We start from the raw sequence: 139,723 nt of genomic DNA, 5'->3' as shown, positions 1-139,723 counted from the left end.
GGCTTCACCTTTCACCTCCGCTTCGTTCTTTGGCCGTTCTAACCTAACACAGATTTCACTACTCTCTTCTTCTAGTCAACGAAACTCACTATGATCAATTTCGAATTTCAGTTAGCCTCAACTCGAAGTTCAAACAGACTTATCAAAAAAAGCCTAAAAACTAGTCAGAAACAGAAATACAAATAATCGCTCAGAGCCTCAGACACAATCCTTATATCTTTAAAGGCGCATTACATATTATAATTATTTCTGGTCAAATCTGTTTCACTTTCACACATTTTTTTTTCCCAGCATTTTGATAAATAAAAAAATAATAAAAAAAGTTGAATGGCGTCTTTGTAAAGAATCCATAATTGACTGTATTGAATGAGATTTCAGTTGGAAATTGCTAGTATTGTTGAAAAGTTTCTTTTTCCTTTTCATACTCAAAAATATATATTTACCAAACAAATCAGTGTATATACTTAAAGCCAAAAAAGAATAATCAATCATATAAGTTGACCCAAAACTCCATCAGCAATATAGAAAGACGACTAAAGAAAGAAAGGAAAAAAAAAAAAACCGAATCTACATCAACGAAACGAAATTAAAGATCGATATAAAAGTGATCACCTTTGGACTCCTCGCCAGAACTTCTGTACTATATATCAATTAAGGATGACCCAGAAATGGATTCTTGTTTATATTATCAGAAACACAAGATTCGTGAAAACGCACCAAGGGTCAGAGCTGAGACGAGCTAATATAATTTGGGAATTGCAATGAAAAGAAAAGTAACGTAACAAAGAAAAAGAAAGAAGCTTTTTTTTTTTTCTTCTCAGATTTTGATCAACAAAAATGAGAGGGAAGATTTGGGCTTTTCAAAGTTAGAAGAAGAAGAAGAAGAAGAGAAACTGGGTCGTCTTTATTTAATACTAATAGTACTACAGTTTATTGAGTTCGTTATATTTCACAATCACAGGTGGTGGTCTCTATTTCTTTGTTTTATTTATTTATTTACTATTATTTTCTCCAGATAAACATTTTTTAAAAATAAAAGCTGAACAAATATTAGAAAAGCCACACGTTCATTTAACTGATGTAACTAATTATGAAGTTTTTTCATTTTTATTTTGTATAGTATGGGAATAAAAATATTAACAGGTAGATGACTTTACCTTTCAAAAAAAAAAAACAAACAGGTACATGACTTAAGATGTCTCTCGGACAAAAATAGATTCTTAACATTCTATTTGCAACAAATAAATTATATTTAATGGGAAGATCTATTTCACATAATAATCAAATAGAATAGCTTTTTTTTTTTTTTTGGGCACAAAAAGCCCGTCTTCAATGACTGCTCGCTCTCTCTCTCTCTCTCTCAATTGACAAGGGATAGTGATTTACATGTTAACCTTTAGTGCTCTTATTAAAAAAAAAAATATACCAATTGATCATTTAAAACAATTTTAGTACAAAATAATCCATAAAGTTTAAGCCAAATCAATAGTAGCCTCGTCATCACAGTGAGTAGTGATTACTAAATCAAACATTTTAGTAAAGCGCTTACATAATCCGTACTTTCCTAGCACCAAAGCCAATTATTCCACTATAAGCAATAATTAATTTTTGAAACTCAATAGAGACTATAGAGTCAGTCAGATATGCATATTCCTATTGGAATTGAACTACTCTTTTGAATTTGAACCCAAATACACATCATCATCCACTTGCATTAGTGGCTATGCTCCAACATTTCAAAATTGTGGTTCTCTCCCAAATAACTTTTGTCATCTTCAAAGAGTCAAATGAATATCCAATTCTTAACAAAGAAAATGGAAAACAAGTTGTATTGCACTATCTAATCATATATATCATGGAAAAAAGAAGCTTCAACTTCTCTCTTTCTTTACTTTTTATGTTGTTCTTTTGCTACCATGACCAAAGATTTGAATATGGTAATTCCAGAAATACTTTTTTTTTAATAAATTTTCCACAAATACCTTTCTTTGTCTTTTATTTTTCTCGACTTCTTTTGGTACCATGACCAAAGATTTTGGAGAATTACGTAAATATGTCATTAATCGCAATTTAAAAAAATACGTTATGGATTCAGATTTTTCATAAATACCTTTCGTTTTCTTTCTTTTTCTCCCGTGCTTTTGGTGCCATGATAAAACATTTTGGAGAATTACTTATATATCTCATTTGAACATAGTAATTTCACAAATACTCGTATCGTTAATATTCACACAATTTTGTACTTGTGTTCAAAATGAAATTACAAACAGACACTTCAACAAAAATGAAATAAAAGAGATATTAAGAACAAAGGAATGGCATGAGCGAGCTATGCATGATGATATATTCAAGCATTAAAAAGAAAATCATGCCATTCATCTTCTTCTTCTTTTTTTTCTTTTCCTTTTTCCAGTCATTCGCTGATCTTCGAGAAGATCTATTATGTTAAGAATTGATTTGCTTAAGATAAGCGGATTGGCTGGTTCTAATGAAGTCCATGACGGTCGATGTGTCTCCGTGGACGACCACTCTGCCATCTTCCATGTACACGGCTCCGTCTGCAAACTCGAGCTCTTCCAACCGATGAGTCACCCAAAGAGCCGTTACGTCTCCTCCGACTGAACTGTCTAATGAATTCCTAACCGCTCGGATTACCCCAAGCTGTCCATTGATTGAAAAAATATACCCATTATAAATGTAAATCTTTTATGAAAAAGGCAATGCCATTCTTTGTTTCAAGAATTTGGAACGTTAAAAAAAAAAATTATGTAGAAAAAAAAATGGCATGCCTTCGATGGACTGCTATTATTTCAAAATTTTCGAATCTCAAATTTGAAACCAAAAATAACGTTTGAAAGAATTTACCTCATTTTTTTTTTTTTTTGTAAAAACAAAAGATTGGAGATGGAAGTTCATTGACTTGTCTTTTGACAGAGTGAGCTAAAACCCACATAAATTACCAGTTTAACGTAACTTCATATACCTGATCGCTTTCGTCTAAAAAAGTTGTAAGCTCGTCCAACAAGAGGACTTTACACGCTTCAGCTAGAGCTCCAGCTATGGCGACCCTCTGCTTCTGACCCCCGCTGAGAGTTTGAACCGACCGCTGATAAAACAGTAACGAAAATTAAATGCCAACGCATGTCCTTGAGCGAGCAAGAAAAAAAGGAAAAAATAAAATAAAAACAAAAAATTAGTTGACCCGTTTTGCGTGTCTCTGTAATTCTACATACCTGCTGGTAGCTAAGCATGCCAACGGATTCCAGAGACCTCGAAACACGAGACTTGACTTCTTCGCGAGTGAGATTGAACTTTCCGAGCCCGAACGCCACATCTGATTCTACTGTTGGCATCACTACCTGCCATTAAATAAAAAAATAATAAAAAAAGGGTTTTGAGTTACTCCGAGTGAACTGCATAGTTTGGACTCAATTGAACAAACCCAAAAAGATTCATATCGAAATCACTCCTTGATGGCAACATAGAAATCATGGTCTAACTAAATTCTTGAGGAGAATAACATAAGTTTCTTTTTCTTTTTTAGTATCTGATCAGCTATATTGGACATGTAGAATCCGGGTAATACAGCACCGAATTGACCCAAAACTTGCTCATTTCATTTGAAGCAATAACAGTGATAAAAATTTCATTAATTTTTGTGTTCCTCGGAGTGAATCTTATCAGATTTCCTAACCTTTTTTTTTTTCTTTTACTAACTGACAATGTCAAAGAACAAATAGCATATAACAAACCTGATGATCTGGGTTTTGGAAGACATAGCTCTTAGGTTTCTTTACAAAGACTGCTCCTTTTGTTGGTCTCAAAAGACCCGCCAAAATCTGCTCAGTACAACAAACAAATTAAGTACATTAAGAACATTTGGGAAAAGCTGAGATTTTGTTTATCAGCGTGTACCTTGAGAAACGTAGATTTACCACATCCGTTGGGGCCGAGAAGCATCCAAAGCTGTCCAGAGGGAATTCGAAGAGAGCAGTCTTTGAGAATCGGTACTGTTTTGTTATTATAACCTTGCTTGACCGGCACAGAGAAGCTCAAGTTCCGACCTTCTATGGCCGTACTATCCTCGGTGCTGAAATCAGTCCTGTAAACGAATACCCATGAGAAAGAAGAGACGAATTTTAGATGAAATTGTGTAAAGAAACAGCTATGGCGAGAATGCCCGCCAAATGTTCGACCAAATGCCAAAATGGAAAAAAAAAAATTGAAAACAAATTAAGAACCTGGGAGGAGACGTGGAGTGGATAGGTGGTAGAAGAGGAACAGAGGGTGTAGAGATTGTGGAGAGTCTCATTGGGAATTAATTATTTGAATTTTACTGGTTTTTTACTTTGCTTAATATATAATAAGCAAAGAGTCAACGAGAGAAGAGCCTAAAGAAGGGACTCAGGGACCAGATAGATTGCCACGTCATCTTTTCCTTTCTTTCTTTATTATTCCTTCCGAAAAAAATTAATATCATTATGTATTTAATTTTTACAGGATTTGTATTGCAGATTCCACATTTAATATTTACTAAGTGAAAATTAATCTCATTTGTTATGATGAATCAAATTTTAAATATATACTAGAAATTATTTTAGTGGTTGAACTTGATTTAGTTTACAATTTATTTAGATAATGTATGACTATTATTATTATTACTATTTATGAAGCATAAATACTAAATTTGATATATTAACTAATTCAACTAGTACATGATAGATTTTCCCTCTCTCTGACACCTCTCTTTACTATTTGGCTAAAAGTAAGACAAATCTGTGACCGTTAGTAGGGAAGAAATTTAATCATCTCTTATCTGCACAAAAACAGACCTCTCTTTCTCTCTCTCTCTCTCTCCATGGCTTTCTCTGCAACTCTCTCTCCACAGAGCTCCTTCACAGCCATCTCTCGGCTCCCACGAGGCTCAGCTTCAAGAAGACCAAACCCTCTACGCTTGTTGTCAATCAGTGCCGTGAAATCCGCAGAGTCGGACAAGGAAAAAGCTCCCTTGGAAGCCAAACCAAAACAAGAAGTCTCTTCTCCATCAACAACCACTCCTGAGCCAAAGAAAGCTCCTTTGAAGATTCCAAAAAAGCCCGTCTATTCGAGTCAGAACAAAACCCGAAACAAAATTCAAATTCAACTGGGTTCTCTTTTCACTTATTCCTTCTCTTTTTCTTTGTTTTGCAGTGAAGAAAGGTCAAATAGTAAGAGTGGACAAAGAAAAGTATCTCAATAGTATTAATGTGAGTACTCACTCTAATTGTCACTAAAGAGGAGAGCACACATGAATTAACTGATATAGTTTATAATTACAAATAATATTGATAAATTGCAGTATCTATCTGTTGGTCACCCTCCTTACTACAAAGGCTTGGACTATATTTATGAAGACCGTGGCGAGGTAAAATAATTCTCCAGCTCCACAAAATATCGGCTTCGAACACAAGTTGATGATTTTTCTACGCCCTTTTCAGATTTTGGATCTGCGCATTTTCGAAACCGGAGAGTATGCACTTGTAAGAAATGCTTACTCAATCCTCTTTATCTTCTGTTTTTTCTTTAGATGTTTTTGGAGCTATGAGAAGAACATGTTTGTTTGAAAGAGATTCACAAGTGGTTTAGTAGTGTTACAGGCAAAAGGTCATCTTGGGTTTGATCAATCATATGACTTGTTTTGTAGATTTCGTGGGTCGGGGTTCCAACAGCACCAGCTTGGCTTCCGACTGATATGCTTATCAAGGTACCTTTTTTTTAAGTTTACTTTTACTATATGAGCTTCTTTCACTAGTTTTTTTTAGCTTCTGTTGATCCGAATCGGGTCATCAAGCTCGAGCTCAATGAAACACTAGCCAGCAGAATGGTTTCTGATAAGAAACATTTCACATTTATTATTGCAGTCTGATAAACTCGATTATGAGAGAATGTGAACTGACCTGAACGAGCTCCAAACACGGAGAACTCTTACCAGAAGTACATCTAGATATGTCTGTAAAGATTGGTGTCACTAATATATAAACGATTCATCTACGATTCATATATGTAATCATTTTGAATATTGACAGTGAAAAATAATGTTACAAGTAATGACGCTAAGCTTAATATCTTCACAAATCAGCTTCGTTCCAACGAAAATCAATCTATATTTACAGTACAAGAACGGAGAATTGTTTTTACCTTCCACAAAACTTCTCGGGACGAAATCATGTTTTAAGAAAAGGATTGTTTGTACAACAATTCTGAACCAAATCTCGAGTCACAGAAACGTTCGCGAATGGTTGTGCATAAATCAAGTTAAAGGCGATAAATCGGACTCTTATTTCAATGTGTAGCTTTTTCAATTACTGCCGGTTCCTTTTTCAAGTCACGCCGCGCTTTTTTTCCTCTTGCACGACAATTCATCGCCGTCTTTCTTTGCCGTGCTTTCATTATGTTCTCGCCAGGGAGATTCTAGGAGGCCAAGCCTGGCTCTGCCAAACAAGGTGACCGGAATTCTTTTGCTCGGAAGAGACACGTCGAGGAGCTTTTTCCGAGAAGTGAAAATCACCTCCTGCTGAATTCGAGAGCCACGAGAACTCTGGTTTATCTCTTCCACTAGCTCCCGAGAACAAACCGTTCTTTCTATCGACGCGACCTCCGCTCCGACGCTGATGTCCAAGAGCTTCCAAAGAGGATCGTTCGGAGATAGCTGGGAGACAATACAGTGCTTCTTGACGTAGTTCAGCTCCATTGCCGTGCAATTTGGCGTGGTCGAAATAACCCATTTGGGCGAGAGAAGCTGAAGCGCCCATTCGAGCTCTTCCCTGGAAGAGTGGATCGAGTAACAGACGTGCCAAACACCGAACTGGTCTCTTGTCGCCTCGTCCATTCTCGCTCTCTCTCGTCTTCCGTTCTGCGAAATCCCGATCTGACACGCGTACCACATAGCAGAGGGTCGGATCACGAGCGGTTCGGGTTTTCCGTCCGCTTTGGCCTCCGAAACCATCGCTCTCACTCTTTCGTTCAGGTTCGGAAACCCGTCCAAGAGTCGGAAACGAGAGGACGGGTCTCGTGAGAGAATCTCGGGAACTACGAGCGCCAGAGATTGGAAACACTCGGGATTAGCGGATTCGTCGACGTATATCTTGGAGCCGAAAGTCTTTGACACTTCGGATAATATCTCTTCCTGCCCTAACATGTCGCAAGCTAGGTAAACCACTTCCGCTTCCGGATGCTTCCATATGCAATCGATAACCTGTTATGATTTTGGAGTTCAAGTGAAATGAAGAAACCATTTAGTGGGTTCCAAATCCGAAAAAAAAAAAAAATTAAAAAAAATATCTGGGGAAGGAAATTATTATATCTAAATACAAAGATCCATTTGGAAGCTTCTGATATTCAATGCTGTAGAGAGACTTGTATAATATAATTAGTGACACGAGTTTGAAATCGAAATAGAGGTGGATTGAAAATGGATTAAAATGACCAAAAGCCAAAACTTTGCTTATTCAATTCAGCAAGATAAAGCTGCAATACTCAACAGAGACGTGAGTTCAAAAACACTAGTTATATTCATAGAAGATTCGACATGTGTGTTTAGCCCTAGCGACAGAGAAACACGGTACATAATGCTCCTTTATATTACCTGTCGGATAGCTATGTTCTTGCTTGGCATGACTCGATAAAAATTGCCGAAAGTACAGTCCAGAAAAACGTAATCGAGCGAACGGGTGGGTTTTTGGCCTCTCGAGCCAACGTACTTTTCCGGTAAACTCCGGAGACACTCCGGCGTGAGCCTGCAGTCACCTGTGTGGAGGATGTTACCGAAATGCCCTTCGAATAAGAACATTAGGGCTCCTAATTTAAAAAAAAAAAAATTAAGACAGTGCATATTAGTTCTTTCGAGACTCGAAACAAGCGAAACAGAAAGCAAAACAGGAGTGTCACCGCAGTCATAAGCGAAACAACAAAAGTTTGTCAATCCAACATTGAGATCAAGTACTTGTGTCAAGAATTGGGGCAAGCAAAATATTTCTAAATAAATAAAATAACCTAAATGGGCTAACTTTGAGCTGGAATCCGAAGAATCAACGAAAAATCATCGATTAAAGTAACGATTTTTCAAACCAGTGGAAGAATTATCAGACGGACTAACTTAATCGTACTAAAAAATATAAAATAAAAATAATAAAGAGAAATTCGTAGACATGAGAAAAAAATAAAAGGTACCAGGGCAATGATAGGCATCGAAAGCGGAAACGGTGAACGATCCGTCGGGGTCGTTGAGGATAATCGATTTCCCGGCCTCAATTCCGACGAACGCCGGAGATTCGATGTGGGGAAATTGTTGGAGGAGAAGCGATTTGGTAAGTGAAGAGCACAAGATTGGAGAGGATGAAGAGAAGAGGGATGATGATGAAGAAGGTGTGTGGTCTTTGTGAGCGTGGCTCAACAAACGATGTCGTTTTTGAGACGATTCATTCCACGTATCCACCGAGAATGGAAGCCCCTTTGGCATTGATATCGGCATTCTGTTTCCCCTCCCTCTCTCTCTCTCTCTCTATATATATACACACAAAAGCTTCCAGAGGAAGGTAAGGAAAGGGAGGGAAAATGTCATACGGTTATATATACCTTAAATTATAGAGAAATTGTCCTATTTGTCACCAATTTCGTAACATTTTCTCACTTTCTACCAAAAGATTAATTTTTCCTAAAATACCACCATCTATGTTAACAATGTTGACATATATATTTGCCATTCACTATGAGATGTCAACATTGTTGACATAGATGTCAACAATGTTGACATCTCTTTGGGAAAAATTAATCTTTTGGTGGAAAATGGGAAAATGTTATGAAATTGGTGACAAATGGGACAATTTTTCTAAATTATATGAGTTTTGTGAGATTTGTTGGATTAATATTCTGCTTTTTTTATAGATAAATATCAGTTGGTCTGTTTTAATTCAATATATTGTATAGTTGTTACATATTGGTCATTGGTAAAGGCTAAAGCACTTATTTTATACAAATAATTAGCAAATATTCTTCTTATTTTATTTACTTCAATAAATAATATTTAAAAAGTGAATTTCAATGTTTTAACTAAAAATCTAAAAGGTATATTTTGAAGTAATCATCTCATTAAGCTTGCTTTTAGCGTTTGGTAAAAGTTGTTTTTTAAAAATTTTAAGTAATCATTTTTACAAGTTAAATCATATTTTAAGTGTTTGGCAAAAAAAATAATAAGTTGAAAAGTGATTTTTAATGTTTTAACTAAAAATTTAAAAGCTATATTTTGATGGTTTTTAGACGTAGCATTTGTTTTTGGCTTGTATTTTCTCTTTTCTAACTCGTTTATTTTCTTACTTTAACTTTTACTTCTAATTATATTTATATTTATCAATTAATTTTTTTATATGAACAAAAATTATAATTTATTTTTTACAATCTATAGACACCACTTTAATATATTTTTATATACGAAAAATATCTTATTATTATTAATTAAATTTCATATAAATAATTATTATTTACAAATATTAATATATATTTTATCAAATACTAAATCGTTTTTTGCTAACAGCTACGTTTATTTTACAATAGTTTATCAAATACTTATTTACTTTTGAAAACAACAATTTTTTCTTACACTATATCTAAAATCACTTTTTTAAAAGCACCGGCAAACGGTGTCCATATGTCTAGCTTTCATTATAAAATTTACAATATTATATATAATAATTAATATACTATGTATGCATATATATAATTATATAGAGCGATATGTATAGAATTTTAAATTAACTCTTGTTAGCCTGCAACTCTAGTTACCATTTAGCTTTCTTATGTCTTAAGTCTTAACCGTATAAAAAACGATGTTATAAAACGTCGTAATTTTTTTTAGAGAAGTATTCCTAGCTATTATTGTTATTATTTTACTTTACATATATGTTTATTTATTCATGTGCATTGTGCGTAGTTACATACCATGGATGGCGATCGCTGTCGAATGATATATTTTAATAAGGGCAATTTAGCAAAATAGTCAAATCAAACCTTTAACATTGCTAAATAAGAAAGGTTTTGTAAATACTAAGTAAATAGCCAGATATCATTTAAGACACTACTACATTTACTAAAAAGCTCAGACATTTCCCGCCCATAAGCACACGGTTTACTTAAAAAAAAAAAAAAAAGGTAACGTGTAAACGAGAATCAAGGAAGTAATAACTTCAAATTAATTACCGATTATCTCTCCACCAATATTCAATCTACCATTAAGAAAAAATCTCTGTTAATGTATCTTGATGCGTTGTAAAATGTAATCATGTTTCAGTGTTAATGTATGGGAAAAATCATTGTGAATGCGTTTAGAATTTTGGGTGTTTGGATATTAGAATGAAAAAATAGGTGTTGACATATTTTGCAATAAATCTAAGTAAATATTTGGCAGTTTAAATTTTTGTCGTGTGTAAATCTTTATTTACACATTTACACCGAGTATGTCAATCCTTGGATTTTACAACAATGTATGGTTGTTAATATCTGTAGTAAATGTGTGTAAATTAATGTATCTTGATGCGTTGTAAAATGTAATCATGTTTCAGTGTTAATGTATGGGAAAAATCATTGTGAATGCGTTTAGAATTTTGGGTGTTTGGATATTAGAATGAAAAAATAGGTGTTGACATATTTTGCAGTAAATCTAAGTAAATATTTGGCAGTTTAAATTTTTGTCGTGTGTAAATCTTTATTTACACATTTACGTCAATCCTTGGATTTTACAACAATGTATGGTTGTTAATATCTGTAGTAAATGTGTGTAAATATTAAGTATTATTATATTTGGTTATCTGGAAGTGTTTATTTACGTATATTTACTGCATAAGTTGTCATAACCTTAACTTATTTACATATATTTAAAAAAATAAACGATACAATATATTTCTGGCCGAAAAATATCAGAAATAATCTATAAAAAGAAACAAATAAATTACAACTTCCACGTCCATTTAGTTCCTAAAATAAAGGGAATCATAAATTGATTAAATCATGTTCACACTTATATCAGGAAAACAATTCAAAAAAATTCGGGAAAAAATTTAAACCGAAAATTCAAATATGTAATTCAAAATTCAAACGTACATGGGCAATTTTCGGAAATAAAAAAACCTATTATTGGGCCACGTCATCGGCATGGTTATTTACTTAGTATTTACAAAACATTGGCTAAATAACAAATCATAAGGTTTGATTTGGCTATTTTGCTAATTTTTTGTTTTAATAATGTGCATAGCTATATACCATGCCTCAAATTTTCAAATTATATATATAGCCTAGTTAGTTACAAATCTCTATATATATTAATCCATTGTCAGGTAGGTAAACGAACATTATATAGTTTTCTTTATAATTAAAAAAAATTAATAAAAAAAATGTGGGCATTTATTTTATTTATGATGACATCAAAAGCTTTATGCGAATGAGTTTGATCAAATCGTTATCATATCATAACATTAAATGTTTTAACATATTTTGACTTAAATCATCGAACCTTCGAATGAGATAAGGGCCATAAGGCTCAATTCGGTGGAAGTTGTCACCTTATTTAATTTTCGAGCTCTATAGTGATATAGATGTAACATAAATTACATGATTCCAAACTGAAATCATTTTCAAATTATTATAACTTGGAGTAATTGTTTCCGAATTTGTATAAGATATTTATTGTATTGATATGTTATATATATATATTAGATTCTATTTATTGTATTGTTGTTAAAATGTCAAAAGAGACATTAATGTTGGCAACTAGATTGATTAAATGGAGTGGACATAACCCCTCATAGATAAGTTGGTCATTTTGGTTTATCCTGAGTGAATATTTAAGCTATATTTGGTTCGCGGCATATCAATTAAGCGGATTAATAAAATTATTCCTCAAAATTATTGAATTTTACTCTCTTCTTTTTTAGAACTGAGTTAAACCTGAAGGTATAGTATAGACTCGAGATTTTATTTGAATAATGTATAGTTACAATTTATATTTATAGTCATATTTTCAATTGAAGTGATCATTTTTTTTTCAAAAAAAAAAAAAAAAGATGATCAAACAACATTTCAATCTCCTAGTTCAATTCTTTAGAGATCACAAAATAAACTAGAGCATTAGAGACGGAGAGATACAATGGAAATCCGAAACACTTGTTCCAAACAGAAAAGGATATAAGAAATGGTGTTTTGCCATTTAATTGATGTATTTATTGTATACAACATATATAGTTGTTACAAAACACTAACCACCCACCTTCTCATTTACAACAATCAAGAAAGATTTCACAAGATCATATTATAGAACCTCACATCATATATTCTCTTCTTTTCTTTTCTTTCTTTTCTTTTCCTACAAAAGAGGTTGATCAAGATATAGACTTCCAAAAAATCCCCATCAAACCAACAACAAAAAAAACACTAAGAAGAAAGGACTCTCTCTCTCCCACTCTCTCAGTTGAGTCTCGTTCTCGGGGACCCCCCGGGAGGCGCTGTGTGAGCCTTGAGCAGCGGCGATTCACGGAAGAAGGGATCGATCGCGTATGGCGATGATGAGGCCGTGTGGCACGATCTCGACGGTCCGATGTTGGTACTGTAGGCGCCGTTTTGTTGGCCCACCGGAGCGAAATTCGGGTGGGGCGGGGAGAGGAGGTAGCTCCTCTGCTGGGCCGACCCTCTGAACTGTCGGAGCGGGCTCGAGCACGGAGATACCGGCATTGACGCTGCTATCGTCCTCGTGTTCTCTCTGAATTTACAAACACGCCACACGTGAAATGAATGAGTAAACGAATCAATCAATGAATGAATGAGTTCAGAGTAAGCGGTTCTTACCGGGAATTTCGTATAGATCTCGAAGGCGGCGTGACCACATACTCCAGAATCGGCTGTTTCAGAAAGAAAAGTTGCAACGACTTTCAGTACAAAACTATCCACAAAGACTAGGTGTGTGTGACACGCGAGGGAAAAAAATGCTTTTTCTTTTGTAATATTCTTAATTCTGTTAAGTAATAACAAAAATTCACTCTGTGCACTTTGATTATAATAAACTATGTTCAGTTATAATTTAAACATAGTGTAATAGGGTATTCCACACGATTCAAAAACTATAAGTCAGCTAAGTGGGGGTTGAAATTAAAACCGAAACTAAACGCTCGAGTTTCTTAAAAGTGAAGGAACCAACAGTAAACACAAGTGAGGATTTTAATGGACTGACAAATAGAGAGTATAAACATAAGATATCAGTAGAACACAAGATTTCACTCAAACAGAGTACAGTGCGTATATTTTTCCAATTTTCAATGATATATCTATATATATGAATAACGGCATATGTATAAATGGTATCGAAGGTTTTTACCGGTGTTCTGCTACCATCAAATTGGAAGGGTTCCTTGTTTGGCGTCCTCGGAGTCGTTTGGTCTCGGATGAAGCGGTGGTCGAGCAGTTGGGCTGCCGTGGGCCGCGCCGACGGGTCTCGTTTCAAGCACAAACTCACAAAGCTCTTCGCATCGTTTGAAAGGTAGTCAGGGATCTCAGGCATGTCTTTGCTGTTTCCGATTTTGAATATCGCAGCCACCTACGCCAATAAATAAACGAATTAATTGAGCCAAAAATTTAAAATTTAAAATAATGAGTATTTGAATGTGTATAGTGGGAACGTTTTTTCCGTACCCCTTCGTACTGGCTCCAAGGAGGTTTTGAGGTTGCCATTTCGAGAACTGTACACCCCAAACTCCATATATCAACTGCGAGGCTGTACCCATTTGTGTTCATCACAACCTGTGGAAAAAAAAATTAGAAAGATAGTTTTAGTCATGGCATTCTTACCAAGGGTTTAAAAAGATACAGAAAATAAATTGGAAAGTTAGGTATTCGGACACTACCTCGGGAGCCATCCAGTAAGGACTTCCCTTGAAAGAGAGCATCGAAGAGCAATTCGTTATCTGCGAAATTGATAACAAAGTCTCATTACGATCCAGTAACCAGGAAAAAAATTATGCATACGAGCATCGAGTTAATCACAGAAACGTTTTGAGCCACAATATAACTGATGTATTTTTGGCATGATATACACAATCTTCGAAACAGTCACTATTATGTAAAAATAAGCAAAAGACTAAATAAAAACTCTTCGTTTTCTCGTTGTTGCAATTTATGATATGAAGCACAATTAACTTGGTGAACAAACTCATTAAACAGAAGCGAAGTGTTACATGTTTTGCCATGCCAAAATCTGCCAGCTTGATTTCACCATTAGGATCAACTAAAATATTTGCGCCTTTGATGTCCCTGCCATGGTTAAAATATGTTAGCCATATAGAAAAATAAAAAAAAAATAAAAAAATAAATGGAAACCCCTGCTCTGACAACCCACCTGTGCACTGTTTTTCTTCCATGCAAGTATGCAAGCCCGGAAAGAATCTGCCTTGTGTAGTTTTGTATAACAGGTTCCTTAAAAGCACCGTACTCTTGAAGTAATTTGTGGATTGAGCCACCAGACACAAATTCCAGATAAACCGACAGTGAATCATCAGCCTGAGATCATGACAGCCCGTGATTGATACCTTACCGCTCGATATAGATATACTCTCGAAGTTCAAAGTACTATAGAAATTTAGAATCTTTACCAGTTCACTTCCAAAGTACCGAACAATATTCGGATGCGAGAGTTGGCTGAGCAAATTTATTTCCTGCGGACACGCAAAGTTCAGATCGATTGCAAAGGTAAATAAACACGATTAAGAATCCAAGGCTGCCTCTGGAACCCGTCCGTTCCAATGGAAATCAAAATTTGAAAAAAAAATTGTGAGGGAAACTTTAATTTTTTTTTTTTTATAGTGTTTGAAATTCGATGAAATTATAAGAGAAAGAGAATGACAAGAGAGTCACACGTGGCCAAATCCCCAAATTTTCTTCGATTTTTATTTTTCACGCATTTTTCCAAGGAAAATTAAATCACGATTTTAGTCACGCACATTCGATAAATATTTATTAATTTCAAGCAACATAAGAAAAATATAATGGATTTTATTCATCCCCTCAGATAGTTCTGGGTTCAAACTCCAAACACGCCGTACTTGTTTTAGGACAGAATCAACAAATACCTGGTGCAATTGCTTCAAACTTTCTCGTGATGTATGATCGTCTGAGACGAGCCGTACTTCTTTTATAGCGCACATTTGACCTCCTTCACTGTTCGAAATTCCGATAAAAAAAATCAAAAACACAAACCAAGAAGAGCACAAAGAGTTATTATTGTTATAATTACCTGTTGAAACCGAGGTAGACGTGACCGAAACTTCCTCTCCCCAAAAGCTTACCCTTCTTCCACTTGGAGTTCTCGCCGGGCGGGCATGCTCTTGGTCCCGGCAGGGTCGGTGGGCTCGTCGGCGAGCCTGGTGGAAGAGGAAGGCGATGGCATTGGCTCCGACATTCTTCGAGCTGATTGAGCGGGGAAGTCGGGCTCGTGGGCCCACGGGAACCGGGCCCGGGGCTTTTCGACCTCATCGGGAATTTGGCATCAGTAGTTTGTGGCCTGTGGTCAAAACAAAAAATTTGATTGGAATTTTAGACTTCAAAACAAGAAATCTGAAGCTGTTTGTTCTACTACCTATTAGCATGTCCTACATTCTATATCTTTTCTTTGTCCTATAAAACCCATCCAAATTATCTCTCATAATGAAATTGTCAGAAGTTCAAAAATCATTACAAAAGATACCCAATTTTATCAGACGTTCAGAGTTCATAGCAAAATTGAACACAGAACACAGTTCACTCAAACAGTTCTCTGAAGCTGTTTGCTTTTTACCTAGTATCATCTCGTTTTTTCTTTTCTCTTTTTGATTCGTGTCCTATAAAACAAACGAAATTACCTCATATCATGAAATTGATCAGAATAAGGGAATTCATAACTAAAGACAACCAAATTGATCAGAATTTCAGAATCCAAAACAAAATTGGACTCAGAACACAGTCCTCTGAAGTTGTTTATTTACCTATTATCATCTTCCATATTTGAAGTCTTTATTTGTTGGCCTATAAAACCAAAGTAAATTAGCTAGGCTCAATTATGTATAGAAGTTATCAAACCCGGCAATCGTCAGTATGAGTACTAATTTGAAATTTTGTAAAAGAAAAAAGTTAGTTATAAATTCTGATATAAAAGAACAAAGAGATAATGAATATCTGAAGAAAAAAGAAAACAGGAGAAATGGCAGAGCCACGTGTGGAATTTCGCACTGAAAAAAATTCCTCAGAGACAATAATACCACCCAGACTCTGACAACAAATCCTACAGAGAGGAAAAAAAAAACGCGCTTGTTCCTATTTATAATTTATCCATAAAAAAGGTAATTTAAAATAATTAATAATTAAAAAAATAAACAGCAACTCAAATCAATCGAATCGAAAAAGGCAAAAAGATCAACCGGTTCAATTCGATTGCGATTTCCTCGAAACCCTAGTAAAAGGAAGTAGATAAAAACAGCCGACCTTAAAACACCACCACCGTGGTCTTGGCCGGCCGTTTGCTCCTCCGACGAGCCCGTGGAGCTCACGCTCGAGACCGACCCTGAGGCATTACCGGATCCGAAGCTCACGCCATGGTCACCGCTTCCAACGCCACCGGTCGTCGTCGTCGGTCTCGGAAGCGGATGACACTTTCCCTCAGATTCGAAGCCGGAGAACCCCGTCGAGGAAGAACTTCCTCCGGCTCCGCCGCCGGAGCCACCGCCGGTGAAGTCTCGGCTAAGCCTGGGCGAGACGCGTCCGAGAACTTCCTCGAAGCTCTTCGGCTTCTTCGGAGAATTGAACAATCGATCGGCGTGGTGGTTTTGGTGATGATTGTCTTCTTTGAGCTTGCTTGATTTTTTTCCCCACCAAACAGGCATAATTATTTTTTTATACAAATAATAATAAATAAAAAGAATAAATCTAGTCTATGTAGAAGAAGAAGAAGAAGTGAAAGGATTTATATGAAGAAGAGAAAGAGAAGACTTTGTCTTAGAGAGAGAGAGAGACGACTTGGGTTTGATTGATTAGCAATAGCATTCGAGAAAAAGGAAAGAAGAAGCGAAATACAAGAAGACAAGTTACTCATTGTAATAAATATTAAAATAAATATCTATAAAGTATTATTAACGATATTACCATTATTATTCTATCACTATCATTCGTCAAAATTCATGGTGAATGTTCGACCTCTAGTTATCTATCTCTAAGTATAATACATAGTTATTCTAAGCTAATTGATTAGAAAAAAAAAATAGCTTTTTTTTTTTTGAGAGAAAAAAAAAAAAATAGCTAATGCTTACAATATTATAAGCTTTCTAGTAAAGTTTCAAAGGTTTTCAACTCTTAATGAAGTGGACTAAATTTTTATCATGGTTTAAATCATGTATATTTTAAATAAAATATTTACTCGGATGAATAAGTTATATAAAGTTATATAGAAAGGACAATAAATTATTACACTTTGATCTCGATACTTTTTTATTTTATAAAATTATGACTGTAGATAAATTTAGACTATTTTATAAATTCCGCCTGCATGGTTTATAATAATTTATTTATATAAAAAAAATTGAATTAAGAGTTCATATAATAACGTATTAAAAAATCGTAATAGTTTAAAATGTATAAAATATAAGGATAAGCATATAAACTAAGATAAGTATAATGATAAATTCTACGCTATATTTGCATATATCTATATATTATTTACAATAAATCAATATATCATAATATTTACGTTCAATGTACAACATAAATTAATAATAATTCTTCAAATAAATCAATGTATATCTTACTATACATATTTTTATATATGGATCAATACTATATTACGACCATGGGGTGATGAGATATTAAATTGATAAAAAATTTAGGAAAACCCAAAAACATAATTCATAATTTTATATAGTAAATTTAATATAAAAATAAATAAAAAAACAATTCTCTTTTTAGTGATAGAGGGATGTTTCCGTACAAAATAAAATAATAATAATAAGTGAGAGAGGGAGTGTGGGACCCGAACACTACAGTGAGGTACAGCTCAGCTATGAGAGAGAAAGACGGCAAAGTAGTAGTTGATAAACCAGCTAGCTGATGTGGCAATTTAAAAGAGAAAGTTCTTTAATAAAACACTCAATCGTGTTAGAGTAAATTAATTCTTTTAGATTAAATTGTTTTTTTTTTTGTGTATTTTATTTACAATAAATTTTAAAAAAAAATGTACCCTCTAAGTAGGGCGGTACAAAACCGAACCGAAAATCGGATAAAACCGATAGCCAAACCGAACCGAAACCGAAATTTGGAGCAACGTCAGCTAACCGAAATTCGGATTCGGATAACCGATCCGGTTTATAAAACTGGACCGGATAACGGATTTGATTTTGAGAAACTCTGGATATCGGTTATTTAACCGATTTTTTTTAATTAAAAATAAATATATATTAAAAAAAAGACTTCGCCTAATTTTGAGAGAGACCTAGCGTTTTTATTTTTGAGAATACATGGATGAAGTGGAAGCACTAAATGATTCTAAGCAAGTTGTTTCGGGTAAGATAATTAAAATTTTGACATTTTATTTGACATATTCATGTGTTGTTTGTTTATTAAAAGAAATTTATTTTAAATTTATGTCATTATTATTAATAGATGATGCTCACGTTGTCATAGAAGAACAAACTTCTTATATATCAACTCCTACTGCTACTACAACTTGATTATGTGATCTATAAAGGTAACGTACAAATTCAATTGTTGTATGGTTTATTATGATCATTAGGGTTGTAATTTTAATTTTATATTATGATATTTACATGTGCAGGTAGTTGGAGACGAGTGTCCTTTTGAATTTTATTTTTTTACTCAGTTTTAGATTATGTATTGTCATTTTGGAGCTTTATAAGAGTCGTTTGTACTCGTTTTTTGAATTTTTACAAACCGGATTTGGATTTTTGAAACTGGATATCCATTTTATAAAACTGGATATTAAAATGGATCTGAAATTTTACAAATTGGATAACCGAATTTTAAAAATTGGATACTGAACTGGATACTAGATTTAAGAAACCAGATAACCGAATATTCGGATAACCGAATTTTGGTTTTACACTAAATTGGACCGGATACTTGACCGAGATTTTAAAAATCGAAAATTCGGATTCGGATACTAAAAATGTCAAAAACCAAACCGAACCGAACTGATCCAGTTTCACCCCTACCTCTAAGGAATTTAAAATACAATTAATTCATTAACTAAATCACCAAAATTTATAAATTTGCTAAATAGTTAATATTCTGTAAATTTTAAGTAAATATTCATCATGGTGATGTTACATTATTTGTACGTTTTTAGTATTTCATTTATGTTCTTAGAGTATGATGATTATTTATAACTGTTAATGAACATGTACAGCTATTAATGTCTTCTTAGTTTTGTTATTAAAATATCGTGGTTATTTACTTAAAATTTATCTAAAATCAGTTATATAATAAAATTTGAATTTTTATATGGTTATATATTTAGAGAGCATTTATACGAAATATAAATCAAATGTTAATACTTTTTAAGAGTATCATTGAAATAAACCTTACTCTATAAATTATTTGATTTTTGTTTAATTCTTTAGTGTCTAGATATAAGTTAATTGGTTTCTTGTACAAAATAAAAAAATTATTTTAATTCTTTAGTGTCTAGATATAAGTTAATTGGTTTCTTGTACATAATAAAAAAATTATTTGAAGTATGTAAATGTTGATTATGTCTTGAATTCCATTAAAAAAAAAATGTTATCTGTAATAACTAAATTGCTACAAAACTAATAACTAATAGCTTGAGAATTATTTTGCTGCAACTAAAATATCACTTGCATAAAAAGTTAATGGTCTATTTCAAAGGGCCATATACCTATTTAACCATTATAAATCTTAAAATTTGCTATATAACTAACATTTAATTTATATTTTATAATAGTCATTAACTAAAATAGACAGACATTAACAAAAATAACAAATAAATAGATGACAAAAATAATAGAACACAAAAAAAATAACTCTTCTATTACAAAAATGCCTACAAATTAAATATATATATATATATATATATATATATATATATATTGTGATCTTCAATACCGATCTGACCAATCAAGAGTGTTTCATTGTGGTGCTCTACGCCATAGTATCGTAGATTTATTCATACTGCATTTTTGCAACAAATTTACCAACATTAATACAAATAAACACGAATATACTGATATTAACATGAATTTACATATACATTAACATAAAATAAAAAAATAAAAAAAAAATAAAAAACACACAAATACTCCGAATGCATATGGATCCATATAGTACCTTTGCACTACTGGAGAAGGAAATCGACTCTCGGCTCAATCTCCACTAGAGAAGCACGAATCGACTACGATGGAATATTTTCCTACTATGAAGTCATAAGAAAATCTAAATAAAACAACCATGTATTTGTTTTATTGTTATTCAGAGAGAGATATGAAATCACATGAAATGTGTATTCCTAAAACGATTGAGGGAATCACATGATTTATGAGAATTAGCTTTATAATGGAATCGCAAAAAAAAAAATAATAATAATTAATTAAATAAATAAGATACCTGAAAATAAAATAAAAAAAACTCTGCACCTTGGAAAAAATACCAAAGTTTCCCTTGGAAAAAAAAAATCCATTCAATATACTCACAATATTTACTATTATAAGACACCAATGGATACAGAGTTCCTTCCAACAAACATATATAGTCAACTTTATAATTTGTCTTAAATGAGTTGATAGATAATAAAACTTCCATGTTGGAGCGAATTACGTTCATTAATTTGACTTTTAACCATTGCATATACATATACATATATAGACACATATACTGTCGTCATTCATTAATAGTTGTTTTAGGTAATTCAACTTTAAACTCATGGCATCGTAGAAGAAAAAGAAAACAAAGGCAGTATTAAATCTGTGGCTTAATAAAATTATTAATCACATTAACAATGCATAAGAGGAAATATGAGGAGACCCTTCTACAAAACTCAATATAATAATTCTCATGGGGGAGATCTCAGTCCTCTACAACAAGCAATTCTTAAGTGTAACCGATCTCCTCCGGATAGATTAAGACAAATGTGGATGCAAGTGAAACAAAATAAAAAAAAATTTACGTTTCGACAATTAAAACAACTACGTGTCGTCGATCAATTAAGAAGATTCGTTATAGGTTTTTGGTACTTATTAAGAAGATGCGCAGTATCATTTTTATTCTTATTTAGTATTCGACTAATATTTATCGACACAGTCGCGATGTATTTATATTGGTGCAAAAAATGAAACATTAATGAGAATTTGTATATTAATGTAAATTTTTAATGCATAACTGTATTATGGTAATGAGAATACAATGAAATTGAAGCGTGGTACGAATAATGATTGACATACATGAATTTGCATATTAGTTGGCACCAAAACTAATTTAACCGATTGGGATACACATTTCCACTTGGGGAATAATATAAGAGAGTGAGTTGAAAATACACATCCCTTTTAGTTGTTTTGATAGCATCATGGGAAGAGCCGCGTAAAGATAGTGGACCATGGTTTTTAAAAACTATCATTTCCTCCCATAAATAAAAATAAAAAAGAGAATAAAGAAGAAGAAAGTATACTAAATGGAGTTTTGTAATAGTATTTTTTTTTTTTGTTATTAATAATCTAGTCTAAGAAAAGTGTATTTTTTTTATATCCGTTAATAAACCAGATGGAAATTTTTGTCATCAATTTACTTCTAGATTTTTGTAAACTTCAACATCATTGTTGATTCATCATTCATGACGGTAATAGCCAATGTTTTACGTTTCTAGCAAAAATGATCATGATTTTCTGGTTTTTAGCAAAATAATTAAAAGTTGACACTGCTTAAATTAGATTCTATAAAATTAATCTACGTCTCTATATATAAATGTATTGACATGATAAAAAAAAATTATTGACACGTAATAAGTGTATATTTTTGTAAAATTGTATTCATTTTAAACAAACTTACTTATAATTCTTCAAAATTATATGGTTATTTGTTGTAATATATAAAATATATTGTGCTATTGTGTGGCCAAAAGTTGTCGCACCATGGACCATGGTGAAGTAAGCATGATATACCAACTTGTCTATAAATCCTTTGACATAGTAAACGCGGCAACCTTTTCCCTATGATAACGAAAAAAATTGAAAAAAATACAAAATAAAATAATTGTTTCTTATTTTGAATATGATACTAATCTACATTAAAATGTTTTCAATTAGCATTAATGGCCCACAACGAGGTTTAGGTTGCAGGGTAAAAAAGTTGTAACTACTTTATTGTCTCAATAATAATTAATTAATAAACAATAATTAATATTGTTAGATCAAGTCAATATTAGGCATCACAACCCAAACGGAATGTCCCGTTTCGATGCCTCATTTTTTTAAATAGACTGTTATGCCAAAAACGTTGTTATGTAGTGTGTAAAAATAAGCCTACGAAAACATCAAGGTTAAAAAAGAAGAAGAGGCTTTTGATTAAATAGCTGGTAAAAAAAAACCCGTAAATACAGATACATAATACCAAAATCCACAAGGAAATAGGGACCTACAATTTAATAAGGCTTTTTAGTTTATCTAAAGATATTATAAAAAAGAATAGAAAATCAGTTAGCTGAAATTAACATTTATAAGTACTTTAGTCCTAAATATCGAACTTAATTTTCTATCTAAATTCATCTGGGTTTTTTTAATACTTGAGTTCATTAGCTTTAAAGTATCTGTTTTAAATAATTATTTAAGGAAATCTGTTTTAAATATCTGTCTACATATATATTTAATAGACTAAAATATTCGATCAAATACGCACTATTTTCTTATCCGTTATCCACATAAGATTTTAATATAAATAGCCAAAAATATATACTATTTGTCCATAACGAATATACCCATCTAAAATAAAACATAACTTGTTATTATAATTTGTTCTTGCTAAGATATACTGTATCATCAATAATACACATCACTATCGTAAATAATTTCATAATTAATAAACATAAATTCCAATCACAGTTTGATAAATTCTAGTAAAATAAAAATAAAATAGAAAGTACAAAAAACCGCCATAACTTGAACCTAGAAAGGGCACAAAACAAAAAGAAAGGGCACAAAACAAAACTAGCATAAGTGAGGTGTCTCAAGTTAGGAGTAACTTGGCAGCCCACGTGTGAACTCCTTTTTGGGTTTTAGCTTCTTCGACATTAAAAGAAAATATATGAATAAATTTATTACCAATCGTTGCCTAACCAAAAATAACTCTTTTTACCATCGAAATCCCCTTTCTATTTTCTTCTGGTGCGTGAACGCACGTGATCTGCCGTTCTTTTCGTAACGATATAATTGAATGTTGCCTAACTTTTGTCATCTTAAAATGGAACTTGTTCGACTTCGGCCACAAAACATATATACATATTGAATAATTTAATATTATATTATAATAATAAAAAAAGATGTTTTAAAAACATCCCAAGAAGATAGGATAACTTCCCTTTTGAAAAAAAAAAAAAAAATTCGTTACGGATAGAAAATTCATCGGCATATTTATAAAAGATGCCCAAAAAAGAATAATGACACAATTTAACCATCATCAATGTAAATTTACGCATATGAAGTCCTCAAAATCAACCAATTTATCCATATGAGAAAGAAAAGAAGTCCCGCCAAAACCTACAAATAATACAAAACTTGGTATCAAAACTACAGTTCGTGTATTCGGTGATTTTTTTTTTTTTTGGGTACAAATATTGACAATATGTGACAGCCTAATTGATTAATTAGTAAATTAATTAGAAAGGAGCTGTGACAACATCCCTTAATTCAGGATCATCTTCTTCCAGTAACTCAAAAGAACTATTTTGATGATCCAACTTCATCCCCACAACACTTACTACTGGCTTCAAACCCTGTAACACACCATCCACAAAAAAATGTTATTAATACATATATAAATAAAAATAATAGGCTTTAAGACCATTAATTTTACCAGGAAGACAATTACTAAAAGTCATTATGTTTGTAGCATTTTTAATTATGTAACATATTTTTAATAATAAATCTATGGCCTAAAAAAAAAAATTTGGATAGTAATTTTTTTTTTTTTGTATATATATATTAAAAAAAAAGTTATAACATGAATATCTTAAAAAAAAAAAGGTAAGACTTAAGAATTGGGCTTGGATTATAAACTAAATAAGCCGGCCCATTTTTATAGAAAGGGAAGAATGGGCCCAAACTCACCCTGAACCATTTTGAAACTTGCCCACAAGCTTATGCGGCGTTTAAGGAATTTTGGTAATACGCAAATTATGATTATGATTGCTTCCAAAAAAGAAAATTCAACAAAATTTGAGCATGAAATCCCATAGTAAATAAGGTTTACTTTCTTCAAAATAAAACACACTTGCACGAACATACCAAAAAAAATATCAGACGAGGATTATGATACACATACATCATAGGAACGAGAGAGAGAGAGAGAGAGAGAGAGAGAGAGAGAGAGATTACAACTAAATAAAAAAAATACCTCTGTAAAAATGTCCATCGCTTCTTCCATAGACCTTGTTTGCAATACATATAACGCGGCCTCCTGCAACATAAAGTTAAACCATTATTATATAGCTAAAACTACATACTATATATATATACACATAAATTTTTATCCAAAAACTTACTCTTGCAAAATGAATTTGATTCATTGTTAACGTCATTGGCTCGCTCTCTATCGATGATTTTCTATCAATATTTCTTCCTTCTAACATCTTTGAGATATATTTATATATATATATATATATTTATATATGAATATATGGATTTTGTATAGGAAGAGCGATATCTCAACTAATGATGAAATGAAATGAAATGAAGAACGGATTCGTGTTTATATATATGTACAGTGTGTGTGTATATATATATATTTGTGTGGTGTGCGTGTATGTTATTATAAATAAATACAAGTAGTGGGGAAGTTCACGAGGATTTTCCATATTTGTTGAGACAGGGAATCACGAAAGAAACGTGGCAACGGATTAAGTGCACACGTGTCATAGAACCAACGGCGATGGCTGATTTAGGAAATTAGGACCAGAGCGACGGTCGAACGAGGGACGAGAACGTAATTGCGGGCGCCGCTGCCCAAGTAGATTTTGACACGTTGTCGTCGAGTGACGTCACGCGTTAGGATCGATGGATGGGGATAAGGTGCACGGATTGTCGTGCACGTGACTCGTAGGCTGTTTCGTCTTGTATTCCGTCTTTGCTTTCCATCATATGGTCACTATGAGCTCATTTATTTAATATTATTCCGTCTTTTCATTTTTTTTAACAAAAATATACCAATGTTTTTCTCACTTTTGATATGTGCGTGAGATAAGCTCCTAAAAGACAATAAATAAAAGAAATAAAAAAATGCAAAGGATTTGCCGCGTGGCAGGCAAAGACTTGGCCTCTATATTTTTATTTTTTTGTAGGGGGGAGCTAAATAATTAACCCAGCCTCTATTTTAAAATTATAGCTTAATTGTTCATTTATTTAGGAAACTAAGCCATTTATTATAATATCATTTCAATATTCCAATAATAATCTTAAGTGTTAATATTATTAATATGTCAGAGTAAACAATATTAAAAGTAACAGTAAATAGAGTAAATCTCATTAACGAAACAACAGTAAATCTTATTAACGGTAACACGAACAATAATAAATCTTATTAACCGTAATTAGAACAACATTAAATCTTATTAACCGCAACAAGAAATCAATAAATCTTATTTACTGTAACAATAACAACAATAAATCTTATTCATCGCAACAATAACAATAGCTTATCTTCTTAACTGTCATCTCCGCCGTCTTCGGCGTCAGAGTCCAAGTTTTCATCGAAGTTTCAATCAGATAAATTCCAGTCCTAGCTTCCGATCTGGACGTCGTTGTTAGCTGGATCGCCTTGATCAATATCGTTAATCAATCAGTAAATACAATTAACACCAAAATTCGTACACATTAACAATTAATCAATCAGTAAATAAGATTAACACGAAAAGTTAATTCACATTAATAGTTAATCAATCAATCAGTAAATAGGATTAACACCAAAAATAAATTCACTTTAACAGTTAATCATTCAGTAAATAAGATTCAACAGTTAAAGATGACGTCGTGTTGGAGGCTGGAGACGACTTCTACGGTTTGATAATTGGATTGAAGGGTTAATATAACAGTAAAAATGATTAACTTAGCATTAACAGTTAATCCTAAATTCAGATTAACAATTAATCCATCATAAAATAGGACTAACACCAAAAATCATTCAGATTAACATTTAATCAATCAGTAAATGCAATTAACACCAAAAACCATTCACATTTACAAAGAATCAATCAGTAAATAGAATTAACACAAAAAATTCATCAACATTAACAGCTAATCAATCAGTGAATGAGATTGACACAAAATTCATTCCCATAAAAAAATAGTCAAATAACAAATAGGACTAAATTAACATTTTAGTCGTGCTGGATGCCGAATGCGAGTTATATGATTTTATAATTGGATTCTAAAGTTAATCTAACAACAAATAAGATTAACTTAATATTAACAGTTAAAAAATAGACTTTCTTCACTGTTCACCCAACCATAACAACAACATAAATCTTATTAAAAAAAAAGGTAAAGCGTTGCAACACCGTAAAGCGAATCGAACAAACAACAAAGCACAACCTTAAATACTTATCCTGGAATTCGAGTTTTTTGGGTTGTGGTGAAGAAGTGAAATTCAGCAAGTCTGGGTGCGTCTTACCCCTCCGCCGCCGCGATCTCCGTCAAAACTTGAAGTTGAAGCCCCTTAATTGCCGCCGGAGAGTTCACGACTACCACATCAGGTGTTTTCACTGAGAATTTTAAAATATAGATTCTTCACTCCTTGAAGGTGAACGAGGCCATGGACTGCACATTGTCGGCGTCGAACCACGCCTTGCCATGTTGGATCGCGTGTAGTTCGCTATTGTGCCCTATGGCGATCAAATAATGTGTAACGCGGGAGACATGAATAATATTGTAGGTGAATTTGGGGAAAATGGTATATTTGGTAACTCATATTAATACTGGCTATTACTTCAATTAAATTGATAGTTTGGCTATAATTTTAAACTCTTATTTATGTGTAAGCTAGTTACTAACAAATCCTTTTTTGTTTATATAATTTTAGAAACTGGTTTTAATGTAATAGATGTTAGATAGTATTCGAATAAATGTGTCTAAGATTAATCAAATAGTTTAAGCTTTTTATTTTTCAAATATTAAGTGTATACATTATTATATAAATATATACATATATAAAGGAAAGTAGGGTTTACTATTCATCTATAAACAATGCATTATTTACTTTATGATAAAATTACAAATTTTTCTTTATATTTTTAAATATTTATTTTTATACCATCATAAAAATTAAACGTGTATGTTAAAAATTATAGTGTTATCACTGAGTTTTTTCAAATCTTTCAAAAAATATCATTTTGCTAAATCACATATATTATAATCTAGATATTTCTTGAATTTTTTTAAAATTTTTATTGTGTTTTTTTTTTTAATCTCTACTTATATCTAAACTTCTTCGGGCAATACCGAAGCATAATGCTTGTTTGGATATGATAAAATATGAGAAAAAAAAAAGAGTTTATAATTGATTAATTTTATTTCTATTCAATTTCTTAAAAAAAAAAAGTTGCTTTATTTTCCTTCTTATTTTGTTTTTCCCTATATTTTCGCTTAGAGCAATTCGAGATGAATAGAAATTACATTGATCATCGACATTAAAATAAAAGATATTGGGCTTGTTCAGTTACCTCTTTCGTCTCTTTTGTCATATTTCGATGCCACCGATCATTAGATTAGTAACTTCGACAAAGGCAACTCCTAAATGATAAAGTTTAAAATATAGATTTCCGCGAAAAAGGTTTGAAATATATATATTTGACTTGAAGTCTGATTTGTAATATACATATATGTGGTTTTTTTTTTCTTTGTAAGAACAACTCGAGGCGTTTTTATTAAAAATAATAAATAGTACAACACTCAAATATACAAATATCGACAATTTTTTTTAACTGACCTCAAGAGTCAAGACCATATAAAACATAGGTTAATGGATGATCTAAAACGTTCGAGTACCACCTACCATAAAGGAAGACGTTCAAGTACTTGTATCGCCAAAGCTCTTAACAAATATACCAAAACTTGAAAGATTACTACTTTATCTTTACGATAAAAAAAAAACAGAATGATAACGTAGACACTAATAAAATCAATTGTAAACGCAAACTAAATTTGATTTTTCTTAATGAAACAATAAGAAAACAAAACACAACCCATTCCTTTTGTGTCAAACACCCAAACGGTCTCCGTCAATGAACCGTTACGCAGCCACACGACTTTATCTACGTCCAACCTATACGTGAAGAAAATTATATCGGTATGAAGCATGTTCTTGGCATTGACGAGGCCGCTAGAGTAGATGAAACTTTCATAATAAGATTTCGTTCATGCTGAGACTCAATCGAAGCCAATGACTATGAGAAGCCTGATCCACTTCAATATATTTTTTTTTTAATTTAACTTGGCCCATTATTAGGTCAATTTTGTCGAAAAGTGGGAGCACGGTGCACAATTTTAAATATTTGCTAACCTCGGGTGTATTTGACGCATGATTCTCTGAAGCCGTTGCCTTTGTGTGTCGTTGTGCCTTGTCGGAGATAGAAGATTCAAATATGAAGATGAAGAACGTTCGATTTTTAGCGTGACAAATGAAAAATAGTGAGTGAAACTCTTTCTCACTCTCCTTATTTTATTATGTTGTTTTAGTTTACTTATATAGTTTAGATTTTTATTTGAAGGGCAAAAAATAATTCAATTAGGTTAAGCTTATTAAGAAGGTCTACTTTATTAAATGTATCTTCTATATATGTGAATATGATGTTAATATTTCTATATCTTGTGGTAAATTTTGGTGGTTGTGTTAAAAAAAATTAAACCTTTAGTAGTTTCAAAGAAAACTTAAACCTTAATCATTTCTCTAATATGTTAGTTTTAAATATTGAATGATTGTTTAAAATTAATAGGTATATATATATATATATATATATATATATATATATATATATTATGTATATTGAAACATATTCGTTATTATGGTAATAGTAAATTGATATTATTATATACTTGAACCGAAATGATTCAGTTTTGGTATAACTAAAATTTTGAATGTACTATGTATCGGGTAAGGCGGTCAAGCTACCTGCACCTGTCAAGTCCGATCGTTTAGCGGCTCTTTCTAAGAGACGGGAATATAAATAGAAAACATACCATCAATGAAATAAGACCCGTTATAGGTTGGAGCCGGGTAATATCAATGCAGTTTCTTAGAGTAGTTAGGTGGTTTTTTGTATACACAATCAAATATAATATGTTATTATATTAATGGAGCTTTTTTTACTTTTCTTCTCCTTTAATCTGTCTTTCCAAGAGCATGTTTGGAGTCTGGACTCTGGACAAGGTAGTTGGATTAGGATCTCAGACTTTGTACTCTTCTAATTAGTTAATAACAAGTGTTTAGACAATCACTGATTGAGAATTAAATTAAGAATTAAAATAATGTTCTTGATTCACTAACTTGTAATCATGCCAACTTTTGTTGAGTGTGTTTGGAATAGCTTATTTAGGGTGCTTTTAGCGCTTTTTTTATTTTTTTTATATATATATTTTTTTATAATCTCAACTGTTTTTTTGGCGTTGGTAAAATAGCTTTTTTTTTTTTAAGTGGATAAGCAATTTTGATGAATATAGAAGAGAATCCAAATATTAGGTTTCGTAGCTTTTGAAAACTGATTTTTCTTTTATTTTGTTCAATTACTATTATATTCTTATTGATTATTTTGTCTCCTCACACAATTTTACCATCCCCATTCTCAAAACTTATAGTCGTAGTATTGTATCTTTTTTTTTTTTTTTTTTATCATAATTAAAAAAACAATTTTTTTGAATGATCATTAGAAGGGAATTACCAAATATTTGTTTTTAATGAATTTTAACATAACAAACATATATATATATATAAAAATCAATATTTTATATATTGATTTATAAAATCTACCTACAAATTTGTGTAAGCTTTAATATATATATATATATATATATATATATATAACAAATTACGATTAATATATATATATATATATATACACATACATATACACACAAATCACTAAATTTATATTTTAAAAAAATGTTTATTTTGATCTTTTTATAATAAAAAAATTGGCTGCTTAAGCCACGGAATGTGTAGCAATTTAAAATTGGCCAACCTTTCGTTAATATGCTGTAAATAGCCATATTGCTTACGTGGCAGCTTATTAATTAAATTAGGTTTACACTTTTGCCTTTATTTAACTCGCAGAAACCGAATAGGGAAGTTTTCAAATTTGAAATTTGAAATTTCCTGCAGATTTTGAAAATTAATAGCCCATTTATTGTTATGTTTTTGGAAGTTTCTAGCGTTGACTTTAGGTAATTAGTATCTATTCTCGTGGTTAAACTCTGTAAATATATTCTTCATTTATTGATATTATTTTGTCTTCCATATATTCATAATTTCCAGAATTTTCGTGCTCAAAATATTTCCAGAAATTTTTTTTTCAGTTCAAATATACTGTAAATAAGCTTCTTATTTACAATGAATATACTGTAATTATGCTTTGTATTTACAATGAATATACTGTAAATATGCTTTTTATTTACACGAATATACTGTAAATATGTTTTCTATGAACAGCAACCAAAAAAAAAAACTGTTCTTCTTATTTAATCATATGTCTGTCTCTTCCTACGCGGACCTCGGAGGTCACCGGCAGCGATGGTGACTTGACCGCCATCAAAATGGACCGGCGATGGTGACTCGCTCGCGGCTTGGATCTTGGATCGGCTCGTGGTCGCTCAACAACGCTCGTGGACGCTCGGATCTGCGCTTCCCAGCCATCTCCGGTCGCGATCTCCTTCGCGCGTCGCTCGCGGCTTGGATCTTGGATCGGCTCGTGGTTGCTCAACAACGCTCGTGGACGCTCGGATCTGCGCTTCCCAGCCATCGCCGGTCGCGATCTCCTTCGCGCGCGCTCTCTGACGGTCCGACGCGACTCGATCTCCGCCATCGTCGATCGCGGCTTCCCGCGCGTGCGTCGCCAGCCACTTCAGCTTGACCCGGTCGAGGATCTCCTTCTCAGGCGCGGCTCGAGCACCAGCCTCCATCTGCGATGGACTCGTCTTCGAGGTCTGCAGAAATCGCTGCAACAGATTCGTGAGAGGATATTATCGTTTGGGGTTCTTTTTTAATTTTTTTTATGAAAATTAATGTGGGCGGTTGTGTGTGAACGCATCTACACGGTTTTAATTACTTCCTAGATTTTCGCGAGCATTAATAACGAAATATTTGAGCTGATTAATAACGAAACTGGGCGGGAAAAAGAAAAGGGTAGTCTAGTCAAATTTTGGCTGTTAATAAATCATCCGGGCTATTTACCACTTATTTACAGAACGTTGGCTAAAAATAAATTGGCTATTTTCAGGAGACTACTTAGCTTAATTACCCTTTTATAATCATGTTTATTTTATCAAACGCTAAATTTGCTTTTTCTATCAGTAAAATCTAATTTAAAAACAGTTTATCAAACACTGCTTACTTTTGAAAAAAAATAGTTTTTTTTTTTATAAAGCAGAATCTAAAATAATTTATTCTTAAATCAAAGCTATGTCAAACGAGCCATTAGCAATCAACCAAAACCATAGAAATACACTTATATAAAAGTTACCTAATTAATTGGAAACGTATATATCAGGTAAATTAAACTCGTCTGCTAAATTTCCCACACGAGTGATTTATAATATTTAATGTCAATACTCATGTCCAAACAAAGGATCAAGATTCAATAAAATAAAATAAAAAATCACGATTAAATAAAATAAATGGTAAATGGTATAAATTTGAAATATATTTGTATTTTTTTAAAAGGTAAATGGTAGAAATTTGAAATTTTATTTCTATGTTTTTTTATTCACCTTTCAGAAATCTATATTTTTTTTTGTTCTGTTTCAACACATAGAAAACGAATTTACCCTTTAATTTCGCGATAAAAACTTTTAAAAAGCACTTCCAGTTTAAAAAAAAAACATGATTTTATTTTTATTTATATTTCTTTTCTTGTTTTTAAAAGTAGACCAACAAAGGGCCTTAAAAACACAAGCGTGGCCCATGACACTGATAGGCCTGGTCCATCTTGTTTAAACGGTGGGCCTAGCCTGAACCTTTAATAACAAATTACAACGATTGAATTGTTAATTTTTTTATCTTTTAAGGACTAAATTGAAATTTACCACAAAGTTAAGGTGTCTTTACGAACAAAGCTCCAAAATGTGATTCCCAAGAAAGGCATAAAACAAAATCCAAATGTTTCAATCAAATCATCAAAATAAAAAGGGGTAATATAATAATTAAAATAAATTAAGAAAACACCATTTCTCTTTCTTCAATGAAACAATCAATCCAAGGCTCCAAGCTCAGCTCAGCTCAGTCTCTCTCTCTCTGGTTTGCACTTCTCTCTCTAGAGCATGGACGACGATTCGTCTCGCCGGAAACCTAACTCTCGCAGAGAATCCCTAGCTCGCCAGAGATCCTGGTGCTGCTCGTTCGCGGTGCCTCCGGCGAGCCCCGACGGAATCTCCGCCGGTAACCACCGTCCGAAGGGAAGTCGAAGCCGGAGAACTGAAACCCTAGCGAAGCCGACGGCGAGTAGCTCCGTTCCGAGCTCGCCGCAGAGCACGAAGTCGTCGGGGCTGGGAATGGCCTTGGTCGGCCGGATCGATCCTCGCCGGATCTTGTCTCCCGGTAGGGTTTCACCGATCGATTCTGATCTGATACGTGAGAGAGGAGGGATCGAGGTCGTAGTGACCGAGTCTTCTTCCTCAGCGGCTCCGGCGATGGTGGAGGACCCTCCGGCGCGGAGATCCCGGAGCTTCAGAGCTGCTCCGGCTATCTCTTCGACTTTCGGAGGCAATGCGAAAGGAAACGAGAGTTCGAAGTTCGACGTGAGGTTGAATTTGAAGGGTAAAAAAGGAGGACTGTTGGTTCTGGAGATGAACTCGGAGGTTCTCTGCGCGAACTCGGAGGTTTTCGCGGGCTTAGTCGACGACTACAAGAGGAAAGCGATTCCATCGAACGAGCCTTCCTCGTCTTCGTCTTCTTCGGGATCTTTGAAAATGTGTCGAATCGAGGTTCCCGAGGTAGAGAACTTGGCGATGTTTAGAGAGACTATCGAGCTTATGTTTGATGACGATGTCGCAATAGCAAAGAAGCTTGTTAGGATCGGAGTTTTCCGGGCCATTGATGTCCTTGAGGTAATCCGTTTAATGTCTTTGAGTCTCTTTTATTTTTGGTTATTTCTATTCATAAACAAACTGTTGATATTCGCATTGAAGAGACTAGCGGATTTTTCCAAGTCCAGGAATTTTCTGTGTGTTATGCGAGGAAAAATGAATAAAAGGAAAGATCATTTGGCTTTGAGCCACACAATTTCAAAGAACACCCAATACAATAAACCTGGTCTTGAATTCTTTGACATTTTGATAAAAATATGAACCCAAGTAGCTTCGCGTCGGAGATGATCACAAATCTTGTAATTCTTAATGGTAAAATTACGTTAGGTGGCATAATGATTAATATTTTCCGAGCTCTTATGAGCTATAGCGTTTCCATTTAAAAAATTTGAGTAAAATTGAGAGTTGGTTTGTTGCAGGTCTCAATTTGGATTCGGTGTTTAACTTTCTGAAAGGGAATTCCGTGTGTTAAGCTATAATGTATATTATTTTCTTACTATTTTTATAGGTCTCAGCGGGCATGGTGTTCTCGAAAGGCGTTTCGTCGTGCTTAAAGTACCTCGAAGCTGTTCCCTGGACCGAGGAAGAAGAAGAGAAGCTACGAGACCTCTTCACCAGGTTCAAATTTGACGACAACACAACCCGAGACATATTGGCCAGGCTGTATCTGAATCCCGATTCATTGGACTCACAGCAAAATCTAGCCCGGCAACTGGTATGGTCTCTAACCTCGAGCACCGACACAAACGCGAGGAACGAGCTCAAGTCTCTGGTCAAGGGTCTCCTCTGCAAAAGCTCGGTCTACGAGAAAGACCACCCCGACCTCAACAAAGAGGACCTGTACGCGATATGCCAATCCTGCCTCGACTCGCTGGTCGTGCTTTTCGCGGGAAGACCCGTCTCTTCAACGCCGGAGGAGAACCGATCGGAGAAGCCGCTGATCGAGCGGGTCTCGAGGCAGGTCGACAACATAAACTGGCTTCTCGAGATCCTTCTCGATCTCCAGATGGGCGAGGAGTTCGTGGACATGTGGGCGAGCCAGGAAGAGCTGATCAAGTCCCACGAGGCGGCTTCTCCGATGGTGAGGTACGAGCTGAGCCGGGTCTCGGCGGTGCTGTTCATCGCGATGGGGACTCGGAAACTCCACTGCCACGCGGAGTCGAGATCGGCGCTTCTTCAGTCGTGGTTCGGTCCGATGCTGATCGACTTTGGGTGGCTTCAGCGGTGCAAGAAAGGGCTGAGCATGAGGGCTCTGGAGGACGCCACAGGACAGACCCTTTTGACGCTTCCGCTGGATCAGCAATATGTTCTGTTCATGGAGTGGTTTCGGGTCTTTTCGAAGCACGGAGCCGAGTGCCCTAATCTCAGCAAGGCCTTCCAGATTTGGTGGCGGAGATCGTTCCTCAGAGGCTCGGAGGCCGCTGAGACCAGGTAGCTTTTGATCGGATCGGGATGTGTGTTTTTTTTTTTTTTTTTTTTTTTTTTTACTGTGTGATATTTCGCCGGCCGTTCCCGGGAGTGGAATTAGGTGTAACATCTCTGGGAAGAGATATAACGTGTGTGGTATCAATCTATCATTTAGGATTAGTTTGTAACGCTTTTTAGAGCATGGAAGCCTAAAAGGCCAAGGTGATTACTGTGAATTTTTTTATTTATTTATTTTTACCCTTTGACAGAGTCCTTCGAGATCTATTCAACACGTGAGATAGAGAGGGCATAAGTTAATTTTCAATGTAATTGGGACAACTTACATTTTTCCTCATAAGTTAATTTTCAATGTAATTGGGACAAATTACATTTTTCCTCCTTGACTGCGTTCGTTGTTTCAGTTACAAATAATGGAGCTTAGATGAAAGAGAAGTTGAAGCTCAATGAAGAATTAACTGATTACGAATGAAAAATTGTAAAATTTAAAAGCTCCGCATTGAAAATTAATGTTTGTTACAACTTACAACTGAATATTCATATCTTTATTTTCTTTGTAATAAGTTGAGACTGGCAAACCGACACGATTAGCAATGCAGCCTGTAAATCGATTATCCGAGATGTCGATAATTAATGATCGGAGATAGCTAAATCTATTCTGTAAATCCGTGTACTTAAAAGTACTATCTGTATAGATTAGAATGACAGGAATGGTAATCACAAGACTATTAGAAGTCTTACTTTTGTTTTTGTTTTGGGTGATTTGGTTGAGAGCTTTAAGCCCATCTCAAATTACAAAAAAAGTACACATTCGCAAGCATAACATACAATAACAATATTAAAAATTGAAACTAGAAATTTTAATAATCAGCAAATTTAAGTTCCCTTTGTGCCTCAACAATAGCGTCTATGCGCGGGCAGCAAATAATCAGCAAATGATGTGAATCCAATATGCTTTGAAATAAATTAACAGAAAATACAATCCAATGCAGTAAATGGAGAGCAAGGAAATTGAAGGAGAAAAGGGTCATCTATCCTTCTGAAAGTTTGGAGCTTGATACCCATAATTTATATCAGAAACTGAACTTTGAGCGCGATGCTGCGCTGCACCAGCGCTTGGATCGATCCGATCACGATCTTCCAAACCACAAGCCCGATCCGACCAAGCGTCGACATTGTTGGCCCGATCATAACTAGATTCACCCGGATTAGGAAAAACATTGAAGGCTGTCGGAAATTGATCAAACGGGACTTGGGCTTCTTCGTCTCCACTCCGAAGATCCCGGAGTTCGAGAAACAAGCCATCCTCGTAGCCGCCGGAGAAATCTGCCCCGCCGGAGAAACCATCAGGGACGCCGAATCCTTCGTCGCACAGGCCAGCTAAGTTGCCCAAATCATCTAGGCCTTCAAAGACATCGGCTCCGTCGGAACGACCATCACGGACAAAGCCCTCGTTCAGTTGATTCGGGTAATTCATGGCCTGATTATTGAAAGCGCATTAGACATAGGTTCAAGAAATATTAGAATATTGCAAATAATGACACTCGGACTTGATGCCACATATATGAATGTGTACCTTATTGCTTTCATCCATCATCGATGAGTCTTCATCGATAATATACAGCAAAGACAGTATGTCGTTTTTGTCCAGAGCTGGAAGCATTTCCGCTTCAACATTGTTATCTCTCGGGAGCTTGGAACTAGGACCCGCAGCTTCAGATACACTCGATCCGTACAAAGATGAATCGGCGAGATCTTTGCTCGGAGAAATCTGGGAGGTACCGGCGACCTGACCCGTTTCTCGCACGGAAGAGACTCCTGCGACAGTGATTTCTTCTTCTTCTTCTCCGTCTGTCCAATCTTCTTCATTATAAGGCGCTCCATATTGAGCTCCGTTTCTTGGTCCCGGGCCGTTTTTCTCAAAAATCATACAGAGGACAAACGAATCCTATGACACATGAAAAGAACAAAGATATTAGTGACGATCAATTATACCATACCAACATATGTAACAAAAGAGAGAAATCAGTTTATGATACGATGCCCAGGACTTATTTACATAAAGCTTCACTTGAAAGGCACTGATAAGAACCTTCGAATTTCATTAAGAAACGATACTAGAAAATACATATTAACCACGTTCAAGAGAATCATAACTCACCCTAAAGACTAAGCCTTGACCAAACTAATTCATTTCCCTCTAAATGATTACTTTCAACATCCATGAATAGACTAATTCTGACCCTAAACGATTAACAAATAATTTTCTTGCATAAAATCCTATCAGACACTAGAGCCAAAACACAATCAAAGGCCAGAGTTCGCTAAGTAAAGAAGAAAACCAATTAATAATACAAGTGAAAGAAATTAATACCTTGATATCACTGAGATCCTTGTCTTCAAGCCGATACTCGTGCATAACCCAATTAGTCCGCTCCCCGTTCGGCGCTTTACCTCGGTGAAAAACAAGGGTCTTTATCATCCCCACAACTTCGCCGTTGTACGTGACAGACCTATCCTTCCCCGTAGTTTTCCAGTACCCGAATTCAGTGGCCCTCTTCATTCTCGTCCCAGACGAGTATTTCCTCTCTCTCGGGCAAAAGAAGTACCATTTCAGGTCTCTACTCTTCAAACAAGATTTTCCTGAAAAAAGGGCAAAAAGTGAAAATGAACTCGAGTTAACTCACAAACTAGATCAAGAAGACATACAAAATTCAAAAACAAAAGAGGAACAAATGGATTAATTACCAGGAAGATCACATGGGTCGTACTTGTAAATATCAAGCTCTGTCACGGCTTCAACAGAAAAGGTTTTACCCAAAACCTTTCTCTTCAGATAGAACTTAACGAGCTCAACATCAGTCGGATGAAATCGAAAACCCGGCGTCAACAATAAAGTCTTCCCCATCAAAATTACGAGATCTAGAAACGAAACCCCCCCTCTTTACACAAACCCAAAAACTCAATCGAGAATCTGAATTTCTTCGCAATCGGCGTAAGAATCAAAACCCCTTCTTTACACGCCCCAACACAAACTATATACGTATATATATATAAAAAGTAAAAAAAAAAAAAAAAAAAAACCCTTCCAAAACAATATGATCCTCTCAAAAGTCACAACAATACAATCACAGACGAATAACTAAAAAAAGGAAAAACAAAACCTAGTTCGTCAAGTCCAGTGCCGAAACATAATCCTCCAAGAACACCAGAGCCTCCCTCGGTTCATCGAAAAGAAATATTGAGCACAGAAGCGAATTTTCTCGTTGATGTCAAAAGACATTTGGTGTGCAATAAAATCCCTGTTTCGCTCATCGTTAGACACTCAATCGACAAACAAAGCACATATCTTCACAACATACATAACATCAAAGCGAGAACACTTGAACAAACAAAACCAAAAGTCAACCGAAACACAAACCCTAGAAAATCGTAGATCATATACATCTCAACAGCGATTAAGAAGATCCAGAAAACACCAAAATGAAAAACCCTACGCCCAATCAAACGAAACACACCAGAGGACTCGAGAAACACAATATGTATAGAGAGAGAGGTATAACAAAAAAAAAAACCTAAAAGAGTATCGTACCCGAGAAGATTAGAACCGAAATAGGCGTGAGCGCAGAGAACAACGAACGATGGTGAGAGGGAGAGAGTGAAAATTTCTTCGAAAGTGTTTGTGTGAGGAATGAAGACGGGTTTATGGGGCTTTATATAGCGAAACATAACAGGAATGAAGGTGTCCGTCGACCTGTTTGGGTGCAAGGATAAGAGACCAAATGACGAAATTACCCTTTGTATTTGGATTGGATGGGGGTTCAAGTAAACTTCTTTCAAGTAAGGGAACTTCTTTCAAGTAGTAAATGATCTCCGATAATAATTAAAAAAAAAAAAAAGTAGTCAATGATCAATAACTAATTTCAATTTATCTTTGAAGACGAACGAAAAATGACAATACTTTTGTTACGGTTAAAAAAAAGCAAATTACACTCTTTTTTGCAGGAATATATGTTTATTTCAATCAGTCTACTTACATGTAAAATTATATGATGGTAATCAAACGATCGACAAAATTAAAGTTGACATATTTTTTTATTTTTGAGCAAAATTTAATCCTTTTTAGGCATTAATTGTGTTTTAACTAAAGCGTCTCAAATTATAAAATCAGAATTTATTTCAACTAATTTGGTTAAAGTTTTTTTAAATGTTCAATAAGAGTTAACAAGCTAAATTTAAAACCACCAGTCAGCTCCAACTTAAATATATTCCATGTAATATGGTAATCAATTTTAATCATTTGAAATTGAAGAAACAAACATGTTCTTGATTTAGTTTACTACAAGATTTTAGATACAAAGTATAAGACAAAAAAATTCATTCGCAGTCTTGTAAATCAATCACCCGTTTTGACTAAATATCCTCTCCTTTTTATTTTGGTGATTTGACTAAAATGAACTTGAGTAGTTGATATATATATGTGTGTATGCATATGATTGTGTATATGATATATCGTACATACATACATATATATATATATATAGAGAGAGAGAGAGAGAGAGAGAGAGAGTTTGTATTTATTTACTGAAATATTTTACTTTCTTGCTGAGAAAGAGACTTGACTTATTTGGTTTGGCATTAATTAAGCCCTCTTTTTGGCTTTCCAAGAAAAAAAAAAAAAAAAAAAAAAAACAGAAGCCATACAAGGCTTATAGCTTGGGACTTGAGAGCAACGAGATAACACTTGACTAGCAAGCCAACTACTTTAACTCGTTCAAAGTTCAAACTCCACAGCAGCGAGGTTTAGAATGTATACGAAATTTTATTGCCATTTCTCTTTTTTTTTTTCATCAGTATCAATTGTGGAAACTAATTTTTTTGTTTCTATTAAATTTTTATTTTTTCAGCAGTCATAATTTACAACAATCAATATTTCATGTGATTTTTTTTTTTAAAATAATTTGTAATATCCTTATTAATTTTTTTTTTATCACGTTTGGTCATGCGACCACTATTTTAAAAAAATTTCCTAAATATTTTTATTTAAAGTAAAATAAAAAAATTAATAACAAGAAAAAAACCAATCATTAAAAGCTATCGACGGCGCGAACTAGAGGTTGACACTTGGCAGAGCTATGTCGTAAATTTGAGCTGTAGAAGAGTTGGCCAAAAAAATTAGAAGTGTAGAGGAGCTCTCATCGTTTGACATTCTTTTGTTCATTATCACTCCCTCAAATCCCCAAACACAGTTTCTGGGAAAATCAAAAGACCACCATGCAACAATTTCGACGCCATGAGAGCTCAGAAGAGGTCGATCCAGGCCGTCGTGACATGGGTCCGAAGACAGCTTCTGAAAGTCAAGGCCTTTCTCGCCGTGATCTATGGCATGACCGCTCTTATTTTGCTCCGATTCATCATCCACGACCACAATAACCTTGTGGTCGCCGCTGAGGCCGTACAATCCATCGGAATCTACGTTCTCATCTACAAACTCATGAAGGAGATGACTTGTGCCGGTGATTATACCATCTCTCTCTCTCTCTCTCTCTCTCTCTCTATGCTTTCTGTCGCCAGGGATTGCTGTTTGTGAAATTGAGAAAAAAATTATGGAATATAACGGCATGACAAAGTAGTTTGATCTTTAAAATACGTATATACATATATTAGGTATTCGTTGTTAGGCTTGATTTGGAATTTCTTGGCGTTCGTTCGAAGGAGAAGAAGTTTCATGGCTTTTTTTTCTGAATTGAGTGCATCGAATAGAGAGAGATATTATTATTAATATTTACTGGTAATAATAAATATTAAAATAGATTAAAAATATTTGATTTTTTTTTAGAAAAATAAAAAAAACAATAAAATAAAGAAGAAAATGAAATATATATTTTTATCCTTATTTGTTTAACAATGTCAGGCAAATTTTGACAGAAATCCTAATGTTGATACAATGTAGGTTTTCAAAGTTTGTTGCGTACGATTTTCGAGTAAAAAAGAAATGGAGTTATTTGAGATTATTCGTGTAGGAGTTCAGGGGATTCTAGTAAATATTCATTATTATTATTATTATTTATATTTTGTTAACGGTTTTTACACTCACGGATCTTTTGCTTAGCTGCCAATCCATTCTTCCATTTTCTCGTCATTTGTCAGTACTATGCTGATATTTTTAAACCAATACTACGCTAGTTTAAGTTTAACAAATGCTTTATAAATACAAATCTTTATCAGGCTGTCCTTAATATAAGAGTGTTATCACTCTACTTGGTATAGATGTATGTATTTCAATTTCAAACTTTGTCGAGCGGATATTTATGTACTTTTAGTATAATGATTTGATTTGAAGTTGTGAACATATATATTTTTAAATATTATACCATGCAACATATTTTCGGTCTGCATTTTCAATAATCAATGGTTACTCCGCCGAAATATTTTTCCAGCATATATATATATATATATATATATATATATATATATATATATATATATTATTTTCCATCATATTTTGCAGTATTTTCAATAATGTCGATATTTTTTCAACAAAAGAAAATAATGTCTATTTTTGTAAATTGAAACTATTGACAAATTATCAACCTGCTAGGTTTTGAACTTAAACCTTTGGCTTAAACATTTCAATATCCTTTTATTTTGTTTATTTTGAGCAAGTATCTAGCTAAATAACCAATAGATCTGTTACCCGTGATCATGGATCACTAAGGGCCCGTTTGGTTAAGTTTTTCATTCCTGTTTTCTGTTTTCTGATTCTAAATTCTAGAAAACAGTTTTAGAAAAACTGTTTGGTTATAAATTCAGAAAACAGATTTAGAATCATGTTTCTGTTTTCTTTTAAATTTGTTTAGAAAACAGAAAACAATGAAAAGTTGTTTTCTATTTTATCTCTATACAATTGAATGGAAAACATAACCAAACAACATTTAAAATATTCTGAAACGTAATTCTAAATCTGTTTTTTAAATTTAAAAATTAGAATCAGAAAACAGAATTTAAAAACAGAAAACGAGTTTAGAAAACTAAACCAAACGGCCCCTAATATTCTTATATCCTTACCCTTAGGTTACCTATCCAAAAATATTTTTTCTTGGTACACGATTCAATCACATTTAGGCACTTGAAATTTTGCTATGACAGCATAACATTATGTAAGAAGTAGAATCAAGAAGAACATAAACCACTCAAACAGACACAAATTTCCCTGAGCCGGGAACAGTTTTACCTTTGAAACACTTCTATTTACCTCAAAAAGGGACCGAAAGGTTAAAAGAAACCAGTCACACATGCCTCCTCATCAATCCCCTTAATAATTTTTTTTTTCTTCTTTTTTTCGATTCTTTTCATGGGTCCTCTCGTCCGGGATCATCTGTACATGGTCGGAAAAAAAATGAACACGAAAATTCCCGCTGAAGTAATTTAAAGCCACCACGAATTCCTCACGGGAGAGAAACTATTTTGACCTCAGTTAGCCGTCCATAACGAAACCGAGTCCAGTGACAGCACAACCTCGATCGATCTCTATACTCACCGTCTCACTTCTTTTTGGAGTAAAATTGAATCATGTGATCCATATATATGTAGATATTGCCTAACATCATAATATTCCATTCAAGACCTTCTGGTAATAATCGTACTGCCGTGTCCGCCAAGCATCTAAGCTGCTGCTAATTCGGGAAAGCACCAAGGAGACACATTGCTGATAATAACGATAACCGTGCTATTATTAATTCAAGTGTAACAACCACAACAGAGAAGAATGACGATAGTTCACTAACCTCTTCCAACAAACCAAGGTGGAACCGTTTTCGCAGATTTTGTATTGTACGTGGACCGCCTTTAAAGCATGGGAAACCAGAGTCCTGACACAATAACAAAGTCGTTTCGAGACCAAGCATACTAAAAGGGTATATGTGGAAATGATAGTGAAAATACATATCAAATTGTTTTCTTGTTATTATCTAAATGATAGAAATCTCAATATCCTCTCGGCATAAACCCTTGTCCCAGAATTGGTTACGGTAAAATTATTTGTTCAGTCATTTAACTTGGAAGAAACGGCCACTATGTATAACTAGACTATGCATAAAGTAGAGGAATAACGGAAAATACGACGAAGGCACTCCAACACGTTCATGTCTAAGTCTCATCATATAGTTTTCTTGGTTATTTGCTATTTGCACTCCAACGCATTCAACGTAGTAGAAAAAAAAATACTAGAGCTTGAAATTAAAAGAAAATAAGAAAAAAAATGTGGTCTTTGCTGTTGAAGAGCTATGCTTGAACAACTGGCCATTAATCTCTTGCCCTCCTTATAATTCAAATGATATAAATCGTAGGCAACGATATCAAATGTTGAAACTATTGATCCTTCCTCTTGCTGTCTCACGATCCACTGATAAAGTTTCTCCTGCGGATTGAAAACGGGATCTTAGAGCTCTAATGACGTAGATGAATATCATATTGGAGACCAGTCTTAACAATAGCATGAATAAGGCTCGATTTGTTGTGACCGAGCGTCTTTAAATGGACTACTGATAAAAAGGCGTATATCTTGTAGTAATATTAAGCTTATAATATCTTAACAAATTAATTTATGCCTATCTTTTGAGGCTTACGCCTCGCCTCAAAAACAGAAATCGCCTCGATTACCGTTCACGCCTTTTAAAACCTTGATCTCGACAGAAACCAACAAACAATTGCTGAAACAGTTTCAATCAGGTCATCGCATCAATCAAATTCATACAATCAGGACAAAGATATGGAAAGAATCAGAGAAACTTACAATGGATATATCCCCTTGACAATGACGAGATTAGCGTAGAAATCGTGAGCCAATTGATACAATCTGGTATTGAGGAGCATAATGTCGCCTTCACAGGGCCTCTCACCAAACCGAATCAATAAAAGCCTAAGAAGACGGTCGTATTTGCCGTAAAAGTCAGATCCCTGCCCTCCTACTTCGACAACGCAAGTCCTCAATCCATGTTCGTCGAGCAGAGGAACCACGGCCTCGTGAGCTGGAATAAACCGGTCGGAAAGGGAAACCATAATCTCCTCGTTTCTTTGGGGATTCCAAAACGAGTAGTGCTCTCCGTCTGGCTTGGCAATATCAACAACGTCTAGGTAAGGTGAGATCAAGAGATTACCTCTTTTCACAAAACCACCACAGCCTTCATTAACAGCCACTTCAGGCAATTCACACGGGTTCCACTGCCTCGGGCTGTGAGTATCGTTGGACTGCTCGTCGATGGTAATGGAGTAAGAGCCCAACCCCGTGCGTATCAAAAGATCGTCCTTTTCAACAGCATAGTACTCCACTTTCTCCCCGAGTAATTCACAGGGCAATTCAGGTAAGAGCGACCATTTTCCGTCCTTTGGGTCGTAGAGCTCGAAATTGTTGAGATTTTCCCTAAGAGTGAGGGAAAACACACAGATTCGGCCACCCACGACCACCGCACAAGGCTGCTCTTTGGCTGTCATACCCGGTATCTCCGTCCCACTGCCCAACGAAGAATCACTCGATGAAACCTTGTCGAAATATGGCTTCAAATCGAAAGTCCACGACCCGGATGTCCATTCTCCTCTTTTATAGCCCCCGAACTTGTACAGAGCGGAGTTCAACATAGCATACGCAGAATCCCTCGGAAGCTCCATGGAGCATCGATAGAAGGGTTCTAAAAGCTTTATAGACGAACCCTGCTTTTCGTTCAAATCCACAATATAGAGACAGAAAGAGTATATGGAAGCCCCTTCCAGAACGATACACACTTCCTCGCTTCCCAATTTCATGCGCTTAGCATTCGGCTCCGATATCGCCATAGATTTCTAGTATGAGCTGTCAATTGATAGTATCGGAATCGTAAATCTACCAGAATGAAAACCAAAAAATGAAAAAGCGAAGAGATGTCGAGGTTTCTTACCTTCAATCGATCTCTGGCGCGGAAAAATTCAGAATAGGACTTGATTCTTCACCCCGTGAATCTACGACGATGAAAAAAAAAACACTCAGATATCGAGGTTTCTGCGCAGGTCTGTTTAACTAACGAAATTATACTGAAATGAATAACAACCTCACAAATCTCCCTTTCATTGATATTAACTCTTATACAAAAAAAACCGAATCAAATCTAAATCAGTACCCTAACTTCCAAATTCTCAATTTTGAAATAAAAATAGCCTTAAATTGAAATTAAATAATAAAACTCATACTTCCTAAAAATGACTTCATTCTGTGTTCGAATTATAACTCTAAATCCTGGATTCTCTGTTCGAATATGCGATTTTGATGACTATCAACTATCGATGTTTACCCCTTTGCCTCTTTTTGTGTTCTTCACGATTAAGAGACTGTTGTTTATTTTTTAGTTTTTAACTAAATTACATATATGGCGCGAATGAATAAAGATAATTGGTGTTTATGTATAAATATTATAGTCAACGTCAATGAAAAGTCAATAAAAAGAATATTCGTGACACTATTGTCTATTTCAGGGTATAATTTCATCATTTTAGTTAAACAGAGGGTATAATTTCGTCATTTTAGTTAAACAGAGGGTATGAACTCGACATTTTTGAAAACCGAAGGTTAAACTCGACATTTCACTAAAACACATGGTATAATTGTGTTATTTTCCCTATTTTATACAATATTACTAATACCCATTGTTTCTAAATATTATGGAAATAAATGCCTTTTATGGACTTCAAAATAAAACTAGTTTTTTTTAACTAGAAGTTTAATTTGCACCTTAATCTGTAACTAATATAAAGAAAACAAACAAATATCGAATAATTAAATTTTACTTTTATAAAGTAGAGAATATTTTTAATTAAGCGGGATTAAAAACTTATTATATTATAACCTATATGAATATCTCAAGTTTTCACTATATAATTTAGAGTTTCATAATCTTAATTAGTTTTATTAGAAAGGTATAAAAAATTATTAATATTTTTTTTTTTTTTTTTTTTTTTTCTATTTTGTATTCTTCGACATCATTTTTCAACTATGTTTTAGGTTCTCACAATGAGTAATTGTGCTCGTTGTGGTACATAAACGAAAAACGCTGGAGTGGATGAATCATCAGAGAAAGTACATGGGTAAAAGAAGTTTGACCACGGTGAGCAAGGGCTTTGCTGACGGCGATCGAGCGATGCAAAAAAAAAAAAGTTGGGCTTTGATAAAGCCCATGTTATTATACAAAACAAAGCAAAAAAGAGAAAATTATTCGAGATGTCTAGGTTAGTGTTTATTTATTTTATTGAGAGTTTAAGCTTAGTAATTAAGAAATTATGATATGCACAATGCAGTGCTGCTACAACATACAAATCTTTTCCATCTCCAACAAAAAATATAATTTAGTCAAATATATTAGTCCACTTATGAGCTTGCCGCCTTTCCATATAACCCATGTATGTCACATTTACACTAGGTTGAAGCTTCAAATCTGTGTCCCTCCAAAAAGTAAAGAAAATTTTACCATCGCAGTCGATGAGCTCGTCGGCGTTGAACAAGGGCTGAGCCTAAGCATGAGTCGTGAAATCTTCCATTCTTCATGATTGACTAGAGTTCTTCTCTGCGCTCCATGAAGAGCGATAGGAGCTTAGCGGATTGGGATTCGACAAAGTGAATGAGAGTCGAGTTTTGGTGTCAAAGAGTTTGAATGAGTTTGTTGTCGCATTTAATGCTAGGACTGAAATACTGGATGTGACTGATCTGTTTAGCATATTATTATGTGACTCTATCTCTCGTGTGTGTTTGTTTTCATGGTAGCTATTGGAAGGAAGTAGAAGTGTCACTTCCAATAGGCCACCTTCCAAATGCTTATTGACGTGATAGGCTCTTCAATCGACGTCAATAAATAGGGAGATGGAATTTTATTCATTTCATCCTCTCATTTTCATACGGCTTTAGGGACTTTTCCAGGTCAGTTCTCCTTTTTTTCTCGATTTAGTAACTTTTTCTCTCTAGACCTCTATGATTTTTCTCAGTTCGTCTTTGGGTTCCTCGAGTTCGACCCAATCTCTCTCCCAGATTTTTCTGAGCTTAATTCAAACTTTTGGTGAAATCTCGAGGTTTAGCTATAATTGAAATGTCGACTCCCGAGAAATTAGATGAGGTTTCTAGGGATCTGAGATCCCCAACGACTGTACTGGAAAGGATTTAGAGGGATATTTTGAGGAGTTCGATATCCCAGAAGAAGTCAGCCTCGCTCTACCGGGTGATAATTTCAACATGGCGACTATCCAAGAAGGATATTGCTGCGTTTATGAAATTTTCTTTAGGGAGTGCGGACTTAGACTCCAAATTTATCCTCTTTTGCTAGAATACCTAGATTCTCTTAGGATTTCTATCCTTGAGTCCCAATTTTCTTATGACAGTTTCCGGACTGATCACCTAGATGTATGTATTTCAATTTCAAACTTTGTCGAGCTAATATTTATGTACTTTTAGTATAATGATTTGATTTGAAGTTGTGAACATATATATTTTTAAATATCATACCATGCAACATATTTTTGGTCTGCATTTTCATTAATCAATAGCTACTCCGTCGAAATATTTTTCCAACATATAGAAATATTCTTTTATTTTGTTTATTTTGAGCAAGTATCTAAATAACCAAATAGATCTGTTACCCGTGATCACGGATAACTAATATTCTTATATCCTTCTCTTTTAGTTTATTCATCGGGTTACCTATCCAATAATATTTTTTCTTGGTACACGATTCAATCACATTTAGGCACTTGAAATTTTGCTATGACAGCATAACATTATGTAAGAAGTAGAATCAAGAACAAATAAACCACTCAAATAGACACAAATTTCCCTGAGCCGGGAACGGTTTTACCTTTGAACACTTCTATCGACCTCGAAAAGGGACCGAAAGGTTACAAGAAACCGGTCACACTTGCCTCCTCATCAATCCCCTTCATATATTTTTTTTTCTTTCTTTCGATTCTTTTCACGGGTCCTCTAGTCCGGGATCATCTGTACATGGTCGGAAAAAAAATGAACACGAAAATTCCCGCTGAAGTAATTTAAAGCCACCACGGATTCCTCACGGGAGAGAAACTAGGCAATAATCGTCGTTTTGACCTCAGTTAGCCGTTATGAAAACCGAGTCCAGTGACAGCACAACCTCGATCGATCTCTATACTCACCGTGCCCATTTCTTTTTGGAGTAAAATTGGATCATGTGATCCATATATATATGTAGATCTTGCCTAACATCATAATATTCCATTCAAGACCTTCTGGTAATAATCGTACTGCCGTGTCCGCCAAGCATCTAAGCTGCTGCTAATTAGGGAAAGGACCAAGGAGACGCATTGCTGATAATACCCCCCAAAATAAAATAAAAAAACGATACACGTGTTATTACTAATACAAGTATAACAACCACAACAGAGAAGAATGACGATAGTTCACTAACCTCTTCTGTCAAACCAAGGTGGAACCGTTTTCGCAGATTTTGTATTGTACGTGGACCGCCTTTAAAGCATGGGAAACCAGAGTCCTGACACAATAACAAAGTTGTTTCGAGACCAAGCATACTAAAAGGGTATATGTGGAAATGATAGTGAAAATACATATCAAACTGTTTTCTTGTTATTATCTAAATGATAGAAATCTCAATATCCTCTCGGCATACACCCTTTTCCTCGAATTGGTTACGGTAAAATTATTTGTTCAATCATTTAACTTGGAAGAAACGGCCACTATGTATAACTAGACTATGCATAAAGTAGAGGAATAACGGGGAGTTCAGGTTGGTATTATTACCTGCAACATTTCAACAAGAAGAATAACTCGCTCGGCATGCTTTCGACATGTAAGGAATCCTTGAATGCATAAAACCTAACCACCAAAAAGAAGTTCTGAGGATTCTCTGTGCATTTATCATAATTTTTTGTCCGGGTGAAAAGGCTGCTGCATATTACCTTAAAATAATCAAAGAACTCGCTTGGAACTCCCTCGGCATCAGAATCCATCACCTGGAAGAATAGTACTAATAAACAACTTGACAAAAACCAGCCGAATGAAAGAAGGCAATCGAAACAATAGAAAAAGAGCCCAATGAACTGAAAATTTCGAAGATAGTATTCGAAGTGGACTGAAATAGTAATTAAGAGCGACGGAAACTGCTGGTGGTCAATTTAGCCAGCCACTTCGGCAACACAAATGATGATTATAGAGGTAGATGAAAACAGTCATCCATTACCTCTAGAAGTTCACGTGTTAATTTGAACGGTGCACTCTCAAAATTTACTCCTCCGGGTGAATTAGAAAGCATAAACCCAAAATCAATATGTATAATATGTCCTTCTTCATCCAATAGAAGGTTTCCATTGTGCCGGTCTTTAATCTGGGTCAGAAAAACACCAACAATCAATGCCCACTTGGATGTTAAAGTGAGAAACTGTTCAAGGGACACGTGGTTAAGTTTACTATTTTAATTGTAAATAGAAAGCATATCAAACTCTGACATAGAGATTTCTACTTGCAAGCTTGACATAACTCCTTCGCAGCGTAGCACTGTGAATACTTTCTTGGATACCAATAACGAATAAAAGTGGTAATATAGAATACCTGAAGAAGAAAACACACTAGGGAATATCCAGCCATACTTTCAACAAAATTTCTCTGCACCAAAACAGAAGATGAAAACAAATAATATCATCAACCGGTGTTCTAAAAACTACAGCTAAAAATAAATATTTAGACAATGCAATGTAACAACGGAGTCGCAACTAAGGATTCATGATTTTTCCCAGCTATTTTTTTTAAATAGGAAAGTTTTTATCAATACCAGGCTAGTCTAGATCTGTAATTGACATTAATGGATTGCATGTCATCTAGAGGATACCATATTAAAAAATTACCTGAGCATGCTTAAAACTTGGAGAATTTTCTTGGTACTTGTCAACAAAAAAATCACGAAGATTTGCTACGTTGGGATATCGACTTTTGATAGAATGAATTGAGGCCTGCAACCACTAACTGTATAAAATGCTGATTCAAACTCAATACTGCCAATTACTTGGGGAAAAAAGAACTAGTAGTATTACCGTATCTGGAATAGTTTCAATTAGTGCCGTGTAGGAGGATGTAACTAGGACTTCGTACGGACGCAACCACAAGGGAAGACCAGCTTCTTGGAATATATCTAGCACCAAAAATTACTTTGAAAATTATAACAAGAGAAGTAAATGACAGGTTGAAATCTGACCCATAAATTATTGATAAACGCTATATTGAGTTAGTTCGGCTTTAGTCTGGCTCAGTCAACCAACCATAAAAATGAGAAATAAGTTGCACCGCCAGGTGCTCTTGTCTACAGTCATCGCCACTCTTCACAATCATCTACAAAGCAAGCAAAAAAAAAAAGTTCCAGGGTCAACTTTTTTACAAGCATGACTGTATAACACACCTAGATCATGGCAGATTAAACATTGTAATTGAAGTTCTATCAGTGTTCCTGGAATTTCCTTAAGTAAAAGACTACAATGAGATTGAGCTATAAGTAGGCGTGTAGGTCTTGCGTTGAGTCCGATTTCCGTTCAAGGGTCTCCGAACATCTCATTTCGTATTCTTCAATTTCATTACCAATAAAATCTTAGTTTCCTCTAAAAAAAATATTGAGCTACAGGTAAACCCAACACGAAACTTTAAGCTTACATTAAACCACAATTCTTTTATTAATGCACTTTTTTTTTTTTTTTTTTTAAGAAACAAGGGACTATTGCTTGTAGATGATTGGTGCACTTATGCTCGCTTACACCTTGCTTTTCAAGTTCATTAGAAGTAAAATTTGAAATTTAGCTAGGACTTTGAAGTCAAAGAGAAGAGTTTAAGCAGGTGGACTTACAGAACGCAAGTCCCAACCAGGCAATTTTCCATGGACTGAAGCTTTGCGTATTCTCTCTTTCTTTTCCTCCCAAAGCTCACCAGACAAGGCATCGCTAGCGTTAGGAGTGGCCCCATTAACCTGTTGGGTCATAATGAGACACAAAACGTAAGCCAACTTTTCATAGGAAGTTCAAAACTTTCGTAAAATCATGTTACCCTAGAATGTGCATCTGAGGAATCCTGACCCGCGCCTTTCAACGGGAGTCCAGGAGGTGCTTCTCCTTTTGCTGCCGCAGCCTGGATAAAATTCATTGCAGAAGCTTTACACATAAGAAAGATTGAGCTTTTCTAGAACTAGAAGCATCATGAACGCTATTCTATCAGCCAGACAATTATAATGCATAACAAAATAATGAAACATAATGGAATAAAAAAAATAAAATGAAAAAGAGTATTAGTTCTAGAACCAATAGTGAAAATATAACGCAATCAAGTTCTTCAAACAAATTCCAAATCCCTAAATGTAATAATAAAATCTTAAAAATAATTTAAGGAATTTGTAATAGATTCTCCATTTGATAACGCCTAAACTCAGATAAAATAGCGCTTATTTTCACAGTATGACATAAGACTAACCTTTACTTCCTCTATAGCTACTGTACTTGGAACACGGCGGTGTTCCTTCCGACGAGGTGGAGTTGGATCTTCAATGTCATCCATTCTAAGACCAGGATCTGCAGTCAGCACTACTCTTACCCACTCCAAGTCACATCCTTGAGTTCCACCAGTGTCACTTTGACAGCTCGTTGATACTATTTTAAATGGCTGAGTATTGGCGCAATGGATGCTTGAGTGGGACTCAGTGATTTCACTATCCCTGGAACGACTAGGAGAATGCTTTTTCTCCATGGAAATTTTTACAGTTACAAATTTAACTTTTGCCTCTGATGTATGAGTCATAGCCTGGTCAATTGCATGAGCAGTAGAGCTCGACATCCTATCATTACTATTACGGTACACCTCTTGAACAGTCCATAATGGATATGCCCAGGGTGGTGGCTTCTGCAAAAGGGCATCTCCATTTGCCAAGGGAATTCCTCCTCTAGAAAGCTTTTGAGAACTGGATGTGTCCTTTGGGTTACTGAAATATTGATCATTTTATGTGGGTTAGAGAATAAAAATTGACTTCTAATTTCGTTGAGTAACAAATAACACTTTGCCAGTTGATAAATTATCTATTTGCAACAAAAGAACTCACAACTATTTCACAAAGAAAAGTTGTTTCTGTAAAATCTCATCTTTGGAAAGAAAAAAAAAACCTAATTATTATGGTAAAATTAGTACCTGGGTGTTTCACTTTTCAAAACCTCCACGGAGATCATGTAAGGTGCTTTCTCTCGAGAATTTAAAAGCACAGCTTCTTCCTCAGGTATGTGAAGCACACGGTACACTCCCTTTCCCATTGGAAAGCAAACACCTGGTAAGGGTCGACAAAGCAAAATAAAGATATGAAAAACCCTAGTAACAGACACGCTGTATCATACACCACTTGATACATGTTAAAGCAACGTAGAACATGACTAAAGCCAAACAGAACAATCTTTGAGAAGTGCTGACAATTTGTGGTTACCCAACTTCGATACGTATATAATATTATTAGTTTTAGCAGTTTCGTACACATATTTTGAATATTTACTTAGGCGGGCACATAACTCACAGTGATTATAATGAAAGCAGTTTGTACGAAAACATTATCAGTTTTACAAATATGAGACAAAAGGAAAAAAAATCAATTGACAACCCTCTAAAATTTGAGTTTGTTTGCTTGTATCGTACCTCCATTCTTTTGAGCATCGGAAAGATGCTGATTGATTTCCACAAGAGACTGAACAACAGGAAGAATAAAACATGTCAAACAGAATACAGGAATAAGCAACACATTAAAAATAATTTATAAACCTTAGATCACCTCACAAAGAGCGCTCTTGCGATCTTCAACTGGAAATATATCAACCAAGCCATATGATGTTTCGCATAATGAATGCACAAAGTCCAATGACTCGTGATAGGCTCCCTTGCGGAGCTGCGATGCATTATTCGGAAGGGGAGGTTTTGCAGTTGATTTCTCATCCTTTTGTCTGGGCAAACCAGGATTCCTCTGCCAGATAAGTTAAGAATTAAATATCGGGTTAAAAAAAAAATAGCTTTTTTTAATTCCTTGACCAGTAAAGAAGGGCCGGGCCAAATATGGCTGTAAAAATTCCTTAAAAATGGAGTCTACGGATTTTGAGTGTTACACTACACTGGCATTGTCACCACTAGATATTATTATAAAAAGGTTTGAATTCAATATTTCTGTTCGTTTTATGCCACTAAAACACCTAAATAACTGAAACAGCGTTTATGCTAATAATACTGCTTGACAGCAGTAACTACATAATAAATAAATACCTCTTTTTGCTTTGAACCAAATAGCTCAGAATCTTCAACTGAACGATCACGATCCCTAAACAATTTGCGAAAAAAGCTCTCAGTTCCTGGGCTGCTTTCAAACATGCCCTCATTCGCCACACTGGTTTTAGCTTCTTCTGGGTGCACTCTAAACAATCTTCGAAACAATGGAAATTCGAAAAGATCGTCTTCGTCCCCATTGACACTTCCATCATCTTTATCATTCCCATCCCTCTTGTCCTCAAACTTGTCCTTAAAGAACTTCCGGAAAAAGCCGTCTTTTTCATCATCTTCAGTAGATTTTGAACGTCTTTCTTCGGAGTTAATAACCACTTCATCGTCTTCATTGTATCTATCATTTCCATCCTTCTTGTCATCACTTTTCTCCTTGAACAGCTTCTTGAAGAACCCTTCCTTATCATCATCTTCCATCGACTTCGATACCACCTTACCATCCTCCGAATCACTCTTGCTATCCCTAAACAATTTCTTAAAGAACCCCTCTGAACCTGACGCGGACGTAGAAAGCTCTTCATCCTCGGCGCTTCCCTTACTGTCCCTCAAGAGCCTCTTAAAGAACCCTTCTTTCTCAGCCCCATCATCCTCGTCCCTCTCCTTCTCCGACGACTTCCTGAAGAGCTCCCGAATCTTCGAGCCAGAACCTGAGACCGAGACCGAGACCAAACTCCCATCATCCTCGCCCTTGCTATCCCTCAACAGCCTCTTGAAGAATCCTTTCCCGTCTTTCTCAGTCTCGTCATCCTCGTCCCTCTCCCTCTCTGCAGACTTGCGAAAAAGCAAAGCGTCCCTCACCTTCGGTCCCGGGATGAGCTTTTTGAAGACGTTCTTCTCATCCGGAGATGGCGGAACTTGCCTGGCCGAGCCATCCTCTGCCTCGTTTCCGCTCACGGAAGAAGGCGGCGGCGATGACTTCAGCGACAAGAGCCTTTGCTTCGAAGACAAAATCCGGTTCAAAACCTGGTTCTTGCTCCCGGACTGAGGCTCAACTTGAGGACGGATCAACGGTGGCCATTCTCCGGTCAGAGTCGCCGCAAGCTGACACTTCTCCTGAATCCTTCCAATCCCTTCGTTGTCGTCCGAGTCCTCGAGCTCGGCCAACAAGAACCAATGCACTTTCAAGGCGATCTTAATCGACTTGGAACATATATCAATCACGAATTTATCAAGCGAAGGACTCGGCTTGTGGACCATCATGTAACATACCTGGAACAGATAGCTCTCGATCCCCGGCAATGGAAGTGTGTACATACGGTTGCAGAGGTAATCTCTGACCCCGGAGTGCTCGTGCTTGTAGAGATAGCTGACCGCGATCCACTCGCAGAAGAACGCCGAGTCGAAGAACCTGATGAGCCAGCCATTGTCCCCGGACTCGCTCGGCAAGTTCGCGACTCGCGATTTCGTAATCTCGCGAGGCGACTCGCTGTGTGACTCGCCGCGACTCAGCCCCGGAATCCGCACCATTCTCGACATATCATCGTAAACCCTAGCCCGGCGCTTCGCGATTCCGAAAAGCTCAAGAGCCAAAACCCTAACCCTATTTCTCTCCCTCCCTCACTTTCGCTGTCTTTCTCTGAGATTGATTTCCTCGGAATCAATAGAACCTCTGTGAGAAAAAGGAAGAGACGGCGAACAGACGAAACGATCGAAGTTAGAGGGCAGAGAAACGACGGAAATATTACTGCGTTTTGATATCAGAGGGATTTGGATCTTCTGTTGCCGAGCTGATCGTCGTTTCTCTTGTTGTTGGAGGAAGAAGAAGAAGAAAAAAAGGGGGTTGGATGTGAAAAAACGTAATTAGCAAAATGTTATTAATCAAGTAATCTTGTTGTCGTTGTTTTGCGTTAATTATTTCCGTTTGAAAGAAACCCCAATAAATTGTGAGAGATTACCCAGTAAATACATGGTCATTTTCTTATCATTTTCGGGTAGTGAAAAACTTTCCTAGAAAAAATATTTGTTGAGAAAATTTTATGAAAAATAGTGAGTGACCATTAAAGGAAAAAAAAAAATCAAGAGCCATCCAATAGATAAAAAAAATCAAGAGAACATTTAAGAAAGAATGATTGATGTTTATTGTAATAAAATTATTATATTATCTTTATATATGCATGATAAATTATATTTATAAATGTTATATAATAATGTTAATTATATTCATAAATTATGTTATTTGTTGGGATCCATGAAATACAATCCCTCTCAACTTTTTTTTTTCTTTTCCTCTTCTTTATCGAACAACACGAGTGATTTATTTTTATAGTTCGATCTCTCTTACTTAATTGATCTATCTTATTTCTTTCAAAAACCCATTAGTAGAATCAAATGAAATTGTTCCTGCGTTTTGAATATTGAATACAATATCAGCCTTTTGAATGAAAACCTATAATTGATTGGTGAACATGATCAAGACCAAAAGCCTTGAACTTTAAACGAAAAGAACCTCACAAAATGATTCCATAATCAGAAATGAAAACAAACCACACAACCAAATAAAACAAAACACATATACAATAACATCCAAATAATAAGCCACCAAAAAGTTGACGAAAAAAAAAAAATCACCCCAAAACTACCCAAACAATCATAATAGCAATTCACGAGATCTTTCTCTCGTATTAGTCTCACACAAAAGAACTTAGCTCACTCAAACTCTTACTATGGTCATCCCAACCTCTCAAAGAAAAACTTTGGAGCCGACACGTCCGTCAACCCTCAATTGTCACTATAGAAGTGATTATCTTCATTGTCTCTCATTTAAAAGCTCGACAATTTGATTGTTTTAAACATGTGAAAGTTAACCAATTTAAGAGACAATATTTAAAAAATATGATCGATCGTACATTTAAAAATATATGATTTATTGGACATTTTTCGATGATAAAAAAAATAATATTTGATGACGACGGAGAATAATAATTTGATCTTTAAAAGGTTATAATTTTTTTTTCTGAAAACTAAACAATTTTTTTATATTATTTTTATAATTCGCTTTGACAAGTTATTGATCGTATTTCTCAAAAATATTTTATCATCTAAAATCATCACACTTGTGTGTTACACAAAAATTAACTATATGAGATAGTTAACATCACTGGTTGAGCTAGCTAAGGACTAAAGAAGATAACATACCCCTTAATTTTTTTTTTTTTAAAAGAATGATAATTGTTGTCTTACTAAATAGTTGTAAATTCCGATAAATAAAAAAAAGTTGCAAATTTATTAGATAAGCATTTTTTTTTTTACACACACAAAAATAAAATAAAAGCCGGAAAGACTTCAAATAATAAAAAAATAAAAATAAAAAACTTTTGTTCCCATTTTAATTCCCTCGCTTTGACTCCAACACAGCCACGGTCAATAATACCCTCTCTTCTCACTCGCACCCTAAACCCTCTCGACGCACTCGCCGCCGCGCCGCCGCGCCGCCGTATCGTCGTCGGAGAGTTTGTCCATCGCTTTCTTGGTAAGGAATCCCTACTATATCCGTATCTTCTTAAACTTTTATTTTCTCAATTCTGTGCCCTAGATATTATGCTCGCTTTAATTAATTTTAGTGGAAAACCCTAGAAATTCGACAGTAAAGAGGTTTAATTTAGCGTTCTTGGTATTTTCTGTTTACTCATACTCTATAAAGAAATCGAGAGATTGTGGGACTTGTTTGGTTTGCATTTGAACATCGTGGGTGGAATAAAGAAATAAAGGTGGTTTATTGTTTTTGATAGTGTTTAGTTTTTATGGTTTTTGATGGCATTTTCCTCTGCACTGTTCTTTAAGCTTTACGTATAGTTGAAAAATTGAGGTTGTAGTGTGGGGGTGATAAAAGTAATGCATGAGATTTTGGCGTCTCTCTCCGTATGTGCCTGTGTCTGTAATAATATGATATATAAATACATAGAAGTCTTTTTTGTTGCAATTAGTACCACCTAGAAGCAAAGTTGGATTTCAAAAATCTAAATGATTTGGGTAGGCACATGTATTAGTTCGTCTAGAGCCATAAACAGACTGGCTTTTTTCTTTCGTGAATGTTTCTAGGCTTATACTTCCATGTGGTTTTGTTTTCTATTACTCGGAGTTTGTGTTATGTATATATTTTTTGTTGGCTTTAAAGTTTGTCTTTCACACCTTTCAATTTGGTCTGGCTCAGTAGTCAGTATTACCCTTTCTTAGTTATTTCCAGTGCCTGTGGGTGTGTGATTGCAGTGGCTTGTAGGTTGTAGCAATTTTATTGAATTAAGCTATACACATTCTACTCATCGGTAGCTATAAGCTTCAGTAAAATTGTTTTAAAGTGATTACGTGAATAACTTTGTGCATATGGAACTAAGGATCTAATAATACTCATTCAAAGGAATTGCATGAATGATTTTGCTTCAGTAATTTATCTAGTCACAATTACAGTGGATACATAGAGGCAAACCAGTCAAGTTTTTTAATACCATTTTCGATGAATGAACGACCTGGTGTCGTCTCTCGTCATTGAACTTTTCAATGACATAGTTACCTTTTGTTTTGTTTTTTCTCCTTGATTAAATGAGCTTTATGTGAAATTAAGTACGGGAAGTTAGTGTTGTGGCTTTCTCTGCCATTAACGTGTACAAGCCAGAGTAATAATAACTAATTTTAACTTAAGCGTATTATTTAGCAATTTTCTAACCCAGGATTGTTATTTTCTACAGTTCAATGGTAGAGGAAAAACTTATGAGGAGCTCAACGTGATTCTGAGGGAGGGAGCTGAGTCTGTTGGCAGCTTCATTACCTTAGTCGTGCGGGTAAACTACTTTACAATTCTGTAAATAAATTTCTCTGCTCTCTTTAGTTTATATAGTATTAGCATTCGGAATGGTACACAAGACTTGCTCAAAAAAAAAAAAAAAAGACGGTAGACAAGACTTCTAGCGTGAACTTACAATGTGCTCTTATTTATATAAGTTTGGAGAAATGGTGTTTAGGATAAATCAGTGCTGTCTAGTTTTTAGCAAGAAATCCAATGGTCGGAAGACAAGGATCAATTGTAATGGGTTATGGAATGCTCTTGGTCAAACTAAGGGGGAAATCCATTACTTCGTCAAAGGGTTGTGATTGGGTCGATGTCTATCGGTACCCATCTCTCCCGAGAAGGCCAAGTGCGGAGGAGGTCAAGACAGGGTTTTCGGAAGCGCGCAACAAATCTCATTGTCTCGAAGGATACATTGCCACATTCTTCCTAGATTTTTGGGACACAAGTAAATAGGATCTGCATAAAGTTTTGCAAGAATTATGGAACTGTAAGATTATTTATAACGACACCAAGGAAACCCATCTGTCCTTTTTCTAAGAAAATCCACTCGAGCAAAGTTGGCTTCTTTTTTTTCGCCCCATCAGTTTGGTCTCATCCTTCTACAAATCTATAGTAAAGGTGCTATCCGAGAGAATAAAAGGAATCATGGTGTAAACAATGCTTAGCGAACAAGGAGCTTGGGTGGAAGAGTTTTAAATAAGATATTTGATTTTGACAGCAAATGAAGTGATCTAGGGACACAAGCGAGCCCAATATAAAGGTGCATCGTTGAAGATAAACTTTGACAAAAACCTTTGATAGAGTTGAATGGAGTTTTTTGGATTTTGTTATGAAAAAAAGGCTTTAGGTAGGCCATGGATTAGGGGCTGCCTGTCTTCAGAATCTTTTTCGGTTTTGATCAATGGTTGTCCTTGTGAAACAAACGTGGTTATATGCAAGGTGATCCCCTCTCTCCTTTCATATTCATCTTGGCAGTGAGCGCTCTCTCTAGTTGGCTCAACATGGCAATAGTAGGTGACAACTGTCTTGAAAGTCGACTTCCTGGTGTTGGAGCTTGCCCAACTCGAGTTCGATTATGACATTGATCATCATAGATCCATCTTTAGCGAGCTGGGAGAACATGCAAGTTATCTCTGAAGTGCCAAAGCTAAATATAAACTTATGCAAAAGGCTTGCCTAAACCTGTCCGTGAAAGAATCAAATGATGTTGCAGCTTATTTGGGCCGCAGCGAAGAAACCTGCTTGACAATGTATCTGAGTATGTCTCTTGGGGGAAGCTTGAAGAAAAAAGGAGTTTTAGGACCTGGTTCTAAGTAAACCCACCAAGTTACTTGAGTGTTTAGATATAAAGTAAGGAGTTTTATGAATCAGGTTTTGTGCGTCAAGTAGCTTGAAAAGAAGTTTAGCCATTCTGAGTATGTCTGTTGTTGTACTAGTGAGATTTGGATAAACAAAGATACGTAATACTAGTTGTCTCATGGGAAAACCATTTTCTTGGAAAGAAGTTTAGCCATTCTGAGTATGTCTGTTGTTGTACTAGTGAGATTTGGATAAACAAAGATACGTAATACTAGTTGTCTCATGGGAAAACCATTTTCTTGGTTTGACCTATCGCATATGCAGGAAGAGTTTTTTTTTTTTTTTTTTTTTTTTTTTTTCCCAAACAAACGTGCAATATATTTTTTCTCAAGAGTGTAGTATTTGTTGCTGCTGGCAACCGAACTAATGTCGTTCTTTGTAATTTAAGCTAAGTCAGTCGTCTAATTTTTTTTATGTAATTATATATTTTTAGCCAAGGTGGTCGGAATACTACTAATGTTGGAATTAATTTCTATATGGAAAAGTATAAAATGAATGTATGGGCAAAAGATATGGCTTTACCTTGTCGTTTTAAAGCTGTTTAAATTAATAATGTAAAGGGGAAAGAGTGATTTTCCTCTCAGTTTATGCTTGCGTTGGGTATGCTCTCTGTCTGAAATTCACAAGTTTGTTCTTTTTCTCGTACCTTCAGGTTATATAGATATAGCATATGATCAAGTGACAGAGGAGCTCTTTCAGGTATGAGAGACATGAGTGGAAGTGGAAATGGAAGGAAGCGATCTTCTAAATGGGATTCAAGGGACCAGAGTCAATTTGACGATGAACGTATACAAGATGATGTTTGGTCTGAAAAATCAGGCAGACCATACTATCACCGCGAAGGTGGGCGCGGATGGCAGTCTCCGGAGCTTGGTGGTAGTAATGGTTCAAAGTGGTCTACTTTAGAGTCGAATGATCCAAGATCTAAGCATGATAATGCAGTTCCAGCTAAAGAGCCTTTTTCCGGGACCCGTGGCTCTCATAAGAACGAGAAATTCGATAAGGATCGCAACAAATATGCAGAGGACTCCATGGCATGGGAAGAGGATATAGATTACGACACTAGAATGTCTCCGGGTCTTAATGAATGGAGGCACCAAAGTCATAGCCAATCACCTAAAAGTGGATGGAATAACCGGAGGTTGGAATTGTTTTGTAATTTTTTTTTTCCTAAACCATTCCCTAATATATTATTCTTATTTCTAGTTTTTTCTAAATTTCTATTTGGATAGCGCACTTTCTGGTTATATTTACTATAATCCTCCTCTAGGTGATGTAAATTTTCCCTTCAGAAATAATTGTTTGCTATTTCTCACATGATTGAACAATATCTTAGCTACTTCGCGAATTAGTGAATGGTATAGCTTGGCCTGTACAAATGGGCTTTTATTTGCAAAACTCGGTGTTGAATAGATTTCTTTTTGTCATTTTTATGTGTGCAGGGATAGGAGTAGAAGTCGGAGTCGGAGTAGGGGCCGAAGCAGGAGCCCTGGACATTCTCTTAGACGTGATCCGGTGTATGTTGATAGAAATAGAAGCCGATCAGGGCCGTCCAATCAACTGTGTAAGGACTTTACTTCTGGGAGATGCAGAAGAGGCAACAGCTGTCCATTTGTTCATGAAGCCGACAAAAGTTACGACGAGTACTGGGACAGCAGACAGAGGAAAGGAGGAGGGAGCTCAAAATATCCCGGTATGGATTCTCGAGACTACGGACCAAAGAGACCGTCCGTGCCGTGTACCGAGTTTCTCAAAGGAAGGTGTCGAAGGGGAGCCTCGTGCCGGTTCGACCACCACATTGCTTCGGACGAGTTTGCCAACAAGGCAAGCGAAGGTGGTGGTAGGGAAAGGGAAAGGGAAAGGGAAAGGGAAAGGGAAAGGGAAAGCGACAGAAGGAAGATAGACAATTCCACGGAACGAGGTGTCGAGAATGAATATCGGAGGAGTAGCGACGTTCCTTGCAGGTTCTTTGCTGCAGGAAACTGCAGGAACGGGAACCAGTGTCGGTTTTCTCATCACGCTCCTCGGGGTTATTCAAGTCCCGACGGGAAATCGCATGACAAGTTGGCCTTGGGTCGCAAATCCGATGATGTTGTTGCCAACCCGTTGTGGAACGATAGGGTGAGTGGGGAAATCGACGGGAAAAATGGGTCTGTAGATCGCGACTGTGCTGTTTGGTCTATGAACGATAGAATGAGAAATAGAGTGAGTAACGAGATTGCTACTACTACCCCGGACCCGGATGTAAGTTATGAAAGGACTAAAAGCATCGAAAAGGAAGCCCTTCCGAGGAAGACAGACAGTCTTGGAGCGAGCAATGTTAGCTTGTCTGGGCCGAGACACAGTGAGAAATGGATTGAGGATATGAACATGTCTCCTGACTGGAATTATACAGCCCCGGCTTCAAATGCCGTGAAAGAAGATCTTCGGCGCTCAGAATCATTCAAGGACACGACTGTAAAGAATGGAAAACACAGTGTTATCGATAGGGATTCAAGCCGGTTCAATGGCACCGCCACGGCTGTACAACCAATGGTAAATGCCGTGCCCTTTTTCCGAGCGAGGCCTGATTTGAGGGACGATAGTTCGACCGCATTGCCGTATGAGGATACGAAAGCGGTAAGAAAAGATATCAGCTCGGGTATCATCGACCTAAATGTCTCCAGTAATATCACACCGACCACGCAGATTGTGAACCAGAATGGTCAGAAAGCAAGCGTTTTTAAAGCAGCGATCCCGAGCGAACGCCCTGGATTAAGCCTAGCAAATCTACAGAACAACTTGCTTCCTTCAGAGGGAATATCTGTAAACAAGCCAGACTATCAGGATGTGAACCTGCCACAGCCCAACCCTGGAATGTCTCTGGCGCAGATATCGGTCTCTGAACCCCTTAACATCGCGAGCCTCTCGTCCTCGTTGGTGCAGTTTCTTGGAACCGTGCAGCCACTTCCACAAATTTATTCAGCTCTTAATTCCAACAACCCTTCCTTCATTGCCAACACAGAAGGGTCAACTTTTCCGGTTCCTTCGTCTATTCCTCAGCTAGATCAAGCCACTGGGCAGCAGCGCAACACTTATGATCCAGTACAAGATAGCAAAGAGTCTCGGGCTGAAATCAGCAACAACCCTTCAGATGGTAAACCCGAAACGCGGTTGCAAAACTCAGCCCCGGATGGTGGTGAGTCTAATAAACAAAAGCGGCAGAATCTGACTTCACCGAAGGCAAAGGCAGGCGGTGAGGCCGCAGAGAAGAAAGGAAAGACCGGAAACCAGAAAGCGCGAGAAGAGAGCAAGAAGGTTCAAGAAACCGCCGAACCCTTGGACGGAGAAGAGAAAGAAGACGGGAAGAAGAACAAGGACGTAAAGGGCCTTAGAGCATTTAAGTTTGCGCTCGTGGAATATGTCAAAGAGCTCCTGAAACCGAGCTGGAAAGAGGGTCAGATAAATAAGGATGCTTACAAGACGATAGTGAAGAAAGTGGTCGATAAAGTGACTGCAACGGTTCAGCCGGGAAATATTCCCCAAACCCAAGAGAAGATCGATCATTACCTATCGAGTTCAAAGGAGAAGCTTACGAAACTCGTTCAGGTGAGAGCGCTTCTCTCATGCATTTTGCTAATTGTTATAATGTTGATTTTATTCTCTCTCTAGTCTCTACTAATACACGGTTTTTAGCTCGAATACCCATATAATACATTTTTTCGTCTCTATGCACTACCTTGGTGTTAAATGATCTTAAGCTTTAATTTGGCAATCACTTTGATCAAACAAAACCACAACTTGTTTTTGTTATTAGGTGCATAGAGTAGAAGTATATTTAAGGATTTTTACTAAAATGCCGGTTGCCAATGAAAATGACGAGCGGAATAAAAATTTCCTATTTGAAAGTTTTCGCCGGTTTTCAACAAAATTATTGTTATTTTTACATTTAAAAAAGTGCTGGAATTTCAGACTTTGCAATTCAATGCCTGGTACACACTGGAAAACGAAAAAAAAAAAAAAAAAAAATCCCGGGTTACCAACAAAATTAGGTGGTATCACCAAAAACCACCTTAAAGGCATTGTTTATTCATGAATTTTTATTTTTATTATTTCTTCTTTAGTATATACTTTGTTACAAGTCTTGCAATGTTGTCTGCAGGCATATGTGGACAAAAACCAGAAGGCTTGAACGAGTAATTTGGAGTTCGAAGTTCTTATTTATCTGTGCCATATGCAAAAGCCAACATGAAATTCCCGTTGTATTTATGCTTCTGTAGACATTACTTTTAAAAATTAAATTAATTATTTCATGGTTTTGAATTTCAATGCATTTTTAGTCGGTAATCAGGCCCAACTAACCTCACAAGTCACAACCATATCGATGGTAGATGTAAGATATTTTTTTTTATAATTTTTTTTAGCTTTCTTGATCATCTTTTTTTTTTTTTTTTTAAATTATGATAATAATCAGTTTGCAAGGTTTTTTTTTTTTTTTGGCTTGGTATGTAATATAATCTGTACTTTGTAAGGATCAATTTTGTGTAAGCCATTTTAGTTTCATATGGTTGAGTGTAATTTGTAAATCATGGTAAATTCGTAATTGTCTGAACGACAAAATCAATATGATTATTAATTAGTTGAAAGTGGTGTCATTATTACAAGGTTTTTTCTTCTCCGTACACAAGTTTTGGAAGTGTAAAGATGGGTGTGTTAACCTAGACATATTTCAATTTGTCAAAAGAGTAACAAAAGCTTCTTAATTCATGCACTAAATACCTTACCGTATTACGCTTTGCCGACTGAACTGCATGGGCAAGATGGAAATACCTTACCGTAACTTTTACTATTTGTATAAAAAAATTAAACTTTAACTCTTTTGATAATCAATTAGTTTCAACTTTGAAATGACTATTTTACTAATCAATTAGTTTCAAACTGCAATCATGTATAATAAAAAAATTGGCTAAGTAAGTCACCTAAACTATAGGAATTGTAAATTAGCCAACCTTTGGTAAATACTTTGTAAATAGCCAATTTACAAACGTTGGCAACCTATTAACTACATATTTCATACATGTTTAGCTGTGTTAAATAAGTCTTTTACTAATCTGTTAATATGTCTACTTGGCTATTTATAAGAAATTAACTAAAGGTGGGCTATATCTCAATTCACCATAACCGTGTGGCTATATAACTTAATTAATTTATTTTCAACCTCGTTGAGATATGAATCCGTATGATTTAGAAGGGAATAACCTGTACCTGGTTCTCATTTCAGTTTAAATTGCGTTTGATTTACTCTCCATATGCTCTTGTTCTTGATATTTTCAATTGCGGTCCTTAAATTGTACATTTCTAGCAGACTGGTCTATATTCAGTCATCTCTAAAGTCTAAACTACTTTGGAATCTTGACACCTATACATTTTAGTATAACTTTTGTCAAATATTTTTTTCTAACAAAATCTCAAGTGCGCGACTTATTTGAAATTATTTCTTGAGATAAAATGAGCAGCTCCAACGTAAAAAGCCGCAAAAAAAAAAAAAACATAGATAAAATAAAATGAAATATGAAGTATACTATGTGATCAACAAATATATGGTTGAATATGAATATATATAGTATATTTTTTCCCATGAACAAGTCATTTTACTCTAACAATTAAGGTATAATATAAGTCACCCACTTGACATTGCATAAAAAATTAAGTTGATGAAGTCAGACAAAAAGATAAACTAATGTAGTGGTAACTAGGATAGCCTAGTGGTAATTCCACACCACCTCCTGTGTGGAGGTCGTGGGTTCAATCCCCACTGCAGCTAAGCTGCCTTAAAAAAAAAAAGATAAACTAATGTAGCTTACAATCCAAGTGTTTAAAGTTCTAAGACTACACGTTCCAAAAAAAAAATAAAAAATTAATAATAATAATAATCAATCTACTAGTATTCATAAAAATTAGGAACCACAAAAGCAAATAAGTCTAACCTAAACCATTTTAGCTTACATTTTCCGTATAAATTCGGAATTTTTCAAAACCTATTTTGAAATAATTTGTTGCAAGCAGAAAATATAGTTTGACATTATAGGACACGCTTCTAGCAGTAAAAAAAAAATAGTTTTACGCTATAGAATCCGCTTAAAAAAACATTATTAGTCTATATTTCAAGAAGTACGAGTGTTGCTTTCATATTGTTGCGATAACAAAATAATGTATACATAAATAACTGCGAAGTAGTAGCTAGTTTGGTCTAGCGGTTATCCCACACACACCTCGACGGAGAGGTCATGGGTTCAAGCCCCCATGGGATGCAGAAATGCATACCCCTTAGGATTTATTTTAAAAATTATATAATATTGGCCAATAGTGTCACCTACTATGCAATCTTGGCCGATAGTGCCACCTGCGCTTTGCACTGTTAATATATCATGTGATCCTGACCGATAGTGCCCCTACTAAAAAAAATAACTGCGAAATCGATACGCCGGAGTTTAGAGAGTTTCATAAAAAAAAAATATAGTTTTACGAGTGTGAACAATATAAAGCCAAACGTGGCTATATAATATGCTTAGGGCGAGATATGCGTTTGCTTTCAGAAAGGGAAAAAGAAAAAAAAAAGATAAAACTAAAAGGAGAGAGGACGTGATTTGTAAATATAGGGTATGCTTGGTTATCAACTCAAAAACTGTTTTTGAGTTTTCAAGAAGTGAAAATAGGAAACAAAACTGAAAAATGTGTTTGGTAAGGTGTTTTCGGAAAAAAAATTTAAAAATTTTTGAAGTTGTTTTGTAAAAAATAAAGAAAACTGAAAACAAATAAAAGGTACTTTTGGAAAAAAAAATTTCTTCTCTTCTATCCTCCTTCTCCTCATCTTCTCTTTTCATTTTTTCAAAAACAAAAATGAAAACTGTACCAAACACTTTTTCAGTTTTTTCACTTTCTCAAAAATAAAAATGAAAACTGTACCAAACAGCTTTTTGAAAACAACTGTAAAATAATTTTTCAGTACAACTACAAAAATTAGAAAATAGAAAACAAAAACTTTTTGAGTTAATTACCAAACAACCCCGTAGATTGCCCTAAAACGATTGAGAAACGTTGAATTAAAAAAAAAGAGGCTATATAGAAATAGGACCAGGGATGTGGATTTGGATTTGTCTATTTTTTTCAAGTGGTGAAAATTTATTATGTCTCGCTTTAAGTTTGTTATATAACTAATACTCATATTTAATAGTTAATTATATATAAATGTGGAGTATGAATATAAACCGGATACATATATACAATTTTTTTTTCTTTTCACAAAGACTTATGTGATTTCAATTTGGAATATCTATTTGATGTCTGTAAAATAAAGTGAATCAATTTAGTTCCCTTAAAAAAATGAATTTGGTTGTTTTGATTTGTTCAATAAACATACCAGAATTTACACATAAATCTTAACAAAGAGATGTTGATATTATTATTTTCGTCATACTCTATTTTAGTAATGATCGATGGATCTATTTGCCATCTTCACAGAATTTGAAGAGTTCTGTACATAAAAATTACATACATACACCACACTATATTGACTTTAATCACCGTCCCATGAAGTAAAGTGCATATAGTTAATAGATCATTAAATATCTCTACAATATATTGACATGTCTATATGAGGTAATAAATAAATTGTATTAGCTAAAAAAAAAAGGAAATGCATGAACCATAAAAAAAAATGCATACACATGAGCGTTACATGATTTTTTCAAAGGGTGTGAGGTAAGTGTAGCCTTAAGAAAACAAAACTCTGATAATCAGTGCAAAAAAAAAAAGGAGTAAATTATTAACTTGAAGTCTATTTGACACACTTGTAAATTTCTTTAACTGGGGTGTTATGTGTTTGTCTTTGTCCTTGTCCATGACGTGTCATATCACATGGTTATATGCATAAGGTTTTTTTATTTTATTTTTTTATCTTGTTATTGTTTGGTAGTTGTCCAATCAAGTTTCCAATTTTAACAATATTACATAAATTAGCAGCACTAAGGCAAAGCATTTCATGTGAGGGATTTAAGGATCCGGGGCTGATATTTGAGATTTTACCATAAAAAAACACATGCGATTTGATTGATGTACCCTAGTCAAATAGGGTATAATTTCAAAAGCATTATCTTGTTGATTTGACAACTCGTGAGCTTGAAATAGTAGACTTTTGGACATGTTTATAAGGTGGAATTTTTTCACTTATTACTTAAGAAGTTGAGGATTAGATATTTGGAAATCTAAAAACCCATTCCATTTTTTTTTCTTTCAATTGTTTCTGATACATGAATCATGGATTGGATATGGTCTATCTTACTATTAGCTAGGGATATGTAAAAGAAAATTACATCATTTGATGAGACATATAAGTGATATAATTAGCTAACTATTTATTAATTAATCCCAAAGTGGCTGTCATTCAATTCACGACAATTGTTTGTATCGTATTGAAAACTAGTTTTGTTGGTATTTGTGGCATTTCGATGGTACTACTGCAATTTTGAACTTTAGAGGGTATATATATTGGTCTTCATCATTTTTTTTTTTTTTTGCGCTCCGCGAAATTTTGAAAATTCGTTATTTGTAAACTTCCATCAAAATTTAAGATGAAATCTCAAGAGTGCAATTCGTGACAATATTTAAAATGATTGGTTCAAATTCCAAGTTCCGAACATGCCTCAAAGTTATTTTGCACTCTCACCAACGATTTTGAGGAACTGGTGCCCCAAAACACTTTCAACAAAATAGAATTTGACTTTCTCTATTATATATATATATATATATATATATATATATATATATATATATATATATATATTTTAAAGAAATTATTACGTAAATATGAATGTGGCTGAATATTGATAGTAAAAAGGGTAAAATCAAGAAGCACAAATGATAGCATTAGAAATAAGGTTTCATACCTTGCTATTATTTAATGATGAAGACTAAATAAATTGCACTTTTTTTAACTAAGACTATCTGATTCCAGCAAACCAAAAGTCTCAAGCAAACCATAATATCGAAGATCTAGTCGGAGATGTAATGTAAGAGTATTAAATGTTACTGGCATTTTCCAGAATCTTATAAATTAACTCATTTGATAATCTATATATCCATTGTGTAATGTTAATGGTTTGATCCGGTGATCACTTATACTACTCTTACTTCCGTTGATGATATACCATTTGCATTAGGATTGTTAAATGCATGTATATAATTATATATAACCTACTAATTTATTTATCCAATAGTATGTATACATTATGAAGCTAATTAATTGTCCATGCATGACCAACGGTCTAGCTAATAATAAACTTTCATTTCACACTAACTTGATACAAAATACTTTGTTGCTCATTTAAGAAATGATTGCAATAAAATAAAATAAAAACTTAATTAGTTGGCTGTAAATTGTAATATCGTTCGCAACTAAACTAGCTATATATATATATATATATATATATATATATATATATATATATATATATTCACAATTTGACACACATAAATTGTGTCTGAAATGCATGGAATTGCTAACTATCTTGTCTTTATTTCCACGTGGATCGTTGTACTGTCAAATGACAAGTAAATAATTTGCATTCGTTACGTACTATTGAGTTGTCCATTTCACTGTCTGCAATTCACTTAGTAATAGATTAGAACGATATATAATTAGACATATGTAATTTGATAATTGAAGTCCTTTTGGGTTTGTGAAATGGAATTGGTGGGACAAGAATGAGACGTGACTTACAAGATTGATACTAGAGAGAGTTGCAAAAAGAGAAAGAGAAGAAACACAAACCGTTTGGCTCTTTTCAAAACCCTAATTAATAAAAAGGGTTTATTTCACTGCCCCTATATTCATTTTTATATTTATTTATGCAGTCACACACTTTCTAATTTTTTTTGGTCCACATTGAGAGCCAACTAAGGAAACATCACTTTTCCTATCCTTTTTCCCAAACTAGGAAAGCTTGAAAATCTTTTTCACTCTGCCCTATTTTGCAAATAATCAAGTACTTTTGAAATTGGGCCAAACTTGAATTTATTATCTTATCCGTATTAAATTACGCATTAGGGCTAACTGATTCGAGAAAATTAAATCCACCAGTTAATTGTTATAAAGCTAATTACTTTGACCTAACAAAATTTATAAAATAATCATTTCCCCCCCAAAATTTCTCAACAAAAAAATTCTACATTTTATCTTACTGTCACGGATAAGTTATGGCCTCCGTCTAGGATGTATATATATACGTGGAAACAATAATATATATATCTAGCTAGAATTATATTTATCAATATTTATTGGTTAGCCATGAAATCTAAGAATGGAAGAGCGTACACGTACTCGTTTGTGGACAAGTTTCTAGAATAAATTTATTTTTCTTGATGACCAGCCAATAAATAGGAAACAAATCGGAACAAAGTGATATATTTTTTTCCTAAGTTATTTATGTTATTGTCTAGTAAGTTTGTATGCTTAAATAATAATTAATTAGTGGAAATTACATCAAGTAGCGTATTTTTGTCTTTTATACAAAAACAACAGGTGGACATTTTATATTACGAAAACATCGGATTTTAAATATGAATGGTCATTTTTGTCATTACTTCGCTTATTTCCTAGTTGCTCCGGTCATGACTTCTTTTGTCGCGTTGATTGTCGTTGTCCAATAAAATTAAAGTATATAGTATACGATTAAGTACATACAATATAAATATATAATTTAATCAGTAGCATATATACATATATACATCTCTACCATATATATTTTATTTAATCACATACTGATTATTGTATATATAGATTATGTGATATTCTATACATTATACTGATAATATGATTATTATATACTGTTAGCATCAGAGTTATGACGACATTGTATACATTGTATACAATATTATGATAATATGATTATTGTATACTGTTAGCGCGTCAAAGAGGAGAGTCAAAGCCATAACGATGGCGGAGATATTGCATACTATTAGCGTCGGAGCCATGGTGACGATGGAGACGGCCTCTCACGGGTGTTCGAGCTCCGACGTGGCAGAGAAGAGTTTGACGCGCTTTTGCATCTCGTGGATTTGGACCACATGTCAAATCCGCCGGGCGTTGGAATGGAACGGTGAGGACGGAGAGGAGTATCAGAGCCACGGGGACGGTGGTGTCTCCTCCCACGGAGCGTTCAAGCTCCGATGTGAAGGCGCAGAGCTCAGCGCATTTTTCATCTCGTAGATCCGTATTGTATACTGAACGCATTGAATAAGAGCATTTTGATTCTAAAAAATTAAAATCCGTCATTCTAAAAAATAAGAGCATAGAAGAACCCACTATTTTCGTAAAGTAGCAATCAAAATTCGTTATTTCTATAATTTTCCTTTTCAATTATTAATACACAAGTGAAATCTGGATCTTCAATTATTGTTGTTGTCTGTTTTCAAATCTCTCAAACTAAATTACGCAAACATCATTCTTTGTAAATAAAAATAATGTAAAAAAGATAACTTTTTGTTATGATTTAATTCGAGAGACAATGAAAGAGACACCAAAATATAACAAAATATCATGTGCTCACTCAAATATGCTCATGCCAGCTACTAGATTTCTGCAATTGGCACTTGATTTTGTTTTATGATTATTAGGTTAAAAAGTTAAGCATGTATAGTTGTATATATTCTACACACATACATCTATATAAAATTTAGAATATATTTGTATATATTAATTAAAAAACTAGATGTGCAAGTCATAATAATGCACATTAATAATGATCACTCCATGCACATATATACCATTGGAAATTCCCATTATATGTTCCTGAAAACTAATTGGTATTCTCAATGTTAAAATAAATAGTTTTCCTTGAGAACTTAGCATTTTTACAATTAAGAAACCAATTAAACTTTTTTATGATATCAGTGGGTAAATTTCGACGGCAATGATATTTAATCCCGAAAAATTACAAAGGCCATAAAACATTATAAAATTATCAAAAGTAAGAAGTTTAATTTTACCCACATACTAATATTCTGATCGAATTATAATGCCATTATTGTTTCTCAAAATAGGCCAAGATAACCTTTTGAGGGCTTTAGCACTAATCGGTGCAATCATATGTAGCTGTAGTTTTTTTTAACCTTCACACACAGACATTAGTTTCTAGACTTTTAATTAATTAGTTGCCTCATTTCATATATGACATACATTTTTATGATCGATATAAATAAGTTGTAGCTTTTTACGTTCCGTAGTCCATACGTTGATCCACATGCAGAGACACAAAACTCTATAATATTACTTTGTACTTGCAAGTTCCATTAAGTGCTGACGTGTTTTGAGCACAAACATATTAATGGAAATTAGTCATATTTATTCACATTCTTAGTAATTAGTATTGAGAGACGAAGCAAATAATGAATACCATGCGAAAGGAATTTATGGTAATTTGGGACCATTTGGAGCCAAATAAATAATATAATCTAACACTCTTTTTATTATTATTACTTTTTTTTCAACGATTTCTAAGTTCAAACGATATGTGTATTAGAACTGTACGATACAACTTTTTGTTGTTGTTAAGTACGTGTTTGAGAGAGAGTTATAATTTAAATTCGATTTCAGCATCTGTATATACCAAAAATACGTCACGTGGATCTTTGGGAAAGCTCGAAGTGATAACAATAATAATAATAATAAAACCCAGCTAGGGCTAGAATGATTGCTTTTATGCATGCGCAAGCTGTGTAAAACAGCAGGCAAATATTATATTTATATATATATATATATATATATATATATATATATATATAATATTGTATGTATATTATATATTGTATTTGTATGCATATATTTACATATGTGTACGTCTTGGCACTTGTAAACTAAACGTATGACCTAATTAACTTGTCCCACACTCTTCTTTCTTCGTGCTGATGAGATCTAGTTCGAATTCTCTCTCAAAGTCCTTCTATTCGAGTCATAATTTATATTACTTACCGTATACATGCATACTATATATGTCTAAGGATTATAATAATAAGGGCAAAACATGAGTACAGTATTTTATTTAACAAAGGCCTATATTTCTATAAAGGATCCAAGTACGAGTAATGATATATGATATTGTTTTAGTTAAAAAGTAATAATTTGAATCACTTGCATGTATAACTAGTTTTTTTTTCCTTTTTCTTTTTTCATCCAAATTTGAATAATTAGCTAGGTGTCACATATATATATATATATATATATATATATATATATATATATTCCTACATTTAATTATGTGTGTGTATGTGTTCATACCGTTAGTTTATTTATTTATTTATTTTTTTTGCATCAAACTTGAATATTTAGCTAAGTGCCCACATGTGTATTCTCTTTAATTTATTGAAGAATAGTTAGAACTTTTTTCTCCATTGAGAATGACATCATCATGAATTGAAGGAATAATGATTATGTGTTATAGATAAAGAAAAACCTTGAGAGTATTTAATTAATTGACAAATTTTCTGGTTTCAATTTGCACTACACATATATATAGCTTATGGTTTTAAATTTTGAGCGAAATGCGTAATCACAAATTATGAGCATAATGGAAGAGAACGGTGAGCTTTAAACACTTACATGTGCATGTGTATTATATACATGTATGCAATGCCTGAATATAAAACATGTAGCTCTAATGGCTTCTGTTATATATCACATAAATATATCATGAGAAAAGTAACAAAACAATCGTTTCTGTTCCGAAACAAAAAGAGAGAAACTATGAGTTCCATTAATGTTGAAGTACACAGCATATAATAACTTGTTAGGTAGTTCTTCAATAAATTTGACCTATGTAGTTTAAACGTTACTTCTTAGGAATCAAACAACCCAACCTAGATTAGGTACACTCGATCGTATCCCTATCCCTATTGCTCAACCGTTTTATACATACCTAATCCACATTTATATTGTCCGTACATGATCTTTTAATATAAGTATACGTGGATATATCATATATGTGCAATATATATGATATATATATATATATATATATGTATATGTATTATGCATAGCCTTATTAAATATACCTATACGCTATATACTACCTTTTTGTACTGCAAGATTTTTTAAAGTGTATACAAGCCTTTGCAGTTTCATGTCTCGAAATATTGCCTTGTAATTTAGCTTGAAGTGGAGTGAAAATACATTCGTCTCGGTATAATATAATCCTACATGCCTTTTTCGTTTTGTCAACCTATATGTCTGCTTTGTGATTCAGTTTTCTCGGGCTGTCTTTTATCATCATCATCATTATTATTATTATTATTATTATTATATTCACTCCTTAAGATATATAAATGATAAATTTATTAATTTGATGACTTATAATATGATATAATATCATTGTTCTTATTCCTGGTCGTGGTTTCCACTTAAAATCGTATGTTCTTGATTTCGTATTATATTTCATTCACTATCATCGATTTATAACAATTATTATTATTATTTGAGCAACTTTCAAACGATATTCATCATTTTTATATAAACAGTAGCTCAAGGTTTTTTCTGCAATAGAGACTGTGTAACACCTAATAGTATAAATATACATCATGCATTTATTTGTTATTATGTATGACACTGAATTCTTAGTATCTTAATTATTGCTTTCATGTTTAGGCACTTAATTATCCTCAGCATTTTAATTATTTATTTTGTTTATTATAATAAAATATAATAATCTCTTAACTAGGGGTGACAATTCGAGTTACGTGTCGTGTTCGTGCCGTGTCTTATTCGTTTTCATGTATTTTTTGACAGACCCAGACACGACCCATTTATTAATCGTGTCTAGGAGAAAAACCCAAACACGACCCACTATTTTTTTGCCAAACCCAGACCCAACCCACTAAAACTCATTTATTAATCGTGTATTAATGGACCATATAACCCACGAACCCACTTAGACCCATAGACCCATTTCATCCTGGCTATCGGACGGTATCGGCACAACCGTGTCCGATAGCCAACCTTTCCGACGCAAAACGGTCGGAAAATCTCCGAGCCTTCAAGACGGTACTTCCGTGCTCACGGAACTCGGATTTCCGTCATCCGAGGTTGAGCTTATCGGAAGGACGAGCTTCCAACCTCTGAACCAGGATGTTAATGGCAGACCAAGTCTTGGCCGTTGGATTTTACATCCAACGGCCCAGACTTTAAAAAAAAAAAAAAAAAAAAACAATTAAACACACCTGTGCAGACCCAGCCTTCCGTCGATCCCCTACCACCACTTCCGTCGCTCCACGGAAATGAAGTTGCCATTTCCATGCCACACGGAACTCGGAATTTCCGTAGGCGCCCAGGCAGTCTCGGATGCCCGTCCTTCCGTTTTCTTCCGTACCGAGAAGTCAGGATGAGACCCATTTAGACCACTAAACTCATTTGAACACGCGAATCGGTTTAGGCCCTTAGACATGTTTACTTCAGAATATTGAAATTCTCTAAATCAAATTAAATAACAAATTAGTCAGAATAAGTAATTAATAAAAAAACACTCCATATAATCAACTAAGCCACCAACATAATATTTTTAATACAAAAGAGAAGTTCAAACACAATCCATTGAGTCATTATGGGTCTTGATCGTGTTTACCCATTAACAACCCATTTAATATTCGTGTCTAATTGGGTCCCAATGGGTTGTCGTGTTCGTGTCGTGTTCACCCGTTATTTAATCGTGTTCGACACGGATGAACCCAGATCCATTTAAGGTCCACCCAAACTCATTTACACCGTGTCATAACCGTGCTGTATCTCGTGTACGGCCTAAATTGCCACCCCTACTCTTAACTATACTTTTTTCCAATTCGCATGGATGATTTTATATATTTGATCAGGTGATGAAATTAAGGTAATATTTTTCGTTGACCACAAAAAATTGTTACAATAATTGTCTTAGCAAAAACATGTTTATACTGACTAGAAAGCGCTAAGCACGATAAAGATTTAGGCTTAATTGATTGTGTACAAAAGAGAAAATAAGACAAATGGATGTTGATGATAAATAAAGCGTAAATGATATATGTGATTTGTGCGGTTTTCTGAGTGATATCCATTGAATTCATGGTGTCTATATGGTTATTTCGGAGTTCATGACCATGTTTCAATACTTGTTTGAAGCTTCTCTAACGACATTCTCGCTTTTACTTTGTGATTTTTGCTTTTACGGTACATTTCTCAATATTAGCTCGGACTTATTTTGACAGCGGTATACTTGGCTAAACTCAGCTCGACTTATTTACCAACATAAAATGTTTTAGTTACTGGCCTTATCATAATTTTTCAACTTAATTAAGGCGGGGTTTTATCTATGATCATTTTAACATATCTTTTTAATTTACCTCAATCTTGAAACTGACAAGAAATGATCATTGTCAATTTTTTTTTTATATATATAAATTTTGATCAGATTCCCAACTTATAGTTAAGTTATAATAAATAAGGGTCAATTAAGATACATTTAATGTCCTCCTAAAGCTCAATCTAGCAAGATATATAGTATTCTTCAACAAGTGATCAATTGAAATAAGAAAAAAGAAACTTACAAAAGTATTCAAGTTTCTAATTATGTACAATGCTTTCATTAAGTATCTCCAGCAAAAAAAGATTATATCAATGAAAGACCGACAAACCATGGTGTGTTTCAAAGCCAACCAAATTAATGCTCACTCAGTAACCCAATCGAAAGCAAAAGAGATATCAAGCAATAATAACCAGAAAAATAAAGTGAAAAGAAGCACATGAAGAAAAGCCCTAGGATTTCAGTGCCTGTGCATGAAAAAATTTAATGGAGAGACGACTCTGAGAATTTGTGGCAAAGCCTGCGATGTATCACTAGGTGAAATAATTGATTCTAATTTACTTTGCCAGAATTCTTTTTTTTTTTTAATTATTTTCTTTTCTTTAAGATTTATAATTTATTTACAATATCACTTGATCCTTTGTGGGTCCAACTTTTTTTTCCCAACTGTATTTACTTACACCTTGACTTGATACTTCGTTCTCTTCTTTTTCCACCGTCTCTTTACGGTACTTCAGTAAATTATGCCCCACAATAATCATTAATATGCACGGAAATTAATTATTCAAGTGCTCATTTTTTTTTGGGTTTACATATCTATGAATGAACAAGGGAAATTCTACTTACAATATATGCGACAATGTGATCCGAATAGCTTTTTTAGTTGAGGAAATTTTTTACTTTTTTAATTGCTTTTATCAGTTATTATTATAATTTTCTTATAATAATCGTCACCCTTAAACAAACTTGCTTGTTATAATTTTTTTTATCATAATTAATTAAAAAAAATTACAATTAATGATGTGTGTAAATATAAACAATCTTTATACACGCAACCTCTGTCATTTCGAAATAAAAATGAAAAAAAATTCCTACCGCTGTCATTTCTCTTAATTCAAAAATAACCAAAAGATCGTCAAACAAAACTTGAACAAAGAAGACGAAGGAAATTGAAATTTTTTTACTGTTATTTTCATAAATTTCTCATTATTTCCAAAAAAATTTAGTTATTTTCATAAAAAATGCAAAATTTTCCAATTCTTTAGATAGAGACTTGAAGTCTCTGAGCCGCGCGGCCCTGAGCGAAAAAGGACGATAATGACGACCTTGTGTTGTTCTACCTTGGCCTAAAAACGTGGATCGAAGGATCATGAAATCGACGTTCGAGAGGTGGTGGCGTACACAGATTCGGTGGCGTGAGGGACGCAGCAAGGCCGGAAGCTCTTGGCCGCGCGACGATTGACGGAGACGAAGAAATCCGCCACCTCGGAGCTAGCCCATCTGGTCCCACGACGCTCGACGGAGACGAAGAGCTCCGCTGCCTCGGAGTCTAGCTAGGTCCGGCAGAATTTGCACGGTAGTAGAAATGATTTTTTCAGCTAACACATTCCATAGAATTCGGAATCACTCAATTTCGAGTTGATATGTGAAATATACGGATTTTTGAAATTTTGAAGAAAAAGCAAAAATTGAGAGAGAGAGAGAGAGAAATATGGATCGATGGAAATGAGAGAGGAAAAAATGAGATTAAAAAGAAAGAAAGAAAGAAAGAGAGAGAGATAGGAGAGAGAATGAGAGATCCTACGTACCAATTATGAATTTAAATTGAATTTTTTATCTAAAAAAATAAAATTAAATAAGGGTAATAATGGTATAAAAAATGTGCCAAGTAAGCTATTTGGTTATTTGTTTAACATTTTATAAACTATGGTTAGATTGAAATTCACACGTTTGAAGTGACTCAAAATATATTTTAAAATGAGAGTGAGATATTGAAATATTGGCTTAAATGTCTCCTATAATATATAAATTAACAATATTAATAATAGTGTTGAGACAAAACAATTTGTCGTGTTTTTTTTTCCTTGGTTAATTTATGTGGACATTATAATGATGGAAGGATATTAATTGATGGTAACATTAAGTAAAATAAAAATTATTTACTGACGACAATAAGATCTTTCATAAATGATTACCTAGTTTGGTTACTTATAAACCCCTCTCTAAAAAATAAATAAATAAATAAATGATTACCTAGTCTCCGCATTAATTTTTTTTTCCCAGTTATTTCAAACAACACTCGCGAACTCCAAACTATTTTATTCATAAAGTCCAAAAAGGGATAACAATTTTCATATTGAAGATACTCCATACTTGCTCATATGTCATAAGACTCATAACTACAACGTTTTGTCACTTCAGAAGAAATAAAAAAAACATCATACACTTAAGAAAAGCATATAACTGGCAAAACAATGTCCATTCTTGACAACTTATTATAATATATAGACATAAGCATATATAATATAAAGGATACATAACGTGGAAATTTTGTCAGAAAAGTTAACGAGAATAATTTGCAGCCCAAACATATATTATTAAACAAAACAATGCCTTTATATTTCACTATTAATATTCATCACACATAAAACAAATAAATTGAAATCATATATAAATCTGTAAATTACCCTATTCGTGACTTATTTTTGTAAAGATATATATATATATATATACACATATATGTTTATAAAAATAAATACAAGCAAGTGGTACAAAATTTCTTCCTCCTTAAGGACCTTAACGTAGCAAACATAATATATAAATGAATATATATATATATATAAGGTCTCATATAAACACCAGAACAAAAGGGTTCCGTTTCCTACAGATATCATATCATCTTTTTTCTCTCATTTCCCCTCTCACAATTCCTTGCCATAAAAAACCTTTAAAAAAAAAAAAAAAACCCCAAAACCCCTAAACTCAAAGGAAGGCATGGAAAATCTGAACACCTTGATCACCTTCACCAACAACCACCACCACATAATCAATAGCAACAACAACAATAATAACTGGGAAAACAATAATCTCCAGTCACTTCTATTATCTTCCTCCGCTTCCACAAGCACTAGTAACAACAATTATCTCTTCCCAAACAATTACCAAACAATCATACCCATCAACAACAACAATAACAACCAGCTAGGTCAAAGTCAAACCCATGATGGCGATGGCGATGATGACGATGACGATGACGATGAGCTTGGGGCGATGAAGGAGATGATGTACAAGATGGCGGCGATGCAGCCGGTGGAGGTCGACCCGGCGGCGGTGAGGCGGCCGCGGCGGCGGAACGTACGGATCAGCGACGACCCGCAGAGCGTGGCGGCGCGTCACCGCCGCGAGAGGATCAGCGAGCGCATCCGAATCCTTCAGAGGCTCGTCCCCGGCGGAACAAAGCTCGACACCGCTTCCATGCTCCACGAAGCTATCCGATACGTCAAGTTTCTCAAGCGCCAAATCAAGCTCCTCCAAAACCCCACCGTTTCTAATAATACTAATAGTATTCCATCTATTTCTTCTTCTTTTTCTGATTATCATCACTCGGCTACTATTCATACTAGTACGAATAATAGTATTAGTTATGTTCCTTCTCACTATCATCATCATCATCATCGTCATGGCTTGGCTGGATCGCTTGGAGGGTTCATAGCTAGCTCATCGTCTTCATCGCCAACGCTGCCACTGAGTACTAGTACTGGTAATGATGATCATCACTGGCCAGTGGTGAATTATAACCATTACTTCACGAATTGAATTGATTTTTATCTGGGTTGGTCATTGCGCGCTTGTGCTTCTGTACAAGGTAATTAATTTGATGATCATTATTGTTACTGAATTGGTGATATTTAGTGATTTGACTTTGTCCTAGTGTTTTTGTTTGGTTTTTTTTATTGATTGACCGGTGTATTAATTTCTAGACGCGTGTACTTATCATTAGTTACTTAATTAAACGAAGTACCTAGTTAATTGACCGGTGTTTATTGTGCTTTGCAGTTTAGGGATTTGATTAGTGAAAAAAATGGGTGTGATTGTAGGATATATTATTATTATATATATTTTAAAATATATTCTGCAAAATAAGCGAACGAGCTGTTAGGATATTGTTGACTAAAGTGGCTCCGGAATAATCATAACGGTTTGGGTTGGGTTGCGTAATACTACTATATATAAGATATATATGTAATATATTATATAGGAAAGCACTATTTATATAGATATCATTTGAAGCTGACCAGAAAGTTTGTTTTGCATATCTCTCTCTTCCTCTCTGCTTAATACAGCACTGACGTCGGAAAGCTTTTGAATATCATTATATATTCTCAGCTCTCTCTCTCTCTCATATATATATATATATATATATATTATAATATATTAATGTATGTAAGTTGTAAAATCGTATGCATGTGTGCGCATATGTGTCTGTTGACTTAATGTGAACCCTCATGATGATGACTAGCTAGCTAAGATATCAAACTAAATTCATATGCTAATATGGAGATACATATATAATGCAGATATAAGGTCTTAAATGATTAGCAATAATTAATTTATATAAAGACAGACATACCCACGATTTTCATTTTGTGCCATAATGTTATGGTTAAACCCTAATGGAAAAGAAGGAACTGATATTTATATATATATATATATATATATATATATATATATATATATATATATATATAACCTTTACAAATTAACGAGTGCGATATATTGCATGTAATAAGCTTATTTATCTGTATATATGAAATCGTGTTATTAACCTATTAGCTTAATATTGATTTACCGAGTATTCTGCTCTTTCTTGTCTTCCTATACTTCTATTGTGTGTGCGTGTGCGTGTGAGAGAGAGAGAGAGAGAGAGAGATCTTACTTTGTTCTCTCAGCTGCTAAATTCCTAATTCCTGAGTTTGTCTGATTGGATCAATAAAATAAATATGCATATACAATACACTGATGAAATCTTCTATTTCACTTATCTTATATCTCCAACACAATCATACGTATTATATAGAGTGTCATCATGGAATAAATGGTTATGTTCATTTGCAATTGCGTGTAAACATATGGCACACCTAATACTCAATTTCATACAGCTTTACAGTATTGTGTGTAATAGAACAATCATCAACACTGTATATTTGATTGATAGGGCAAAAAAAGCTGACTGATCATTTTGCTTAGAGATCTCGTGATCTTGCAGAGAATTCTCTAGGCAATTGATGATCATTATTTTTATTTGTAGCGTGAATATAACAGCTAATTTGGCACGAAATTAAAAAAGATAATGTACAATTGAATCGGCAAGTTCATGTGAAAAATCAGAGATGTATATGAAAGCTCACAAGCCTTAATTTGTCTCTCGGAATGGTGACTTTTTGTAGACGTTTACTATACATGTAGCGATTAACACTACTACAAATAGTTCTTTTTGTGACATAAAAAAATGATTTACACATGTAGTAGCGCAATAATTCAGTTATTAATTGGCTTATTTACTTGCATCTGTAGGGTTTTTTTTTTTTTTTTTTGTATGTGTGTGGCATATTCACCTCTATTTTCTATTTCTTGGCAACACTACTATCCACTTTGAAAATTTGGCAATATATCTATTACTCTAATTGGGTTGGCGAAACAAATCAATTAAATATTGATGCAAACAAAGTTGGATTTTGGTAAGTAGGGATTTGCTTTGCTGTAGGTTCAGCAAAATGCTTTCTTTTAAAATCTAAATAATGCAACTACAATTTTCCTAGGAAAAATTAGTAGCTATCTCGAATGAGACGCATAAACGTCTCACGTGTGAAATCTTTTGCCTGAGTAGTGAATTGAATATCTGGATAAAAATATTCCTGCGATTTATACGTACACATTAAATATGTCATTCTCGAAATAAGAGTGCAGAGTGAGCTATTATAAGAAAAAAAATTTGAAAACGAGAAACTCAAGTAATTTTTACATTTTCCTCAACCATATGTTGAGAGTTCTTAGCAAAATCTGGTGATATTGCCCATGTTCTCATAAAAAATAAAATATAATAATAAAAAAAATTGTTCATGTGGACTAAATTAGGAAGAAATTGACATTAATCCATTTTCTACCAAAACACTAATTTGGACAATTCTACTAATAAAAGAAAGAGAAAAAAAAATTTATCCATTTTTAGCTTCTCTTTTTCTAACTTTTTTTTTACTGATTGTCAAGATTTTTTTTTTTTAATCTGAATTTGTTGACATATAAATATCAACAATTGACATAATTTGTTGACATATATATATATATATATATATATATATATATATATCAACAAATAAACGTGAAAGTTTGTTGATTTGTTGACGTAAATATCAACAAGTGACATGATTTGTTGAAATAGACGTCAACAAATGATATTATTTGTTGACATGTGGACTTGCAAAAACTATTCAACCATCACATAAGAAAAAACACAAAATTATCGTGTAACAAGCCCTTGGTCTACAATCCACACTTTTTCGTCATGATAACTCTCTATCTTTTATTTCCAACTTTAAACTTCAAAGTGATACATTTCGTTTCATACGCTACTAATCCAAATGATAAGATAAGAGTTTTTGTCTTACGCTACTTATCCAAGAGAATTAATGAGCTAAAGAAGAGAAGGAGAAGGTGAAAGAAGAGGAAGAAGAAGATAGGTAAAAACTTATTTACACATTGTGTCAACTAGTAAAATTGGTCAATTTGGTTGATTATGACAAATGGATTGTGAAACAATATTAGATGTGTCAATTTCTCCTTTAGGTGGTCTAATATAGAATCCCAATTACAGTACTAATACTAGAATGTGGGCCAAATACTTGTGAACATATAATTGGGCTCTACGGTTGTATGAAGATCAGAATGGGGAATTTCTACAAATATCTCATTTGGAGATAGTGATTCCCGGAATATCTCAAGCTTTCACTGATTCAATAAATAAGCAGTTTTTTTTAATTAAATTGATTTTGAAATTATTAGAAATGAAACTATAAACAATTAAGTGAAAGTTAATTTAAACTGTAAACATTTTACAGTAAAAAAAAAAAAGTAAAATAAATATGTAAACGAGAAGGAAAATTGTAAAAAAAAAAAATCTTATTTGCAGAATAAAATGATTTGTTATCAGAAAATAAAATATGAGACGTGTAATATTCATAGAAAATGTTGATAAAATAAGATAACTCGTAAATTAAATATAAAACGACAAATTATATTGTATAAAATAACATTGGTTCTATTTTCATCCAGGAGAACACGTCCAGTTTAGGGGAGATACGACTGAGAAAGACAACCATATCATTGATCGACGTTCATATGTTTCCGCTCACACTCGGAGCACTAGATCCACGTTATAACTTATAACTAATCAAATAAGTGTTTGATACGAGATATTGTCTCTAGATCTAGACTAGTAGTGACATTAATCTGCTACCGTTCTAACAAATAATCTATAAATGAAAGATCTTTGTGAAACTTATTGTGTATTAAGAACCAGATATATTTATAATAAAAAAATTCCACGATATTTTTGAATTATCACAAGAGTATTTCGATAAAATTTTGAGTGGATTCGGTATGAAAAATTATAACTCAAGAGATAGACTTTTTAAAAGAGACAAGCTCGGTCTGAGCCAATGCCTCAATTCTTGAAATAAATGAGATTCATTGGATTCTTTATGCTTCAATTGTCAGGAGTTTCATTATGTATGTTCGAGTTTGTACATGTATGGATATAATTTTTATAATGGATGTTTTAGGCAGATATTTAAGTGAAACATGCATGCTATAATATATAAAATATTGTTCCGTAAGGATTTGCTGGTATATATGTATCTTGAATTATATATATAAATCTAAGACCGCCAATATTTAAGTAGGAAAAACAAAAACACTAATACCAAACTGCATTAAATAAATGAATATACTCTTACGTAACCACACCCAAAAAAAAAAAAAAACAAATCACGTCGACGATTGGTGATCACCGGCGGCGGCATTGAAAGGCACGGCGGTGGATCTGATCGCCGGCGGCGTAGGCGCCGAGAAATCCGCGTCAGTCCAGTTGGTTTCCCCCCAATGCCTGAGCATATCCCTCCAATCACAAATCCCGTCGACGCAGCGCCTCAGACGGCGGTCCGTCACCGGAACCCTCCGCCAGTGTCCGTCGGAGAAGTTCCCGGCCTCGGCCTGCCTCCGGTCGAACTCCAGCTGCGCCTTCTGCTTCGTCTTCAGGAGGCAGAACTCCTGGAGCTCCGGCGACATTCTGTCGTGGAGCCGCCACCAGCGACGGTGCGCGGCGTCGCTGGCGAACTCGCGGAGGATCTCGACGTTCCAGTTGCAGTCGTAGTCGCGGAAGCAGAGCCAGGGCTTGAGGCCGAGATAGTGGATGACGTGGAGCTCCGGCGGATCGGAGGCGAAGAGCGACGACTTCTTCGCTTTTGTCCGGTCGTCGTCGCCGGACCAGAAGTTCTTCAGGAAGTTCACGCGCTTTGGGATGCGGTGCCAGTGCGTGAAGATCTCGTTCAGGTACCCCTGAATTATTTACTCAGGGACGAAAGTGTCAAATTACAATTTAAAAGGGGTAAGGATCAAGTTTGGAGAATTAAAAGGTGAAAATCGGATTTTTAATTCTGAACGCAAAGGCCAACTTCTAATATATTAAATAGACAAATATATAAAATGAGGGGTAATGAAATAAAATCAAATTAATAAAATAGAAGAGGGCATTCGTTAATTTTATGCTAAAAAAAAAAATTAACTATTAATATGTGTCTCTTATGATTAAATACTTAACACAAAGATAAATCTAAAATAAATGAAAATTTAATAAAGGAGAGGATTTTAATTACCTACCATTTGGTGAGTTGTCAAAAAATAATGTGGTTTTTACTGCTAAAATTAAATTCAAAGTAGGTTTATTTGATATAATTGTATAATTAACAAACTAATGGTTAAGTATTTAAAAAAAAAAAAAATCAGAGGATCATAATTATTTCCCATTAATATTGATAAAATAAAAAATGGCATGTTATAGATCCGTTTATTTACCTGATCACCGCCGTTATAAGAGTCAAACTCTCCGACATGGCTCGCAAGGAGGTCAAATGTACACTCGGAAGGCTCAACCACCATTACCCCGGAGTTGAATAGCGTCCCATCATTTCCGGTGGCAGATATTTCAGGTGCAGAGAAGAGGAAATCGATGTTTCGAAGGACAAGGAGGTCGGAGTCGACGAATATGATCTTGTCGTAATCGTCCGCGAGCTGCCACAGCCGGAATTTGCTGTAGTTCCACTCGTTGTACGAGTCCTTCTCGGCCTTTGGATTTCGGATGCGCTCGATGGTCCTGATCTTCCAGCCGGCGGCCTCGAGGCCGCTCCGGTGGTAGGAGCTTATGGTGTCGTCGACGAGGATCACGAGGTCGCGGCTCGACCCAGACATTCGTATGCTCTGCGCCACTGCGATTGCGCCGCACACGTACGCGTTAGCTGAGTGTAGGATCGTCGCGTACGCCTCTCGACTCTTGTTGATATTATTATTATTATTATTGTCTGAATAGACAGCTCCTTCTGTTTATTTTATCGTAAAAGAATAATAATGAGACGAGTAATTCATGATCAAGTAGTGTGTTGTGAGGATTATGATATTTTTTTTACTCGGAAATTGACAACTGTAAAATAAATTATGATCATTGGGGTAGGTATACATGATAGATAATTTGAGAATGGCTCATTATTGCTATTTATTCTTTTTTATAACACTTGTTAGTTTATTAATTAATCTATAAAACTTAGCATTTGGCCACTTTATGTTCTTCTTAGACCCTAACTTTTATTTTTTTCTCTCTCTCTCATTATAACCTTAAATTTTAATACTAAAACTAACACTTGAACACCTTATTTTATTCTTAGTAGTAATTTAAATTTTATTAACAAAAATTTAGGTAAATTGCAAACTAAAACGTTTGAAATTGCTACATAACCAACGTTTCGTAAATCTAAGGTAAATAGCCATAAAGATGATGTGGCCTAATTAGCTAATATTTATGTTTATAAATATATGAAAGCGTCTATTTACCTAAGATTTACGAAACGTTAGCTATTTAGCAATATCAAACTGTAAATGTGACTATTTACCTAATTGACATTGTTATTAATGTGATAAAATTGTAAGTAAACTCCTCCTAAATTCGCTAATAAACAATTTACATCGGATTAAGTTTTTCTTATATATCCATAAACCTCAAAAGAAAAAAATTACTATTGGCACGCAATCACCTTTGGTAGGAAGACGAAGTGAAAGCTCGCAAGACCCGACCGGAAGGTTGACTTTCTTGCTAAGGACATCGAGGTTGGGCTCGTACAACCAAACATGTCCCTCACGCACGACGAGCTCTCGACATGTAAACAAATTCGGGATCGGAAAACACTCCGTCACGAAGATCACACGAACGGGCGGGCCGTGGTGGGCCCCGGCTGCAGCTAGCCCCGCGGCTGCCAGCTGGAGGTGGAGCCTCGCCACATCACGCGACCAATTCTTCCCCGGCTCGCCTCTCCTTGTACACGGAAGCTTCACGACCACGAGGCCGAGCCGAGGCATATTCCTCGGAGGTTTGAGGCCGGGCAATTTAGGGCAAACCGGGACGGCTTCCTCTTCCTCCTCGTCGATCCACTCCGGGTAGAGTGTTTCCCAAGTCACGTCCCTACCGACGTGGTCGAGCCTCAACGCTATAACTTCCGACCCAACTCCACCGACCCGTTTGAACCCCTCGATCTCGCTCGAGTTGAAATTCAAAATTCCGATTCCCGGTCGCTCCTCTGTTAGGTTTAGCCTCTTCATGATTTTCGACACGTCATCCCAGTTTACGTCTGAATCTGACACGTATCGCGTGTTAGATCCTCCGCCCCATATCCACCTATTTTTTTTTTTATTATAATTATATTATAAAAAAGATGAGTAACTCATGATCTTATATTCTTTTTATTTAAAAAAAATATTTAAAAATAAGATTAGTGACTTGTTGTGATCTCGGTACCGTGAAGCTAGGTTTGATGGATGGTTGTGATTATAGATTTCCGGCGAGTATGCGAGTGCAACGAATGTGCCGGTGACAATCGCTAGAAGAACAAATTTGAGGAGAGGAAATTTGCATTTCGAGCTTATTTTCCCGGTGCCAGATAGGTTGAAGAAAGGTTTATGTGAATCCTTGAATTTGCTTCTCTGTGATCTTCTTCTGTACAAATCTTCTCTGTTTAAAGTAAATTAGTCAATTACAAGTTAGTGTATGGATGAACAACTAAGCTGCAAAATCTTAATGTTTAATAATATAAAATTTATATATTGAGCTGTTTATTATGTACACACACACACAAACAAAAACAAAAAATTAATCAAATTCCCTCTGAGTTCTTGAACCTTTGCTCTGCACATGGTTGATAATTAAATACTTGTGTCACAAGTATTGTCGAACTATATTTACTGAGAAAATAAAACAAAAACTCACATTGGTGCTGATAATCGAAGAAGGCTTGTTCGTGGAGAAGAACCCATTGACGCTCTTATGCAAAGAATTATGAATCAAACTCGGTGATCGGAATAGCTACGACTCATATATTAAGACTGTAGATGTGAATGAAAAGAACACAGAAAAATTATAGAAAATATAAAATATATATATATATATATATATATATATATATGTATATGTATGAGTGGTATTTATTTTTTCAGATGAGAGAACAAGAACTGACTTGTGTGATCATAGGCAAAAAGAAAATGAGAAAATTTTAATATCAGTACGTTTAAAGGTATAGAGTTTTTGAAGTCTCTCTATTGCCAATTGAAACGTCCATTATAATTCTCTTCTCAATAAATCATATTTTATTTCTCAAATTTACTAACTAGTTTCTTTTCTGTTCTGTTGTCTCACCAACCCTTTTCTTTTCTTTTATTTTCTCACTAGCCACATTTTTTTTTATAAAATTATTTCAATTTGTCTTTATCTCGGCAGCTTCTTTTTTTTTCTTTCTAATTTAATAATCACGATGTTGGTGTGGGAAGTTCAGTTAAATCACATTTCTAGATTTTGCTGAGACATCATATTGCAAATTATGCTTGAAGAAACTTATAAAATTAGGTCTATGCTTCAAATCATATGATTGTTTTTAAATTTTATCTCCGAGAAAATTGTACGTGGCCTTTCCTAAACTATGTATATTTTGAGTGAGAGTTAATAAATTTTTGTGGGTTTGGGAAAATTGTCTAATCGTAATTTTTTTTTAAGTCGTAATTATCACGTATAAGCAACATAGAGAGACACAGATTGAATCAACAGTCATTAGCCATTTTATGTAGTATATTTTCAAAGCGCGTTTTAAAGAGAAAATGACACAAATTACCTCATAAATATAGTTTTGAACACAATTATAACTTTCATTAAACACACACACACAAGTACAATAATAACTTCGACAGATTAGCATTTGATTTTGGAATATGAGGGAGTAAAAATAAAGAGAATAATGTCATATGGTAGTTGAAAGATTAGGTTGCTGAAAACACCACTCGTACTGCTTTATTGGAAGATGTCGGGGTGAGTTGAGAAAACCTATTATTCTTATTAATATAATTATTATGTTATGAAAAACAAACGATCATGCATATTAACATGTCAATGAATCCACGTGTCATCTAGCTATTTAATTTCTGCGTTAATTGCCACATCTCAACACCCAGATGAGAAAATCTCAGTCTGAGTCCTTAATGTCATAGAATAGATAGATAAGTTGGCTTTTGGTATTAAGTGCATTCTCAAAAACTATTTTCACCTAACGACGCATAACTCGAATATTATTTCTTCTTTTCAAATTTGATTTATTATTCTCATTTCTTTTTTTACGTAAATTCTCTTTTGAGCGACAAGAAAAAATCAAAATCAGAATGTAATGTGCGAATAATGCTTCATGCTTTAAGAATGCTAAAATTGCCATTGTGGTCTCATTTTGTTGAACTATCAATTAATGAAACATAAAAGTGTAATCTTACTAGAAAGGCTAAGAGCCTAATTAGTAGGGGCTTTAATCATGAAGCTACCAAAGGTTTAACTTCAAAGCTCACCAACACAAAACTGTTAGATTCAAGACACGTGGATATACATAAGCAACCTTATATAGACTTACTTTTATGTTGTTTGGGTCATTGATAAAACAAACCTTATCCTTATATACATATTATAAAAAATAAAAATAAACAGTTTAGTCTTATTATTGTATTGATTGAAACGGTGTACCCATCGGCAAGTATCTCTATCTTACTCAACCATTCCATGCAACTTTTCATCAAATTAAATAATCTTACTATATATTTTCATACATATATAGTACAACAAACTCATATATCTTATTATTTATTTTCATACATACCTAGTACACGCGTATATGTCATTCTCAGTTCATGCATATTAGAAAGATAACTGGTAACAATATTTTGGCGAGACTACTCGTATGTGTATTCAAAGCTAAGAAACCGAAAGGTCGGACTAATTTTGGGTCATGTAGACGCAACCTTGACCCGTAAGTGATAGCGTCATTTCAATTAGTTGGGAATTTAGGATAACTTTTTATTAAAAAAAAAAAAAAAAACTACTACTACTACTTTTTATAAATCTATAAGATTGCTATGGTCAACCTACAGCACATTTACAAATTTAGCTTTTAGATTTGAAGTGCGATATTGATGAGTAGCTTTCATAAGAACATTCCCAAATAGCTTTCATAAGCAACCTTTTCGCTGGCCGAAAATCATTACATCTAAAATTTAATTATATATATAAAGGTAGTGATTAGGTTCACAAATGTGGACAAAGGTAGGTGGTGTGGATCAATGAATAGGTGAGTACCCAAAAACAAAATCGAAATACAAATATAATGAATTATGTATAATCTCACCGACACTCTGGCACTAAATTTTACCAAAACTTCAGAACCCTTTAAATAACACATCAATTGCTTGACAATTGTTCAGATGGGTTAACGAAAATAATGTTACAAATGAAAAACATCATCTAAAATAATGGACGATTTTTTTATTTGAGCACAAGATATGACATCGCTTCTGTATTACATTCTCAATATTCATTTATCTGAAACCTTCGCTATCAAAACTCAGACAACAAAGAAACGAAAAATGAAAGAAAAGAAAACAATGAAGCTCGGGTCAATTCTCACCTTCTGAGCTTTTATCTTCTTTAGGAGGAGCAAACTGCCTGCAAAGCCTGGATCTCGTCCACGGGTCGAGAGCCGGTCTCTGTGGCGGTTGAGGCGTCGGTGGTTTCGATTGCCTTAGTTCATTTTCTCGGTCCACAAACCTAGAGAAAATCGACATTGATACGAATTCATCAAGCAAAGTCGAGATTTCTACCATGATCGGATCAGATTTTCAAGCCAGAAATACAACGAAAGTGAATTTGAAAAGACTTACTCAATGTAACCCATTGGTGCTGCGTCCCCGACTCTTATCCGGGTCCGGAGAAATCTCGTGTAACCTCCGGCTCTATTCCTGTACAGAAACAACACAACAAGCTTTACTTGGTGTAACTTTGTTGCAAATGGTAAAAAATATTCGAGTTTATATAGAAAGAAATCGGTTCGAGTCTTGTTGAAACTCACTTGTATCGGTACGCCAATTCCGTAAATAGCTTGTGAATGACATCGTCGCCTCGGACAAAAGCCCCGGCACGGATCTGTGCAGCTCTAGAACCCTACGAACGATTCCAAAAGACAACATGGTCATGAATATTTTTTTTTCTTTGAATATCACCCACCGGAGAACAATATTACAGGAGCCAAAGACAAGGAAGTTTTTTTTTTTTTTTTTTAATCTTATTCTGTTACAACTTCTAATGTTTTCAAAACCGTGACCGCTCTGCCTCAGCCAGACTCACTGACAAGTTTATCCCCATTTTGCCCATTTGGCATGTAAGTGTGCCAATAGATTTGCACATATCCCCAATCTTTCATTCACAATTCCTACTTCGCGATATCTACTTCTGTGCAGAACCTTACTTTCACCATCTTAGTATCTACTATTTACAAGTACATTCCGTGTGAGTTAAACTGAAAAGGAAATGTGCTAGTATAAGAGCAGTAACTGAACTTCCACTAAATAGATCAATCCACCTCTTTTTCTTTCTCTCTGTTCTATTTCATTTTATGTATCTATTAGGACCTCACACAAATCAATCCACCTCTTTTTCTTTCTTTCTTTCCTTATGTTCTATTTCATATTCTGTATCTATTAGGACCCCACTTTTCACTATTGTTACTTATTCATCTTCAAACGTTTTTCCTTCCATAACGCAGAGGATTATACAAGTAACTAACGTCAGACTCGATTACAGCTGAATTATTATGCCTAGCTGTTTCGAATTAGTATCCTATGATTATGGACCTCCGAGATTTCGAGTTAAACTATAAGACGATGATATCTTCCTCACAAGGTTAATCCAAGGAGGAACAAGGCAACAAACACAAATAAAGCATCATAAGCAAGAAATATAAACATCATGTACACATAAAGCTAGAATCATGATGACGATTTCGCACCTCTTTCCCAAGTTGGACCATATTATCCGCCAGACGCCGAATCTCTTTTGCCTGAAATTAGATAATTAACAGAATATGAGGAACATAAATTCCTCAGGTCCCAAGCGAGTACTTTTGAACACATTCGCGTCAAGAATGTTCGCAAACAGAAGTTCAGACTAATTTTCTTCTCCTTGTAGCAAATTATGACATAAATAATACCTTAGCCACAGTGGTTTCGATGCGCTCGTGCTTCACTAGCTGCGAAACCATTGTTCTGAAGAAGAAGAAGAAAAATGTGAGTATTCCATAGCTACAACAAGAACACGAAGTGAGAAATGGAAAATGAAATGACCTAAGCACCTAAGCATAGAAAGCCGATGAGCCGTATGCCGGCCTAGCTTTCTCAACTTCGTCATTCTGAGAGAGAGAGAGAGAGAGAGAGAGAGAGAGAGAGAATTCGATAAACCCTAAGAGGAAGAAGGAGAAGAATGGCGAGACTTCGCTCAGCGCAGTGGTTTTCCCGGTTTGGGCCATTTTTGGGGTTTGGGCTTTGGCTTGGGCTTGGGCTTTGGTGATTGGTAGTAATATTCAGAAAAGGATAAACTATTGATAAAATTACATAACTAACCTAAAATGTTCATATCAATCATATTTTCAAAAGTTCATTTCAATAAACGTCTCTCAGTTATCTTTGACTATATAACAGATACAAGCAATACGCCCCGGCGTTGTCCGGAGAGGCTTGATAAATTTTAAATTAGATACTAATGTGAACGGTTTGCAATTGTTGGTTAGTTAGCATTTTTTTTTACCACTTTTTAATATATATTTAAACCATTTTAATTAAATAATAACTCAGATATAAAAAAAAAATAGTAAGTTGTAATAATAACTGTTATCGTTTTAAAGTTAGTTTAGAGAATTTTCATTTTTAGAGTCATTTATGGAATTTTCGTTTTTTGGAGTTGTTTCTGGAATTTTCGTTTTTTAAAGTTGTTTTTGGAATTTTGTTATACGGTTACTTATGTAATTTTAAAACTTAAATAGGTATTTTTGGAAAAAATTTTAAAAAATTGAGTGTTACTGTAGTATGAACAGTAAAAGGGCGTTTTGCTATATATATATATATATATATATATATATATATAATAATGTATCACTTTTGAGGGCATTTTTCTACTCGCTGAGTCCATAATTACAATAATAAAGTGATAAATCGTGATCTAAAATTAAGTCAATGCTATTATTCAAGAGGACTAATTAATGAAGGCGTGGGACTTGAAGCCCAAGTAACTTCATTAGTATAATACCGTGTTATTATTAACAAAAAATTAGAAAAATAGCCAACTTAAACGTTTGATATTGCTAAATAGCCAATGTTTGATAAATATTAAGTAAATAGCCATAAATAATGACGTGGCTTAATATGTCAGTGGCTATTTACTTGATATTGTAAATATATAAAAATGGCTATTTACTTACTATTTACCAAACATTGGCTATTTAGCAATTCTCAACGTTTAAGTTGGTTATTTTGCTAAATTACCCTATTATTAATCAACGAGATTTGTATCCGTTGGATAGATACAAGTTAACAGCTCAGCTAGGAGAGAGACTATATAAGCATGGGCGGGACTTAATTCCTTCATTTCACTCTCTCCAGAGCCTCTGGTTCTCTCTTCTCTTCTCCGATCTAGGGCTTCGCGAGCCTCGTCGGTGCGATCGGCTATATGTGAAATGTAACTCCCGTTCGTTCCATTCCTTTTTCCTTCTTCTTTATTCCCTTTTATTGTCATGTTCTTGAAACCCAACACAATTCCTGAAATTCTTTCTGTTCTTGAAAACCTTTCTTTAATACCGGGTTTCAATCTCTGGTCTGGGCTCGAGAAATTGTCTCAGTTTCGACGGTACTGCTCTTTTTTTTCCTTCATTTCACTTTCTCCTCTCTTTCTCACTTCTCTGATCTAGGTCTTCGTAAATTGAGATCCCGCGACGGTAATGTTTATTCTGATGAATTCACCGGAGAAGCTCTTTCTCTCTTCACTCAGGTACTAACGGTAATGATTAATTCTGATGAATTCACCCTTCTTTCTTGTTATAAAACGTTATCGAAGAAGCTCATAACGCGTTTCTTTTATCGTTTAATTTTCCCTTTACGGTTCATAAATGGGTATGGCCAGGGCAATTTAGGGTGTGGATGAAATGGCCGTCTTTTTTCGCCGTGGAGGCACATCTCATCCCTCGAAGTACAGTGCGGCTGTGAAATAAAGTTAACAATCTCTTTCATTCCATTATTTTGGGTTTTTCTTCGGCTCCACTATCGGCTCGCGTCACTCGTCAGCGCCGAAATCTCGGAAGCTCGCGAGTGGGTTGGGTATTAATTATGCCCAGCCGTAGTGCCTCTGCTTGGTATCCACCGAGGCTCGCTGTGGGAGATTCTAGTAATCTTTATTTTCCTTTCCATCATTTGTTAACTGTTTGATTGTGAATGTGTTTTGTATTTGCTACAGACAAAAGATCGGAGCTTTATTTGATTGTTGATTGTGAAAGTCTGATATAGCCACCGATTTCTGAAGATTTTCTTAACACCACACGGTATGTGATATGTTTTGCGTATGTATCGTAGTGATTGAGCATTCCATTCGCAATAGCAAATGGTTTTTAACTCAGAACCATATGGCCGCAGAACTAGTCCGGTTTCGCAAAATTAACTGTATGCGAGTCGGGCTTACCCTTCCCGGGAAACCGAGCCCCATTTCAGACGAAGGCCTCCAGGGGTGTAATGCAAGGATCGGAAACCCCGTGTGCCTTAGTATGCAAGCAAGGCTTCTCATTTATTTTAAAAATAAAAAAAAATAAAAAAAAAATTCAGCGTTATGGACCTTATGAGCAGTTATAGTGAGTAGAGCCTTATATCCCATCATCTGATTACGTCCTTTGCAGTGTCAACAGCCTTCTCGGTGTTATGTACAGAACTTGTCTCTTCTCTTCTCTTTCTGGCTTTATTTTTTTTATCCAGCTCCGCAATTTCATTTCATGTCAGTTTAGATCATTCAACACAAATGAATCAATACTTTGCAGCTTTCGTTGGAGTTCTGTGGACTGTGGAGGGACTTTTGGAACATCACAGCTTTGGTGTGGTGTTTGGCGACTCGGGGACATAGCCTCTCTGCGGGCACATTCGCCAATGTGGTTGGGTCTGAATCTTCACCTGATGCGACCCCATGGTAACTCCTTCTATGTTGACTCTTCATTCTGGCGATCCTCTGCATATGGATATTATTATATTTTTCTCATTTATTTTTTATTTTTTATGTTTTATCTTCATTGCTATTTTCTTGTTTACATTCCTACCTGTCTAAAGTTTATTTATCATGACCATCGCCGCCAGGCACGAAGCCAAGTGGTGGCCAGGGGGGCTATAGCCCCCCCTCAAAAAAAAAAATTGCACTTTTTACTCAGTTTTTAATTTATTTTTACATTTTTTTACCCTCAAAATTTACAAATCAGCCCCCCCTGAACTTTTTGTTGCAAATTCGCCCCCCCTAATTTATATTCCTGGCTTCGTCCCTGATCGCCGCCACAGTTGACTGCTCGGTGAAGTTGGTCCGGTCATGAATCTCAGCTCGACTTCTCCAATGCTCTCAAGAATCTCCTTCGTGCACTACCACACCTAGTTGAGAGCACTTCTGGGAGTCGCGACCGCTAAATGCTATGTGAAACTGATGTTGAAATTTCTGGTTTTTTTTTTATTTTATTTATTTGATTGAAATGTGTTTTCTTTTTCTTTTTTTGCAACTGGTGAACATAGTGCTTCGAGTTCTGTCCTGTCCCGAGTATCCATTGGTTCCATTGGTTAGAACTACAGCAAAAGGGTTTTTACCTTCGATTATTCATGAAACTTTGAAATATGTGGTTGCACAGTACAATATCAGTCAGATTATTGGGAGGTAATCTACAAAAAATATAGAAAGTATATACACATGTAAGAATTTTGAATAACAATGTTAGGTTCTGGTTGGTTGGGTTTTTTTTTTTTTTTTTTTAAATAAAAAAGCTCTCAAGTTTGATTTTTTAACTTTCCATTTGCTTGAGCCAAAGGAAAATCTGTGAAATGGAAATCTGATGTGATCATATGGGACACAGCACAATCGACGAACGAAGTGAACTAAGCAGTGGGACTTTTCAAGGTGCTTCTGAGAGGCTGTTTAGACTCTTAAGATGACATGGTAAGTGATGGGTTGATTCAAGGGAAGAGAAGGGTTTGATTAATTCCTCCGCGTTTATTTTGAAGCTGCAAATGAAGATGACTCAACTATCTCAGTCCAAAACACCGATGGATGAAGATGACTCAACTATCTCAGTAGTCCTTCAGGTATTTTGAACCTTGATCATGACATCTCCGCCACATTTGACTGCTCGGCGAAAAGTCGGTCGGTCGGTCATGAATCCTGGCTTGTCTTCTCCAATGCCCTCAAATGTCTCGTTTGTGCACGGCCACACCTAGTCGAGAGCACGTCTGGGAGTCGTGACCTTCAAATGGTAAGTGAAACTGATGTTATTTTATTCTATTTTTTTATTTTATTTTCATTTTGTTTGCAGCTGGTGAACCTAGTACTTTGAGTTCTGTGATATCCCATTACGGAGTATCTATCGGCCCCTTGGTTAGAACTAGAATGTGAGGGTTTTATCTTCGATAATTCATGAAACTTTGAAATCTGTGGTTGGAAAGTACAATATCAGTTAGCTTATTATTACGAAGAGAGTGGTAATTGAAATCTGTGGTTGGACAGTACAATATCGGTTAGCTTATTATTACGAAGAGAGAGTGGTAATCTACAAAGAATATAAAGTGTATTCCCATGTAAGAATTTTGAATAATTACAATGTTAGGTTATGATTTGTTTGTGTTTGTCTTTTGGAGATGCTTCTGTTTGGATGCTTGGACTCTTCGCTTGGAACTTCGCTGCCGGCACACTAGCAGCATCGAAAGGCATATTTTTCGTGTAATTGTCGTTTTTGACGAATTTCGTCGTTTCTATTCCTTTTTCTTTGTCGTTTTTTTAATGAATTTCATCGTTTTTCACGGCTGACGTTTTTTCTTCAAATTCAAATTATTTTTCGTCTTTCGTTAGCCGAAATTAGTCGTTTTGTCGTTTTTGACGAATTTCGTCGTTTTTTGCTGTGTCGGTGCCTTTGTCGTCGTTTTTAACCAATTTTCGTCTTTTTTAACGTCGTTTTTATTTATTGTCGTTTTTCTCTACTGTCGTTTTTCCTTTTATTTGTTGTCGTTTTAAACCAATTTTCGTCGTTTTTCATTATTGTCGTTTTCTTATTTCGTCGTTTTTAGTGCTGTCGTTTTTTATTAATCAAAGCATTCGTTGTCGTTTTGACGAATTTTTATCGTTTTTCGTTCCTTCTGTCGTTTTTATTTTTTTTTATCCTTTTTTGCTGCAGTCTTTTTTCATTTAAATTTTAAGCAAAATGTTGTTGTATTCAGGAATCGAACCAAGCGACTGACGAATTCTTTTTTTTTCTTTTTTCTTTTTTCTTTTTTCTTTTTTCTTTTTGTAGGAAAAAAACTACTCACAAAAAAAATTACTAATTGAAACATATATATTTTTCTTATTATTTAAATTATAAATATATAAAAAGAAGAAGGAAATGATATTTATAGAAAATTAATCTTAAAAAAAAATTAATACTTTATTGTGGATTGATTATTATAGTACATATATCAAACAGATATTTTTTTATTTTAAATACTACTGCATATTCTATAATCTATATATGTATGAAATAAAATAAAGATAAACATACACTAAAAAAATACATTCTATTTTATATATATAGAATAGAATGTATTCTAAGTTGTAACCCTGTAGTCTGTACTCTTACTATCGAATTCCTCAACCTAAATCTACAGTTCTAAACACTTCTTGGTAATAAACCCAAAACCCTGAAGCCCCAATTTCATGGCGGACATCTCTTCGAACCACGATCTCGAAGAGTACTCAGAGTCATCCACGACGATCGCCTTCGAACGGCCTCTCCCCCTCCTCCGCGGCCCGGTCCGGTCCTCGCCGTCCGGTCCGTTCGTCCTCGCATTCCGCGACGCCGCGGCCTGGAAAAACACCTTCCGAGCCTGCGAGTCGAAAATCTCCGAGCAGTGCGAGGCCGCGGCGAGGATCGGCTGCGCTATGACCGCGTCGAGCAATTGCAAGCCTCCGTGGTGGCAAAACCTGGCCGGACCTCGGACCGCGGATTTCAAGGAGAGAGAGAGGTGCGAGGAGAGGGAAATGGAAGGCTGTTTGGCTGTGGCAAAGGAGAAGTGTTCGGGATTCGCGATGGAGAAGTGTCGGAGGTCGTTCGTGGAGGCTAGGGTTTCGGCGAGGGCGAAGAGCGGTGTTGCCGAGATTGTCTCTCTCGCGACGGTGATGGATAAGAGCTTTTGGAGCGATTTGATCGGATTAAATCGGTTGGGAAGAGAGTTTGAAGAGACGAGTTACAAGGCAAGTGAATTGATCGGTCGGAATTCGGAGATCGATTGCGTTTTGGGTGGTTCCAGTGAGAAATAGGAATTTTGATTGTATGATATTCAAAATAATCAAGAAGAGAGCAATTTTACAGGTATATTCTTTATTTTGCGTTTTTATTTTCATGCGTTGATTGCTGTTTTCTGATCTCCAGAATCAGATCAATATCACATCCCATAATCAGTGTGTTGCGAAATTAGAGATAAAGACTTAGCTTTGAAATTGATGAACGAACTAGATGCTCCACAATGGAACTTGAAAGCTGAAGATATGCTCCACAATGTATTGTCCTTTCTAAGGATAATTGGAGAGAAAGAATCTGAGGGATAATCTCATAGAAAATTTACCCATCTAAAAGTACTCATCAATGTAGTGAGTTAAGTTATAAACATAACCTTAGCGCACATACGTGCGGATTTGGGCGTGGTAAAGATTTGTTAACCCCCTTTTTTTGGGTAGTAATCATCTGAGAGCTTCTCGGCCCTCAAAAAAGAAGGTATTCGGAAGAACGGTTCTTTTGTCAAAGCGATGATTCAAGGCATTCCTTGATATGCTATTTTTGATCCTAAGCCGAGAGGTGGGTTGGATTTCCAACATATTGTAGACGGGCACGTGGCGCCAAAACCACGGAGATTTCGGAGAGGTATTCTATCGGCCATAGATCCGATCCAAGATGGGCTCTTGAGTCCGCGTGATAATTGTCTGGGTCCGGGCTCAGCCAAAATCAGCGAGCTTTTCTGCATCGAGGCTAGGAGATGAGACTGGGACTGGATAATTGACTGGTGTGGTGAGGAATTCAGAGAGCAGATTGAGGTTTTTCGTCTTTTGCCGGCGCTTTTGAAGGATCGCCTGGTGTGGACAGGAACAGAGACCCCGGCCGGGTTTCGATTAAAATCGACGTAAGCGAAATTAATGGGAGCGACCTTTGATCCTAAGAGCTCGGATTGGATTAGAGCAACGCAACTGCGAGGACATGGGCGGAGTTGAGTATATTTGAGTCTTGTATATACATGTCAAAGATTCAGTCTTTTTTTGAAAAACAAGACTCAGTTTACTTTTGTGATTTTAGTACACAGTTGACTTGATGGCTACATTGGGGTTTTATATACTTTTAATACATAGTTTATGTGTGGGGGTGGGTGTACTTGGGTTTTATATGTACTTGTTTTTTTTTTTAATTATATTTAAGGTTAATTTTGGGTTTTATGTCCTCTTTTTTTTTTTTTTTTTTTTTTAAATACTTTGAGTACATAGTATATGCATGGTTAATCGAACTGCAAGGTCGGCAGAAACAAGAAACACCAAAGCAAAGCATAAGCTTTTGATAAGGTTGATTATATTTGGAGTTTCATTAAGGTATTATTGGGATAAATTTTTAACAAGCAAAATCTTCAAAAAATTTAACCGGGATAGATTTGCTTCATAAATATTTTAAATTATAATTAAGTAATAGATGTGTCGACATTTTACATTTTTTACTTACAAAATGTATAGAAAGAATAAGAATTATATAAATCAATTTTCGTATGTATCGGGCATGGTTGTTATTTATAAATAATTCTCACAAAATTGTAAGCCTTATGTCGAAATTGGATCTCAAATGGGATTAAACTTGAGTATTTTTTTTCTTCTCTTATACTAAATTAAAGTGATGGTACATTGGTTTGAAGTTAATAACCACATATTTCTTTTTAAATTTCGAAAATTAAAAATAAATCAATATGCATATGTATACAAGTAATATAACTCATGCGGAATAATTAATATATTTTAATATGAAATAAGAGATATTTGGAGCTAAGTCCAAAAATATCTATATTTGAAAAAATAAATCTACAGTTTTGTTGAAACATTTTTTTTTCGATTAAAAATAAATAAAGTATGTACCATGAACAGCGTTTTTTCTACTTCAGAGTTCAGACATGAGACCCAGCAACTAAAAACAAACGATCTCAAAATACACGCATGAAATACATGGTTAAGATTTAAGATTTGGAAAATGAAAAACACTCATCATATTCTTCTTAGTCAATCTTCTCTCCTCAAAGTCAACAAACACCAATCAACCCAAAATAAATAAACATATAAACAAACAAAACCCACGTTCTCTCTCTCTGATTCTCTCTCTCTCTCCATTTCCTATTGCAAGTCCAACACAACAACGAATCAAATCAAAAAAAGCACCAAGCTTTTTCCTCCCACAAAAAAACCCCTACCACGAATTTAGAACCCACAGATGAATTACTCCGGCGAAGGACCGCCGTCGCCGCCGCTTCCGTCTCCGGCGAGAAGAGACCCCCAACTCCAAGGCCCACGTCCAACCCCTCTCAAAGTCTCCAAAACCTCCCACCAGATCCGCAAACCCCCTCCCCACCCCCACCGTCATCCTCCGCCGCCGCCACATCCCCAAGAACTCGCCGGAGAAGACTCCCTCCGGCGAGATCCGGTGATCATCTACACCGTCTCCCCAAAAATCATCAACGCCACGGCGGGGGAGTTCATGTCCATAGTCCAACGCCTCACCGGTCCCAACCCTCCCTCGCCCTCCGCCGCCTCCGGCGCCGGAGACGTATCTCCGGCGGCCAGGCTAGCGACGATAGAGAAGACGAGCCCTTCGGAGAGCAGCAGGGCGGACTGGGTCGTGGAGGTGGGTCAGTTTCCGCCGGGGGTTTTGTCTCCGGCGCCGGCTTCTCTGCCGCCGGTTCCGGCGGGGTTCTTTTCGGCGGCGCCGGATCCGAACACGCATTCGTGGGCGAACGATTTGGGGAGTCCGATGTGGCATAACATCTTCGTGGCGAGCCCTTCTTCGAATCTCTTGGTCTCTCCGGGTCCTCCTTCTTCTTCTTCCTCTTTTGATATCTTCAACTTGTTTGGCTCTTAGCTTTGCATGGCATGGTAAATTTTTATTTTTATTTTTATTTTTACTGACTTTTTTTTTATTATTAGGGTAGGTTTTTTTTTTATTATTATTATTACATAATTATAAATGATTTTTCCTAAGCCGGTGTATTTGACTTTTGACCTAGAATTTTTGGATGAGAAAAGGAACAATGTAGGAAAAGAGAGAATTGCTGTGTAGGAAACTTTCACAGAAGTCGGAGTATAGGTCTTCTTCTCTTATTTTGGTTCAACTTTAATTTGTGATTGATTTTGATATATTAGTTGAGACTTGAGATGAGAATGTGTTGGCATTTTGCAATTGAGTTATATGAAATGATAAAGGAGTTCATGGAGTTAAAGAAACCTTTGCCTTTATTTCGGTATTCTATGTTTATGCGCTGGTAAGAAAGTTGCAAAAAGTTCAAATTATCAATTGAAAGTTATAGCATCCCTATTGTGCAAAGTAGTATATGAGATATTGTAATTATTAATATCTCAATAAAAAAAAATATTAATCAAATGAGTTATCTTTTTATCCCCCTAGTGTTTCAATCTAACAAATAAGCCATGTGTAATATTTTATCATGAATGATTTTCTTTTTTTGTTAAACCCTAAATTTATAAAACGCTAGAATTTACAAACAAAAATTTATACAATGTCTTTTTCTGAATAAAATACAGTATCAACTGTCATCTCATTCCAATTATAATGGATATTTTACTTGAGTTAACAAATGCGTAATTGAGGAACTATAGTTTGATCTAATTTGAATAGCTATTAAAGGAATCATAATTAGGCACAAAGGTTATAGGTATGCATGAGAGAATTGCGTAGAAGAAATGTATCAATAAGAGGAAAGAGCTGCGAAATGTTGGAGGATCATGTACCGAACTTGCCGGTTTTAGGACGGACAAAATAATGGAATTCTAGTGCCACGTGGAGATTTGGTACTAACATAAATAACCTTTCTTTTCTATTCTTTCTTTCTTTCTTTCTTTTTTCATCCTCTCAAATTCTCAATTATGTATAACGTTCATTTTTGTATTACACTAAAATTAAAGATTTGAGTCGCACAGGGTAATTTATAGTTATCCATGGGTGAGTAATTTATATGTGGATAAGTGGTATACCCGTTGGTAAACATTTATCCGTAAAAAAAAACGATTATCCGTCATTTTCTTGCTTATCGATCGATATAACCGTGCGATAAATGTTAAATTAGAAGGTGCGATGTACTCATGGCAACGTCAGCTCGAACCTAGATAAAAATATTTATGATTTCGTTTAATAAAAAATGTGAAATTCATAAAGAATGATGACATAAGTTGTACAACGTCACTATGAATTTTTTGTCTTAGAATGTTGAATAAATCAGGAGAGTATGCAGTCTTGTTTGGTCTCAAATTGGTTCAAAATTTAACATAATAAATATTCTATTAATTGACATTTTCAATTCAGATTATTAAGTTTAAATGACTTCAAATTATAAAAAAAAAAAATTACAAATATGAAATGTGTCCGGTCGAAGACACAGTTTTAATTTTTGAAGCTGAACTAGACCATTTGAGACCAAATTCAAACTAGATTTGAGATAATTCATTGTAAACCGGGTGATCAATCAAAACAAGTTTTTGATCTAATTGACCGTTTGTTTGGTCACCAGTATTAAAAATGATAAAAAAAAATTTATTAGAATTTTTGACAACATAATGCTCCAGCGAAAACCATAAGCTCGGCATTTTTTTTTTCTTCCCTTTTTGAGATTTATTTGAGCTTGAAGAAAGTTGTGACGCTTTAACTCACAATGTTATTTTGATTAAAGACCCTTTAAATTTGTGGTATATGTTTTAATACTATTATTATCCTAAAAAATTATTCCTAACCCTAACTAGTCAATAATATTTATAGCGAAACACTTCTTTTCCCAACGATAAATATTAAACACTCCAAAGGAAGGATAAATAATGACGACCACTTTCCATGGCTTAAGTCCAACCACGTTGATTGTATATTATTATTATGTCTATATATACATACATATTATTTCTAACGTAGGTAGTTGAGAGTATTTAATAGCTTTCATTTTTCATATGGAGCTAGTATAGTCCCATCCGTGTCACACATTGTCTCTGCGTTGCTTCTGTATATATGGCGACCAAACTTCATTAGTGGGTACTTGCTCTAGATCTGTGAGAGAAATTTCATTAATTGGGCTTAATAAGCCATTAAATATCAAGATTAGACCCTAATGTTTAAAAATATCTGAATATGGACTTTTGACCCAAAATCGGACAAAAATACCCCTGATTCAAAAAACCCATATTTTTCTCTCATTTTCAAATGATTTTCATCACAATTCTTTTTCATGTTCGAATTGGTTGCGCTAGGATTAGAATTTTCGGTGGTCGAGCATGAAAATTCTAATCCTAGCGCAACCAATTCGAACATGAAAAAGAATTGTGATGAAAATCATTTGAAAATTAGAGAAAAATATGGGTTTTTTGAATCAGGGGTATTTTTGTCCGATTTTGGGCCAAAAGTCCATATTCAGATATTTTTAAACATTAGGGTCTAATCTTGATATTTAATGGCTTATTAAGCCCAATTAATGAAATTTCTCATCTGTGATTTGTAGTTGATCTCTCAAAGAGGTATATGATTAAAGAAAAATGAAAAAAATAAAAATAAAAATAAAAAACCCTAGGTATATGACAATGAGTATAGTCCAACAAAATTGAATTTTATCTCCCTTTTATGAATTATAAAAATCTAAATCCTTGTATTTTTTTTTTGTTTAAATGGCATAGACATTTTTATTAGAAACCCGGTGAAATGTTAAAATAAATATAGATTTTGACAAATTTCTAACCAGACATAATAAGAGCTGAAGTCAAATAAGATAAATTCTTATGTTAGGTGGAGAAATTCAATGATATACATCTATTAGTAAACCATTATCTTTCTTTGAAAAGACAAACACTGAAAAAGAGAAAAAACACACCCGAAGAAGATCGCCCAGCAAAACAAACACCTCCTGATAATTAATTATGAAGCTCTAGCTCGGTGAAAGTCAAGATTTGGAGGAGTTCTTAAAGGAAAAAAAAAATTAATAGATTGAGCTTGTTTACAAGCTCCCAAAATATATAGATTAGAGCTCATTAAGCAATATCAAAGAAGAAAAATATTCTTTAGCATCATATATAAAATCTCATAACCCATATCAAAAAATTTAAGCACACAAAGACTGCTCCACGAAAGCAATACTACAAAAAAAAAAAATGTTAAATTTAAGTGATAAAAATTAAAAAAACAATAGTAGATCAGACATAAATATGGAAGCAGAAATAATTACGTCACTAATTTGGAGGCACACTTAAACGGGCTTTAAGAGGGGTAAAGGGAAAAGAGACAAACCGACGTGGAATTGAAGATAAGATGAACTTAATAATGGAGACCTCATTAAATACTTGCATCTTTTTGTATTAGAAGTTATAACTTGCGCAAGTGGGTTCAGCCAAGTTGTGTCACGACGAATCTATTATGTTTATACAACTATTGACGGAAAAAATATACACCATAAATATGTGAATGTGTGTAGTGTATGGTGGTACTATACTATTCGTAGTCAAACCGTGTGGTTTCTTTAGTTGGAAAATGACACTGGACTTTCCCATCAAAAACTAATAGTAATAATCTTTCAGAAAATTTAAAAAAAAAAAATGTAGGCAGTCCCAAATAAATGTCATTGTATTATTTACAAAAATAGATGATGAGAAAAAAAAAATGGTTTTCCCTCGAGCTTCAAGAACTAGACTAGAAATATTGAAGATCAAGACTAAAAACCTCGGCTATGGAAATTCCCAAGGTTTTTCAAAACTCAATGACAACTAAACCCTCACATTTCAGAGCCAAACACTAAAAGTACTAAGAATAGAACTCAAAATCTCATATATATAAATACACGAATAAACCAAGACTCGAAAACCTCAGCTCATTGCCACCGTGGAGTTCCATGTTCCTCCGATCAAAGTCCCGACCTTTTCTCCCATTATGGCCTTCGAGATATTTCCCGGTTTGTTTAGATTGAACACAACAACTGCGCACAACAAACAAACAAAAAAGCTCACATTTTACCGGGTTTAAAGCCTCTAATTTTAACTAATTATGTGCACCAAGTAAGCACGAGAAGAATAATAAATAAAGGTTTTTTTTTGGGAGCAAAAGTACTTCCTGGGCTGTTATGTGCGTGAAATTATGGTCCCTAACCTAATTTAGGAACAAGATGATCCCTAAAGTGTTTGAGGGACTATTTCCACTGAAAAGCCAATAAGGTGTGTTGGTCAAACATTTTAGCAAAATATCCAAAATTTCATAATGTACAATTAACAAAACCCGGGCTTTCGGAACGGAATGAAACAGAACGATTCCGTCCGTTCCGAATGCAAGAAAATCGGAACGGAATTTCCGTACCGTCCAAAAGCTAAGTTTACAATGAAACTAGTCGTTTGAATATGACAATTATGTATTGAAGTTTGATGAAGTGAGGTTTTTCTTCTTCTTTTTTTCGGTTAAGTTTGGCTAGTTATTTAACAATTGTGAATCATCGATTATTTTTCAAAGAGCATGTATAGGTATTGGCGGGCGCTGACTGCTGATACTCTAATACCGGTGGGACCCACCAAACATGTGGGCCCCACCGCTCCTCTCACATCAGTGGATCAGCGCCCGCTGATGAAAATCATCAACGTTTTTTCAAATGGCCAGATAACTATAGTGCCGACAAAAATAAATAAATACCTGGAATATCATTTTCCTGGCAGAGCGTAATCGCAGTCAAGTCCATGACAGCGAGCTCTTTCGAAATCACTTCTTGGAACGTCAGAGTTTCCTGGAAACGAGCGTCGGGATTGCATCTCGGATCATCATCAAATACTCCATCCACGTTCGTCGCTTTAAGCACCACTTCCGCGTTGACTTTGGTCAAGAAAAGTCAAAGATATAAAAATAAAATAAAATAAACCACAACATTTTTAATAAATAAACATATGTCTCTCGCTTTGTGTTTTTTTTTTCTTACTTTCGGCGCAACGAAGGGCTGCAGCGGTGTCGGTGGTGAAGAAAGGATTCCCAGTCCCGGCGGCGAAAATGACGACCCTACCCTTCTCGAGATGCCTCACGGCTCTCCGGCGTATGTAAGGCTCGGCGACTTCAGACATTCTGAAAGCTGTCTGAACGCGGGTCGGGATTCCAATGCTCTCCATCGTCGCTTGGAGAAATATCGCGTTCATCACTGTCGCCAACATTCTGTGCCACAGAGACACAAATATCATGTTTACTTTGTTCCGAATATCGTTTTAAAAAAAAAACGATGCCCCATGAAAAGCCCTAGGAGATTCTCTAGTTTTGGCGTATGTGCTAAAAGCCTTTGATACAATACATACAAAAATACAAGATATGCTGCTGATTATTCTAAAACCGCCCTTTATCAACTAATTATTACAATTACCCGACTCCTAAGATCTTATCTGTATGAAACTATGATGTTCATGATAGATGATGATAGAAATAATATTGTTTTATGTGTTTTTCATGGCTGAAACTCAAGGAGACACCATAGAGAAGAAGATGTTGAGTTCATGATAAATTTCAAATGAAATTCGTATAGCTCTTTATGATATACTTAGTCGGTTTTTTTTTTATCAAAAGCAAGCGGGATTTACCCAATATAATCGGCCGATGAACGGTCCAGACCGCTACTTCCTGCGACTGTAGACCCACGGAAGATATTTCCACCCCCGACCACTATTGCAACCTGAAACAATTTTTTTATTTATATTTTAATTTACACATCTGGTATGATCCGAAACTACCACAGATTAGGATTAAATATTGAGATCTTATCGAAACTACAAAAAGTTACCTCGATGCCAAGGCGAGTCACCGCAGCAACCTCTCTCGCGATCGACATTGTGATCTGTATTCTAAAAACTTCAGAAACCAAGTAAAGCCTATAATAATTTACTTGATTTACCTATATATAACAGGTTTGAAATAAGCATTAGATAAATAAAAAACCGAACCTTTGGGTCAATATTTTGAGAATGATCGCCGGCAAGTGCTTCTCCACTTACTTTAAGCAACACCCTTTGCCATTTATGCGACGGTCTTGAAAACCTATTATCGTCGATCGTCACTGTCGATGATGACATCTGATTGTTCCTGCTTCAACAAACATTTCATAATTTTATCATTATGGACTTTTCCTTGGAGCTAGCTTTGAATGAACTCATCATATGAATAGATTCAACAAACATATCATAATTTTATCATTTTGGACTTTTCCTTGGAGCTAGCTTTGAATGAACTCATCATATGAGTAGAGCTTCTTGATTGAAATACGCGGATTAAATTATGACAACATGTTCCACTCTCTTAAGCCGATGCCAGAATTGTTTCCATAAATCTCTGCAACCGAAAATCTCTTGATGCATACGGGCTACATTTTTATGGTCCATATCATTAAGTAAAAAAAAACGTAAAATGATTGTTTTATCCGTACAGACATTCCTCAATTCCCTACTGAAGGTTTTTAATAGAAAATAATAGTATTACTACAACTACAACGACCGAGCAATGACCAGAAAACAGAACCAAAGTATTTGCCCGAATATCAAGAATTTATCATCATTCATTTAAACCAACCTAGAAAAGCAAGAAGCTTCCAACGGCAAGCAGCAACAAAAATCTAATTTAAGAATCACTGTTTTCATTCATACAGTTAATCAAACATCTGACACATAACTTTACTGGCGTAGTCCTACTATCTTCATTCAGACATTTAATCAAACATCTGACGTGCATAACTTTACTGGCGTAAATACCCAACGTACCTCGTGTTCATGGGGTCGGAGTCGGAGCCCAACTCGGAAGAAATGCTTCGAAGAGCAAAACGCCTCGTGGGAGTGATATTAGGCAGTGTTAGAGTACGGTTGTGGTAGGGTTTTGGTGAGAAGATAAAGGGTTTGCTCAAGGATGAAGAAGATAAGGAAGTGAAGGAGATATTTTGGGAAATGAAGATATTGGAGCTTGCCATTGTTGCAGAATCAACTGCTTTCCCTTAACTCCGCCGCCAAAGTTCTTTTCTTTTCAAAACAAACAAAAAAAAATAGCCGATTTTGCTCTTTCAGATAACCCTATTCGAGGAAAAAATATCTCAAATCGGCATTCCGTTTCTTAAAACTCACGATAAAGATATATCCGGAGTGACGACTTAATTTTTTTTTTTTTTTTATAAATATCATATTACATTTTCACCTATAGTTATCACAAATTATCCTCTTTATACTCGCATGTATAAAAAATACATACTTTTAACATTAATTTGCTAAATTCATTAATGTAATAATGTTTTGATTAATTGAATCGAAATTTGAGTTATATCTCGATTTTTTTTTCAAATAAAGAATTAGGACTTGGGGAGTGTATATATATTTGACATAAAAATGTGTATATATTATGTTTATGTACATACAAAGACATATACATATATTAGGATAATAAAAGATTAGATGTCGATTTATTGCGTATGATCTCCCATTTATAACCTCTTAATCTTTTTTATGAGCTCTGTATATCCCGAAAAAGATACGTTATAGTTGGATTTGTCTAATTGCCACATCTACTATCATTTTAATAACATTTTTCAATAATCTACTAAAAACTAATTTTGACTAAAAATATTATTTAATTTTGTGTGAAAAATCCAAAATATCATTCACTTTAATATTCCTTACATTTTGATCAAAAACCAAAACTTAATTAATATTTATTTTTATTAATTATTTTTTCGTTAATTGATTTTATTTATCTTTCTCTCTCCCTAACCGAGTTTATTCAAAATCTCACTCTCAACGATTTCTCAAAATAAAGATAAATATTAATTGTTTTGTATTTTTGTCAAAATGTAAAGAATATTAAATTGAAATTTATTTTGGGTTTTTTTTACACAAAGTCAAGTAGTATTTTTTGTAAAAATTATGTTTTAGTGAATTATTGGAAAATGTTATTGAAATGGTGGTAAATATGACTAATGCTAAGTGATATGAATGATGGATTGACAGTATCGATGTTTCACAAAATTTTATCCATTATTGAACATATCCGTAGTTCGTATCATCTCTAAACTTGAGCTGGACATATGTGAGCTAAGCTAAATTACTTTAATGAACTATGCCCAATAGGCTTAGCTTGGGTTCATGGGCCATTTTAGCATGATTGGGCAGGGCTATGCATTCGAGATTGGACGTGTTTGGCACAGCTTTTTTAAGCCTGTTTTTGCTGTTAGCAAAAATTAAACTGCAATCTTACTTTTTTTTAAAAACAGTTTTTAGAAAAAATTTTAAAAACGATTTTAAAAATTGTACATGAGTCACAAAAGCTACGAATCTTAGCTTTTAGAAAAAACGTTTTTGTATTTGTTATAAAATTACTTTAATATCCTCACGTGATTATGCATAGCACTGTTAAATATTTATTTTATGTCTATTTTAGTCTTTTTACTATAATATATTTATTTTACCAAACGCAAAATCAGCTTTTGTTACCAGCAACAACTGTTTTATAAACAGCTTACCAAACACCTGTCAGTTTAAAAAAAACAGTTTTTTCTAAAAACTGAATCTAAAAGCGTTTTTTTTTAAAACAAAGCTATGCCAAACGATGTCATTTTAAGACCTGTGATCTTTTTAAAGAAAATAGGAAAAAAGTCCTACATCAACAATCGTCTTGCAAATTTCCTTTATAAACTTCATACTAGATCTAGGTTTAACCATGATTACGTTTCACTTTCGAGGCCTCTTGCATGAATTTGGTTTGATTTGCCCATTAACTATAAAATTTATTATATATAAAAAGAAACACAGAAGTCGTGCTTGTTAACTAGTGTGTACATTGTTGTTCCACTATCAGAGTACACATTTATCTACTTAATTAACACTTTTATTATAATTTATGTATTGAAGATTTAACAATATATTGATTTAGTAGTTGCTGCATTACCTTCTCTCTAATGATGTTCTTTATTTCCTTAAAATAATGATAACTGTAAGTTATTGTTACTATAACAACACCCAAAGCCCTTATTTGCGCACCATCGTGACCGGGTATTGTTTACATATTAAGAGTACGCCTAAAAAGAAGCACATAATTGGGAACAAGTTCTTAGGGACATTCCATTTCCAAAAAAAATTAAAAAAAATAAATAAATAAAATCTTATGGCCATTACATGGAAGCAAAATTAGAACACAAGAATTCACTATATTTTGCCGTAATTTTTTTTTTCTTCACTCTTCTCATATCCATACCTATTGCCACATTGTACAATAATATTCACAAGACACTACAAAACAATAAAAAACAAAATTGCAGTCCTGGTAGCCTAAAATAACTTCCTTTTTTTTAATATAAAACCTAAAATTACATGGGCAACTAAGCTATGAACCTATGACAATGTACAACTAATTAATTTCTATTGTCTACTCTTCCTATATATAAAAATAAAAATAAACAATTTAATTCCTAACAGGCAACCCATAATTGTGAATTGTCCTAATTGTCCCGTCCAACCCAGCAGCGACAATCACGAGCCCCCACGCTTCCGACACGTGGCGGTAATCCTTATCATCCCGCGATTCGCATCGATTCAGATCCGACGAATCACAGAGAGGCAGTTTCTCCTCTGGCCACGTGGCGGCGGAGCCCTTCGCCGATGTTCCGTCGCCGGCGAACCAACTCTTCGGCGGCCACGAGAAAGATTCCGATCGCTCTAGCGATTGCGAGATTTCAGATTCGCCGCACCGGCGAGTTTCCGTCCCCGGCCACGGCACGGCCACCGAAACACCGCCGCGGACGGAGAAATGCTCGCACGATCGCGCCGACGAGGTCGCCGGAAATCGGTCGTGGTTCCAGATGTACACTCGCGAATCGTCTCCGACGGAGACGATGTGCGACTCGGGATTTGTGAACGAAGCTGAGGTATGACTTCCTGACTTAGCAAGTCCTGTAATCAATTTCAGAAATTTGACGTTAGGATTAAAAACAATATTATATGTGATTAATAGATGAAGAGATTCAGCGTATGTGAATTTATCTACTTCATTCATAGCGAAGAAAACACGTGCAAATTTGTGAAATCCGAGTTGGCTAAACATATATATGTAAAATGATCCAATGTAATTAACTTATTACAGCTGTAAAGTCAGATATTGGAAGGATCAAATAAACAAATAATTTTTTAACTACATGATTTATTCGAGGAACTTAGATGCATTGCATTTTTCAGTTATTCACACATTAATTAAATAAGAATCCGTAAACGATAATCCATGCATGGTGATGGTGTTCCTTCTCTACACTAATAATTTATTTATAAGTCACAACCCCTTTTTTATTAGGTTTTTTTATGGCTGAGGATTAAAATGCTCAGTATCGATTTTATGACAAGTTTTTTTTTTGAGAAGTTGGTCTTAGGTTCTTACCCTTGTACTTGTGAACTAAATCAACACCGTCGAATATTCGGATCTTTGAATCTTCGGATGAAATCATAACTCTTTGAGGGTTATCATGAGAAAACTGCAACAATGCAAATTGATTTCTTGTTTGTCAAGTTACCGAAAATCAATAATCTCATAGAATCATAAGATCAAGCTTTCGGTAAAAAAACAAAATACCTTAATTCCAGTGATTTTATTGCCCGTTGATTTCTTTCTACCGGAAATATTGATTTTGGACTCCAATAGCATACATTCACCTATATCGCATCAAGAGACAAATTTTCGAATTTTAGTCCTTTTTTTTTTTTCTTATAAAGGCATATATTGTTATAAACATGTATACATTTATATTCAAGGGAAATTACCTGATGATTTGTATGATCGGAAAGTGCCTGTCATCGTCCCAACCATGAAGCCCTGCTCGCATAAAAAAACGTACTAATTAGTTTAATAAGTGAATTAATTAACTACTACTATGAATAAAAAAAAAAAAAAAAAAAGTTGCTACTTACTTTGCCATCAGGTTGGTAAGTGACGGCCGTTATCAGATCTCGGACATCGCTCCAATCGACAACTCTCTTTTCGATTGAACCCCAAATTCGAACTTTCCCATCAATTGAGCCACTGATGAAGTAGTTTTCGTCCACCGGATTGAACTCGATGCATGTCACTAATCACAATAATCATAAAACATAATAAGCTTTTCTCCACCTCAATATTTTGAATCGAAAATTAAATTAAATATTGACACCTTATTAATTCTTTCTTACCATAATCATTGTGCCGGAAAATGTTGACACTTTCATCATGCCCTAATTGCCATAGCCGAACGGTCTTGTCCATCGACGATGAAAGAATTCGCTGCAACATTTAACATAATACACTAGATTCAGTTAAAAAAAAAAAAAAAAAGAAGTTTGACAGAATAATATTTTAATTTTTGTAGGACTCACATTTGAACTAGACCAAGCTAGATCCAAGACATCGCCGGAGTGGCCGTGAAACTCTTGAACCGGAGACTCGTCGATACGAAAAACCCTATCGGGAAACCCCACCGGGGCATGGACCGGATGTTTCCTTTTGAAACCGAACTTTTTCTCCTTTAACTTGCCGCACAAGTTACCATCGCCAAAGTGGTCCGAAGAGGCTTCAACGGTCATGACGCGCCAAACCCTAACAATCCCGTCCTCTCCACCGCTCGCCAAGTACTGCCCATCGGGGCTGAACTTCATCGCCCACACAAACCCTTCGTGGGCCCGGATTTCTTGGCCCGAATAAAGCGCGGTGAGCTCTAGAAACCGCTTGTTGCTATGACACACCTTTATGGCTTTATTATTTAAAGCCTCTTCCGAAAGTACCGCCTTTTTTTGCTTCCTCGTCTTCACAAACCATTTCCACCAACTTCTCATAGTCTTACTTGTCGTCGCTAATGTCGTCGTCGTCGCCGTATCGTCGCTTAGATGTCGTCGTTCATCAACTCGGTATTCGTCGAATTCTTCTCTGACTATTTCCGGAGATTCTTCAATAGAGACTGTCGAATTTTCTTTCTCTTCTTCTTCCTCGAAACTATCGTCGCAACGACTCGAAACGCTCTTGTCGCAATCGCTGAGTCTTTCTTCTACGAACCCCATTTGTCGCAGGAAATTCTTCCTTCTTTCTTCGACGCTGCGAGGCTCGTTGGCCCAAACTTGGTACCCGAACTCGGGCGATAAACTTCGATCTAGCGAGTCGAAGAACACCTCGTTGTCTTCTCCATCAACACAAGAGCTAAACATTATTGCTTGTGTGGTCATGATGGTGACTTTGTTATTAGGCCAAAAATAGCATTCTACATCAAAGAAGCCTCAACACTCTTTTTTCCAAGCATTGAGAGAGTTATATGATCCCAAAGAGAGAAGAGAAATAGAGAAGCAATTAAAACGCTCTCTTTACTTGAGAATCCCCTTTTAACTAGTCTTCCAAAGCCACAACTCACGGGCCGAGTTTCACTCCCTAATTATTCCAAAAAAAAAAAAAAAAGAGAGGGAACAAAAGCCTAGTTAGTAAGCCCAAAGTGAGAATATAATATGTTTGATCATATAATAAATTAATAGTATAAATACAGTAAACTAAATAATGGTCAAGTACAGGAACCAAACTAAACAAGCCAAACTGACAACCAATCACAAACCATACCAATCCACGTTCTAAAGAAGCTCTATTATAGATCCCAACGGATATAATAATCTAAAATATTCCATGAAAGTCAATGTGTTAAAATAATATTATAAAGAAGAAAAACCAAGATAAGATAATGGTTTCAATGTTTGAAGACTGTAGTACTACATATGAATGTATTATATATATGCACATATATACCTATATATATTGTTTACCTAAGTTGTTGAAAGGAAGCAAGAGGCAATATTCAACAATATCACCGACTCTTCCAAAGATTGTGGCAAATGCAACATTTGAGAAAGACCAGTTAGATCACACGCGTTGGTGTAATAGAATATTTATAAAAAATATAGGTGGAGTGATATTGAAAAGAATATCAATGTTGATCAAATGCTTTGTACTGATTTTTTTTAGTGAGAAAATGGCGGTACAAGAAAAGGTTAAAGAGGAAGAAGAAGGAACAAGAGAAGATTATATGCAAAACAGAAGCTCTAAAAACAACAGGTGTCGTTTTTTTTTTAAATTATATTTATTTTTAACCTCGAGATCTGCAAAAGTTTTTTTTTTTTTTTTTTTTTCAAGAAGAGAAGAGAGAATTACACGATAAACAAGAGCCAGGCTATATTGGCTAGTTTATTTTTCATTGTTTCACTTTCATTTCATCAAAACACTTTTCTAAAACAGACCAAAAGATTAAATAATAAAATAATTAATACATGCTTCTGAAAACCCAGATAAGAAATTTTTATATATATATATAATGGAATATGAAGGTTTTGACTTTCAGAATACTATTAAATTTGTGTAATGTATTGAAACAGCCTAACAGGCTCTGGGTTTTGAATTAAATACTATTTCTACTCCTTTTGTTAATTGTTTTGAGAGTTTCTAAGAAAGCATTTAATTGGGAATCACACAAACAAGAACAACAACAGAACAATAATAGTAGCAATAAAGGAAGAATAATAAAATAAAATTAAAAAACATAAAGAAAATACCAAAAACACAACAATAGAGCTGTGACACTAATCGTAGTTGTAGTACTAGTAGTACTTCTACAACACAGCTAGAGAGAGAAAGTGTGTCTGCGTTTGTAGAGAGAGAGATAAATAATATAGCATTGCCTAGAGAGAAAGCGATGCCTCACAGAAGCCATAAAAGATACACCTATATATCATCAACCCATTAGCGAGTGCATTGGCTGGCTATTATTATTTGGAAAATTTTGCATGCATTGCTATTTATTTATATTAATTATGAATGCACTTACAGAAGAAACAAACAAAGAAACAAAAAGCTCAGACTCTTGGGTTTGGTGTATGTTTTAAGGGCATTTATTGGAGATGTGTGGGCTTGTAATGGAGAGACATTCAAAGTAGTTGGTTCTGTTTATGGTTTGGTTTTTTTTTTTTTTTTCTTTTCTTTTTTCCCAGCTTTTTTGGGGGCTCAATATGCTTTTGTTTTGTTTATGCTGAAAAAAAAATAACTTCTTTCTTATCTCTGTGTGCAATGCTATATAAATTAATATATTAATATTACATGTTACAGACTTAGAGTTTGTTACGGCCTATCTATAATTATTTATATACGTTTTAAAATAAGATTGATCTGATTTTCTGATTTCAACATCTAAAACTACAAGCCAAGTCCATTCTTTTGCCGGTAATTATTTATATACCATGAAGAGTTGACAGTCAAAAAGCTATGATTTTTTCTTTGATAAAAGTTGCCAAAAGGCTTTCCATGATTAAAAACTCACGTGAAGCAAAGATCAAAGCCTATCATACTCTCATGTGACAAAAATGTGTTTTTGTTGAAGAGGGATGATATGAGTCGGACAATCTCAGTCTCAAGGATTCTCTGTGACTGTGAGATTCTAAACCAAAAGGATGAGAGATAGATAGAGAGAGAGAGAGAGAGAGAGAGAGAGAGAGAGAGAGAGAGAGAGGGAGAGAGAGATGATAAAAAGTTGGTCGTACGTACTAGACAAGAGAAGAGACTCAGAAGCGTGTGCGTCTGTATTTTTTGATGGATTATGTCGGAAAATAAACAGAATAATAAAATAAATCAGATAACACATATTTTGTCACTTCAACCAAGCTGACACATTCGTCCCAAACTAAAATCCTAACTACGATATTTAGATTTAACATTTTGTATGATATCAAAATTTTAAGGGCTATTTTGGTGCTAGCTAGTAGTGGCGATCGACCAAATTTTTATATTTTATTTTTTATGTATGGTTTTAATTTTGTGACAAAGCTTTTTTTTTAATTTCTGTTTGTAGTATTTTAAAAATAAACAAATATATATTCATATACGGGGGTCATACACACAAATGAGGCCAGGGTCATATATGGGGCATATAATAATAAGCCAAAGAAGAAAAGGCGATGGGATATGTAATGGGCCAAATAATTATTTATAAAGGGGAATCTACCCAAAAAAAAAAAAAAGTAAATACCATCATTTGAATTTGTATGTCCAAAACGCAGTGTCGCTTTCAACGGGATGGGACGCCAATTGGACAATAGACAAGTTTAAAGGCCCATTAGCTTTTCCCCACAAACAACTCATCTTTTGGGCTTTGATTGTGAACCTCTGATTGATTTTGAAAGGAAACTAATTTATTGACTCATATACTCTACATAAGATTTCATTAAAAAAAATCCGAATGCTTGTTTATTATTTCGTATTTTTTTTGTTTCGTGTTTCTATACTCTACATAAAATCGAGAATGGCCGTAAGGCATATCTCTTTTGTTGAATTTTGAAAGTGAGTGTCTGTTTAGGGAAAAAAAATATACAAAAATAGTCATTTTTGAAACTAATTGATTAATAAAATAACAGTTTCAAATTTTCAACAAAATAGTTAAAATTATGTTGTCAAATCTTTTTACACCAAAATTAATTTTTTTAATGAATATTATAAGTGATTTATTATTTAAAAAAAATAATCTTAAGATCATTAAAAAAAACTTATTATTTCACTAATTTTATACAAACATTGACTGTTTTGCAAATCTAATAGTTTAAATTGACTATTTAATTAAATCACCTTTAATTGATGTTTTTTTTTTCTTGACGAGACTGTTTTATTTCACCATTAGTCTCCAACTAAGAATTGGATATACTCTATGAATAATACAGATTATATTAGATTTAAGACTATTGTTTTGAAGAAAAAAGAAACATTTTTTTTTAAAGCGAGATTCATAATACATTAGTGCAATATTAAAATAGTACAACAACTGTGACAAGGGGAACATCTTATTTTATATTACTATTTTGTGATATTATTTCATGCTACATTACAGTACTACTGTATAGTTTATATGTAAATCACACATGCATTGATCCAAATAAAATTTGTTGTCAATAAACATTTATGACAATAATGGAACTTCTATATGCATTTTGATTAATAGAAATTGATGACAATCAACGGTGCTCTTGTAGACATGAAAGTAGGTTTTAAGAAAAAAAAAATTTGAAAAAAAATACTTGTATGAAGATTCCAAATGAATGGCTCAAAATAATTATAATTACATGTAATGTGTAAAACTATTTTTTATGTCTCAGAATTATTGTTAACTGGCCGACACTGGTAATGAGTATTATTGTAAAGCATCTAGCAATTGGCATTGAAAATTATTTGATTTTTTTGGTCATTTTACTATATTAGTGTCAAATCCTTACACAATTTGTCTAATGACCCTTATATACACATCTTTTTCCCATAAAAACATGAAGGAAAAGACAATATATGACACCCATAAAATGTGTCCTAACCAATATGCAAGATATAAAATTTATTTCCTTTCACTTTCCCACATGGTTTGTTCTATTTTTCCTCCTTTTTTAAGAGAATGAAATGGATTATTATACGTGTAAGTTTTCCCATCAATGGGTTTTTTTTAGTATATAAAAGACTCTTAACATCATGCTCGGCCAGAAGACAAAACTATCATCAAAGTATACATACACATACATTATATATATGGACTAATTAATATGCAATTTATAGGAGAAAGAAAGGCCTTTCTCTTTAATGGCTTCTCACGACTTCATTTGATTTACACGTAAACACACAGTCACATACTATTATTAATCATGATAGAAAAGTTCTGTCTTTATCTGTATTAGTAGTATAAACTATTTTTGACACCAAGACAGCCCAATTATTTTGATCTCATCCATCCAAAGCCAATTTAAGATCAATTGTAAGAGAATCCAGTTCATCATTTCCTCTTATGAAAGACTAAACCAAAGACATATATGCACAGATGTATACACATGAGATCAATATCTATAAAATGCAAATTTTGATATAAATAGGATTCTGATGAAAGTGGAAGAGACCTTATTGATCTCTCACACACCCAAAATATACACAATTCAATAATAATAATAATAATAATATGGTACTAGTTTTCTTATTTGATGGGAAAGTGAAACTGACCTTATGACCAAGCCCTCAAATATGAACACTATAAATGGAATGAGTGAACTTTGCAGAGAGAGAGAGAGAGAGAAAGCGAAGGGCGTGAGAGAGAGATATAGATGTGTATATCATGGATGCTTGAAGAGAGAAAGACACGATATTATAATGTATAATAGAACCTATGTATGATTATATATATGTGTGTGTATATGCAAGAGAGAGAGAGAGAGAGAGAGGGGAAAAAGTTGGATGTTCCTTATTGGCCAATTAAGATAACTATATATTTTGATGCATAGGTGTAAATGAAAGTATATGTGTATAAATTAAGAGCATATATATGAGCCTCATATTATATATGGGTAGGGAATGAGAGTGAAGAGAGAGATGGTCCTAGTTGTAAAAAACCGGCATATCTCCGCTCGATCTTCTCTCGATTTGCTCACATTTAAATCCAAAAGGTGTGCACGCTCATTTCTATTATTCATTTTGCCTTCTTTGGCATATACGTCATGCTATACCAATGAAGACTTTATTTATTTATTTATTATTATCCACTTAATTGATTCAACGCTCATATTGATTTTTTTTTTTTTTTACCGTAACATCCGTGCCTTCTGCCCCCCAACGCCTTTAACTAGTTCATGTCATGTGGCATTACGTAATACTTGTGAGGTGATGTCTTACGAGATAGGCGACCACAAAATGAAGATTTTGACACAAATATAATTAGATTTGTGTCATTTTAATAAAATTTATAATTTAATAAACATTAAATAAGTTGTTTAAAGACTAATATTTTTCATATTCTCGTGATATATCGCTAACATAACTCTGTGACCGAACTGTCACGAAATTTATGTATCTCTTCAACGATTTTAAAATTTTGTGATAGATTGGTCACGAAATAAGAAATGGTCAAAAGAGTATTTTGTATGAAAATACTTATCTCCCGATTTTAATAATAAAACTTTTTTTTTGTCAATTTTAATAAATTGACACGAATTTAGTAATGTTTGTGTCAAAATCACAAAATATTAAATAATCAAATAGTTATTCTCAATTAAAATTCAAATATATGTATTCAAATACAGTTTAATTTATGTCTAACTCTAGAGTATACGTCTTGTCATATTCAAGCTATTTGTTATGATCACGCATTTAAAGTAGAATTTTAACATAAGATAGTTAAATAGACCATATGCATATCTCTCCCATATATAACCATATTTAAATGTAACTTTTTTTTAATAAGAACTAAATTTCTAAAATAATTTATATGGCCTCTACAATAAATCTGTGTACAATTTGGCTGGTACTAACAAAGCATGCGGGATCTCGTCTTCCTTTTTTCCGGGACCAATCTGAAAATGGTGTATCTCAGTTTTTTTTAAAGAAAAATAGATGATCGAAATTATCTTGAAAATATTGGATAAGATTAGCGAGATTAAAAAGTTTAGTAAGTGCCTCTCAATCCGTAATACATAACACGTTCTAGAGGAAACAACCTTTGATGTGTTTACGTAACACGTTCCCGATAATACGTGTTTATCTTCCTTTAATACAGTTTATATTTCCAAGTTTTACATAATTATTCAACTATTATTCAATTACATACGGCTTCAATTATGATTCCATTATTATTCTTCCATAATTCGAATTTTTCCTTACAGCATTTGCAAACAAATTTTTTTCATTGGTTTGTCTAATTGTCAGACCTTGAACTCATTTACAAAATTATTATTCAAAATACATACCATGTCAATTTTCATTTAATTTTATAACCACATTAGCAAGATATATATTATCGAGTCGTGAGAGTAAGTTGTTTTTAACCCATTTAGCAGCTGTTTTAATTTTTAGGACTAATTTTTACGTCATACTAAGGTTTTCTCTTACAGCATTCGTTAACCATATTTTCTTAAACTTGTTTTAAACCATCATTCGAAATATTACACCACGCCGAATCTCGTTTAATTTACGTTATTACCCCCACAATGTTATTTATTCTGAAAGTGGTGAGTGCATGTTAGTTTTTAACTCATTCAGTAACTAGTTAATATTTCAAAGTTCAAACTAACTTGTTATCATCTGCCACGTGTAAAACTGTAATCCTGAGTCCTCCCAGAAAAGGTTGCGGTGGCGACTTAGTTAATAATTGACGATTACATAGAATGCGTGAAAATATATATACAAATGATACATGCAATAAGGAAATCATCTCACGATCGTATTAATATTAATGAGTCAGACACTCTTTGTTTTATATTCAGTTTCGCAGCACTTTAATCGTAGATAAATACAATTAGTTTTTAGATGTTTCCTTAACATATATTTGTGTAGTCAGAGGCAGATCACCGCGATATCTTCTGTTGATCTCCTCGCATTTAATACCAAAAGGTAATTTGATCCCATGTACCAAATGAAGATATCACTTTATAAACATCAAATTAATTAATAGATAAAAAGGAAAATTAAATAAATGATAGGAGACTTTTATATTTATTTATTTTTCGTCTCAACGAGTAGTGAACTAGTATGTGAAAACAAAAATGTTTTAAAAGAAAAAAAAATGTAAAACTTAATAAAGACTTAATTTATTATTTCACATGATATGTCAACTAATCCTTTTAAAATATTATGTATGCATACCCTTTAGTTTGAGCAAGCTTGCAATATCTGATTCAGATTCCATTGATGTACACCTTTTCGTGGATCTTGATTCTTCATTAGTGATGACAATGCAAGCTTAATTGTTTATCATGTATATGGTCATTAGTTGCCTTTTTGGTGTTAGTTGGCTGATTATAAATATAAATAATAGTTAGCTAGGTTTTGCATGCAAATGCAAGCTAGCACTAATAATTATTGAGATCAAACGTAAAAGGTGTTCTTTTTTAATAGAACGTAAAAGGTATTTATAGGGGAAATAAATCTCAATATAATAAAGAATAAAATAAAAATCTTTCTAGTACCTTTTTCTTTTCGTCGCAGCGAATAATTTGCTCCTCTAATTGAAATTGTATGCCTGCTACTGGTTTAGCTATTAAACTTTGCAAAAAAAGTTAATAATATAATTCAAAATGAATGACTATCACTGAATATTATACAATGGTACTATAACTTGAATTAGGTCTTTGATTTTTAGAGTTATTTAATTTAAATCCCTCATTGAAGTAATATCTAGAAATATAACAGTTCAATGTCCAGATTACTCTGAAACTACTTCCAAACAATATATATATATATATAGAACTTTTTGAGACACTACATTAATTATTTTGTTCCGCTACAACCATAGAGACATGTTAATGAGAAATAGTTTTATATAATAATAATCAGACTGGATATCATCACTAACTGCTCGTCGGCAGATGTATATATTTCATTCTCCACCAAATATATTCCATGATCTTCTTCACATTTAATGCGAAAAGGTGATATTTGATTGATTATGTCCTCCAAAATAATAAACTATAAGGCTTACGAATTTGAGCAATCAACCTTCAATATATACAATGGATTGTTAAAGAAATATAATAATAATTAAGGGTAATATAGAGAGAGTAGCGTACGCACGCAGAAAAATTATGAAATAAAAACTTGGTATCATTTTGAGTATTTCATAAAATAAAATAAAAATAATATCTAGAAATATAACAGTTCAATGTCCAGATTACTCTGAAACTACTTCCAAACAATATATATATATATATATATATATATATATATATATATATATATATATATATATCACGAGAGTCATGGCAAGAACTTATTGAGACACTACATTAATTATTATGTTCCGGTACAACCATAGATACATGTTAGTGAGAAATAGTTTTATATAATAATAATCAGACTGGATATCATCACTAACTGCTCGTCGGCCGACAGATGTATATTTTTCATTCTCCACCAAATATATTCCATGATTCTTCACATTTAATGCGAAAAGGTGATATTTGATTGATTCTGTCCTCCAAAATAATAAACTATAAGGCTTACAAATAATTTGAGAAATCAACCCTCAATATATACAATGGATATTGTTAAAGAATATAATAGTAATTAAGAGAGAGTAGTGTACGTACGCAGAAAAATTATGAGACAAAAACTTGGCATCATTTTGAGTATTTCATAAAATAAAATAAAAATGAAAATCCAACCCTAAAATGTCTCCTACGATTTTTGTTTTCTTTCTCAAATATGCGTTAAACCTTACATGCACTACAACTTTCCATTTTTCTCGTACTTGAAAAGATATGCATGGATCAATGTCTAATGAATGAACTTTCAAATAATACTGTGGAATCATACACTAAATAATTATATATTTCCTGTCACCATAAGTTTACACTTCGAGTATACGTATCTCAAATCGATCAAATTACCTTCATCAAAATATAATATACTATAGGATTGGATCGTAACAGATAATAAACAAAAGGGTCATACAGACAGGAGCAAAATTAAATAAAACTCGAGCACACCAATGAAAATTAATCTACATACTTTCGAGTCAATTCTCTATTAAATACTTTAAAAATCTAGTCATATATATTAATGATTGTCTAAAAAGGTGTCTGTATATTATATTAATTGGTTAAAGCTCTAGACCCTACTCACATGCTTATTGTAGTTTTCCATTTAGAATTGACTCATATGACTTTCCAAAAAAAAAAAAAAAACTTTCGACTATGCATCGCACACTTTCCCACGTCTCAACCATTATTCTTTGTTGATGCAAAATATATGCACATACATATACATATTATTTTGTCTGATAATCTTGTTCTTATCCTTTCAGCTACATATATATAACAATGATTTACCTAAAAAAGAAAAGAAGAAAAAAAGACAGCATTAAGACCAACATATTTCAAAAAAAGCGTGACGTATGCATAGTGATCAATAACTCCATACGATGGGATTGAATTATGATTATAATTTATAGACATTTAATTATTGTTTCTTCTGAATTTATAGACATGCATTTTCTTTCCTTTGTAACATGTTTCTGTACAATATGATATAGATATATTACATTTTTTACGTTACTACGATTAGATATCAATTGGATATTCCGAAGTGCATGTTGCAAGGTTTTGAGTAGTCAAAATCCCCGTCTGAATTAATACCAGTTTCTAAGTTTGCCATAACAAATGGTTTCTCCAAATCAAACAATTTCGTCCAAATATTTGTCGGATATTTATGGAAATTTTTAAAATTTTGAAAACTGCTTTGTTCGAATAAAAATATTAAAAAAAACATTTAATACTTTATGAGTGGCTGATTTGTGGCTAAGATTTGAGTAGGGTCTACTCATCGAAATTGATTAATTCCAGCATATTCTTATTTTTCGTTGCGACAGATATAAGATTGAATATTTATTTGTCAAAATCAATGATATATTGAATGAGAAACTGATGTTCAAAATAGGTGTTGGAAAATAGCAATATTTGTGATTGAGTGAATGTGTTGTGGTTGAGTGTGCACATGGAAGAGTCTCACATAAAAGAGATATGTGGATTTTGTGTGAAGTTATATACCAATTTTGATCAAAAGAGTTTGGGTCCCAAGAGTGACCCAATTTTGTAGGGGGATAAGGGTTTAGCGAAGCCCAAGTCCACCACGTCGAGTCGAGTTGGTTGATTGGTTAGACTGGGCTATAATATTTTTTTTTCCTTCCAGAATATTTTATTTATTTAATTAATAAATAAATATTTGGTATTTAAAGCTATGGTTAATTAGCTTGTAACCGAGCAGTAATGAGGCTACGGTTTTGATTTCAAAGTGGTATGTTTTGCATGGTTAATGCACTTTATGTGGACGTTTTAAACGTTTGTAATCAAGTTATTATTGTACATGATTATTGCATAACGTTTTGTAACCGTGCATTAACTATGAGCATTGTAACCATTTGACTCTATCTTTAAAAGGAGACCTCATACTCTCATTCAAACACGCCAAAGCAAGCTTTCAAATAGTTTTCTCTCTCCCTCCAAAAATTCGAGTTTGTTTTTCTTTGCAGTCCGGTGGTAGGTTCTGACATAGAGTTCTGTTCGTCGAAGTCGTACGTTGTGGTGCACCAGCCGTCTCATCGATGTATCTTGAGAAGCTCTTGCTCATTATTTCCAGCACCCGGTAAGAGAGCAATATTACTTTAAAGAGATTCTCTAACGAGCCTCGACGATACGTTGTTGTTTTATTTCCGGTTAAGATTTTGTATCATTTTTTTATAATCGGTTTTAGCATTTTGTCTACTCTTTTCTTTGTTTTTATTTTATTATTTTCGTTGATAATTATTATTCAAAGAATTTTACAAATTGTCTTTTATCTCGTAATTATTTATTTAATCACTCCAATGAGCAAAAAAAGAAAATGTCAACTTACTGCCACTCGTAAATTCCAGGGGCACCATAAAAAAAACCTAATTTACTCATATTAATAATTAGTCCGAAAAAATACGGCATTTCTCTTATCAAAACAGGCTAAAGTAATGACGATTGCTTATAATCGTGAGTTGTGTATGTCCTCATTTCCGCAAGCAGCTCAATTATTAGTTATGAGTTATGAGTTATGACATAATTATAAGGACGGAAAGGGTATTTATGGAAGAAAGAAATACACAGGAAATTTTTTGTAATTACTTCATTTTCTTCATTTTGTCCAAACCAAAGAACAAGCCATGCAATGCAAATCCAAAACTACAGTCAAATAAAGTATTGAGAGATGTTACAACACGTTCGCAGGATATATCATTTGTGTTGTGGGATAGAGGGATGAGTTGGTAATTGATAATATAAATGTACATATTTCTAATCAATTATTTCTTAAATTTATAAATGTACATATAATTGTTTTCACTATGCATAGTTTTGAATATTTTAAAAACGTAGACGCATATCTGAAATCATCTGATATTTCTATCATACGGGAAAAATAAAAAGAGAGGGATCTATATATACCTAAACCTTTGGACATATTTGGTTAGATTATAATAAGGACCTCACGAGAAGATTCATTTTTGTGTGTACCAAATCGATTGTAAGGGTGTCGAAATGCCTCTATAGTGAATTAATAATAATATAATGTCCCACCTAATTTTAAATCATAAAATTAAAGTGATTGCGTCAACATATATATTGGGTATCGTTTTCAAACATGTCAATCATGTCTTAACACTTCCAACAGATGTCTACGTAATAAAATTATAAAACAGCATACCTGATAGGGCCTCATGAACCCACCAGGAAAGAAAATAAAATAAAATAGAAAATGAAAAAGAAACATAAGCAAAAATCTTCAACAAATAAAAATGAAAATCATAACAAATTTGTGATTACTATAAATAAATTTATATCAAATTCTTAACTTAAATTCACATGACGTGAGAAAAGCCTATAATCTTTGACTTTGTTATTATGAATATATTTAAATTTAAAGTCATGGCATTATTTATCATATAGGAAAAAAAAGAGAATTTTATAGGTCACATATATTAATTTGTTGCTAAATTAAAGTTTGTCAAAACTATTTATAAAGTTATTAAACCAAAGTTATTCTTTTTCTTGTATCCTTACTATGAACTTACTTTTGTAAAGAATTTTGAATCCCTAATTTAGTTCTTATTCAATTCAAGAGAAACAATAGCAGAAGCCTATACTTATTTTCAAACAACGGAATTGCAAAGTGCGTGCACTTATTTCCAAACAACGAAATTGCAATGCAGATCAATACACAAAATCCCAACTGACTTTGATTCCGAATCCATGTGAATTCATAAGCAAAACAAACTATAGTTAACACCACAAAACTAGGGATAACCAAACTCTCATGTAGTTAATAGTTACAGGGACCATACATGTTATTAATAATTGTCAGTTAGTTATTAATTCCTACCTGACAATTACAGGTAGTAACTAATAACTATTGCCTATATCTAATTTGATCTTTCATTACATTAAAATCGGCACTTATGGTATGAACATAATAATATCATAAAAAATATGTCATTAAGTGACATACTTTATTGTGAATTACACTACATCCATTTTGACTTAATTAATTATGACCCAACACATTTATTTAATAATATTAATAGTCTCAAAAATATTCTAACACTTACTATGACAACATGAGGCTTTATTTAGTCGCGACATTCTGAGCAGCAACAAATATCATGGAAGGAGTCTTCGTCACTGTTTTCTAGCTTATATATATTCAATTTGATTTTTTTTTTTTTATATATAAAGCCTTACATGGTTTAGTTTTTAAGGCTTATTTTTTTAATTGTATATGGATTTTGTTTTTTTTTTCTTTTCCTTTCGTGCCTTAAATCCTTTATTTTTTATTTTATTCTTCAATCTCGATATATCGTTGCAATTAATGATTACATTTTTCTATTTTATTTGAATAATTTATTTTCTACTTATTACAAACTAAAATTCCTTATGGTTATTTAAATGAACTACATGAACTGACCTAGCTAGTGGGTTAGCTCAACTGGTTAACAGTAGCCACATTCATTTGAATTCGTGGGTTTCATTCGCACATGTGATACAATTTCTCTTGAAAAAATGACGGTAAAAAGCTTCGCTTCTTTGCGATGGACATTTAGAGTGTAATGTTTGTTATAAGTGTTAATATAATTCAACACTCAAAAGCTAACTCTATGTGGAGTGATCCAAAAAATAATTAATATCCTGCTGATGAGTTGTTGTTGAAGCAAGGAATGATTATCGTCGAGGATTGTCGCATATGTAGGGGATAAGATCCTTCATTGCAATTTTTCGAACCCACGAATTACAAAGTAATCGTTTACAAAAATCAACAAGATATATCATAGAACTCAGAACAACGAAGTGCCTTGGGAACTACCTGGAACCTTTTCCACGTCGCTTTCTTTGACACTTTTACTTTTTTTGATGAATTTTCTTTTTGACCCTTGACTCTTCATTGGAAATCTAAAACGAATTACAGACAAATCGATAAAAAAAAATGAATAAAATGTTGGAAACCTATAGAAGGACTAATTACGAAAACATGATCAACATACGAAACAATAATGCAAAATCAAATGAACGAAAATAATCAAATTGATTGGTTGATTAGTGAGTATGCATGCGATATCAAATAATGAGAACACTAGATTTCGTAGGCAATACCTTAATACACCCACCTCTTCTCTGTTCTTCTATGCTCTTCTATTCCAATTTTCAATATTTAACGTTTTTCATAATAATTAGTATATGGGTAATTTAGCAAAATAGCCAAATCAAATCTTTAACATTGCTAAATAGCCAAGATTTTGTAAATACTAAGTAAATAGCCAGATATCATTTAAGACACTTCTACATTTACTAAAAAGTTTCCCGCTCATAAGCTCACGGTTTACTTAAAAAAAAAGGAATTAACGTGTAAACGAGAATGGAGGAAGTAATAACTGCAATTAATTACCGATTATCTCTCCACCAATATTCAATCTGCCATTAAGAAAAAATCCCTCCCAAATATATTTTCAAAATATCTCCTCTCTCCGACGAACATGAACTCCATTGGCGACAACCGACGAACTGGAACAATTTTTCAGACAACCGACGAACCATTTACTGGAACAACGAACAGTAAATGTGTGTAAATATTAAGTACTATTATATTTGGATATCTGGTAGAGTTTATTTACGCATATTTACTACAGAATTTTTCGTAGCCTTAACTTATTTACATATATAAAATGTAAGTATGTATTAACAAATATGCACTAATTTCAGGGCATAACCACTTAACTCACCATGGCAAGAACAAAAACTCCAGCTATCAAAAGTAACGTACCATGTGATTTCCCTTTAAAAAATGTGCCATCCACCGAAATAACATGCCTACAATACTGGAATCCATGGACCGAAGCCCCAAGAGCCAAGAAAAAATATTTGAATGACTTATCATGATAAACTTTGTAACACAGTATGAACCTGTGTAAATATAGAAACAGTAAATCAGTTATGATATATTAACTGCCAAAGATGTAAATCAATGTAAATACAAATACGATGCTACATACATTTCCAGAAAAAATCAAAGCCAGAGAGTGATACTTAAAAATCGAAAATACCTGGATTCTATATTTCTGGCCGAAAATAACAGATATAATATATAAAAATAAACAAATAAATTACAACTTCCACGTCCATTTAGTTCCTAAAATAAAGGGAATCATAAATTGACTAAATCATGTTCACACCTATATCAGGAAAACAATTCAAAATATTTCGGGAAAAAATTTAATCCGAAAATTCAAATATATAATTCAAAATTCAAACGCACATGGGCAATTTTCGGAAATAAAAAAACCTATTATTGGGCCACGTCATCAGCATGGCTATTTATTTAGTATTTACAAAACTATGGCTATTTAGCAATGTTAAAGGTTTGATTTGGCTATTTTGCTAATTTTTTGTTAGTATATATACTTTTCGTTTTCTCTTGGGGCTGAGCATGGCTTATTCGGACCCCTAATCCAACCAGCTCAATAACAAAAGTCACAATTCTTTTCTTGTATTAGGGCCTTAATCGCCCACTTAAAAATTATTTTATGGTTCATTAAGTATATAACCATATTTACACTTTGAGATTGCTATATAGCCAAAATTTGATAAATATTTGATAGTCACATCCACGTATTTACACGCTTAAATTTCCGTAAATTCCTTATATTTTTATTTCAATGAAAGAACAAACCATAAATAACACAACATATTTGTGGTTATTCACTAAAAGTTACCAAATGCTAGCTATATAGCAATCTCAAACAACTAAGCTGACTAGTTATCTAAGTTTTTTATTATTTTATTTTCTCTCTTCTTTATTTTGTATTATTCAATAATGAAATGTGATTTTATATTTAATAATATCCTAAATTTTTTGAATCTTTGATGTTAAACTACTTATATTTTGAAAATTGATTGCTTTGATATTAATTTTTATGTTGTTTTCGTTGTCGCTCCGAATCTTTCGATTTACGAAAAATTGACATATAAATAGATAATTTTATGAAAAATTTGGGGAAACAAAAATTGATTTTCGTTTTACAATACTGCTTTCCATGAACAAACGAGATGTCGTTGAAGATCGCATAGAAAAAGTGTTGTATAATATTATATATATAAATATTAATTTTTAAACTTATATAATATATAACATTGATACATAAAATATAAATACTATGTATCTTTTTAATATATGTTTATCTTTATATTATTGAATACATATTCTATACATGCATTAGTATAATTTAAAATATTTGTTAGATATATATACTAAAGTAGGTAATAATTATTCTAAAATAAAGGATCAATTTTTTATGATATTAATTTTCTATAAATATAATTTTTCATTATTTCCATCTTCTTTTGATATATTAATTTTCTAAATACAGTTCGATAATAAAAGTATATCTGTTTTTATTTTTTTATACATTTATTATTATCTATATCTGGTATTCACACCTATGTAATATACATATATATATATAAAAAAAAATAAAAAAATAAAAAAATCTATACATATGTTGAAGTCTTGAGCTAGCGTAGTGATTAGATACAAGACTCAAGAGACATGCCGCGTGTCGCCCGGTTCGTTCCTGAAGGCAATAAATTTTGCTTTGAATTTAAAAGAAAACGACAGCATTAAAAAACGACGACAAGACGAAAATCAAAGGAAAAACGACATTTTTTTTAAAAAGGACAAAAATCGTCAAAACGACAAAAAAAGGACAAAAATCTTCAAAACGACAAAAAAAAAGCGACGACGAAACGAAAATCAAAGGAAAGACGACGAAATTCGGGAAAAAAAAAGTGGAAAAACGACGACATAATGAAAAACGACATCAGTAAAAAAACGACGAGATTCGTTAAAAAAACAATAAAACGAAAAATAAACGACAAACAAAAAGAAAAACGACGACAAAACGAAAAGAAGTGTCTCGCAGCACATTTGCAAGTGATTCTCGACGAAATGTGAAGCCCGAGTATTAGGGAGAGAGAGAGAGAGTCACTGTTTGTTGAGTTTGTTCACAAGTAACAATGGCGGGGTGTTGCATTGCTCCCTCCTCGCCGCGCCACCTCTGTTCTCTCGCCACTCCGCCGCGAAACCCACCGTTCTCACAAACCCTAAAAACTCCACTCATCAGAACCACTCAACTCCGCCACCACCACCGCCTCCGCCTCCGTCTCAATTTCCAACCCCCACTCTCCGCCTCCCACGGCGGCCCAAACAACAACGACGGAGGATCCGGAGACGGAGGAGAAAACGGCGGTAACGGCGACGGAGACGACGAGCATCGCTCCGTCGGCTTCTCGGCGCTGCTGATCTTCGCTCTGTCGAGGCTGGCCTCGGCTAGGGTTTTGGCGGAGCCGAGTCCGGGCGATGAGAGCTTGCACGAGGTCAGGGGAGGGAAGTGGATCCTCCTCGTGCCCAGCCGCGACGGTGGAGACGCGTTCGTCGCCGATTCTCGGCCGGGGAAAGGTCAGGCGTCGGAGTCTTCGTTGACGGCGCTGTGGGTGAAGTGCAGGGATGTTTGGACGCATTTGATGTTTCCGGAGGGGTTTCCCCAGAGCGTCACCAGCGATTACTTGGAGTATTCCCTGTGGAGGGCCGTACAGGGCGTCGCGAGCCAAGTCAGCGGAGTTCTCGCCACACAGGTGAGTTTTCAATGGAAAAATTGGTTTTCATGTCACGACAATATTCTTCGAGGTGTGGTTTCAGAATGTTAGGAAGAAATTATTAGCGTTTTAGAGAGGTTTAGAGAAGATTGTGTTGTTTGGATGAAATGACAATGTTCCCTAGGCGTGTATTTTTTTCTCATGTGTTTGTTGGGTTTTAACTTTTAAGCTCCTCTTTGACTGAGAAATTGAAAAGAGTCAGAGAAGATTGTGCTATTAATTGTGGATGTTTTAGGCGTTGCTTTATTCGGTTGGGCTGGGGAGAGGAGCGATTCCGGTGGCGGCGGCGGTGAATTGGGTGCTGAAGGACGGGATCGGGTATCTGAGCAAAATCGTGCTCTCGAAATACGGCCGCCACTTCGATGTCCACCCGAAAGGTTGGAGGCTCTTCGCTGACCTTCTCGAAAACGCCGCCTTCGGTTTGGAGATCATCACTCCCGCTTTTCCTCACCTCTTCGTCCCCATCGGTGCCGTCGCCGGAGCCGGACGCTCCGCTGCTGCGCTCATTCAGGTCGCCCTATCTATATATGCATAACTTAAACAGCTTTCAATTGAGCTCCTAGGCTGTCGATTCGCTTGCTTTGAATCTGTCTCGGACCGTCTTGCATTGACTTTTCTGATTGTTTGAACGTGCGATTATTCAGGCTGCTACCAGAAGTTGCTTTTTCGCTGGTTTTGCTGCACAAAGGAACTTTGCAGAGGTAACTTGATGAGTAGTGTCAAAAGGGTAAAGATTATTAGATTACCGAGTTTGAATTCTAGTTCTTACTTTCGCTGATAGGTTTAGTAAACACCGGAATAAGCTTCTCAGAGTTGAGTAAACCGAGCTTTATTTCGTTTTGACCGCAACTTAATTACCCTTCCTTTAGTTACAATCAGCTAGCAAATGTGCCCATAGTTTTTAAACCTGGAATGAGTTATATATTATTTTTTTGTACTCTAGTGGTGAATTTTTATGTTTATCTGTTATTTTCCTTTGGAAATGTCGAGACTGCCTCTAATAAAGTAATGACTTTGGGAATATCAATCTGTAATGTTCCAAATTTCGCACAACGAAATTTCTCGTTTCAAATTCGAGATATCTGACCTTTTAGAATAAGACCAACACTTGATCGTGGATGATCTAGGTGTGTTTTTATATCATCTGATAGAAAATTGGTACGAACCTCACTCATTCTAACTAATAGAAAATAGAACAAACGGTATGCATACCATAAGTCTTATTTATAAACAAACGAATTTTTGCAACTATTTTATATTCAACCCCTAATTAACGATTTGTTCTTCTAGTTCTCACATTTCCTAGACCGACCCTAACGAGTTATTCAATAAAGTGTAGGTGATTGCAAAGGGTGAAGCTCAAGGAATGGTGAGTAAGTCTATTGGTATCGCGATTGGTATCGGATTGGCCAATTGCATAGGCTCGTCTATGCCTCTCGCTTTCGCTTCTTTCAGCGTGGTCACCGTCATCCACATGTACTGCAATCTCAAGTCCTATCAATCCATACAAATAAGGACGCTGAATCCTTATCGCGCAAGTATTTTTCTTCTCTGTCACCGATGTTTTATTTGGCATCCTGTCATTTTTTTCTTTTTTTTTTTTTAAATTCAGCACGCGTGGTGTTGCCTTCTTTAGTGTCATTTTTTCCCTCCTTTTCTCATGGAAAGAAAATTATATAAATTCCATATGTGCAGCGATAATGATATTTGGTTGGTTTAAACAGGTTTGGTTTTTAGTGAATATCTGCTTAGCGGACAAGCTCCTCCAATTAAAGAGGTCAACGATGAGGAACCACTATTCCCAGCCGTGCCAATTCTAAACATCAAACCCGTGACCACGGTACGTTACCTTTCTTTTTTATGTAATTTCCGTGGAATGAATGAGTTGTATTTGAAGCTGAATTTCGGAGTATATATTATGTGAAAAAATGAAAATAGACATTCTCGGGCATGGTTATTATTAGGGTGTCTTATCTTGGATTAATAAAATAGCAAAGGTTTATCTAAAATTAGTAAAATAGCCAAATTGTGCAAGTACCAGGTTTCAGTAATTTTTTTAATCATATGCTTAAATTTTTTGAAAGCGAAAAATTACCTATATAAATTGTGAAAAATGTAATCAGTATCGATTTTTTTTTTTACAATTTAACTTTTGCCCATTTTTCTGAAAATCTGAAACTTGGCTATTTTGCTTATCAGTTAGCTTCACATAGATATTTTATATAATTTTCGGTTATTATAATGTGATAAATAATTATTATAGATTTAATCGATTTAGATGTAAGATCTTGAAATCATGATAAATAGTTTACAATGTTGGACTGGTAAATGTATCGACTCGTTGATATCTATCTTCAGGAAAAATTGTCAGTACTGTCCTCAGAGGCGAAAATCGCAGCTGTGGAAATCGAGAAGCGTTTGCAGTTGGGATCGAAGCTAAGTGAGATCGTCCAGAGCAAAGAGGATGTGGAAGCACTTTTTAATCTATACAGGAACGAGGGCTACATTTTGGCCGAGCGCAATGGAAAATTCTGCGTGAGTATAGATTTTTATTTTCTTGTTTACCTCGTTCAATAGAAATCCCATGTTCGACACTGAACCATTTAGTAATGGTTATGTCTTCTGAATTAGCTCCTAATCGCTTTATTGAAAAATATCAATGGTTTTCTATCACTCTGCTAGAAGCTCTAAGAAAATGTATAATGTTTTATTTTAGATTTTTTTAAATAAATGAACTACTTTGTTCCTAACTTTATTTACTATATCTTTTCAAAGTTAGCTTCTTTCTATAGCACAGCTAACAATATTTGTTTTCAGTATTTCGTCATCTTCGGAGTGCGGAACAAATTCTATCCTTTTTACTTGAAACTAATTTTTTTTTCCCGGGACGAAAAACAGGTGGTCCTGAAAGAAACGTGCACTCAGCACGATATGCTAAAAGCGGTGTTCCAAGTGAATTATATATTCTGGCTCGAGAACAACGCTGGGATCGGACCGCGAAGCCTCAGCCTCGACTGCGAGCCCGGCGGTCGGCTTCATCTCTCTCTGGACTACGTGGCGAGAGAGTTCAACCACGCCAAGACAGAATCAGAATCCGCTGGCTGGGCTGTGGACGGGCTCATCGCTCGGCCCTTGCCGATCCGGGTCCGCCCGGGTTACTCTGAGTTATCAAACCCGGCCCAATAAGAGAGAGAGATATTTATATTGATACTACATTGTACATACAGGTTCTGATTTTTTGACGAGGAGAAGAATTTGAATTAGTTACAGTTCTAACATGTAAAATGTGCTGCTTTTGTTTTTCCCTTCATAAATTTTGTAGGGAAGAGGGTTAATTAATGTGTTATTGAAACTTTTCTTTTTTGGTGTTTATTGCTGTCAGATATGTTTGTTGATTAGCTGCTCTGTGAAGATTCTGGAAATGAATTTTAACATATAATGAGACTAGCTTGAATGCAGTGGATTTTATGACCATTATTGTCATTTGGCCCTACCTTGTATATTTATTGCAAGTGTTAAAATATATAAATAAGAAATAAATCAAAATCAAGAATCACAAATGAGCCAAGAAGTATCGAGTAAAATATCCAAGTTCTTGGCTTAGAAGGACAATGGTTAGAACTAGATTTCGTTAGCATGTAAATAAATAAATCTATTATTTGTCATAAAAGTGAGATTCCACGGTTTCTGCAAAAAAAACTGCAAAGGTATATCATCGTTTGGAAAAACCGCAAGAAAAATTAAAAAAATTATTTTTTCTTAATTTTGATTTATATATAAATTCCTAAATACCGCAAATTAATCTTAGCCATGTAAAACCTTATATCAATAAACTTCACGTTAGAAGTCATTTGTACAGTCAAACCAACAGTATCGCCAATTGCATTAAAGATGTTACTTGAATTGAACTAATCGGTTTCTCTGTCAATTCATATTAAATTTGAATGGCAGAGGTATAAATTATGTGATGGACCTGAAGTCCTATTATTGCATTATGGAAGACTTATACAAGACCCCAATACATTGATTACCTGACATTAACGTTTTATTTTTCCTCTCTTCTTCTCAACAGTTGTTTAAGTTATCGAGTATAAGAAATTGACGTACATTGCATATTCGGCATTGTATGTGTGAAGTGTATATATATATGTATATATATATATACATATGTATATATATATATATTGAAAAACGAACGTGTGAAGTATATATAATTTGATTAAACATGCATAGGAATCTCTACTTCTCATGTTGTAATTATATTGTAGAAAATAATTATACTATATATATGTATATATCTTGCATTCTTGAACCAGAATACATAAGGTAAAAATATAATAAAAAGATCTCTCGCTATTTTTATTTTTATTTTCTCTTCTTTCACGAGCATTTCTCACGTAGAAAAACATCACAAAATCCTTATTATACTTCACCATTCAAGTGTTATCGCACTCAAGAATCATTTTGAGCTAAAGGGCGAAGTTTTGTGATGTCTCATTGCATAAAAATCACGAACAAATTTATTTGACCTCTTTTATAACATATTTTGAATTGATCTACGTAACAAAATCACGAGTACGTTTATTCTTCGCTAGCGATATTACGGAAGTGGTGGTGCGCTCATGCTGTTGTGTTCGTGTTGCCGCAAATATAAACATAGATTTTTTTTTAACCTTGAGGAGTATTTTTTCAAAATATAAAATCGTCTTCAATTTTAACAATAATCATTAGTTTCAAATTTTATGTCTAGTGTTTCTATAGGATTTTTTTTCTTACTATTATATTATAATAATAGTTATTGTTACAGTTTGAAAAAAAAATATACACTTTAAAGAATATTTGTAGTAAATATGAATTTGTTTCTATAAACTTCCATTTGCGATTCATTTATAGCCCTTTACAAATCATCATCATATCTGACGACAAGAAATAAATGAGTCTTCAGTTTTATAATAAGCATTCATTATTCATAGCGCGAAAGAGTTCTCAAAAACTAAATAATTGGATGACCTTAGGCTCACGTCCTATAAATTAGAGAGTATTAAATGCTAAATGATATAAATGTTTGAAAAGGAAATCACAGTCCCCCAAGTCCCAACTGTACGCGGTATTAGTCTAAGCACTTAAATTAAGTCAACCATGCAAAACTATAGTTCCGTTCGATCGGACGAAATATAATAAATAAAATGACTATATTCGTGGTTACTATTACATGAATTTATTGCCGTTGCTATCTTATTTTGGCAATTTGAATTTTCACCACATTTATTTGTTTTATAATTTTTTGGGTTGACCATTATACCTGATAGAACTTTTATTTTAACCTATATTTTAAAAATATTACTTAGCTATTCACTTATTTAATTTGTTAAAATAAAATTAAAAAACTATTCAAAATGATAAACATCCAAATCGAACCAGACTTATCAAAAATGGTTTAGTCTAATTTAATTTATTTTCAAAAAAGTTTTTGTCCGGTCTCAATTTTTACAAATTGCTTAGAACACCAGGGTCCAATTTGGAGACCAGTTTAGGCCGGACCATATAGTGCACATCTAATTTAAGGGGCAAGACTAACATTTTTTTTTTAAATGTTTAGAGAGCAATGGTGGTAAGGAAAGAAGAAAAAAAAAATGGACATACCTCCCATAAGATCATCTCTTTTTATACGCGTTATGACCATGAATTTCAAGAAGGTTTGAATTTATTTTAGAATAGCTAGTATAGGTTTATTTTCCATCGAGTACTTACTAATGTAACGCAACGACCTACTAAATAGTATAATTTCAACAGAAAATTAAAAATAGTCAACTTAAACGTTTGACATTGCTAAATAGCCAACGTTTGGTAAATCTCAGATAAATAGTCATAAATAATGACGTGTTATAATATATGAAGGTGGCTATTTATCTAAGATTTACGTCTGTAAATACATGAAAATGACTATTTATCTAAGATTTACCAAACATAGGTTATTTAGTAATATAATGTCAAACGTTTAAATTGGCAGTTTCCTTAGGATGATGTAGCCAAATAGCCAATTTAAAGTTATGAATTTGCAAAATAGTCAAGGTTTGTCTTAAATTAGTGAAATAGCAAAAATGTGCAGCAATCTGGTTTCAAAAAAAAAAATTTGATCCCAATATTAATTTTTTTGAAAGTAATAAATTGTTTATAATAATCGTTAAAAATTTTAATCTTTACTGTCATAAAAATTTTGAAAACGTAAATTTGACTACTTTGCTGAAAAGTTGAAACTTTTACTATTTTGCTAATCAATAAGTTTCAAATGACTATTTTGTACAATTTTTCCTTTTCCTAATGGACCCTAATTTCAGTAAAATGAGATCCAACCATTTAGTACGTATAATAATCCAGCTCGTATCGTTAATGGTGAGTAAATTCACCCCAAGTGGAAATTAACGCAGCTACGTTATTCTAAAAACTTTTTCTCTGAATAATTCCACTCTCAATCTATTTCTCTAAGTAATCCATGCATCATGTTATTTACTAGTTTTGTTGGATTATGCGATAAAAATCAGCTTATCGTTCAAATGTTTAGCGGAGATGCAGATATAGGTTTCAATTTTATGTTATTTAAAATATTCTCAAGGGTTTTATTTTGGTTAAACATTCACCTCCCGAAGTATTCCAGAAAATATTTGAAGAGTGAGTTGAGTGTCTAGGAAATTATTGCATAAAAGAAAAGTGTGCAAGGAATTCAACTTCCAACCAATTCAATGATATACTTTCCCCATATGCAACGTAATCTCATATTCTTAACATTTTTATTATAATCTAAAAAATACCATATTAAAAATAAACAAAAAACAAAAACTAAGCGGTTTCTCATAATATAGGAAAATATAACTTTGTAGTATAAAAATATTTGAAAAACTATGACTCATAATTATTTATTATTATGAGCTAAATTACATTTTTTTTTGTTTCAAAATTACATTGCTCATGAGAAATATATATATATTTTTTAACATTCTCTATGTATCGCATGGATTTATTGGATAAATTGTAAATGGGACACTGATTATAGTGACGACTGACGATATTAGGACTGTAGTTGATTGACCCGATTCTCATATAATATTTTGGACTAGAATAGTAGATCTGACTGATGTGATCTATTGTGGAAAAATAAAACTTACGACATCAATAAAAATCTGACAAATTATTTGGCACATCACTCGATCCATAGTAGAAAAGTAGAAGAATGTTTCACAAAAATAAATACATCTACGATAATTATCAAATGGGATATTTGTCACCAATCAAGTTTGACAACCTATCAACTATTTCACATCAGACTATCACAAAATATTTGACAACCAATCAAATCTTTTATGCATGAAAGATAAGAACTAAAAAACTGATATAGAAGTATTTTTAATAATCCAAAAATATTAGTATTTAACTTATGGTTTCTTAGTTATTTTGACTGAATAAATTTGATCCATTGACTAAGTCAAAATTCATTGTTTCATTATATCATTAACTTTTTTTGTTTTTGTTTTTTGGTGAGAGGAATTTCTCATGTTATGCTAAGATATGTAATGGGATTAAGGGCAAGTTGCAATGTTAAGTTTGCAAACAAGCATGAAATTATATATTATGCATCATGACTTATATACGCTTAAAGTTTACGAAAATGTAACGTCTTAATGAAAATTTTGTCTGAATTTCTCAATTCTACTAATGTATATTTATTGTTATTTTTGTAGGGAGTATATTTATCGTTATAAATTTTATCTTTTTATATAAGAAAAATAATCGCCAATATTTTTTTTTATTCTAAACACCTTTTTGTCCGAATATTGAATTTTCTTGGGATTTTCAGTGAAATATTAGATTGCTCTATTACATTTGGATAGTTAGTATTTTCCAAAAATACATCATTTTGAAAGTTGTGTAACTAAATGTTATTTTCAAACTTAAATACCACAATTTAAATGAACAAATTCACTCATCGGACAGCTAAGATTTTAGCCAATTGGTGCTATGCTTGGTGACTCAAATCCCTTTAAATTGTGGGTATGGTATAAGAGGAAAATAACGAGGTCAATTGTTCTAATTCAATCATACACGATCTTGGTATCGTGACATTATATACGAATAGTCTAGACATTCTTATTAGATACATACAACTCGGTTAAATTAAAAAAATGACGGTTATTGAGGTCTAAGATCATTGGGAAGATAGTTTGAGCGAAGGTTATTTTACCTTCAGTTAAACCCTAAAAGATATCTATTACCAAAGAGAGAGAGGTACATATGACTATTGTTCAGTCAAAGTTCTCGAGCTTTACTTGGTCTGTCCCCAAAGTCGATATTACTAGCATTGTCTTTTATTTTTCTTTTTGAAGTTGGAATATTTTCATTAACGAACAGAACTTGGCTAAGACCATACAAAGATCCTTGACAAAAATCGGTACTTCATTCAACAAAAAATATGTCCAAAAATGATGATGAGAAGCAGAAGACAATAAAGCAAAAAAAAAAAAGAGGCAAGATTTTAATCTGTTCGGAATGACGAAATCCGTCACAAACACTTCGACCTCCTTCAAACAGACCTTCTGTCATTCTTGTCACAAGCAAGAATACTGTCGAAAACAGCCATAGCTCAAATCCCATGTCACTCTCGAAAGCTCGAGAGGCCCTATATTGATAAGCAAAACCCTCCAAACTACCTTTTTTTTTTAATCCTAGAGCTTGCACTTTAACCCTCACAATGAGGAGCCCGAAAATCACCCATATATGGACTAGAGCTAGACAACTAAAACACTCACATATGGTGAACTAACAACTAAAACAGTCACATGGTGAACTAAACAACTAAAACACCCATATACTAACATTGTCAAAGTTGCATAATTAGCGCTTAGACTCGAAAGACACTGATTGTGTCGAGTTAGACTTGAGAGAAATTACGAATTT

General features: G+C 34.2%; 18 protein-coding genes and 1 long non-coding RNA gene across 30 annotated transcripts in view; 8 read left to right on the top strand and 11 right to left on the bottom strand.

The window, feature by feature from the left end:
* The window catches only part of GONST1 (golgi nucleotide sugar transporter 1), a 4,761-nt gene extending 3,824 nt beyond the window's left edge, over positions 1 to 937 (bottom strand). The window contains exons 1-2 of one of the 3 annotated variants that reach the window (XR_016296813.1): positions 613 to 937; positions 1 to 88 (exon numbers count right to left, since the gene is read on the bottom strand). The exon at positions 1 to 88 is cut by the window's left edge and continues 28 nt beyond it. The gene's annotated coding sequence lies outside the window, so the exon portion shown is untranslated. Of the gene's footprint in view, positions 430 to 612 lie in introns of those variants that run through there. The other 2 variants (XM_089613758.1, XM_089613759.1) reach the window with 2 other exon arrangements.
* Positions 938 to 2,171: 1,234 nt separating this feature from the next.
* Positions 2,172 to 4,412, bottom strand: ABCI10 (ABC transporter family protein). The gene is made up of 6 exons (XM_089612436.1): positions 4,242 to 4,412; positions 3,916 to 4,102; positions 3,753 to 3,839; positions 3,234 to 3,359; positions 2,984 to 3,106; positions 2,172 to 2,661 (listed from the first exon to the last, which is right to left on the bottom strand). The coding sequence occupies exons 1-6, from the start codon at positions 4,310 to 4,312 to the stop codon at positions 2,446 to 2,448; spliced, it is 810 nt and encodes a 269-aa protein (XP_089468562.1). The 5' UTR covers positions 4,313 to 4,412; the 3' UTR covers positions 2,172 to 2,445.
* Positions 4,413 to 4,789: 377 nt separating this feature from the next.
* On the top strand, positions 4,790 to 6,088 carry NDHO (NAD(P)H:plastoquinone dehydrogenase complex subunit O). The gene is made up of 6 exons (XM_089613530.1): positions 4,790 to 5,108; positions 5,191 to 5,246; positions 5,339 to 5,404; positions 5,478 to 5,519; positions 5,684 to 5,743; positions 5,901 to 6,088. Exons 1-6 carry the CDS (start codon positions 4,859 to 4,861, stop codon positions 5,928 to 5,930), a joined length of 504 nt encoding a protein of 167 aa, XP_089469656.1. The 5' UTR covers positions 4,790 to 4,858; the 3' UTR covers positions 5,931 to 6,088.
* Positions 6,089 to 6,239: 151 nt separating this feature from the next.
* Positions 6,240 to 8,617, bottom strand: LOC149399275 (DNA repair metallo-beta-lactamase family protein). 2 transcript variants are annotated; one of them, XM_089613528.1, is made up of 3 exons: positions 8,209 to 8,617; positions 7,625 to 7,836; positions 6,240 to 7,234 (listed from the first exon to the last, which is right to left on the bottom strand). In XM_089613528.1, the coding sequence occupies exons 1-3, from the start codon at positions 8,507 to 8,509 to the stop codon at positions 6,365 to 6,367; spliced, it is 1,383 nt and encodes a 460-aa protein (XP_089469654.1). In that variant the 5' UTR covers positions 8,510 to 8,617; the 3' UTR covers positions 6,240 to 6,364. The 2 variants fall into 2 exon arrangements, with proteins under 2 accessions (XP_089469654.1, XP_089469655.1); XM_089613529.1 differs by having other exon boundaries at positions 7,625 to 7,785.
* Positions 8,618 to 12,211: 3,594 nt separating this feature from the next.
* Positions 12,212 to 17,095, bottom strand: LOC149399274 (mitogen-activated protein kinase kinase kinase 3-like). Of its 2 annotated transcripts, XM_089611992.1 has the most exons (13): positions 16,528 to 16,732; positions 16,032 to 16,071; positions 15,845 to 15,887; positions 15,305 to 15,571; positions 15,141 to 15,228; positions 14,664 to 14,726; positions 14,411 to 14,571; positions 14,250 to 14,325; positions 13,920 to 13,979; positions 13,708 to 13,815; positions 13,394 to 13,612; positions 12,868 to 12,920; positions 12,212 to 12,781 (listed from the first exon to the last, which is right to left on the bottom strand). In XM_089611992.1, the coding sequence occupies exons 2-13, from the start codon at positions 16,039 to 16,041 to the stop codon at positions 12,490 to 12,492; spliced, it is 1,440 nt and encodes a 479-aa protein (XP_089468118.1). In that variant the 5' UTR covers positions 16,042 to 16,071; positions 16,528 to 16,732; the 3' UTR covers positions 12,212 to 12,489. The 2 variants fall into 2 exon arrangements, with proteins under 2 accessions (XP_089468118.1, XP_089468117.1); XM_089611991.1 differs by lacking the exons at positions 15,845 to 15,887; positions 16,032 to 16,071 and having other exon boundaries at positions 16,528 to 17,095.
* Positions 17,096 to 23,040: 5,945 nt separating this feature from the next.
* Positions 23,041 to 24,980, bottom strand: LOC149399273 (uncharacterized). The gene is made up of 3 exons (XM_089612538.1): positions 24,818 to 24,980; positions 24,670 to 24,732; positions 23,041 to 24,049 (listed from the first exon to the last, which is right to left on the bottom strand). The coding sequence occupies exons 1-3, from the start codon at positions 24,902 to 24,904 to the stop codon at positions 23,933 to 23,935; spliced, it is 267 nt and encodes an 88-aa protein (XP_089468664.1). The 5' UTR covers positions 24,905 to 24,980; the 3' UTR covers positions 23,041 to 23,932.
* A 7,677-nt stretch (positions 24,981 to 32,657) lies between these two features.
* Positions 32,658 to 35,366, top strand: LOC149399272 (PRLI-interacting factor). The gene is made up of 2 exons (XM_089611276.1): positions 32,658 to 33,581; positions 34,069 to 35,366. The coding sequence occupies exons 1-2, from the start codon at positions 32,796 to 32,798 to the stop codon at positions 34,993 to 34,995; spliced, it is 1,713 nt and encodes a 570-aa protein (XP_089467402.1). The 5' UTR covers positions 32,658 to 32,795; the 3' UTR covers positions 34,996 to 35,366.
* Positions 35,367 to 35,823: 457 nt separating this feature from the next.
* Positions 35,824 to 37,985, bottom strand: LOC149399271 (NAC domain-containing protein 82-like). The gene is made up of 4 exons (XM_089611277.1): positions 37,734 to 37,985; positions 37,360 to 37,628; positions 36,562 to 36,933; positions 35,824 to 36,465 (listed from the first exon to the last, which is right to left on the bottom strand). The coding sequence occupies exons 1-4, from the start codon at positions 37,891 to 37,893 to the stop codon at positions 36,013 to 36,015; spliced, it is 1,254 nt and encodes a 417-aa protein (XP_089467403.1). The 5' UTR covers positions 37,894 to 37,985; the 3' UTR covers positions 35,824 to 36,012.
* Positions 37,986 to 47,629: 9,644 nt separating this feature from the next.
* On the bottom strand, positions 47,630 to 55,160 carry LOC149399270 (phosphatidylinositol 4-kinase beta 1-like). Of its 2 annotated transcripts, XM_089612475.1 has the most exons (16): positions 53,305 to 55,156; positions 52,823 to 53,011; positions 52,690 to 52,738; positions 52,198 to 52,330; positions 51,490 to 51,994; positions 51,070 to 51,150; positions 50,873 to 50,992; positions 50,298 to 50,367; positions 50,073 to 50,170; positions 49,887 to 49,991; positions 49,594 to 49,647; positions 49,226 to 49,369; positions 48,945 to 48,998; positions 48,787 to 48,861; positions 48,437 to 48,520; positions 47,630 to 48,335 (listed from the first exon to the last, which is right to left on the bottom strand). In XM_089612475.1, the coding sequence occupies exons 1-16, from the start codon at positions 54,793 to 54,795 to the stop codon at positions 48,234 to 48,236; spliced, it is 3,354 nt and encodes a 1,117-aa protein (XP_089468601.1). In that variant the 5' UTR covers positions 54,796 to 55,156; the 3' UTR covers positions 47,630 to 48,233. The 2 variants fall into 2 exon arrangements, 1 of the variants encoding a protein (XP_089468601.1); XR_016296567.1 differs by lacking the exons at positions 47,630 to 48,335; positions 48,437 to 48,520; positions 48,787 to 48,861; positions 48,945 to 48,998 and having other exon boundaries at positions 49,275 to 49,369; positions 49,887 to 50,004; positions 53,305 to 55,160.
* Positions 55,161 to 56,641: 1,481 nt separating this feature from the next.
* On the top strand, positions 56,642 to 64,043 carry LOC149399269 (Zinc finger C-x8-C-x5-C-x3-H type family protein). The gene is made up of 5 exons (XM_089612476.1): positions 56,642 to 56,788; positions 58,002 to 58,094; positions 60,114 to 60,602; positions 60,904 to 63,049; positions 63,603 to 64,043. Exons 3-5 carry the CDS (start codon positions 60,163 to 60,165, stop codon positions 63,630 to 63,632), a joined length of 2,616 nt encoding a protein of 871 aa, XP_089468602.1. The 5' UTR covers positions 56,642 to 56,788; positions 58,002 to 58,094; positions 60,114 to 60,162; the 3' UTR covers positions 63,633 to 64,043.
* A 14,632-nt stretch (positions 64,044 to 78,675) lies between these two features.
* On the top strand, positions 78,676 to 79,693 carry LOC149399268 (uncharacterized). Its single transcript, XM_089613403.1, has one exon. It carries the CDS (start codon positions 78,811 to 78,813, stop codon positions 79,630 to 79,632), a length of 822 nt encoding a protein of 273 aa, XP_089469529.1. The 5' UTR covers positions 78,676 to 78,810; the 3' UTR covers positions 79,633 to 79,693.
* A 3,903-nt stretch (positions 79,694 to 83,596) lies between these two features.
* LOC149399267 (UDP-glucuronate:xylan alpha-glucuronosyltransferase 1-like) lies at positions 83,597 to 87,801 on the bottom strand. The gene is made up of 5 exons (XM_089613299.1): positions 87,401 to 87,801; positions 86,933 to 87,145; positions 86,175 to 86,812; positions 84,946 to 85,466; positions 83,597 to 84,429 (listed from the first exon to the last, which is right to left on the bottom strand). The coding sequence occupies exons 1-5, from the start codon at positions 87,445 to 87,447 to the stop codon at positions 83,860 to 83,862; spliced, it is 1,989 nt and encodes a 662-aa protein (XP_089469425.1). The 5' UTR covers positions 87,448 to 87,801; the 3' UTR covers positions 83,597 to 83,859.
* Positions 87,802 to 89,861: 2,060 nt separating this feature from the next.
* On the bottom strand, positions 89,862 to 91,970 carry LOC149399266 (uncharacterized). 2 transcript variants are annotated; one of them, XM_089610422.1, is made up of 6 exons: positions 91,842 to 91,970; positions 91,701 to 91,755; positions 91,500 to 91,550; positions 90,564 to 90,655; positions 90,376 to 90,453; positions 89,862 to 90,262 (listed from the first exon to the last, which is right to left on the bottom strand). In XM_089610422.1, the coding sequence occupies exons 1-6, from the start codon at positions 91,895 to 91,897 to the stop codon at positions 90,112 to 90,114; spliced, it is 483 nt and encodes a 160-aa protein (XP_089466548.1). In that variant the 5' UTR covers positions 91,898 to 91,970; the 3' UTR covers positions 89,862 to 90,111. The 2 variants fall into 2 exon arrangements, with proteins under 2 accessions (XP_089466548.1, XP_089466549.1); XM_089610423.1 differs by having other exon boundaries at positions 91,834 to 91,958.
* Positions 91,971 to 93,159: 1,189 nt separating this feature from the next.
* On the top strand, positions 93,160 to 99,223 carry LOC149399265 (uncharacterized). Of its 3 annotated transcripts, XM_089613338.1 has the most exons (9): positions 93,160 to 93,220; positions 93,450 to 93,538; positions 93,662 to 93,750; positions 93,992 to 94,076; positions 94,563 to 94,708; positions 95,068 to 95,431; positions 95,628 to 95,710; positions 95,776 to 96,023; positions 97,408 to 99,223. In XM_089613338.1, exon 9 carries the CDS (start codon positions 97,457 to 97,459, stop codon positions 98,057 to 98,059), a length of 603 nt encoding a protein of 200 aa, XP_089469464.1. In that variant the 5' UTR covers positions 93,160 to 93,220; positions 93,450 to 93,538; positions 93,662 to 93,750; positions 93,992 to 94,076; positions 94,563 to 94,708; positions 95,068 to 95,431; positions 95,628 to 95,710; positions 95,776 to 96,023; positions 97,408 to 97,456; the 3' UTR covers positions 98,060 to 99,223. The 3 variants fall into 3 exon arrangements, with proteins under 3 accessions (XP_089469464.1, XP_089469466.1, XP_089469465.1); XM_089613340.1 differs by having other exon boundaries at positions 93,450 to 93,529; positions 95,628 to 96,023; XM_089613339.1 differs by lacking the exons at positions 93,160 to 93,220; positions 93,450 to 93,538; positions 93,662 to 93,750; positions 93,992 to 94,076 and adding an exon at positions 94,339 to 94,448.
* Positions 99,224 to 99,951: 728 nt separating this feature from the next.
* On the top strand, positions 99,952 to 102,118 carry LOC149399264 (protein MKS1-like). Its single transcript, XM_089611167.1, has 2 exons — positions 99,952 to 100,912; positions 101,044 to 102,118. Exon 1 carries the CDS (start codon positions 100,254 to 100,256, stop codon positions 100,896 to 100,898), a length of 645 nt encoding a protein of 214 aa, XP_089467293.1. The 5' UTR covers positions 99,952 to 100,253; the 3' UTR covers positions 100,899 to 100,912; positions 101,044 to 102,118.
* A 2,616-nt stretch (positions 102,119 to 104,734) lies between these two features.
* On the bottom strand, positions 104,735 to 108,160 carry LOC149399263 (Amino acid kinase family protein). 2 transcript variants are annotated; one of them, XM_089610451.1, is made up of 7 exons: positions 107,789 to 108,160; positions 106,979 to 107,120; positions 106,819 to 106,872; positions 106,619 to 106,710; positions 105,976 to 106,202; positions 105,696 to 105,872; positions 104,735 to 104,994 (listed from the first exon to the last, which is right to left on the bottom strand). In XM_089610451.1, the coding sequence occupies exons 1-7, from the start codon at positions 107,989 to 107,991 to the stop codon at positions 104,885 to 104,887; spliced, it is 1,005 nt and encodes a 334-aa protein (XP_089466577.1). In that variant the 5' UTR covers positions 107,992 to 108,160; the 3' UTR covers positions 104,735 to 104,884. The 2 variants fall into 2 exon arrangements, with proteins under 2 accessions (XP_089466577.1, XP_089466578.1); XM_089610452.1 differs by having other exon boundaries at positions 106,979 to 107,117.
* Positions 108,161 to 110,050: 1,890 nt separating this feature from the next.
* LOC149399261 (putative WD repeat-containing protein C3H5.08c) lies at positions 110,051 to 118,217 on the bottom strand. Of its 3 annotated transcripts, none has more exons than XM_089613167.1 (8): positions 118,071 to 118,217; positions 112,403 to 113,441; positions 112,220 to 112,310; positions 111,962 to 112,119; positions 111,815 to 111,866; positions 111,627 to 111,706; positions 111,435 to 111,528; positions 110,051 to 110,956 (listed from the first exon to the last, which is right to left on the bottom strand). In XM_089613167.1, the coding sequence occupies exons 2-8, from the start codon at positions 113,240 to 113,242 to the stop codon at positions 110,469 to 110,471; spliced, it is 1,803 nt and encodes a 600-aa protein (XP_089469293.1). In that variant the 5' UTR covers positions 113,243 to 113,441; positions 118,071 to 118,217; the 3' UTR covers positions 110,051 to 110,468. The 3 variants fall into 3 exon arrangements, with proteins under 3 accessions (XP_089469293.1, XP_089469295.1, XP_089469294.1); XM_089613169.1 differs by lacking the exon at positions 118,071 to 118,217 and adding an exon at positions 114,608 to 114,662; XM_089613168.1 differs by lacking the exon at positions 118,071 to 118,217 and adding an exon at positions 113,825 to 114,076.
* LOC149399262 (uncharacterized) lies at positions 110,732 to 114,266 on the top strand. The gene is made up of 2 exons (XR_016296687.1): positions 110,732 to 110,931; positions 114,024 to 114,266. It is a non-coding gene; the product is annotated as an uncharacterized LOC149399262 (long non-coding RNA).
* An 11,837-nt stretch (positions 118,218 to 130,054) lies between the features above and the next one.
* On the top strand, positions 130,055 to 133,968 carry RUS1 (root UVB sensitive-like protein (Protein of unknown function, DUF647)). Its single transcript, XM_089613704.1, has 7 exons — positions 130,055 to 130,753; positions 131,010 to 131,285; positions 131,419 to 131,475; positions 132,114 to 132,312; positions 132,499 to 132,614; positions 133,133 to 133,309; positions 133,673 to 133,968. Exons 1-7 carry the CDS (start codon positions 130,136 to 130,138, stop codon positions 133,958 to 133,960), a joined length of 1,731 nt encoding a protein of 576 aa, XP_089469830.1. The 5' UTR covers positions 130,055 to 130,135; the 3' UTR covers positions 133,961 to 133,968.
* Positions 133,969 to 139,723: the final 5,755 nt, after the last annotated feature.

This window comes from Urtica dioica, chromosome 4, assembly GCF_054948205.1.
Source record: "Urtica dioica subsp. dioica isolate 48M chromosome 4, U.dioica_male_clone48M_v1_H2, whole genome shotgun sequence".
NCBI classification, from domain to species: Eukaryota; Viridiplantae; Streptophyta; class Magnoliopsida; order Rosales; family Urticaceae; genus Urtica; species Urtica dioica.
This window is presented reverse-complemented; position numbering and strand designations above follow the sequence as displayed.

Excerpts from the sequence above, each read along its gene's own strand:
- ABCI10 (XM_089612436.1), bottom strand. The coding sequence starts at position 4,312 with ATGAGACTCTCCACAATCTCTACACCCTCTGTTCCTCTTCTACCACCT. Across the intron at positions 3,360-3,752 it reads TCCAAAACCCAGATCATCAG|GTAGTGATGCCAACAGTAGA; the intron begins GTTTGTTATATG and ends ATTTAATGGCAG. Across the intron at positions 3,107-3,233 it reads GCATGCTTAGCTACCAGCAG|CGGTCGGTTCAAACTCTCAG; the intron begins GTATGTAGAATT and ends CTGTTTTATCAG.
- NDHO (XM_089613530.1), top strand. The coding sequence starts at position 4,859 with ATGGCTTTCTCTGCAACTCTCTCTCCACAGAGCTCCTTCACAGCCATC. Across the intron at positions 5,109-5,190 it reads AAAAAAGCCCGTCTATTCGA|TGAAGAAAGGTCAAATAGTA; the intron begins GTCAGAACAAAA and ends TTTGTTTTGCAG. Across the intron at positions 5,744-5,900 it reads CGACTGATATGCTTATCAAG|TCTGATAAACTCGATTATGA; the intron begins GTACCTTTTTTT and ends TTATTATTGCAG.
- LOC149399275 (XM_089613528.1), bottom strand. The coding sequence starts at position 8,509 with ATGCCGATATCAATGCCAAAGGGGCTTCCATTCTCGGTGGATACGTGG. Across the intron at positions 7,837-8,208 it reads CGATGCCTATCATTGCCCTG|GAGCCCTAATGTTCTTATTC; the intron begins GTACCTTTTATT and ends TTTTTAAATTAG. Across the intron at positions 7,235-7,624 it reads AGAACATAGCTATCCGACAG|GTTATCGATTGCATATGGAA; the intron begins GTAATATAAAGG and ends AAATCATAACAG.
- LOC149399274 (XM_089611991.1), bottom strand. The coding sequence starts at position 16,925 with ATGCCTGTTTGGTGGGGAAAAAAATCAAGCAAGCTCAAAGAAGACAAT. Across the intron at positions 15,229-15,304 it reads GTCTACCTCGGTTTCAACAG|TGAAGGAGGTCAAATGTGCG; the intron begins GTAATTATAACA and ends AATTTCGAACAG. Across the intron at positions 13,980-14,249 it reads ATTTTGGCATGGCAAAACAT|ATAACGAATTGCTCTTCGAT; the intron begins GTAACACTTCGC and ends TCAATTTCGCAG.
- LOC149399273 (XM_089612538.1), bottom strand. The coding sequence starts at position 24,904 with ATGTTAGAAGGAAGAAATATTGATAGAAAATCATCGATAGAGAGCGAG. Across the intron at positions 24,733-24,817 it reads ATCAAATTCATTTTGCAAGA|GAGGCCGCGTTATATGTATT; the intron begins GTAAGTTTTTGG and ends TTTATGTTGCAG. Across the intron at positions 24,050-24,669 it reads CGATGGACATTTTTACAGAG|GGTTTGAAGCCAGTAGTAAG; the intron begins GTATTTTTTTTA and ends GGTGTGTTACAG.
- LOC149399272 (XM_089611276.1), top strand. The coding sequence starts at position 32,796 with ATGGACGACGATTCGTCTCGCCGGAAACCTAACTCTCGCAGAGAATCC. Across the intron at positions 33,582-34,068 it reads GGGCCATTGATGTCCTTGAG|GTCTCAGCGGGCATGGTGTT; the intron begins GTAATCCGTTTA and ends CTATTTTTATAG.
- LOC149399271 (XM_089611277.1), bottom strand. The coding sequence starts at position 37,893 with ATGGGGAAGACTTTATTGTTGACGCCGGGTTTTCGATTTCATCCGACT. Across the intron at positions 37,629-37,733 it reads CGACCCATGTGATCTTCCTG|GAAAATCTTGTTTGAAGAGT; the intron begins GTAATTAATCCA and ends CCCTTTTTTCAG. Across the intron at positions 36,466-36,561 it reads TGATGGATGAAAGCAATAAG|GCCATGAATTACCCGAATCA; the intron begins GTACACATTCAT and ends TTCAATAATCAG.
- LOC149399270 (XM_089612475.1), bottom strand. The coding sequence starts at position 54,795 with ATGTCGAGAATGGTGCGGATTCCGGGGCTGAGTCGCGGCGAGTCACAC. Across the intron at positions 51,151-51,489 it reads TAGCTATAGAGGAAGTAAAG|GCTGCGGCAGCAAAAGGAGA; the intron begins GTTAGTCTTATG and ends AATTTTATCCAG. Across the intron at positions 50,368-50,872 it reads CTGGTTGGGACTTGCGTTCT|ATGATTGTGAAGAGTGGCGA; the intron begins GTAAGTCCACCT and ends CTTGCTTTGTAG.
- LOC149399269 (XM_089612476.1), top strand. The coding sequence starts at position 60,163 with ATGAGAGACATGAGTGGAAGTGGAAATGGAAGGAAGCGATCTTCTAAA. Across the intron at positions 60,603-60,903 it reads AGTGGATGGAATAACCGGAG|GGATAGGAGTAGAAGTCGGA; the intron begins GTTGGAATTGTT and ends TTATGTGTGCAG. Across the intron at positions 63,050-63,602 it reads AGCTTACGAAACTCGTTCAG|GCATATGTGGACAAAAACCA; the intron begins GTGAGAGCGCTT and ends TGTTGTCTGCAG.
- LOC149399268 (XM_089613403.1), top strand. The coding sequence starts at position 78,811 with ATGGAAAATCTGAACACCTTGATCACCTTCACCAACAACCACCACCAC.
- LOC149399267 (XM_089613299.1), bottom strand. The coding sequence starts at position 87,447 with ATGGGTTCTTCTCCACGAACAAGCCTTCTTCGATTATCAGCACCAAT. Across the intron at positions 87,146-87,400 it reads CTTCGATTATCAGCACCAAT|AGAAGATTTGTACAGAAGAA; the intron begins GTGAGTTTTTGT and ends TACTTTAAACAG. Across the intron at positions 86,813-86,932 it reads CCATCAAACCTAGCTTCACG|GTGGATATGGGGCGGAGGAT; the intron begins GTACCGAGATCA and ends AAAAAAAAATAG.
- LOC149399266 (XM_089610422.1), bottom strand. The coding sequence starts at position 91,897 with ATGACGAAGTTGAGAAAGCTAGGCCGGCATACGGCTCATCGGCTTTCT. Across the intron at positions 91,756-91,841 it reads CATCGGCTTTCTATGCTTAG|AACAATGGTTTCGCAGCTAG; the intron begins GTGCTTAGGTCA and ends CTTCTTCTTCAG. Across the intron at positions 90,656-91,499 it reads TGGTCCAACTTGGGAAAGAG|GGTTCTAGAGCTGCACAGAT; the intron begins GTGCGAAATCGT and ends AATCGTTCGTAG.
- LOC149399265 (XM_089613340.1), top strand. The coding sequence starts at position 97,457 with ATGGCGGACATCTCTTCGAACCACGATCTCGAAGAGTACTCAGAGTCA.
- LOC149399264 (XM_089611167.1), top strand. The coding sequence starts at position 100,254 with ATGAATTACTCCGGCGAAGGACCGCCGTCGCCGCCGCTTCCGTCTCCG.
- LOC149399263 (XM_089610451.1), bottom strand. The coding sequence starts at position 107,991 with ATGGCAAGCTCCAATATCTTCATTTCCCAAAATATCTCCTTCACTTCC. Across the intron at positions 107,121-107,788 it reads TCCGACCCCATGAACACGAG|CAGGAACAATCAGATGTCAT; the intron begins GTACGTTGGGTA and ends TGTTTGTTGAAG. Across the intron at positions 106,203-106,618 it reads TCATCGGCCGATTATATTGG|AATGTTGGCGACAGTGATGA; the intron begins GTAAATCCCGCT and ends TCTGTGGCACAG.
- LOC149399261 (XM_089613167.1), bottom strand. The coding sequence starts at position 113,242 with ATGACCACACAAGCAATAATGTTTAGCTCTTGTGTTGATGGAGAAGAC. Across the intron at positions 111,707-111,814 it reads CCGATCATACAAATCATCAG|GTGAATGTATGCTATTGGAG; the intron begins GTAATTTCCCTT and ends GATGCGATATAG. Across the intron at positions 110,957-111,434 it reads TTTAGTTCACAAGTACAAGG|GACTTGCTAAGTCAGGAAGT; the intron begins GTAAGAACCTAA and ends AATTGATTACAG.
- RUS1 (XM_089613704.1), top strand. The coding sequence starts at position 130,136 with ATGGCGGGGTGTTGCATTGCTCCCTCCTCGCCGCGCCACCTCTGTTCT. Across the intron at positions 130,754-131,009 it reads GCGGAGTTCTCGCCACACAG|GCGTTGCTTTATTCGGTTGG; the intron begins GTGAGTTTTCAA and ends TGGATGTTTTAG. Across the intron at positions 132,313-132,498 it reads GCTGAATCCTTATCGCGCAA|GTTTGGTTTTTAGTGAATAT; the intron begins GTATTTTTCTTC and ends TGGTTTAAACAG.